The sequence below is a fragment of the Notamacropus eugenii genome, chromosome 1, assembly GCF_028372415.1.
Source record: "Notamacropus eugenii isolate mMacEug1 chromosome 1, mMacEug1.pri_v2, whole genome shotgun sequence".
Taxonomy (NCBI): Eukaryota; Metazoa; Chordata; class Mammalia; order Diprotodontia; family Macropodidae; genus Notamacropus; species Notamacropus eugenii.
In genome coordinates, this window is record NC_092872.1 from 416,077,587 (window position 1) to 416,199,482 (window position 121,896).

The 121,896-nt window shown below is 44.0% G+C and overlaps 1 protein-coding gene across 3 annotated transcripts; it reads left to right on the forward strand.

The window, feature by feature from the left end:
- Nucleotides 1-15,662: 15,662 nt before the first annotated feature.
- Nucleotides 15,663-119,506, forward strand: FLT4 (fms related receptor tyrosine kinase 4). 3 transcript variants are annotated; one of them, XM_072631232.1, is made up of 31 exons: nt 15,683-15,844; nt 58,513-58,609; nt 64,676-64,935; nt 69,935-70,044; nt 70,265-70,427; nt 70,936-71,075; nt 73,557-73,728; nt 74,578-74,695; nt 81,455-81,609; nt 82,145-82,307; nt 84,706-84,844; nt 87,493-87,601; nt 89,028-89,387; nt 90,239-90,385; nt 92,220-92,351; nt 93,177-93,283; nt 96,000-96,135; nt 96,936-97,040; nt 98,320-98,433; nt 101,821-101,909; nt 103,147-103,300; nt 105,549-105,643; nt 108,561-108,683; nt 109,885-109,996; nt 111,517-111,616; nt 111,741-111,846; nt 112,789-112,928; nt 114,067-114,187; nt 116,513-116,598; nt 116,803-116,854; nt 117,786-117,868. In XM_072631232.1, the coding sequence occupies exons 1-30, from the start codon at nt 15,781-15,783 to the stop codon at nt 116,822-116,824; spliced, it is 3,939 nt and encodes a 1,312-aa protein (XP_072487333.1). In that variant the 5' UTR covers nt 15,683-15,780; the 3' UTR covers nt 116,825-116,854; nt 117,786-117,868. The 3 variants fall into 3 exon arrangements, with proteins under 3 accessions (XP_072487334.1, XP_072487333.1, XP_072487332.1); XM_072631233.1 differs by lacking the exon at nt 116,803-116,854 and having other exon boundaries at nt 15,663-15,844; nt 117,786-118,869; XM_072631231.1 differs by lacking the exon at nt 116,803-116,854 and having other exon boundaries at nt 111,741-111,837; nt 117,786-119,506.
- Nucleotides 119,507-121,896: the final 2,390 nt, after the last annotated feature.

Genomic DNA, 121,896 nt, shown 5'->3' on the forward strand with positions numbered 1-121,896 from the left:
TTTCCTTTATAATCAATCTGGAAATAACACCATTCCTCCAGCAGTATATAGCAGCTTACTGGGCACCTGGCAAAGATTGCAGGATCAAAGCACCTGTACTTAAAAACTAATGTGTATAGACTAATCCCTATATGATTCTGAGCATACTCTGCCCCTTTCCTGCCACTCCACAACCATCATTACAACTTTTCAGAAGCCAAAAGTAAAATAATTCCACAAAAGGCAGACAATGGAAACAGTGGGAATTACTTATGAACTTTGCTGGAACTTTGAATTTGGAAACCACAGGAAATCCTCAGCTCAAATCTCACCTTCTGCTGGAATGCTCCCTCCCCACTAATTCCTCTGCTAGTACTTTCTCCTCTGAGAATACCTTTCATCCATTCTGTTTATATTGTGTATGTATCTACTATGTATGTTGTCTTCTCCATTAGAATGTGAGCTCCTTGAGGATCGGGACAGCTTTTGGTTTTCTCTGTATCCCAGAACTTAAATGCTTGCTGCCTCACTAACTTTCTTTGGGTAACTTTCTCTGGTCATTAGATGTCTCATCTGTAGAATGAAAGGCTTGAACTAGAAGACTCCCAAAGTCTCTTCTAGCTCAAAATCTACTAGTCCCATGATCTTATAAGTTTGTTTGGTCTCTTCAGTGTCAGCACCCTGGCCAGGGGCAATGGGAAGGTTGAGAACCCTGAGTCTAGTACTTGTAAGGGACAGCACCGAGGGACTGAGCTGCCTTACTCCTTCATGTTGTGTATGCACTGAGTGGCAAGCAGTGATGAATTTAATGAGACCAGTAATGCAGAAGCCTGCAGAAATTTCACTTTTCCTCTGGAAGGTGAATTTGATCCAGGTGAATTTCTGAGGTCCAAGAAGAGAATGCACATCCACATTATTAGGGTCCATGGGAGACTTCCCTGTTGTGGGCATATCACTATGTATCTTCCACAATAGGTTGACACCTTGGAAGGCAGCTAGCAGAGTTATATATCTATTTGTGTTTCTCCCTCAAGGTATCCTGGATGCTCTGGCTATACTTGGCACTCACTATAGTGTGTGGGTTAGCCTTCCAGTGTTAGTGAGCCTGTAATACAAGAACTTCCTGAAACTACCTGGTGTTGCATATCTAAATATATCATTTATCTGAGGTTGTGTCTTGAGAGCCTCCAAAATACACTGAGCTTTCAGTCAGTGCCAATCGTCTATACTGTTCTGCCCCTTGGCTTAGGACTCATAGACCAAAGCAGAGTCCTCACATGTGGGCACATCTTAAGAGCCATCCATAGAGTTTATTTACGTGATTCTTCAGATTGAACAATAATTAGATCTTGTGGCCATAAGATGTGACGCTGGCCTGAGAGGTTATCACAGCCCCAGCACTCCCTGGTGCTGGTCTTTTGTGGTTACTGACCATTAGGTGTAGCAGCCTTAAAATTGTCCTCATGTTGTAGCCACCCCTGTGAGTGTCACTGTTCAATTCAGCAAGTGTTTGCTAAGGGCCTAGTAGTTACTATGAACTATGCTAGATATATGCTAGATACAAAGACAAAATTGAAGCAGTATCTACCTGCAAGAAGTTTACATTTTAGTTGGGGGAATCAACATACACGTAGATAAGTTATTAACAAATATTGGATAGGGACTCTACCTGTGACTCCATCCCTTTGAAGGGGAGCAATGAGAGAACTCCTAGGTGAGGGGACTCTTTCCAATGAGGCAGTCAAACAAGATTAAAGTATAATTGAGAAATGTTTAACAAAATAAATAAAAATGCAATACAATATCAATTTATGTTAATGTGGTTTTCTAAGTCAATATGTTGGCAGCTAAGTGGCAAAGCAGATAGATTACCAAGACTGAAGTTAGGAAGACTCATCTTCTTGAGTTCAAACTTACTCTCAGACACTTACTAGCTGTGTGACCTTGGGCAAGTCACTTAACTCTGTTTGCCTCAGTTTCCTCATCTGTAAAATGACCTGGAGAAGGAAGTATCTCCAGTATCTTTGCCAAGAAAACCCCAAATTGGGTCACAAAGAGTCGGATATGACAGAAACGACTCAACAGCAACAACAAAAGGTTAACATGCAGCAGGACACGTTTCTATTTGAGTCTGACAACTAAGGCAAAGCATGCCTCTCATCTCTTGGAAAAGAGGCAGGGCATTATGGGAGAAAAATGAGGCATGCATTTTCTGCCATGGCCAAAGTGTTTTGGTTTTTTGTTTGACTGTGATTTCATAAGGTTGAGCTCTATTAGAGGGATGTTATCATTAGAAACTAAAAGTGATATATAAAAAAAGAAAGGAGCATCAATAAAATGTAACCTTGATAGAGTTACTTTAACCTTTCCAAGTTTCAGTTTCTCAGTCTAAAATGAGATACTCATACTTATACTGCCCACTTTTAAGAGCTGTTATGAAGAAAGACAATGAGCTGGTCAGGCACTGTGCTAAGTGCTGTGGGGAGAAAGAAAAGCAAAATTCCTTGAACTCGATTAATTTACTTTCTAATGAGAAAAGACAAATATGAAAATAACTAAGCACGTACAAGATATACAGAGTGAATGAAGTTAGTTACGTAGTGCAGTTAGCCACTGAAGGATCTGGGAAAGGCCTCTTGGGGGTGATATTTGAGCTGATTCCTGAAGGAAGTCAGGAAGCAGAGTTTAGGAAGGAGAACATTGCAGGCATGAGGGACAGTCATTTCATTAGGAGGTGGAGTCTTATGTGTGAAGGACAGCAAGTTAGGCAGTGTAGCTGGGTGTCAATTGTGTAGAGATGAATAAAATATAAAAGAACTGGAAAAGGATAAAGGGGGATGGTTATGAAGAGCTTTAAAGAAGCAGGTAGGTGACATGGTGAATAGAATGGGAAGTTTGGAATCAGGAAGACCTGCGTTCAAATCTATCCTCAGAAACTAGCTGTGTGACCCTGAGCAGGTCATTTAACCTGTTTCCTCAACTGTAAAGTGTGGTTAATAATAACACCTACTTCCCAGGGTTGTGTGGATCAAGTGAGATAATATTATAAATCACTTAACATAGTACATAGTACATGTTCATTTTCTCCTTTAGATGCCAAACAGAATAGTCTACATTTGATGTAGATGTAGTGATGGTAAAAACCATCACTAGGGTTTATTTAGAGAAGAGGAGTGACATGGTCAAATCTAAGCTCTAGAAAAATCACTTAGGCAGCTACATGGGGTAGATTCCTTGAAGCGGAGTTGAAGGAGAAAGGCCAATTACAAGGCTACTGCAAAAATAGAGAGATAGAGCAATGGGACAGTCTGGAGAAGAAAGAATCAGAAATAATGGAACTCAATTCCAGTATTTGATTAACTAGAAAATGTAAATTACTTAAGAAAAAAACTCCTATTTGATAAAAATTTCTTAGAAACCTGAAAAGAAATCTGGCAGAAATCAAACTTAAAAGAATACCTTGCAACATATTTCACAAATTCTAAATGTCTAAGGTCTAAATGATCTTAATATTAAATGTCACTTTATTAAAAATTAGAAGACAAACAGATCATTTGTCTTTCACAGGGGATGTATTCTTGACCAAACAAGGAATAGAGGTAATTACAAAAGATAAAATTTAAAACTTTGATTACATGAAACTGAAAAGCTTCAGCATAAGAAAAAATTATGTACCTAGGATAAGAAGGAAAGTGATATGATAGGTGTAAAATTGCATCAAATTTCTCAAATAAGTGTTTGAATTCAAGATACATGACAATTCACTGGTGTGTGTGATCAAAAGCTATTTCCCAATAGATAAAATGGTCAAAGGAGCAAATATTTCTCAAAAGAAGAACTGCAAACTATTAACAATCATATTCAAGAATGCTCCAAAGCACTTATTATTGGGAAAATGTACATCAAAAGAACTCTGAGGTTTCATCCTACACTGTGAAAATAGGAAAAGATGGCAAAACATGAGAAATCAATGTTGGAGAGCTTGTGGGAAAATAGGTGCATTGTTGGTGAAGTTGTGAATCCATAAAACAATTGTGGAAAGCAATTTAAAGTTGTGCAAATAAAATGATTAAATGTCCATACCATTTGACCTAGAGATTCTAGTAGTAGACTTGTACTCCAGGGAAGCCACTGATAAGAAGAAAGTCCCCATATGCACTAAAATATGTATAGCAGAATTTTGTGTGAGTGATAGCAAAAAATCAGAAACAAAATAGATGCCCATAATTGAAGAGTGGCTAAATAAATTATGGTACATAAATGTAATGGAATGACTGTGCCTCAAGAAATGCCAAAAAGAATGAGTACCAAAAAAAGCATGGGAAGATCTATATGAAATAATACAGAGTGAAATAAGCAGAGTCAAAAAAAGCAATGTACGCAATGACTGCAATGTAAATGGAAAGAGCTACCACAAAAATACCAAAAGTGAGTGATGCAAAGTTACAAAGAATAAGCATGACACCAAGGAAGAGCAAAGATGCTCTAATCCCATTGCAGGGGAAGGATGTCCATGAATGTGGTATGTTGTACATATTTTCAGACTTTGCAGATGTTTTGATCAGTTTTGCTGATTTTGTTCTGCCTTTTTTTCATTTCTTTGTCTTTGAAAATATTATTTGCTATATAGAGTGACTTTCAGGGACCAGAAGGGTAAAGGATATTAGAGAGATTTTAATAATATAAAAAAAGAGTGAGACATCAACAAAATTTTATTTTTTGAATAAAAGGTTATTGCAATCATCTAAGCAAGAGATGATGAGAGTCTGAACTAGGGTAGTGATTCTATGATTGGAGAAAAGGAAAAATATATGAGAGATATGGCAAAGGTTGAAACAAGAAAATTTGGCAACAGATCGGCTATGTGGGAAAATAAAGAATAAAGAGTTGAGGATGACCCCAAGGTTCCAAGTTAGGATGAATAGGAGGATGACAATGCCTTCAATAGTGATATGAAAGTTCAGAAGAAGTCCGGTTTTGGGGGAAAACATTTAAAAAAGAGTTCTGCTTTGAATATGCTTGCTGAGTTTGAGATATGCAAAAATACAGTTGGTGAGACCAAACTGTAACTCAGGAGAAAGACTAGATATAGGGGTAGAGAACCTGTGGCCTCGAGGCCACATGTGATCTTCCAGGTTCTTAGGTGCGGCCTTTTGACTGAGCCCAAATTTTAAAGAACAAATCTTTTTATTGAGGGGATTTGTTCTGTGAAGTTTGGATTCAGTCAAAAGACTTCAGCTGAGAACTCAGAAGGCCACACATGACCTTGAGGCCACAGGTTCCCCACCCCTGGACTAGGACTTGGTTACATAGAACTGGGAATCATCTACATAAAGATGACAATTGAACCCATTGAAGCTGATGACATCACCAAGGGGGATAGTATAGGGAGCCCAGGACAGTGCCTTGGTGAACATCCATAATTAACTGTCATAGCATAGATAAGGAGACAGAAAAGTAGTAAAGAATAATTAAACAGAGAGTATGAGAATCAAGAGAGAGTGATGTCACCTAGTGGGTGTAGCCAGTGTGGGGGTGATGGCCTAAGAAACAACTGAGAGATAAAGGAAATAAAGGTTGTAGTGAGGATAAAGAACAGGGTTAGGAATTATAAGGCATAGGCATAGGGAATGGTAATAGATTATTATCAGATAAAATAATTTCAGAGTTCATTAACATGGAAGAGGAACACTTGTGAGTGATGGTAAGGTCAAGAGTATAATCATCTCTATAGCTAAGTAGAAGGAGTAGGAGAAGTAGAGGAGTAGGTCATGGGAACTGAGTAGATTGGGGAACCTAGATGGGCTATGGAGAATCAGTATATATGTTGAAGTTGCCTAGTATCAAAATAGGAGTTGGGAAGGAGAATAAATCAGACACTGAGCTCATTGGAAAAGGAAGGAGAATATCTTTAGGATCAATAGGTAACAACCACTGCGACCTAGATTGGGTAACAGGTATCTATGTAACCTCAAAAGAACATAAGTTCCCAAGTATAATAGAAGAGAGAAAGTGTGGAAGTGGCAATGGTAAAAAGGAGTATTCTTTTTTTAATAGTATTTTTCTCTAGTTATATGTCAAGACAATTTTTAGCATTCAGTTTTACAAGATTTTGAGTTTCAAATTTTTCTCCCTCCCTTCCCCTCTTCTGAAGATGGTTGGCAGTTTGATTACAGTTTATAAATGTGCTATCATGTAAAAATATTTCCATATTAGTCACAGTTGTGAAAGAAGAAACAGATCAAAGGAAAAAAAAGAAAGAATCAAGAAAGTGAAGGAAATATGCTTCAATCTGCATTCAGAGCCCATCCCTTCTTTATCTGAATATGGATAGTATTTTCCTTCATGAGTCCTTTGTACTTGTCTTGGAACATTGTGTGGCTGAGAAGAACTGAATCATTCACAATTGATTCTCATACAATGTGTCTGATACTGTGTACAATATTTTTCTGGTTCTGCTCATTTCACTTTCCATCAGTTTGTACAAATCTTTCCAGGTTTTTCTTAAGTCTGCCTGTTCATCATTTCTTGTTGCACAATAGTATTCCATTACATTCATATACCACAACTTGGTGAGCACCCCTTCAATTTCCAGTATTTTGCCTCCATGAAAAGGGCTGCTATAAATATTTTTGCACATGTAGGTCCTTTTCCCTTTTTTTATGACCTCGTTGGGATCCAGACCTAGTAATGTATTGCTGGATTAAATGGTTTGGTTGCCCTTTGGGCATAGTTCCAAATTGCTCTCCAGAATGGTTACATCAATTCACACCTCCACCAACAGTGCATCAGTGTCTCAATTTTTCCACATCCTCTCTAACATTTATCACTTTCAATAAGGAGTATTATTATCCCCTTAACATGTCCAGTGAGCTAGGTGGGTATGAGAGAAAGTGTAACCAGTAACGAATAGGGTGATAGTAAAGAAAGAAGTGTTATCAGGAGGGAGCTAGGACTTCATGACTGTCAGAAGATGGATGTCATGAGAAAGGAAGAGGTTTAAGATCAAACTGAGTTTGCTAATTATGAAGCGGGCATTCCAGAAGGTACAGTAGAAGTAGCAGGCAGATCTTGAGTGGGACGCTAACATGGTACAGTTGAGGTAGAAGGGAATAAAGGAGAAGGTAAATAGGAATGAAACTCAATTTGCACATCTGTAGATGAGAATTCAAAATCACCGAGATAGGGAGAATATAAAAGGGTGGGAGTGTGCTAACCCATGAAGAATGAATCCAGGCAGACTGTCAGTGGTTGGAGAGAGGTCTAATGAGGGAGGCATCTGATTAGACTTTTGGAAGTTCAACCTGAAGGACCAGCCTGGTGGGTGGTGATGACATTAAGTCCAGAGAGTCTTTGGAAGGCCTAACTCAAAATGAACAGGGATAAAAAGAGGTACGAGATCTGGATCAAGATAGGGGAGGCAATGGGATATAAAGACTTTGTACTAGACTGGGACGTTGAAAGAAGGCCCTGAATCCTTGTGCACATTAAAGTGCTATAGGGATAGAGGTTTCAGGATTAATATGGAAGTATACAAATCCCAAAAGTTAAAGGCATCCTAACTGGCTGAAAGGCATCTCAAGGACCCAATGGAATGGCCCTGTCCATAAGGAGCCAAGGATAGCTGAAAGTCAAGGATTGACTTGTTATCACTGCAGATCATGAAGAGGAAGGGGATGGATATGCATTTAGGGAAATGAACTCTGTGTGATTCATCAAAGCACTGGTAAGTCTACCAGGTCTCATTAATTAAATGACAAATGCACTTTATATCAGGAATAAGCATTCATTAAGCCTCTACACTGTGATAAGCACCTTATAAATATTATCTCATTTAATCTTCATACTAACTCTGTGAGGTAGGTATTGTTATTATCCTCATTTTATAATTGGGGAAATTGAGGCAAACAGGGATTAAGTGACTTGCTCGGGATCACACATCTAGTAAGTGTCTGAGGATGGATTCGAACTTGACTCTCTGTCTCTAGACCTCTCACTCCAAGCTCAGTTCTTTATCCGCTGCACTACCTACCTTCCTTAGAAAAAGCAAAGATCAGCCCATGCCTGAAAATGAATGATATCACAGATAGTCTCCTGCTGGGGTCATGGAGTGTATCCATCAACCAACAAACATTTGTTAAATGTGCCAGGCACTGTGCTGGGCATTGAAGATTGAAATACAAAAACAAAATAGTCCCAGCCCTTGAGTAGTTTGCATTGTACTGGGAGAAAGTCCACATAGAAGTAAAAATAATACCTATGCAATAAATAAAAAGTGATTTGGGTGGGGTGGTAGCACCTGGGGAGGTCAGGAAAGGCATCATGTTGGAGGGGGCACTCGAATAGTGCAACCGAGGGTTCTAAGTCAAGTCAATTCTCATTTCTTAATTATCTTCTATGCACCAGGCACTATGCCAAGCTCCATGGATACAAAAAAAGCAAAAGACAGTCCCTGCCAGCAAGGAGTTCACAGTCTGAGGAGGAGTGTGGGGACAGAAAGTATGCAAACAACAACCATGTAAAAACAAAATATACACAGGATAAACTGGAAGTGATCTCAGAGGGAACACACTAGCCTCAAGGGGGATCAGTAAAGCTTCTTGAAAGTCGGACTTTAGCTGATACTCGAGGGAAACCAGAAAATGGAGATGAGGAGAGTACCAGGCATGAGGGACAGCCAGTGAAAATGGCTGAAGTCAGGAGATGGAGTGTTGTGTATGAGAAGCAGCCAGGAGGCTAGTGTCACTGGATTGCAGAGTTCATGGAAGGGAGAGATATGAGAAGAGTGGAAAGACAGGGGCAGTACAGATTATGAGAGGCTTTCAACATCAAATGGAGGATTTTTTATTTGATCCAGGAAACAGCAAGGAGCCAATGGAGTTGCCTGAATAGGAAAGTGACACGATCATTCCTGTGCTTTGGGATAGCTGAATGCAGGATACGCTGGACTGAAGAGACTAGAGGCAGGGAGGTCAATAAGTAGTTTATTGCAATTGTCTAGGCATGAGGTCTAGGTTCTGTCCCACGATGGTAGTACTATAAGAGGAAAAGACTATGTATATACAAGAGATGTTACCAGGGTAAAAATCAACAGAACTTGGCAATGGATTTCATGTGGGGAGGTAGAAGAAGGGGGTTGAGAGAGAGTGAGGATTTGAGGATGACCCACAATAGGTTGCCAGCCTGGGTGACTGGGAAGATGGTGATATACTCAAAGGAACAGAGAAGTTAGAAAGATAGGGAAGACTTGGGGTGGGAGAGGGGGGCTGGAGATAATGAGCTGAGCTTTAGACATGTTGAATTTAAGATGTCTACAAGACATCCAGTTTGAAATGTCCAGTAGACAGTAGGAGATGAGAGACTGGAGATCAAGAGAGAGGTTAGGAGTAGAAAAACAGATCTGAGAATCATCTACATAGAGATGATAGTTAAATCCATTGGACTTGAGATCAAGTGAAATCACATAGTGAAATAAGAGAGTCCAAAACAGAGCACTGGGAGGCACCCACTATTAATGGGTGTATTCTAAGAAGTAGAGAAGAGGAATGAGTATATTCCAGGGATGGGGGGCATCCAATGCAAAGGCAGAGTGGTGAAATGGAATGTTATGCACAAGAAACATAAGGTAAGGTCATTTGACTGGAATGTAGGGTATGTGAAGAGTAATGTGGAATAACCCTAGAATGATGAGCTGGAGTCAAGTTCTGAAGGGCTTTGAATGCCAAACAAGGAAATGTATATTTTATATTAGGAGCAATGTGGTACAATAGAAAAGGGCATTGGATTTGGAGTTAGGACCTGGGTTCAAATCCTGCCTATGTCATTATCTGTATTACCTTGGACCAGTCTGGGCCTCAGTTTCCTTATCTGAAAAATGAGATGGTTGGATCATATGGTCTCCTAGGTCCATCCCCAATCAAAATCTGAGTAATTGGAGTTCTTTGCACAGGAAAATGATGTGACCAGATCTGTCCTGTAATTATATCACTTATTTTTTGTGTTTAGAAGATGGATTCAAGAGGGAAAAGGAAGACCAATTAGCGGGCTACCTCAGTAATACTTCAATAAAAGGTAATAAGGGTCTGAATGGGAATGGTAGCCATGTGAGTAGAGAGTAAAAGTTGAATGAGAGAGATGTTGTGGAGGAAGACTTGGCCAATGACTTAATAGAGGGATGGAGAGGGAGAATGAAAAATCAGATATAATAAGGCGCTGTAGGAGGGGTCAGGCCTGTCGGCTAAGGTTAGCTGCCCTATAGACCAGACCAGGTGACCAAACAAGAGAATAGTTGTAATAGAAATAGGGAAAATCTGGACAGGTGTCAACTCACTTCTCAGCATTCTTTAAGACAGATTAATAGACAGATTGCTAGGGGCTAGCCAGGCACTATGGAGACTGGAGTCCAAGTGTCTGGGAACCCCACTATCTTCATGCATCTAATAGGCTAGGCTGACCTGGTGTCCTATTGAGAAAAATGTGCCGGTAAACAGGGCACAAAGACAACTTCTACCTGTCTTCCAGAGGCCCAAGGCTGTGGAAAAGATTCTCCACACACATTTACACCCCTACCTTATCCCCAATGAATCTGTGAAAAGAATGTAGGAATGTGCTTAAGCAAAACCATTCTGGCCCCAAGGGATGATATAAGATTAAATGGTGTGAATTCAGCATGGCCATTCATTCTGCCGAAGGCTCTGGTCATATTGTAGCTGTCTGTTTTAGTCAAGCGAACCAAGTTCCAGAAGAACAGTGGTATCTGCATTATATCAGCATATCCTACATGTCTGTCTGAGAGCACGTACAACTTACACCATCACTCAGTGATGTCATGACACTTCTGAAGGGACCAGAAAAGCTGTCCATAGTGGGTATAACAATTCAACTTTCAACCCTGGTCATACTTGTCTTGTCAAAGTCTCTGGTCACTGATCTACTGGACCCTCAGGGGAAGCTATTGCTCCCTAAGGATGGTATCTACCATGCTCTGTAGCATAGAGGACAGAATGATGGACTTGGAGTGAGAATATACCTGAGTTCCAATCTTGCCTCAGACATTATACACTATATGATTGGGTAAATTGTTTAATCTTTCTTAGCCCCATTTTCCTCATTTGTAAAATGGGAAATGATGTCACCTATCTCACAGGTTTATTGTGAGGATCAAGTGAGATTATATATGAATACACACTCATTTGTAACGTATATGAAGTGGCCACCCCTCAACCTTCTAATGGACCCATTACCATATTCATTTTCACTATCCAAGTTCTAGGTTAATGTTTTACTATTTCATATAATATTCCATAATGTTGTTTCAATATTTCCTTATTATATTTAATAAATTGGATAAATATCTTTCCCCAGTAAATTGGCTGCTTAGCTCTCTGATTGAGTTGATCAAAATCACACAGTAAATTAGTGGCAAAGGCAGGCTAAAATCTAGGTCTCGAGTTTTAGGCCACACTTTTATCCTCCTGTGGTTGGTGATGGATAATGAAAATGGGAAGGAAGAAGGGAAGGAAGGCATAATGACAACCATTTTCCTGTCAATCAATAAGTGAATCCTCTGCCTAGTTTATCTCCTGTTTGGGAAATACAGAGCACCAAACATTGTGTAGGGTGTGATGTGGGGGGAGTAGAAGGGGGAAAGTTAACAGCTTTTCACATCTAAAGCTGTAAGAGAGGAAATGGTGTTGCAACTCTGGGATGAAGTCCAGGGGAATAAAGCAGCTCTGAGCCCTTTCCCTTGGACAGAGTTTATTTCCCCAACCTGGAACAGTGACCTGGTCCCCTATTGGAAATGACAGAGGGAAATCCAAGACCTTAGTCCAACTTCCCCTTTCTCCCAGTAGGTGGAAGCTCTGAGCAGACACTGTCCATCCTGTAGGGCCAGAGGTAAGGGGATCTGGCTTCCTCTCGCACTCCCAAGAGCACACACACACACACACACACACACACACACACACACGCACGCGCACGCACACACACACACACACACACACACACACACACACACACACTCTACCAGCCTGCTGACACAGAGCTAAACTAGAGACTTAGGTAATATCTTTTGGGGAAAGCCACCTGTCTTTCTCTCCTACCTGTCCCACCATCTTTCCATACTCTACCACTGCAGCTCTTCCTCTTCTAGCTCCAGGGCTGTCAGAGAGGGGACTCAACTGTCTCTTGCCACTCCACCCCCCAACACTGTTCCTCTTTACCTTTGCTTTCATCTCTTTCTCTGTATGTCTATCCTCTACATCTATTTAGCTATCTTCCTTTCTTTCCTGTCTTTTCATCGCTGTGTATTTCTTCCTTTGTCTCTTGGTCTTCCTCCTTTTCTCTCTCCCTTTCTGCCTGTCTCCCTCTCTCTTCTATATTTGTCATAGTCTCTTCATCTTCCCCCTCAGGACATCCCCACTCCTTTCTCCACCAACTCCAGCTATTTCTCTGGCTGCTGTTCATTGCTCTCCGTGAGGAGAGGCAGAGGGAAGGAGGCCAGGGTGCAGAGGTCAGTGGGGGCTTCCTACAGGAATCCCCCTCCCCCCAGCCCAAGGACAGAGGGAAGGAAGAGAGGGCTGGGCTTTCTTTTTGGGTAACAACAATAAAGTGGTTTATTTTTCTGTCATTCCCTCCCCTCCCCCCACTGCAGTCTGGTCACCAATCGTAGCTAAACTGACCTTGATCAAGAAGGACCTAGGATTAAAGAGGTCAGCTGAGCATAAACAGTCATCCCCTCCGGGGGGGGGGGGGGGGGGGAGGGGGGTGTCTAAAAAGAATGTTTTTCTCTCCCCCCACCCCAAACCTGCTCCTCTTTCTGACTTCAATATTTCTATTTGAAACACATCCATTTCGTCTGTCTTCCATGTTCATAACCTCAAAGGTTATTTTCAAAAATTCCTTCTCTCTCACTTCTCATAGCCAATCAGTCACCAAGTCCTGTTGATTCTATGTCTGCCACTGCTTTTGAATTCTGCCCTTCTCAGTTCCCACTGCCACATACCGTCTGCCTGCATTATTGCAATAGCCTTCTATTAATTACCATCCCCTCTCGAATCCATGCTTCATATTGTTACCAAACTAATTTTTCTTAGACTTGGTCACCTTATCCCTCTGCAAGACCTTTGGATGACTGCCTATTGCTCAGCCAGCAGAGTTCAAACCTCTTTGCTTGGCATTCAATGCCTTGACAATCTTGGACCACCTATAGTTCCTGCTTCATCTCATATTTCCCCATATTCATTCCAGTCTCGAACAAAGTAGACTACCAACCTCCAGATCATTTTCCCTACTCTATAATTTTGCTCCTATTTTTCTTCTAACTGGAGTGCCTTCCTTCCTCTCCATGACACCCCTCCCCTGCTCAATTCAAATACCACTTCATCCAGTAAATCTTCCCTGATTCCACCTATCATTATAAACTTCTTTCACCTGTACCACGAAGCATTTTTGCACCTCTCTAATATACTTCCCATGTAACTATTTTATAGTAAGCCACATGTATTATCCTCCAACAGAGGACAAGTTCCATGAGAGCAGGGACTAAGTCTTATCTAAACTTTCTATCTTCCCTAGTTGCTAGAACTGCTGTGTATGGTAGTTGCTTAATAAAGGTTCATTGAACTGAATTCAGTTGAGGAAATAGAGCATTACACTAAGCCCAGAATCCTCTCTGTAGTGAAGGTGAAAGCCAAGCAAGGGAAGGGAAATTAGGAAAATAATGGGTTCCTTGAAAACTGAAGATCCCCACCAGGTTTGGGTTTAGGTGGGTAGGTCAAAGCTGCCTCTCTCCAGGACACTGGGCTGAACTAGCCATTCCACATTCCAGACTCAGTTCTCAGAATATCTGTGTGTTCGTCCTTCATTGCCAAAGAAGACCATGCCATCAGAGAAATAATGACATAATTTGCACTTGACTTTGTTTTGAGTGAGAGAGGACTGTGCAGGTCACCAGACTCACTTCTCCAGAGCCATCTGAATCCAGTGACTAGATATTCATCAGGATGACTGGAGATGACCCAGGTTGAGGCAATTGGGGTTAAGTGACTTGCCCAAGGTCACACAGTTAGTGAGTGTCAAGTGTCTGAGGTGAGATTTGAACTCAGGTCTTCCTGACTCCTACACTGATGCTCTATCCACTGCACCACCTAGCTGCCTCTGCTCAGAACATCTAAAGCAAGATTCATTAGCTAGGTGTGCAGGACACACAAATTGTGATCCTTTCCTCAGAACCTCTGAGCTTTCACTGCTTAAAGCTGCCCATGTCCATTTATCCCAGCCTCCTTTTCACTTTCCTACCTGGACTCAGAGTTCCCAAGTGAGGGTGAGATAAGGGACTTTTCTGTTTCCTCCCATCTGTCCTCACCCCTTGCATTGGAGTACAGTTTTCTGGGAGGGGAAGAGAAGGAAATTAAACATTTTTTATGTCCTCTATTATGTACCAAGGACTGTGCTAAGCAATTTTTACACACAACAACCCTGGGAGATAGGTGCTATTATCTCCATTTTAAGAAACCGAGGCAATTTGAGGTTAAATGACTTGCCTGCAAGGTTACACAGCTAGAAAGTGTCTGAGACTAGATCTGAATTCAGATCTTCCTGACACTAGGCCCAGTGCTCTATCCTCTGTGCCTTTCTATCTTCAAAGGCAGAAAGCACAGAGGTAAGGGTTCCTTACTGCTCTATTGGGGCTGACTCTTAGAGAATAAAGAGCAGCTACCACCCCTATCTTCTCCAACCTAGGAATCCCTGTGGTATAAATCAGCGCAGCAGAGATGGTCAGAAAGAATGGGATGGGGAGAGGAAGGGATTCTCCTCACCACCAGTCCAGAAGCATTTCATTTCCTTGACCAGAATCAACATCGCAAGGAGAAATCCTCCCCAATCTCAACTCCCTTCCAAGTCACTGCACTGGAAAAGCTTCAAACCTTGCACATTGTAATTCTAGACCGCTACTGGAGGGATCACACTTTGGCCCTTAACAGCTACCCATTCAGCTGGAATTATCAAGATAGCTTTGATTCTCAGAGGTCTAAAGGAACTCCAAGAATATCTTCGCTGGAAACGTGCAAGAAGCTTCTGCTTCGACCGTGCCAGTGATGGGGAGCTTATCACCTACAGAGGCAGCGCATTGTCGGACAGTTCGGATTGAAAGGAAGGTTTTCGCCGTTGAACTGAAATCTGCCTCTCGGCAACTTCTGCCCTTTGCCTCTCTGGAGACAAGAACAGGTCTCATCACTTCCACATGACAGTCTTTCAAATACCCGAAGCAAAGAGAATGCATCCCACCTAAATATTTCCTTCTCTAGGCTAAGCACCCCTAGTTCCTTCTACCTCTAACAAAATGAACGCCCCCTCCTGTTGCCTTCCTGGCTGCCCCTTCTCCGGACCGACTTCTATTTATCTATGTCCTTCCTAAAGTTGACACCAGTCCTCAAGCATTGCTGTCCTCTCCCCTCTTAGGTGAAGGTACCAGGGCTAAGTGGGCTTCTCGCCCTAGCACTCTACCTGTGTCCCCGCAACTTGGGCCAGGCTGACAACCCAGGGGCAGTCCCGGCCTGGTCAGGTCTAGGAGCCAAACTCCCTCCGCCCTTTGCCCCTCCTGGCGGGAGTTCCCCACCCCGCCCCCCTGTGCGGGGACCCGGACCCGCCCTCGGCCCCGCCCCGCGGCGGGCACAGGCACGTAGAGGAGAGGAGAGGACTGGACGGGCAGGGATAGCAGTGCAGTGCAGCGCAGCCCAGTGCAGCGCAGCCAGCGGCGCCGCCGCACACCCAGCCTTGCCGAGCGGACGGCTGCTGGAAATGAAGAGAGGGGGCGTCCGAAGCCGGAGCCTGTGGCTGATTTTCGGTGTCCTGTGGGAGGCAGGTGAGGAGTCGCCACGGGACAGGGATACAGTGCAGTTGGGAATAAACGAAGCGGGACGGAACGGGACGGGACGGGACGGGACTGGATGGGACGAGATGGGACAGGACGGGACGGGCTGCTCAGTTCTACTCCCAGTTTGTCATGGATCTGACTGCCTTCTCGCTCATCTAGTCTCCTGGCCCGGACCTTTCGGCCATCTCTGCTCACCCCCCACTTCCCACTCCATGCTTGTGCCAGGCACAGTGCCCGGGGGTATCTCCTCTGCACTACTGCTGCCACCTCGAGCCTGGCCCAGACCCGTGCGTTCAGGCCCTCCCCGCGTGCCCCATCCCTGCCAACCTCCTACCCCGAATGGCTTCTGGGAGAGTTACCCCAGCCCTGGCCCCGCGTATCCCGTCGTGGGCCGAAAGCCCATGCCCAGTTGTCCGCCAGAGGGCGCCCTTGGAGGGAAGCCGCCACTGCCCACCATTTGTGCCCCCTGACTGGCAGGGACGGGACTGCCCACGCGTCCGTCTCCGTCGGGGCTCCGTTTTCTCTTAAGATCTTTCTGTGGCAGAGGTGTCTCTATGGCACCTGAACCGCGAAGGCTCTGGGGCAGGAGCAGCGCAATGAGGATGCTGTTTGGGATCAGGCTTCTATGCCAGACGGAAGAGTGTGGGTGCAGACAGACGAGGCAGTGGGAGCTCAGAGGAGAGAAGACCTCTGTTTGCTATAATAACCAGAGAAGGCTCACCAAGTCCGTATTTCTTCAGCTAGACCTGAATGACTGAATATAACTTGGATAGGCAGAGAGTATATTTAGGAAGGGCAGTTGTTAAGGGTGACAGTGTGGGAGACATTTTGGGGGATGCTTCAGCAAGACCAGAACTCAAGTTCAGGGATCCTATGTTGAGGCTGGAAAGATAGATTGGGAATGTAAGAATGGAAAGGCCTTTTAGAGACTGTCGGGTCCAGCATCCTCATTGTACAGGTGAGGAACCTGAAATCCAATTAAATGCCAGGCTACGGAGCTTGGACTTACCCTATGGACAATAAGGAGTTATTGAAGATTTTTGAGGAGAGTGGGGTGGTCAAATGTGTACATCGAGAAGATTATAGTTAGCATATAGACCATGAAAATTAAAGGTAAGAGACAACTTAGAAGGCTTTTATAAATCGGTGAGAGATAGTGAGAATCCAAAAAGGGAAGAAGAAGGACATGGAAGGGGAAAGAAAGAGAGGAATTTGAGAGATATTACTGGAGTAGTATCAACAGACTTTGGCCACTGATTTGTCGTTCATTTCCTTTTTTTAGCATGCTTTCTAAATAGATAGATCAGGAGATGCCATAGGCAGAGTATTGGCAAAACATTTAACAAATCTTTTGTGGTATCCTTGTAGACCAGATGGAGAGATTGGATTTGGAAGATTAGATTCAATTGGTAATGATCAGTGTCAGTGTGTAGTGCTACCAGGTCCTGCCTCTGACTGTGTTCTGTTCACCATTGTTATAAACGATTTGAATGACAGCAAAGGCACATAGTGTAGTACAGTCTCATAAATTTAGAGATGAGGAAAGCATTGCAGATTGTTCAAGGCAACGCTTTGCAGATGACATGAAATTGGGAGAGATAAACACATTAGGTGACAGAATCAGGATCCAAGAAGATCTTTACAGGTCAGAATAAAGGGCCCAATCTAGTAAAATGGAATTTAATAGGGATTAATGTCAAATCTTAGGTTTGAGTTGAAACTGTCTACAAGTACAGAACTGGAGAGATGTACCTAAATAATCATTGATACAAAAAAATGCTTAGAGTTGGAGTGGGTTATAATGTATAAGAATCATCACTGTTAACAAATGTTGATACTTTAACAGATTTATTATGTAATCCGTCCTTACCCTCACCAGTCTAGAATTGGAGGAGAGGAGCCTAATTTGAGAACTGGAAGGTATTTTTGAGGCCATTTAGTCTGACTCTTTAATTTTACAGGTGAAGAAACTCATCAGATAAGTAAACTGACTTGCCTGAGGTCACACAGCTGGTGAGAGGAAGAGCTAGAATTGAATCCAGGTCCTCTGATTCCAAATCGGGCACACATTACATTGTGCCATGCTGCCTCAGATCTCATCTAGGTCCTCCCATAGTCACTACTGCCCCACTCCCAGCCCCAGTCATGCTAAAGGGCTTTTAGTCTTTTGTGGCTACCATGCAACACTTAACGCTATTTGTTATCCTTCACCCTCTCCACACGACAGAGTCAACTCCTTTTCTGAACATACATATCCCTCCTTGATAAGGTCCATTGCTTCACAATGGTATGGCATTGATCTTTACTTCTTAAAGTGTACGCCCTTAGAGTGTAAGCTTTGGCAGGGTGGAAGGCTTCTGTCTTGGGGACAAACTGTGTTTGCCATTCTAGGACCAACTTCTCTAAGTATAGTGCAATTCCTTATGAGCAGCTTAGCTCCAGTGGGTGATGAATACTCTAGCCATGGCCACCCAGTAAAATGTGGCAGCCATCTAGGTGAGGATGACCAGAACTTAAGGGAGAAATGGACAGTGAATCGAATAAGGGAAATAACTGACCTTATGGACAAGGATGGGATCACCAAGGAAGAGAGATGAGAGAGAACAGGGCTGTGGATAAAGCTTTGGGGATACCTCCACTTCATGGATAGGAAGAGGAAAAGGAAATAGGGAGGATAAACCTTACTTCCTGTCATTCCACATTGAAATAAAAGGCTACTTGGTAGTCAGGGACTGTATATTGTCTAGAAATGATTGCCTTGTGGTTTGATTGACATGTAGGAGGGTTAGGGAAGCTCAGGATAGAGACTTGTGCTGACGTCAAAGTTTATCATGTAGGAATATTAAAGCACACCTCAGGAACTCAGGAGGACAAGGATGGACTGACATAGGAGGGTGGGATTTAGATCAGGATTTGGAGTAGTAGAGGGGCTAAAGATATAGGTACTCCAGAAAACCAGCTGGCACTAAATTAAGATGATTGAAGAGTGGTTGTGGGCCAGAGTGTGGTATGGTGTGTGAGTGTGTGTGTGTATGTGCGTGTGTGTTTGGGCACACATGTAAGTCCGAACTTGGGGGAGGGGCCTGAGCTGAGCAGAAAGGGAATGGACAATAATAGATATTCCTGGGAATTGGTTGGGAGAGCATTGTAGCCTGATTGAGTATCCAAAGACTCCATTACTTCCCCTCTCAAGGTAGGGCTGAAGGTGTAAAAGTCCCACTTCCTTTCTGCTTTGCAAGGAGGGGAAAGGGTCCAATACCAGAGCCTAGCCTTCCATTCTGGGGAGTAATACTTCTATCTTGGCCTTTTCATGAGCTGTATTCCTCTGGAAGCAGTCCCAGGATTCTAAACATTTAGGTAGCCCTAAATAGGTTGCTGTACCTGAGAGAACTGGACAAGATAGGGAGAAGGAGAACCTGAAAGAGTGAGAGCTTTGCCTATTGACCAATCAATTAACAAGCATCTTTTAATCATCCATTGTGCTAGGCACAGTGCCAGGTGCCAGGGATACAAACATAAAGGTGAAAGTATTGCCCTTAAGGGGAAAAGGGACAATATGTACCAATAAATACATGCAGAACAAATAAAAGGTAATTAGAGGCAGGGAGAAGATACTAGCGTCAAGGGGCAAGAAAATCCAGGAAAGCCTTATATAAAATGTGGCATTTGAATTCAATCTTGAAGAAAACCAGGAATGCTGTGAGGCAGACATGAAGAGCAAGTGTATCCCAGACACGTAGCATCCCTGTGCAAATGCACAGAGATGGGATAGAATGTCCTGCTTGAGGAATAGTAAGAAATCTAGTCCTTCCCTTGTATCCCCAATATTTAGAGACATAGTAAGCCTATAATAAATGTTTATTAAATGACTTCAGGATAGGGAAAGAGAAGTAGTATGCAACATATGGTTGGTTGAACCTTGTAAAGGGCTTTAAAGGCCAAAAAGAGGAGTTTAATTTTAGATCCTAAAGGCAATAGAGAGCCATTGGGGTTTATTGAGGAGAGGGTGACATTTTCACATTTCACGTGATTTGGCAGCTGCGTGCATGATGACTTGAGAGTGGTGCAAGATTTGAGCTAACTGTTTGAATAGTCTAGGAAAGAGATGAGAAGCAGCTGAATCAGAGTGGTGGCCTCGTAAGTGGAAAGGAGACAGGTTTGAGATACGTGGAGAAGAAACAAGATTTTCCTAAAAGCAGAAGAACTAGGTCCAAGAGAATCGGATGTAGTGCCCAAAAGTGGGGGCATGCCAGAGAGTGAAACCTTAGCCTCATCAGTAGATGTAGGGCGAAGGTGAGGCCTCATTCCAGCCAATCTAGGAATGGGCATGACTGGGTCAGAGAAGTCTGTGAGGTAGCCAGAAACATCTGGAAGACTGTCTTCATTTATGCATCAGTTATATCCCCAGAATCTTTGTATTGCTCCTGGTAAATGTCAGCTTTTAGTGGGTAGAGAAGAAAATTGAGGATAGGAAGGACAGGAATAAGAGGGAGGCAGAATATTTTTTTTTTCCAAACATGGTTCATGAGAGACAGCATAGCAAAGTGGAAACAGCACTGAATTTGGAGTCAAGTGAACAGAATTTTAAACTCCCTGTATGAAACTGGGCAGACTACTTAAGCCCTCTGAACATCTGTTTCCACATAAGTAAAATGGAGAATATGAAAACAGTGGGCCTCAGAGTAAGGAGGGTTCATGTACTGCCTTTGACTACAATTATCCCTTCCCCAACTCGAGGGTTAGGGGAGCAGCACCCCCACGATCTGGAAAATTCGTGTAAAAGTTTTGGCTCTCCATTCATACCAGAGGCAAAGTCTGAATCTTTTTTTCTTTTATGGAATGTTTATAGTACTTTATTGTAAAATTTGGATTGATAAGATATAATACTATACATATATTTTATGCATTTCTGAATTTCTAAACTTTTTCTGTGTCTGCTGGCCTTCTCATGTCATCTGCGGCTTCTGCAAAACTCCCCAAAAGTTCCTATATAACTTCTTATGCCAACCTGCAATATATTGAAACCTCTATGGGGAAAGTCAGGATGTTAGAAGGGACGACTGTACTTGTTCTGTGACCACCTGTGAGCCAATTAACCTCTCGTTACCCCCCTCTGCCCTCACTCCTCCCCACAACTCTCTGGGATTGTGAGGTACTTAGAAGGTAGGGGAAGTTCCTCCCAACACCCATGAAATCACAGTGGTAGTATACTGGAGCCAGCTTGTAAGGCCCCATCAGATTTTCAGTGTGAGCTTTTACCTCTCAAAACTGACCAAGGCTACAAATCAGGGTTGGATTTATTGTTTTGTTGATTGTCTAGGCTCAAGAAAGAGACGGAAAAAATGTTAATTATGTAAATTAAACTTTAAAGTGTGTCATGGGTACTTTTTTTTTTGGAGAGCAGGTTGTTAAACATTTACCAGTACGCCCACGGAATCATAGGTTTAGTTAAAAAATTTTAAAAGGAAGGGAGAAGGGATGCCTGTAAAGTAGATACTTCATACATGTTTGTTGAATTGCAAAGTTCTTTAAAAATGTGAGCTGTTATTATTATTCTCAAAGTTATGTACGTCTTGATGCCCAAAAGCCTGGGAAGGGCTAGGGGTCCCTCACTGGGTTTCCATGCCCAGATCTCCTGTTCTCAGTTAGTCTTACAGAACCAGCTTCTGGTCTCTCTCCAGACTCTTGGATATCAGAGATCAAAGGATGATCAATATAGAGCTGGGTGGTGGTGCGTGGGGAGAAGGGTTATGGACCTTAAAGATCATCTAGTCCGGCCCTTTCATTTTTACAGATGAGGAAACTGATAGGAGGAGGCACGAAAAAGTTTGAAATATAGGAGGACATTTCCCTATAGAGGGACAAGGGAAATGGGTCCCAGGGCAGTGGAATAAATATGGCAGCTGTTCCTTGATCTTTCTCCCTTTTCTTATTCTAGAGTTTTCAATGTGCCATCCCTCTTAGGCCCCTCTCATATTCTCAGTTTCAGCATGGGTATATATAAAACCTAATTGCACTAAGATATTTGGTGCCCATCAGATTGAGGTTACTCTCATCTCCTTATACTAAGATGTCTTAAGAATGATGTTTTTGCATTCATGTCTGTGCTAGGTCTTTGTAATAGTAGACCCCATAAAACTAGACTGTGTTCTTACCCATTGGAGCAGTGTGGCCTGAGCAGGGATCATAGAAGCTTAGATTTAAAGTTCAAAGGGATTAGAGAGGCCATCTAATTCTACCCTCTCATTGTATAGATGAGCATACTAAGACCCAAAGAGGTGTCTTACCCAGAGTCACATGGGTGCCAAAAGAATTTGAACCCAGGGCCTCTGACTCCGGAGAAGGGAAAAACCCCACCTTGGCTAACCCCATCAAACTTCCAGTCATCCTATGCCATTTGTGGGTAGGCTGAGCTTTGGGGAAGAGGGGTTGGAGAGTTAGAATGTGAGTTTCCCCTAAACCCTAGCCTAACTGAGCACCATGGCATGCCTGGAATCTTAGGACTGTCAAATAGCATTTAAAATTAAGGAGAAAAAGAAGAAAGGAGGATTAAATTTTCCTCTGTACTGTCCATCCATGAGGAAAAGGTTTGCTGAGCAAATTAGTAGTGAGTACAGACAAGATTGTCAGGGAAATACTTAACCTATTTCAGGAAACAAACTTTCATACACTTTAAGAAAAATCCTTTATGCCCTGAAGAGTGGCATTCTGGGTAAAAATGACCTGCCCTTTAAAGTAGTTCCCCTAAGCACTTTTACTTGGCATTACTTTAGGAATCAGTGGAGTTAGTGTCTACACTTCCAACCTGGAAAGAATTTTAGAGACAAAATTCCTTTATTTTGCAAAAGACTTTCCCAAGGTCATGCTACTTGCCAGTGTCAGGGTAAGACTTTAATTCCCCGGTCTTCTGATTCTAAATTAATTCTTCTTGCCCACTCTACTGTGGCTGCTTTTGCATTCCTTTCCAGTCCTCCTGTAATGATGACTTCCCTCCACATGGGCCTCACTGCCGATGGTCAGAGTGAGTGAGGCTGGCCTGTTTCTAGCTAAGGCTGCTGGATTTGCTGTTCTTAGGAAGTATTTGTTTCCAGTTCTAATCAGGGCACTGACATTAGGAGTCCTGGGTCTCAGTGTCTCGTAGGACCTTGGTTGGGGCTAGGTGAGTGTATTTACCCAAACAAAACACTATCCAACCCTCCATTGTCTTCAGCTACAATACCTGCCTGCTGCTAAAGGGGGCACTAGGTAGGGTCCTGAACTGGAAAGTATGTCACTGAAAATCCCAGTTTCTTCCTTGATTTAGGGGCACTCAGGATCACAAGTAAAAGTATAAAATGAGTGTAGGGAAACAGGGTCCTAGGTCCAGCTCTGACACTAACTTGCTGTGTGTGACCTTGAGCAAGTCACTTTCTTTCTCTGGGCCTCAGTTTCCCCATCCGTATAATGAGAGGATTGAGCTCCATACTCCCAGGCCTGATAGTCTGTGTCTATCCTAAAGTCTTTTATATAACCAGGGGCATATTCAAGTCAACTCAAACAGAATCTCAAGAATCAGTTCAGTTTTCACAGTGAACATTGATATGTAAGAAATCGGCAAATGCTACAAATTAGAGTTTGATTCATTATTTGGTTGCTTTCATGGACTTGTGATGGAGAAAATGTTAATAATGCAGATTGAGTTTAAAAGTGTGTCATGTGGGGCTTTTTTGGAGAGCAGCTGTTAAACAGTTACCAGTAAACCTCGGCTTTCCAAGTTCTAGATTGCAAGGCTTCCTTCCTCTGACAATTCTGTGTTAAGTGATTCTTTGGATCTTTAAATCATCTTTAGTTCCCCTTCCTAATTTACCCTTCCTTCTAAGAAACCTGTTCCTGGAGTGGTTAACTTTCCTGGTTACCGGAAGATACAAGACCCTTTCTGTTGGGGTTCCAGGTCCATCTTGGGTTTAATTAAACACAACATTTATTAAGCACTTACTTTTTGCTGGGTATAGGGGATATAAAGCCAAAAGTAAAGTAAGCCTTGCCCTCATGGAGCTTACACACTGTAAGGGGAAGATAGTGTATATAATACATACATATATAAGTGTGCATAAAATAAATATGGGGAGAGGTCATGAAGTAACAGAAACACGAAGAAAACATGGTCCCTGGTTCCTGTAAAGAACCCCATGGTCTAGTTTTTTGTTAGAAAAACAAAAGACTATTGTCCTCATAGCCATCCAGACCCCAACTTGAATCCTGCTCAAAGAAATTCTCTGAAAATGCCACCCTTTCCTGGGGAAATGCTTCTGAACTCCTACTACCTTCAGCTTTTTAGTACTTCAAGAGCTACCTCATTTATCACCTCTTCTAAAATTGTCACCTCCATTTCCTTTTGGCATTTCTCCCTTCCACCAGAGTTACCTAATTCTCCATGCCAAGTCCTCCATCCACCCAGGACAGGATCACAGATTTAGAGCCGAAGGGACCCCAAGGTCATCTAGTCCAACCCCCTTATTTTACAAAGGAGCATACTGAGACCTGGGGAAGCTAAATGCCTTTTCCAGGTCTCCATGGCTAGTGAGTATCAGTAGGATTTGGATTCTGGTTCTGTGATTCCGTATCTGTTGCTCCTTTCACTGTACCTCTTAGGTCACCTCCCTCCAATCCAAAGTCAGAAGTAGGAATTCTGGCCCTGGGGGCCCTCACTCTTCTGGTGAGAAGGGAGGCTGTCTAAGGTAAGACCGCTCCTGTGAGTGGTTGAGGCAGACTGAAGACCAAAATCACATAATTGGAGAAGTTGAGGAAGTGGGAGGGCAGGATATTCAAAGGGGGAAGGAATTAGAGTGGAGAATAATTTATTAGGCAGGAAGGTGAATAACATGCAGGTTCACAGATGGTACTGTGGACACACTGGTGTGAAGTGGAGGCAATATCTGAGTAATGGCAGGAGAGGTGGGGTCTAAAAGTGAGGGTGAGGAGCTGAAAGTGTGTCAACTCCTCTTCCTGGCCCTGTTCATCATCAAGTATGAGTCGATCAATCAATCAGTCAATCAATAACCATTTATTAAACATCTACTAAGGTTATGTGGCAGCTATAGTGTACCCGAACTGGAATCAAGAAGACTTCTCTTCCTGAGTTCAAATCTGGCCTCAGGTACTTACAAACTGTGTGACCCTGGGCAAGTCACTTAATCCTATTTGCATCAGTTTACTCATCTGTAAAATGAGGTGGGAAAGGGAATGGCAAAATCACTTCAGTATCTCTGCCAAGAAAACCCCAAACGGGGTCATGAAGAGTCAGAAAAGACGGAAACAACTGAACAACTGCAAAAGATGTGCTAGGAATGAAAGTATATGGAATCAAACAATTCCTACTCTCATTTTTTAAAAATTAAAAAAATTTAAAATAAATATTTATTTTTAAAATAAATATATTTATTTTTACATGCATTTATAATCTGTCCCTCCCACTGCCTTTCCTATTGAATAACAACAACAAAGATAAAATTCTCGTTATAAACATGCATAGTCCAATAAAACTAATTCCTACTCTGGCCATGCCCAAAACATGTTTCTTTCTCTGTATTTTAAGCTCATCACCTCTCTGGCAGGAGGGGAATGGTGTGTTCCATCTTCACTGTTCTGGACTCATGCTTTCTCATTCATCAGAGTTTTAAAGTCTTTCAAATTTATTTTTTCTGCGATGTCATTGTATAAATCGTTCTAGTTATACTCACTTCTCTCTGCAGAAGAACAGAGGGCTGTTCCCAATTTCCTCTGAAACTGTCCATTTCATAATTTTTTATGACATAACAACATGCCAGCACATTCTTGAATCATAATTTGTTTAGCCATTCTCTAATAGGAGGATATTCCCTCAGTTTTCAATTTTGACTACCATAAAAAAGAGCTGCTATTAATGTTTTTGTACATAAACAGTCCTTTTCTTTTATCTCTTTGGGGTATAGACCTAGCAGGGATATATAGCTTGGATAGAGTAGATAGTTTAGTGACTTTTGGAGCATAGTTCCAAATTGAAGAGTTTACATCCCGGTGGAAGAGATGAGTATAAAACATATGCAGCATAAATATGAAGTGCATATATGCAAAATATAGAGTGTCCCAAAAGTCTTAACTTTAATAGCTTAAGACTACACTAAGACTTTTGGGACACCTTGTGTAGACAAAAGAAATACAAGGCAACTTGAGGAGAACACTGGCATTTGGGGGAATCAGGAAAGGCTTCGTGAAGATGATAGTGGTTGAGCTGCATTTTAAGGGGAAGAGAGGGACTCTAAGAAGAGGAGGTAAGGAGGGAGTGTCTTCTAGATGTGAGGGATGGCCAGTAGAAGAGCATGGAGATGGTTGAGGGAAGGAGCAGCCAGCCTCTTGGAGAGGGTGACAAAAATCATGGTAGAGGAGGAAGCTGGGTTTCAATGATCATCAGAAAATGGTAGGAATCTGAGAGGAAGACAATAAGGCTGAAAGGGAGCTTGTTAACAATTAAGAAGGATTCCAAAGGAAAGGGAGGGCAGAGAAGGATAGGGAGTGGGAAGGGATAAGACTAGCATTGACTATTGGGAATAGGGTATTGCTTATACCTCTAAGCTGGGTATCCTATATGGTGCACATCCCCAGACCCAGCAGGAAGACCCCATGTAGTGGGCAAATGGGACCCTGGAGAAGAGTATTAGTGCCATAGGATCCTGAGGGGTGGCAGTAGAAGGGGGTTGGTGAAGAAGCATGCAGGCCTATCATGTACCCCGTTCCTCTCTGGGTACTAGGAGTAGGAAGGCATGTGCCTCTGAAGTTGGTACTTGGGGCAAAGCCTCAGCTGTCCCATGCTAGTTCCCACTCTGTTCAGACCCTCATTACCTGGCTTCTTGTCTCATCTCAACATTAGCATCTTGCTACTTTGTGAAACTGTGATTATTCTGGCCACAGTCAGAGTGGGGTTTTACTCAGGCTACTTTAGGAAAGTAGTTCTTGACTTATGACCTTTCTTTCTTCCTAAGGTGCCTAAAGGGAAGAAGAAATGGAAAAGGCAACCATCTCTGTCCCAGAGGTCACCAGTCAGATTGGGGACACCCCAGGCTCCTCCATTTTCCTTTAATAATCTGTTAGGCATCTTTCATATAGCAATTTATGTCAACCTGCATTAGAAGTACTGGTCTGCCAGCAGCTTTCCTAAATTGCTGGTTCTTTCCCTGTCTTTAGTCTTGTTTTCTATGATTTTATATTTCTATGATTTTCACTGGGGCCACCTGAGTTCCGTTACAGTCCTCATGCTAAGATCTGATGTGTGCTGGGCTTCTGTATTTTCAGTCTTTTACAGAGATTGCTGTCTTTCCCTGGCTGCCCTTGTGAGCTCTCTCCTCTCTCTGAGCCATGGGGTGGGCCTGGGAGGGCCTCTGATCTCTGTGAACCAGGGAACATCACTAATGAACCTGGCCCTGAAGCCCAATACAGCATGTGCCAGGGCAACTGGCAGGATGCGTGGCCAGTGAACCCAGGTCTGGCTTCTGTCTGTTTCTAGAAGAGAAGTCATTTTGGAAAATCTGACGCTTGTTTTGTACTCTGACTGAAACAACTGTGTCCCCATTATCTGCGGGTGGCTTATCCACCTGGTGAATTTCCCAGAGCTGAGGGTGAATTCCTTCCTGTCTCCCCTGCTCTCTTCTGTAGCAAAGCCCTTTCCTTCAGTTAGGCTGGGCGTGGGCCGAGGAGTGATCGAGCATAGACTGAATGATCACTTACTGGTCGGCTTAAGAGAATTCCTGTTGAGGAATGGGTTGAACCTGATACCCTCTAAGCCCTTTCCAGCTTGGGAATTCTGTGGTTCCCTGAGGTCTTCCCCATCCACCATTCAGGGCACAGTCTTGATAGATCCAGCACCAAAACTCTCTGTTCATCAGTCTGACCACTCCATACATGAAAGTGGATGTGGGCAGAGATTTCTAGGGACAGACCTGCCATCTCTCTGTCCTGATGACACATCCAGCGTCCAGAGGGCAATCTATTTTGATTCTGTGAGAGACTTCAAGGAGACATGGTAGAAATAATTTTTCTCTTTGGCCGTAGATGGGGGAATATGGAGGCAGTCCTCATTTTACAGAAGATGTAACTGAGGCAGAGAGAGAGAATACAACTCACTTGGGGTCACTAGGCTCTAGAATGACCATCCTGCATCCTCCACAAGTACATCTGAGGTTGGAAAGGAACTTAAGCATTCCTTGGGGAAGGAGAGCCTAGAAGCTTAAATGGAAAGTCTTCATATGCCCAACGTGGGGAAGGAGCTTTTAAATTTCCCCTAATTCTTTCCTCTGCTTCCATGAAAGACATGTTGCAGCTTACTGGATAAAAAGTTGATCTTCTGAGATCTCTCTGGTCTCCAGAGGTTGGTCCCCCTTTCAATCAGTTAACAAACCTTTATTAAGTGACAACTGTGTGCCAGACCTTGCAAACTCAAAAACAAAAGGAAATGGACCTGTTCTCAAGAAGTTTCTATCCTAATGGGGAGATAACGTGTACTTATAGATGTATGTATAAAACACACTCAAACTACATACAAGGAGGAGCTAGGTGTCACAGTGGATAGAGTGCTGGGCCTGGAGTCAGGAAGACTTATCTTCCTGAGTTCAAATATGGCCTCAACACTATTTAAAAAATTTTATTTTATTTTTAATTTATGGAATAAGACAAACATTTCCATAACATAATATAACAAAAAAGATGATTGCACATGAAACTGCAAACCTATTATATATAGCTTACCATTCATTTTAAATACATAATAAAGTTATCAAGAAAATTTTTTTTCCCTTCCCCCTACCCCTCCATAGAGATACTACCATTAGACACAAACATAGATAGATTATTTTATACATACCTCTATTTGGCAATAGGGAATACCAATACCAATAGGGTCTTTCTTTCATATATCCTTTAAAGTTAATTTGGATATTTCTAATAGTCAAAATGACTTATTTGCCCAAAGTCATTCTTAAAGCAATCTTGCTGTTACTGTATATAATATTCTTAGGTTCATTTTGTTCTTCATTATTTCGTGCAAGTCTTTCCATGTTTTTCTAAGATCACTGAGCTCGTCACAGTAGTATTCTGTCACCATCACATACCACAATTCTTTCAGCCATTTCCCCAATTGATGGGCATCCCTGAAATTTTCAGTTCTTTGCCACCACAGATAGAGAGCTACTATAAACATTTTAGAACACATGGGTTCTTTTCCCTTTTCCCTAATCATCTTTGGAAATAGACTTAGTAGTGGTATTGCTGGGTCAAAGGGTAAAGGCAGTTTAATAACTCTTTGGGCATAATTCCATACATAATTCCTGATTACTTTCCAAAATGTGTGACCCTGGGTAAGTCACTTCATCTTGTTTGCCTCAGTTTCCTCATCTGTAAAATGAGCTGGAGAAGGAAATGGCAAACCACTCCAGTATCTTTGCCAAGAAGATGCCAAACAGGGTCACAAGGAGTCAGACACAACTGAACAACAACGCACCTTATAGGGAAAGGCACGAGCAGTTAGGGAAACCAGGCAAGGCTTCTTAGACAATGCAGCATTTCATTAGAATCTTGAAGGAAACCAGGGGTTCCCAGACATAGAGGTGAAGACAAAGAACATTTCAGACGGGGGCGGGGGGGGACAGCCAATGCAAGGGGACAGCCACAAGAGATGTTATGTTGATTGTGAGAGACAGTCTGGCTAAATGTATAGGATGGAAAGGTGGCTTCAGGCTAGGCCACAGAGTGCTCTGAATGCCAAAGGATTTCTGTCTGGTCCCAGAGGTTACAGAGAGTATGTGGAGTGGAGGAAAGACACGGTCAGATCTGAGCTTTAGAAAAATCTCTTCAGCAGCAAAGTAGAAGTTTGACTAGAATGTGATGAGACCAGGTAGGAGACTTTTGCAATAATCCAGGTAAGGAGAGTCTAAAACTAGGCCAGTATCTGGATCAGGAGAGGGAAAGGGATGTTTATGAAAGATGAAGGACATAGTAGACATAGAAACAGGATTTATCAATCATTTGGCTTTGTGGGGTGAGTGAGAGAGAGGAGCTGAAGAGGACACTGAGACTGTGAGCCTGGGTGACCAAGAGGACAGTGGGGCTATGGATAGAAAAAGGGAAGTGTAGTAGAGGAGGGATGAGTTTTGGAGGAAAACTCATGAGTTCAGTTTTGGATGCTCTGAGTTTGAGCACATCCATGTGCTTAGGTTGCTTTTCAGGACCCTTTTCTCTGCTATTTAAGATTGACCTTAGTGGCTAAGGATGGAGCTATGAGGGGTTTAACTGACCGCCAGCCAATATCTGGGCCCTGACTCTCCAGTGAGGAGAGCCAGGGAGTGATGGGAAGAGGGAGATTGCATTCTCACTACCATGTGGAATTCAATATCACATGGCCTCTAAAAATGAGGAATTTGGGGTCTAGATGTGAGGCTTTGCTGTAAGATGCTCATTTAATTAAAGCTCTTTATGGTTAGCATGGCCATTCTGTCACTGGCTTGTTATGCTCTTGACCCTGGGGGAAACCTGATCAGAAATGTCAGAGAGAGAGAGAGCTCTCCATGGCTGACCTGGGTCCCTCCTGTGGCCGTTTGTCCTTTGCTTCTGGGACAGTCTATTGTTACCTGAGTTGTTTTTCTCCTCAGGGCAAGGGTCATGCCCCTATTTCTAGTGTCTTTTCTTCTTAGTTCTCAAAGATACTCCTTCCTACATCTCTCTCTTCCCCATATACTGCCTCCACCAAACACACACACACACACACACACACACACACACACACACACACACACACACACACACACTTCCTAGGGCATAAGCTCCCTTACCCCCGCTTGAGAGTTTATCCCTAGGAAAGGACAGACCAGCCTGCCAACGGGGTGAGTGCCCAGAGTCACACCAGTAAATGACCTCGTGGAATCCAGAGGAGCAAAGTGTCCTGGGCTGAGAGCCAGGGATTCCTGAGTTTAGATCCCTTTTCAGACACTGACTTCCTCTGGGGCCTCAGTTTTCCGGTCTTTGCAGTGGGGAGAAGTCTGGGGGAAGGGAAATGCTCCTGTTAGTAGCACACTTTTGGAAAACCTGTGCCATTCAGGGAAAGTATGATGTGGATGATGTCTGTTGAAAACACTCATCTCACCATCTACATTTATTCAACAAGCCCTGAGCATCTACCATCTGCTGTACAGGGGGCCCTGTCCTGGGCACTGAGGGAAAAAGAGACCAATAAGATGTGGTCTCTGCCCTCAGGGGGTTCACAGTCTCATGGAGGGGAATAGGGCTTGGACATAAATAACCACAATACACGGCAGGATGTGATGTGTTGTGAGTAAGAGGGTACAAATAAAATGTCACAAGGAGTCAGAGAGAGCAGTTCCGGCTGGGGAGATGTGAAGGAGGTTGTATCTGAACTGGCCCCTGGAGAACAGCTGGGATTTTTCAGTAGGTTGGGACATTATGAGCAAAGGTACAGAAATCAGAAGGGACATGAAGTATTTAAGAATAGTCTCGTTTGGCCAAAGTAGAGGGTGAATGAAAGGCTAATAGTAGGAGATAAGCTTGAAAAGGCAAAGTGGCTCAAGATTGTGGGGAGCCACAGATGTGAAGCTGAGGAGTCTGCACTTTATCCCACAAGCAGTGGGGAGTCATGGAAGGGTACTAAACAAGGGAGTGTCACGGGGAGACCTGTCAGTTAGGAAGATTATTTTGGCAGCCATGCAAAAGACGAATCAAAGAGAGGAGAAACTGGAGTCAGGGAGACCAGTTAGAAGGTAAGGCCAGAGGTGATGCGCACCAGAACCAAGGTGGTGGAGGCCGTCTGAGGAGGCCGAAGGAGACAAGTACAAATGACTCAGGGGAGGTAGAAGGGAAAAGACTTAGCAGCTGACTAGACGGGGTAAGCAAGGGAAAAGGAAAAGTCATGGTGGCCTCCAAGATTTCAAGCCTGAGTAAGTGAAAGACAGAAATAAGAACAGGTTTCAAGGGAAGATAAGCTCAGTTGTAGACATGTTGAATTTGAAGAACATTTATACACATACCTGTACTTAGACATACATGTACACATGTAGTTCACATAAATACATGTGCCAATCAAATACATGCATATGTACATGTAGTTAATGCACATACATCTACCTATGCAGGTCCTAGATCATGCACATGCAGTTCGCAAACATATATGCATGTAGCTAATATGCATACATGTACACTATAGTTCATATGTTTGTGCAATTTGCAGTTTACAACGCATCAGCCGTTCATTATCTCCTCTGATGCTTATAGCAGTCCTATAAGACAGGCAGAGCACACATGTACTTACATATAAAATACCCTCACAGGTGTATAAGACTGGTAGATTTGTAGTGTGTGTGCTTATTTATCCATCACATAACCTCTTTATTATGCACCTGCTGTGTTCCAGGCACTCCCATATGGTGACACAGATGTCACACATATATGTGCCCTCAGACACACACGTGTGCATATCCTCTCAGTCTGTGCCTCTTTTCCCCTGCATACTCTTAACCTCAAGCCTCAGGAACTGTGGGAGGGAACCAAGGTGGTGGGGGTCGTCCCAGGGAAGTTCTCTGGCTCTGGTTGTGGACGTTAGGTGGCCGTTTCACAGCCTGCCCAATAACCAGGGGGCTTGAGGCCGCGGTGCCCCTGCCACGTGGCCAGGGTGGGCCCAGCCCCCGGGGGCCTGGCCTGCTGAGGTCAGTGTCGGTTCATGGGAAAGGAATCGTCGGCAGCTGGAGCGGACGTCCTGCCTGCGTTTCCCCTTTTCCTGTGGCCACGGAGCGAGGGACGACCCTTATTTAGCTTTCCTGGGGCGGAAGCTGTCCCTGACTGATAACAGCTGGTAGCCCCGTGGGCCTGGGGCGGGCAGGCAGACCTGTGGGCGGCTCACCCAGGATGGGCACAAGCCCTGGATGGGACAGAGGAGCAGATGAAAGGAGCCCCCAGGCCCAAATAAGGAAGGGAGAGGGGGACCCTGGAGCTGGGGATGCTGCTCCTCCACAGTCCGGACACAAAGCCAGTCGCGGGCAGGTTAGGGATCTCTGTTGTACGTATACACAGGTGTCAGAGGAGGCTGGGCACTGCAGACATTTGGGTGTGTGAATTAGTGACCTGGAAAATGGGGGCTTTTGTCCTTAGCAGATAAGGGCCCCAGTTTCCTTACGATGTTCAGGTGGGGAGTTGAGAGCTGCTGGACAGACCCCCTGCTTGTCTGTCACAGAATCATAGGCTCATAGATTTAGAGCTGGATCATCTTCGTCCAACTGCTCCTTCGTGTGGATGAGGAAACTGAGGCCCAAACGTATAAAGTAACTTGCCCAGGTTACTGCAGGTAGTAAGTTGCAGGATTTGAGCCCAGAAACTCTGACTCTAAATCCTGGGCTCTTTCCATTACTCTCCCCTTTTCTTAGGGGAAACAAAGTGGAGGAAAAAAGTAGGAAGCTGCAGAAAAGTCAGAACTTGGGCTGTTGGTACTCGGAACATTCTCTGAGCCTCATAAAGAGAGTGGTCTCTCAGCCTCCACAGGGGGACTCAGATGGACACCGATGTCCCCCAGCTTGAGCAAGCGCAGATTTAGAACTATAAGGGACATTAGAAGCCATCAGTTCCAGCCCACTAATTTTAGGGATGATGAACTGCAGTTTGGTGAGTGACTCATAAACAGTAAGTAATAAAACTGGGATTTTATCTAAGTTTCTGACACCTGATCCAGCCCTCTTTCCATCATGCCACACTTGATGTCTTGTGCCTTCTCTCCGTGCAGAGCCTTTGGCTCATTCCCTTTGTGAATCCAACACTACAGCCCTTTACCACAACACTTCACCCACCCTAAACCCATCCTACCCCATCTTTGGAGGTGCAGCCACGACTGTCCTTCCCTTCCTAAACCACTGCCTGAGCACTCACAGCAACAACTGCACAGATCTCATTGGGAAAATCCACCCTGCCCCAGTATATGCAACCTGAGCTCCCAGATGACTTAGTGCTTATATTAGGTACTCCACAGAGGGGAGCTAGGTGATCTAGCGGATCAAGTGCAAGACCTGTTTGCCTCAGTTTCCTCATCTGTATATAAAATGAGCCAGAGAAGGAAATGATAAACCACTGCAGGATGCTTGCCATGAAAACCCCAAATGGGGTCATGAAGAATCGGGATATGACTGAAATGACACAACCACAAAGGGCAGGCTAATGACCACTAAGTAAGAACCCTACCTTCCCTCCTTGTTTTGGTGAAACAGAGTGAGTTTTGCAGGATAAGCAATCATGGAGAGGTTGAAGCAGATCACACATCCCACCCTTTGTTTTATCTTTCCCCCCAAACCCACCTCTCCTCCCAGTTTCCCTACTATTGTCAGGGGCACAACTATCCTTCCAACCACCCAAGTTCACAGGTGTCATCAGCTGCTAAATCTTACTGTTTCTACTTCGACATCTCTTCTGCCTGTGTCCCCTTTTCTCCTGTCCCAAAGCTATCACCCTAGGTCAGGCCCTCATTGTCTGAACTATTGCTGCCCCTGACTCCAGCCTCTTCCCCATTCCAATCCATCCTCCACTCACCTACCAAAGGGATCATCCCAAAGTATAGATCTGACCACATCACTCCCCTACTAAACTCCAATGTTGACTAGACTGAGCTCCCTATTAACTCAAGGATCAAATATAATTTCACCTTTATCTCCCCCTTTTAAATTTCCATTTTTGGGTGTTTTATAATGTACATAATTCTTAGCATGGTGTTACACATGTATAATTTTTAAATAAGTAAATGTATTCATATGGAGGATGCATGCTCAAATTTTTTTTGCTGAAAGTGGTAGACAATCAAAAAGTTTGGGGGCTACTATTCTATGTCACGATGTCCGACAAGTCTTTTGTACTTACTTGGAATCTATGTTGTATTTACTTCTACGTGGACAAGTTGTTCCTCCCAATGGAATGTAAGCCCCTTGAGAGTAAGGACTGGTATATAGTACATGCTTAATAAATGCTAGTTGAATGAATGAATGAGAATTAATGAATTCAACTCACAATTTTGAGATTAAACTAAGTGGAAGTACAGTGGAAAGAGTCAGAGGGCTGGGATTCACATCCTACCTCTATCACTTAATGCCTGGGTAACCTTGGGCAAGTCACTTAACCTCTTCTGTCTCCTCTCTTTCCTCCTCTTTAAAGTGAGGGTCTGGATCTTAGAGCTCCTGGTTCTGAGTCTGCACCCATGATTCTGTGCTGCCTTCCAGCTCTGAATCTTAGGACTCCCTTGTCGTTGTTCAGTTGTTTTTCAAGTCATCTCTGACTCTTCATGAGCCCATTTGGGCTTTTCTTGGCAGAGATGTTGGAGTGGTTTGCCATTTCCTTCTCCAGCTCATTTATAGATGAGGAAACTGAGGCAAACAGGGTTAAGTGACTTGCCCGGGGTCACACAGATAGGAAGTATCTGGGGCCAGATTTGAATTCAGGAAGTTGAGTCTTCCTGATTCCACTCTATCCACTGTGCTGCCTGGCTGCCATGACTCCTACTCTAAGGGGAAAGATATTTAGCCAAGGTGAAGGCAACTTGTGTGTGTGTGTGTGTGTGTGTGTGTGTGTGTGTGTGTGTGTGTGTGTGTGTGTGAAAGAGAGAGAGAGAGGGAGGGAGGGAGGGAAAGGGAGAGAGAGAGCCCTTTCATGTGGAAGCAAATCTAATTCCTTTAAAAACTGATTCTTAGGGAAGAGGGTGTAGACAGATGTCCCCTTCCCCCTCATCATTCTTTTCCTGAAATCTAGGGGAAATTTTGATAACTAGTCACGGCCAAGCTGGACATGCTCTGGGCAATTTGGGACTGAGAAGTATGAGTTCAGGTTGGGCTTTGCTATTCAAAGATTCTATCCTCCTCCTGCTCTACTTACATTGACATCCCCCAACCCCACATCCACATGCAGAGGCCTCAGGCTACCATCCAGCATCTCAGTGGAGTTGAGAGTACAACAACATGGGGCTCCACTTAGTTGCAGGTTTCCCATTCTTTCCCTGTGACTACCCACTGTAATGGAAAGACCAGTGACCCTATTTGTTTTATGTTGTCCCTGGACAGGTCCACTCCCATTCCCTGTTCATTTGTATCCCCACTTATCTCTCTCTCTGTCTGTTTTCTTCTCTTGCTCTCTTTCTCTATCTCTCTGTCTCTTTCTTTCTCTCTGTCTCTATGTCTCTCTGTGTCTCTTTGTGTCTCTGTGTCTCTCTGTGTCTCTGTCTCTGTCTCTCTCACGCGCGCGCGCACACACACACACACATCAGGACATCTACAAACAGAGCTCACTTGAAATTAATTGGTTCCTCTTGAGTTGATGGTGATTGTTAGGATCCCTCAAAAATGACAGGATGAGTCCTAAACCCAGGCCCCAGCCTGAGCGTTTATTATCCCAGGCCCATAATCTAGGAAAAAGAATCTTGGGGATCCCTGGCTTTCTAGACCCAGATGAAGAATGGAGGGGTCTACTCTGCCTCAGTGGCTCCCAGTCTATCCAGCTACCACTCCAGCCTCCCTACAGAAACCCCAGTTGAGTCATGGAAAGATGGTGAGATCTGTCAGTGGTCAGGGACAACTTGGGGCCTTCCCTTCCTCCTTTCCAGCACAGAGTTGGAGGAGGGAAGGAGGGGAAGGGAGCCAAAGGAAGGAAACAGCCCAACACTGTCTGGTATTTCCCATTTGGTGTGTGTGTGAGTGACAGGAGGATGTGGGACTCCAGGACAGACAGACCAGACACACACAGGCTTCCCAATTTCCTATTGATTTAACTTAGGGCTCTCAAGGGAGGGGGAAGGGTTTCTTCCAGGCCCTTCCCCCATTCTGGATTTTCCTGAAGCCTTCTGACTACAGGGCCCCCACTCCAATGCACAGATCCAAGAAAGGAGAAATCACCTCCCCCATTACAAAGTTTCAGGGACTTCCCCCCTCCCCCACAGTCCTTCAGGAGTTTCTCCCAGCCCCTAGGGAGACAGGATACAACCCCCTTCAGGAGATTTACTTCCCCATAAATAAATCTCCCTCCTTAATAATCTCCCTTCTGAGAATCAAAATCTCCCCTTAAACCAGTGCTGAGGTGTTTTTAACAGGGCAGAGCCAGGTCCACCTACATTATATTTACCTCACATGATCCTAAAAAAACTACAACTACTCCGTAGGGCTTTAAGAGTTAAAACAGTATTGAACACTCCACCTGCCTCTGTGCTGAAACTTCATTAAGCAAGGAGAAGGGGAAAGAGAATTAGACTGAGAGTCAGAAGTCCCAGGTTCAGATTGCAGCTCAAAATAGTTCAATGACCTTGGGGGACTGATTTAACTTCTTTATGCCTCAGTTTCCCCCTCTGAAAATGAGAGGGATAGACTAAATGATTTCTAATATAGTCTGATTCTCTGACCTGGTATGATGAGAGAAGACCCAGCCTAGTCCTTTAGTTCTGAACTAAAGGAAATTGTTTGTTTGGGGAGACCGCCAGCCTTCTTTTCAGTGTTTGACCTTTCCCCTACCCACCGAAAGCTCAGTGTCCTTAAGTCCTTCACCCAGACCTGTCCCCTACAGGGGCCCATGTTCCAAGTTAGTCCTCTCTCTCTGTCTCTCTGACTCTTTGTCTCTCTCTGTCTCTCTCTCTCTTTCTCTCTGTCTGTCTCTCTCTCTTTTTCTCTCTCTCTCCCTCCCTCCCTTCCTCTTTCTCTCTATTTTTTCCCCATTTCTATAGTACTTTAAGACATATGAAACTTACCTCACAACAAGTAGATAGTTTGTGGTTCATTTACCTCTCTAGTCCCATTTTATTCTTCCTGTAATCTAAGTTTTATTATGAATTTAACAAAATGGATATTTTCCATATGCAAGGTAGAAACTAAGATTGTATATAAGCCATTATCTCTAGTTTCTACAGCTTGATTTTGTTAAGTGCATATGATAAGTTCCAAATTTCTTTCAAAGCTATCATGGTTGTTTGTACTTCCTTCTGAACTTTTCTTCGACACATTAAAAAAGCAGTAACAGCATTTCCAAGGCCTTTTTTAATTTAGTCTTCTTTTTTCAGTATCACTATTCCCAATCCCCTTCTCCACCCCAAATCATTCCCCCAATTAAAAACAAAACAAAAAACCTAGTAACAAATAAGCACAGTCAATGAAAATGGGGTGACACCATTTTCATGTCCAAAAATATATGTCTCAATCTGCACCTCAGCAGTCTGTCCATTATCCCTCCGTCAGGAGGTGGGTGCCATGCTTCAGGACTGGTCCTTTGGAATCATGGTTGGTCATTGCATCGACCAGAGTTCTAAAGACTTTCAAAGCTGTTTTCATGTACAATGTCATTACTACACATGTGTAACCTATATCGAATTGCTTGCCTTCTCAGTGAGCATGGGTTGGGAGAGAGGAAGGGAGAGTTGGAACTCAAAGTTTTAAAAATGAATGTTAAAAATTGCTTTTATATGCAACTGGGAAACAAGACATACAGGCCATGGGGTATAGAAATCTATCTTGCCCTACAAGAAAATAGAGGGGAAAGGGATGAGAGAAGGGAGGAATGTTATGAAAGGGAGAGCAAATAAGGGGAAGTGGGATTCCGAATGCACAGTGTCTTGGAGTGGGCGGAGGGGAGAGATGGGGAGAACATTTGGAACTCAAAACTTTGTGGAAGTGAGTGTTGAAAACTAAAAATAAGTTAATTAATTTAAAAAACAATAAAAACAGATAAAGTCATTTACAGTGTCGTTGCTATTATCCACATTGTTCTGGCCCTGACCTCCCCTCCACTCGGCATTACTCCATACAAGTATTCCCAGGATTCTCTGAAATAATCCCTTTCATCATTTTTTGTTTCAGTAATATTCGGCTATATCCATGTACCATAATTTGTCCAACCACTCTCCCATGAATTGCTACTCCCTTATTCCCAGTTCTTTGCAGCAAAAGAATAAACTGCTAGGAATATTTTTATATTTTAGGTCTTTTGCTTTTTCTTCAATCTCTTTAGGGTATAGGCCTAATAGCAGTATTGCTGGGTTAGAGGAGATGCACAGGTTAGTGACCTTTGGGGTCTAGTTTCAAATTATTTTCCTAAATAGCTAGAAGAATTTGCTCTTCTCCCTACACCCAAAATTCTTATTCCCTCAGAGCATCCTGACCTAGAAGAAAACAGTGCGTTCCCACCAACCCATATTGAATTGTGAATGACAGGTCCTAGACAATAGTGGAGTGTCACCTATGGAGAAGTTTCGAGGGGATGAAGGTGCAGAGAGGTCTTCCCTATGACTCCACCTTCTCCACCAGCCCTGGGAATTAGAAAAAAAATATTTGTAGACGTTGTCCTGCCCCCTCCCCCTTTCTCAAATAAAGGAAAGGAATCTCCTGTCCCACCTCCTCTTTCCAACTTTTGTCAAGAGTTTTAGACTGGGACTGATTGCCACCCCTTAATGAAGAGGCTATTTCAGAGAGGAGAGTACTACCTGGCTTCCTGATCTTAAGCTGAGCTATCCTCAGGTTCCTGTGAATGCCCAACATCTGGATGTACCTATTAACCAGAAGTTCCTGAAGTCTCAGATGCAGGCAGCCCTGCCACCTGAGGGCTCCTGACTAGGGATCCAGAGACCTTCCAAGAAGCAATCTTCCCCTCTCCCCATCCTCCCCCCAGCCTCTGATAAGCCTGTGAGGTTATGAAGAAGCATTAGCATTTGCAGGCTGAGCTTTCCCAATTTGGTTGTCCATTTAGGACTCATTCCTGAGAATTACACTCGATAGAGCTGTGGGTGAGCCCAGTCTGATCGACCCCCAGGCTCCTGGTACAAATAGCAGGAACTTTGGCTGACTGGCCCCCACAGCTCCTGGACCCTTTAGGTATGGTCCACCGACAGAATCAAACCTCATACCTTAAGGAAAACAGGGAAGGCTCTGTAGAGACAAGCCTCACTTAGCCTTTACAGATTTATAATAGCAAAACTTTACAACTGTAGCCTTTACAACTTCATAGTAGCATTGCCAGGTCCCAGCAACGTTTACAATGCTGATGTATATTCGTCCTTCATGGCCAAAGAAGACCATGCCATCAGAGAAATAATGACATGATTTATACTTGACTTTGTTTTAAGTGAGGGAGGGCTGTGCAGGTCACCAGCCTCACTTCTCCAGAGCCATCTGAATCCAGGGACCAGATATTCATCAGGATGACTGGAGATGACCCAGGATGAGGCAATTGGGGTTAAGTGACTTGCCCAAGGTCACACAGCTTGTGAGTGTCAAGTGTCTGAGGTGAGATCTGAACTCTGGTCCTCCTGACTCCTGCACTGGTGCTCTATCCACTGCACCACCTAGCTGCCCCTTACAACCCTGATGCTTCTACAATCGATGAACCACTTTTCCCCATCCATTAGCTCATGTAAATCCCATCAAAACCCTCAGTGGAGTAGAGGTTGAAGATCACTATCCCTACTTGATAGATGAGGAAACTGATGCCCAGAGAAGGAAAGCACCTTGCACAAAGTCACACAGGAAGTTGGTGGCAAACCTAATGCCCAAATCCAGGTTTCCTGACTCCTAAGCCAACAATCCTTTTTTGTAAAATGACAACACTAACAGTTTCTTAGTAAAAACAAGTCTCAACAAATGCCAACAATCAATTAAACAAAATAACTAAAATCCCTGATAAACTCCAACCTATGTCTATTTTGATTTTTAAAAAATCTTTGACTGAACAATAACAGTACCAATATTTTCCCTTCAGCTTTCCCGATTCCTTTTCTGCCTACAGTATTAGAATGTTTCACTCGTGATATTGTATTTGGGATATCATTCTAGTGAATAAGCATATTCTAATTTTGCCCTTTTCCACTCATGTCTTCAGATATTTCTTTGTATTCCTCATATTTGCCATTTAATGGCGCAATAGAACGTCACTACACTGAGATTTTTATTTAATTCAAAAAATTTTTCAGATTTATGCAGCAAGAACTTACCAGGTTCTCGCTCTGCATCAGGCATTGTGCTAGGCATGGAAGTACAGAAAAGAGAACATGCCAGTTCCTACCCTCCAGGAGCTTACCACTTGGGAAAAACAGTAGGTACACAGATAAGATAATACAAAATAAGTAGAAAGGCATTTTGATGGGCAAAGGGGAGCCCTAAAAACTGGAAGAATTAAGAAAAGCCTCCTATAGGGATTAAGCACTTGAGGTGATGCCTGAATGGGAACATTCCAGGCAGGGGAAGAGCCTATATCAAACCATGGAAAGGGAATTAAGAATGTAGCATTCAATTAAATGCAAGGAAGCTGATTTGGCTGAAATACAACATATGTGACAGGGAGAAATGTGTGATCATTCTGGAGAGAAAAGTAGGAGTCAAATTGTGAGGGACTTTAAATGGCAAGCAGAAGGAATGTGTATTTTATCCTACAGGTAATCATTTAGGAACTACTGACATTTTGTTAAAAGTCTGGACTTTTAGGTTTTTTCCGGTTTCTTTTGCTACTATCAATACTGGATAAGCTGCTAGAAATATTTCTGCATAAATAGGTCTTTTTTCCTCTTCAGTCAATAACGTCCTTTATGGAATAGTTCTAATAATGGGATCCATTATCCAAACAAAGGCAGTGTGATGTAGGGGGAAAAGTATTGAGTCTGAACTCTGAGGTCTTGGGTTCAAGTTTCATCTCCTCAGCAAGCTTTTGTAAATCACCTAACCTCTCTGGGTCCGAGTTTCCTCTTCCATAAAATGAAGGAAAGAGACTTCCCTGGGGAATCAGAAGACTTGAGTTAAAATCTTAGCTCTACCACTCACTTCTTGTACAAATCACTTAATATCTGTTAGCTCCAGTTTCCTCATTTATAAAATAAAGGAAAAATAGTGGCTTTGGAGTCAAAGGACCTGGGTTCAAATCCTGCCTCTGATGCCTACCATTGGTATGCCCTTGAGTGAGTTATTTAACTTCCTATGGCCTCAGATCCCTCATCCATAAAAGGCTGAATTATTTAATCTCTGAGATCCCTTCTAATTCTGATTCTATGATAGATCAGTTTTGTGGTCAGCTCATATATCAGATTTCTCTCCCAAAATATTACACCTGTTCACACATCCACCAATAATGTAAGAGTTTGCTTTTGTACCTTTTTCCCCCACCTGCTACGTGATGTTGCCTCTGGAATCTAGAATTTCCAGCCCTTCCCTCCTGAGGGAGGTCTCCTCTTTGGCCCAGGAGGAAGGAATAGCCAGGACTGGCTCAAGTCCAGGACACTTTCCCTCTCTTGGACTTCACGCCAGATGCTACTATTATAGGTCAGCCCTCTGCCTCCATTAAGGGTTTTACTTAATAACCCATCCCAGTCAATGAGAAGTTATCCTGTGTTGGAGTGTCTCATGCACAGGTCAGGAAATACTTCCTCATGTCTTCCTTATGTCCCCATCCAGTGCAATTTCAACCCATCTCTTCTCAGTGGAGACCAGGAAAATTGGTCTCTGCCTCCAGCATAATGACTTTCCCAAGTGTCTAGACCATTATTTCACAGTTTCCCCCTTCTTGTACAAAACAGCTGCTCTTTGCAACTCTCCCTGGTCTCATCTCTCTGTCCTGACTCAAGGGCTGAGAAATTTGGTGCAAGTTTCCTCTGTCCCCTCCAGCTAGGATTCAGTTTTAGTTCCCAGAATGAGGACACACCTGGGCTCTAAACAGCTCCAGACTGGTTCCCCCGCACCCCCACCCCCAACTTATTGGCCTGGAATGAAGCTGATTGTGTTCCTGATGAGGGTGGCCTCCACCCCACCTCGAGCAGGGGAGTAGAACACAGCCATGTGGGGAGCAATGGCTGGGCAGGGACAACACAGATGGGAGAAGAGGTCTGCACGGTGACCTGGCTGACCTCTGTATAGACACTGTCTATCCTGATGGGCTATTGCTGGCTCAGTCTCTTCTTCCCCACCCCCCAAGCTAGGATGGGGAGAGGAATTGGGGAGGGAGGCATCAAGGGACAGAATGCAAAGGAAAAAGCCAGGTCTGCCTGGCAGGAGGAACAGGAAGACTGGCAGAGGGTGGGAGAATGAGGATGAGAGAGAGCTTCCTGCTGAGGGAGCAGCGGGACAAACAGACAAAAAAGAGATAGGGACCCACAGAAAGGATGGGCTTTCCTCATGGAGTTTGGTGGTAAATCTTGGAGCAGAGTAGACATAGCCAGTCCTCAGAGTGTCAGGGTGTGAAGAACTATGACAAACCATCTGGTCCTTTACCCTACTTTGGCACAAGGTAACCTCTAACTGTAGTATGATGGTATCCAGAAAGAGCCCTAAGTTGGGAGTCCAGAACCTTCAGTTCTGCCTTGCTGACTGGCCTTGTGACCTTGGCTAAGGTCTTCCCCTCTCCGAGCTCCATCTGAAAAATGAAGAAGTTGTCCTGGGTGGGTTCTAACATCCCCTCAGCTTTGGTGTTCTGTGATTATGTGATTCTAAAAATCCCTAAACAATCACTACCTATCCTATACAGACCGTCACCAATTTAGAGATGAATTAGGCATGAAAAGGACTTGTATTCTTAGACCTCCCAGATTTCTATGCCGCATCATAGGTTACCCTCCTCTAGCACAGCTCTTGAGAACTCAGGGCCAACTTCTGGTCTGGATGAAACTTTAAAGAAATTTATTACTTCAAGAAATAATAACAATAATTGTGTATTTCTACAGTGCTTTATAATTTGCAAAATGCTTTCTTCAGAACAACTTTGTGAAGTAGGTAGTATAGGTGTTATTATCTCCATTTAACAGAAAAAGAAACTGAGATTTAGGGAAGTGAAATGACTTTTCCACGGTCACACAACGAATTCATGAAAGACCCTCCATCTGAGTCTGCTTAAGGAGAGACTTGTGTGAAGTTTCCAAAGGAAACTTAGAGTCTTCTTTAAAATGATAACAAATTCAACTTTTATTGATACTTTTTGTTTTTTGAACCACCCTCATTTTCCAAAATATCCCTGGCATCATAAGTAAAATTGATACAAACTCTCTTATAGTGTTTACAGCATTCTAAACTCATATTAATATCCATCTCTTTACTGAGACCAGGGGTATGTATTTCATCAGCTCTTCTCAGGGACTAAGACCAATCATTGCAATTAACCTTATTTATTTCAGCTGCTTTTTAGTGTTGTTTTCATCTATCATGTCAGTCATTATATATATATTCTTCTTCTGGTTCTGCTTTCTTCCCCCTGTATCAGTTCATGCAAGTCCACCCATGTTTTCACAGTTCTCCATACTCATCCCTTGTTATTTTAAGATAACATTCCATTACATTCATAAGCCTTTTTAACCTCTTCTAGGGCTCAGCAGTAGTTGGTTGTGGGTCATTTTTATGTCACACTTCCTTCAAAACTCCTTTCTTTCCTCTTCCTTGATGCTGACTTCTCAAATTTAGCTTGTGAGTGGTTGAGGAAACAAGGGAAAGAAATTAGGATAAAGAAAAAGAGGAGGACAAACGGGGTTAGATAGGATGTAAGTACTAAAGAGACTGAATGTGTAGAATGAGGTCAACAGAGGCAGAACTGGTGAATTGGGAGTGGTAGAAGAAGGAGAAGGAGGAGGAGGGAAGGGGAAGAAAAGTGATGGAGGGGAAGAGATTTGAAGACTGACAGTTTCTCCCTCCTGCCTTTAGATGGTACATACACATGCTATATAGACACAGATATAAATAGATACACATATAAACATATACACATGTGTGTATACACACAGACATGTATCTGTAATACATATGTGTGTAATATATACATATACAACATATATGTCTTCACTTTGGGCAAATCACTTCCCTCTCTGAGCCTCAGTTTCCTTATCTATAAGATGAAGGGAATGGACACAATGATTTTTAAGGTCTGTTGAGTAAATAGGTATATATAGTAAACAAATGGATATCTACAACTCTGTGGGGGGGAAGAATACATGTGTATGCATCTATATATTTTTATATATATACATACGTATGTAGATTGTATGGCTATAGATTAGATATAGATAGATATAGACATGGATTTAGGCTGTCCAGAAGCTGTGTTCATAACTGAGGGGTGCCTGTACTCCATAGACGAGAGCACAACCTCCCTGGGTAATATTCTAACATCTCACCCTACTAAGTGAACTTTTCTTCCTAGTGTCACGTCTGTGTCTCTCCTACTATAATGCAATTCTTTTTCCTCTTACCTGTCTTCAGTGGGCATTCAGAACAGCTGTTTACTATCTCTCCATGTCATTTAACAGGCCTTGCCTGATGCTCCCTTTTCCCTACTATTATCTCTTTCAGATCACTCTGGTTTCCCATGCCTGTGGGAACTAAAGGAAGAAGCCAAATCTGTAGCCAGGGTGTTGCCTTGCTATGGCTTTCCTTTCTTCTTCCCCCTTTCCCTTCCAAAGTAGCCTCCCGCACCACGCCAGAGGGAGTAAATAGCCTTCCAGGGCAGGATCCTCCTAGAGTCCCTTGGTTAAGACCCAGATTTCCTCCCCTTCAATGACAAGGTCCCACTTCCATATGACCACAGACAGCACCATGTTGTGCCTCTGGATGGAGAAATACTAAGGTATAGTGGAAAGATCGCTGGGCTTGGAGTCAGAAGACCTGTGTTTACAGAATCTGAGTTAAAAGGGATCTCATTATGACTCTGACATGTGATAACTATGTGATTTTGGCCAAGTCACTTCCTCTCTGAGCCTCAGTTTCGTTATCTATAGGATGAAGGGTTTAGACAAAATGACCTTTAAGGTCCCTTAACTAAACAGGTGTATGTAGTATACATATATATATGACCCTATGACCTTCCAACACCAAATAAATGATCCCAGCACTTCTCTGGTTTCTAGTTTTGTTATCTGTAAAATGAGGGAGCAACATGGTACAATGGAAGGATGCTGGATTTGGCATCAGAAGACCTGGGTTCAAATCCCAGCTCTGTTATTTATTCCCTCTGTGACCCTGGGCCAGGGCCATTCTCACCTCTTTGGGCCTTAGACCTTTAAGGACCTTTCTAGCTCTGAAATCCTATAAATCGTCCCTTAAAGGCCATCTTTAGCCAGTCACATCCTCTGTCTGACCACAGTCTTTCTCTTGATTCTTTTTAGGTTCTCATAATAACAAAAACAACTCATATTTTGGGAGTATTTTATGGTTACAAAACTTTCTCTGTCTAGGATCTCACTGGATTGTCACAACAGCCCAATAAAAATTTGATAGGTCAGGGATTGTTCTGCATTTTACAGAAGAAACTGAGGCTTTTAGTGAGGAAGAGGGTTGTCCAAGTTTATATCTGAAATTAGTGGCAGGTACCTTGACTCTAAGTCCTTTGATCATAGATTTCCGTACATAAGGGAACTTAGAGGTCATCTAACCCAACCAGCTCTCTTTACAAACGAGGATACTGAGTCTCAAAGAGGGTGAGAATTTCTAAAAGCATAGGGGTAGTTAATGGCAGGGCCAGGATATAAACTTCGGTCCTCTGACCCCAAATCCAGCCCTGGATCTACCATGCCGCATTGTGTCTCTATATGGTCTGCTTAGGGAGGGATCATAATTAGTGGAAGTGACTAAAGAAAGAAACCTGCTGGGGGAGGGAAGGCTGACCTGGGGCTTGTAGGACAAGTATGATGTGCTTAAGATGGGAGAGAAAGGTTGATGTTTCTTTTTGAGAGGTCAGAGAGTCCTCTGTGTACCATTCTTACTCCAGTTTAGCAAATATTAAGTGCCTACCACATGCTCATCACCAGGCTAGGCCCTGGGGGAGATAAAAAGTCTAGACGAGAAACAAGGAGCCTATATTCTAGTATAGGGATATGACACACACATAGATATCAAATGCTCCCTCCCAAGAGAAGACCAGATCAGTGCTGACTGAGGGGATCAGAGAAGATTCCTGGAAGAGGCAAATGATCATAAATCTAGAGCAGGAAGGGACCCCAGAGCCATCAAGGCAACTTTGCACTCTTGATTTTTCATATGAGGAAACTGAGGCCTGGGAAGACATTCGGCTTGCCCATGGTCACACTGACAACAGGGGCAGGTCTTGACCCTAGGTCTTCTTAACTCAAAGTCCAGTGCTCTTCCTCCATACTGAGGGCTGTTCAGCATTGCAGCAAGTTTAAGGAAGATGACAGAAACAAAGCCATTGGACTTGCTGACTGAGAGTGGAGTGGAGAAGACTATTGTAAAAGGTTGAATTCCTCATTGGTGGTGAGGAAATGGGCACGTTGACCGTAAACAACATTTTCAAGAAGTTTGGCCATGAAGGGGAGAAAAAGGAGAATGACAGCTGGATGGGATAGATGGGTCGAAGAAAGGCTCTTGTAAAATTGAGAGGGTCTCAGCGTATTTGAAAGCAGCTAGGTGGTGCAATGAGGTCTGAAGTCAGGAAGACTCATTTTCCTGAGTTCAAATCCAACCTCAGACCCTTACTAACTGTGTGACTCTGGACAAGTCACTTCACCCTGTTTGCCTCAGTTTCCTCATCTGTAAAATGAGCTGGAGAAGGAAATGGCAAAGTACTCCAGTATCTTTGCCAAGAAAACACTATATGGAGTCACAAGGAGTTGGACATGACTAGAATGACTGAACAGACTATATTTGAAGTCGGAGGGCGGGGTACAGAACCAGTGAAAAGGGAGAGGTTGAAGAGGTAAGAGAAAAGATTGACATCTGCTAAAATAAAATGCTCAATGAAGCAGGTGGGGTTTGGGATGAAAGACACAGGTCCCTTTAAGTGAGAAGTAGAAATGCCTCATCCTCTAGGCCTGGGAAAGAGACTGGAGAGGCATTGTGATGCTATGATTCTGCTGAGGAATTCTGAGGAGCAAAGGAGGGAAGCTGAGGGTGTTTGCATCAAATGACTTCAGTCCTCCCGGTGAAGAAGGAATCTAGGTCATCTGGATAATTATGGGATTCGGGAATAAGAAACGTTTGCCAGATTGGATTGGGATCTAGAGAGGGCTTAGAATAGGAAGAGGGGTCTGAAAGGGACCTCAGAAGCCATGTAATCCAACCCTCCAGGGAGTGTAGCTGACTTGTCCAAAGTCACAGAGATAATAAGTATCAGAGGGAGGATTTGATCCCAGGTCCTCCAACTCCAGCTCCGGGGCTCATTCTCCTACACTGTGCTACTCATAATGGGGTGCAGTGAAAAATAAGAGGGAATTAGTAAAAAGAATGAATGGATTGGCGGGCAGCAGTAGGGACCCAGCTGAGCTTGTGCACCATAAATTGATAATAGGCCTTCTGCTCAATTCCGTGACTTGTTCCAGAGCTGATCAGCAGTCTGGAAGCAGGGGCCGAAGAATCAGATGGTCAGCATTTCCCAGTTTCCTAAAGTATGTCACTTAGGGGCTATACAAGGTCAAAGGATGAATATAGACCTGCTGTGTCCATCTCAGTCCTGTGTGCTTCCCGAGGGCCAGGTGGTCTCTTCCCCTAGTAACTCCTGCCCCAATCAGCATAGGAAGGGTGCAGGAAATCCTGGCAGCTGTGGAGGAGGCTGACACTGAGGCTTCTGAGTCGGGACCACTAGACTCTGTTATCCTCCAGGGAAACAACTGGCCTGTGCCCAGGAGGGATGTTATAGAAGTCACAGCCAGGAGATGGACTGAAGGTCTTAGATCACAGGGGAAGGCAGGAGGTGATAGAAGGAGGCAGATCAGGGATTATTCCAGAACATAAAACCATCTTGAAGGAAGTTGGGAGGTGAGAGTAGGGGGAAGGGGGAAATAAAGAATTTCATCTCTCCCCATCCCCAAAACAGACACTTCTTAAGCTCCCCATAGTGGAAACAACTGGTATAGTAGAAAAAGCACTGATTCTGGAGTCAGCAGACCTGGGTTCAAATTCCATCTGGTCAAGACACAACTCCCCAGCCCTCACTTTCCTCCTCTGTAAAATGAGAAAGTTGGTAAAGATGGTGCCTGAGGTCCTTGCTGTATTGATGACCCTATGATTACAATGAATACAAATTACTAGGATGAGCCTTCCCAGGTTCAGACAGTTCCCCAAACGGAGTTCACCTATGGGATCAGGGCATGAGGCAGGAGATGAAACGTGGGGAGAAGGACATCATTAGGAAGTTTGGTAGAACCCAGGTTCCTCTCCCAAAGGCTTGGGTTGTCCCCAGGAAGAGGGATACACAGCAGGACTGCATCCCTCTGAGGAGCAGATTATCCCATCCACACTGAGGACAGTGACTGCTTAGCTGGGGCCAGGACCTGGGGACAGCAGCCTCTGGTGTGGCCCATCCGGCCTGAGCCCTCCTTCCCTTTCCTGTTGTCTGGGGGATGGTCCCAGGCAGGATACATCTGCAGGAACCCCAGGCCCAAACCTGCCCCCTGGAGCTTTTCTGTCACCTCTACCCACCCGGCAATGCCCCCTCCCCCATTTTGCCATACATTTGGGATGAATGGATGGACAGACTATAGAGGATTTATCCTCTACATTGTCATCTGCCCATGGTGACTATTTTCAACACTCTTGGAGGCCTCACCTGGGAGCCCCACTTCCATCTCTATTTTCCTCTGGGTGGGGGAAATGCTGATCCAATCATGTTTATTGGGACAGTCTGTAGGTGAGATCACTCCCTGCTCTCCAAGCCAGAGTGGAAGAGAATGTGCCCAAAAGAGAGAAGAAACCAGTGTCTGCTGTCTACAGCCAACCAATCAATCAACAAACATTTAAGAACCTGTTATACACTAGGCACTGTGTTAGACCTTAGAGATACGAAGACCAAAATGAAACAGTTTGTTCTCAGAGGGCTTACATTCCCCCAGAGGAGACAGCATGTACATATATGATGACGTTAGAAATATAGACCTGCAAATAAATGTAAGGGAGAATGGTGGTGCTGCAAAGGGGCATTACATAAATACTAGGTAATTAGAAAAGGAGGGCACCAGCATTGGGGGAGATCAGAAAGAACTCAGAAGATAGGATTGGTGTTAAATTTTTAAGGAAACAAGGAATGGGATTTAAAGAGTCAAAAGTGAGGAGGAAGACTATGCAAAGGCACAAAGATGGAAGGGAGAGAGAGAGAAGGAGAGAGATAAAGAGAGAGAGAAGAAAGAGAGAGAGCAAAAAGACTCATTTGGTTAAATTCATGAAAGAGAGCTATGTGTGACAAGGCTGGACAGCAGGAATAGAGAGGTTCTAAATGCCCATCAGGTAATTCCAAGGGTTGATAAAGGCTTGTGTCATAAGAGCACAGATCTAGAGGTGGAAGACACTTTAGAACACATCTAATCCAACTCCTTCATTTTGCAAACTTAGAGAAAGTAAGTGACTTGGCCAGGGTCACACAGCTAGTAAGTGTCAGAGGTGGGATCTGAACCCTGGTCTTCTGGCTCCAAGTCCAACTCTTCATCCACTGTGCCTGACACCACGTCCTCACTCCTGTGTCCTCACCCCCACCTTACCCCTGCCCTATTCCCAAACAAGCTGCCCTGTGTTATATGGACTCCCAGAAGGGAGGGAGAGGAGTTCCTTAGCCCTTTGTTGCTCCTGCTAGTTCCTCCCCTCCTGTCACTCTGCCTACAGACCAAATCTTTCTTTTTTTCACCGTAGAAAGATAGTTCTCCCTCATTTTCTCACCCTCCCTCACTTGTTACCTGTATTATTCTCAAGAAACACAAGGTCATCTATAACATACATGCATCCAAATACAAGGGACAACTAGGGGATGTAGTAGTGCACAGAGGGCTGGGCCTGGACTCATCTTGCTGAGTTCAGATCTGGCCTCAGACACTTACTAGCTGTGTGACCTTGGGCAAGTCATTTAACCCTGTCTGCCTCAATTTCCTTATGTGTAAAATGAGCTGGACATGAAAATGGCAAACCACTCTAGTATCTTTGCCAAGAAAATCTCAAATAGGGTCACAAAGAATCAGACGTGACTGAAAAACGACTGGACAACAAACTGAAATACATCTGTGTTTTCGTGAAAGATAGCATGGTCCATGGCTCTGGAGTCAGAGGGCTTGGGTTCAACTTCCATCTCTGCCCCCTACCTCCTGTGAGGCCTTGGTCAATCACTTAACCCCTCCGGCCTCAAATTCCTCAGTCTTGCAATGAGGAGGGTTGTACTAGGTGGCCACAGAGGTTCTTCCAGCTCTAGATGGATGATCCTTTAGGAACACCCAGATTCAGATGGAAGTCAGATCAGTGATACCAGTGCTCACACAGGTGCCCTTTATTCCTATTTCTGGGGCTGTCCCCAGCTCCTCCTGTGCCTGCTTCTCATCCCTGCTCAGTGACCAGATATAGTACAGCCCAACTGGCATCTCTTGGTACTGGAACAGGGGGCAGGACTAGTGTCTATCAGGGGCAGAAGAGACCACCCCAGCGAGGCTGCTTTGTGAGGGGGTTAGGCAATGCCCCAGACATGTTGGGGAAGGAAATGGTAAAACAATGGGAAAAAAAGAGGAAACATGTACCACGTTTAAGACTGGCCTGTCTGGGGGCTGGGGCTAGCTTAGGGCCACAGGGGGACAAAACCTGTCCCCAGACTGGCCTCAACCCCAGCCTAACCAGCCCTGCACTTTGAAAAATAATTTGCTATTTTTATTTTTTATTTATATTTATTATTTTTATATATTTGTGTTTTATATATATTATATATAAATATACATTTATATTTTACTTATTTTAAAAATAGTTTGTTATTTTTATTTTTCAAGTAACAAGTTGTTGTTTTTTTAATCTGTCCCTTCCACTACCCCCACCTACACACACACACACACACGCAGGAATTAAGCAAGCAGTACATATGGAATAACAAATTCCCACATTAGCCACAATTAGCCACATCCCAAAGTGTGTCTCTCTGCTTTTCAAGTTCCTCTGTCACGACATGAGCAGCATGTTTAACCTTCATTCTTTTAGACTCATAGTTTATCCTTGTGTTGATAAGAAATCTTCAAGTCTTTCACAGTTGTTTTTCTCTAGAATGTGGTTTTCATTGTATAAATTGTTCTCATTCCGCTCACTTTAGTCTGCATCAGTTCATAAAGACCTTCACAGTTTCCTGTGAAATTGTCCATTTTATCATTTCTTAGGACACAGTGATATTCCATTATATCCACATGTTGTCGTTTCTTCAGCCATTCTCCAATAGCATACCTCTTTAGTTTTTAATTTTTGGCTACCCCAGAAAGAATTGCTATAAATATTTCTTCACATATATATCATTTTCCTCTTTCTTTGATCTCTTTGTGATATAGACCTAATAGTGATGAAACTGGGTCAAAGGATATGCACAGTTTGGTGACTTTCTGGGCATGGTTCCAAATTGCTTTCCAGAGTGACTGGACTACCTCACAGCTCCATCGGCAGTGTGTTAAAGGCCTGGTTTCCCACAGCCCCTCCAACATTTGTCACTTTCCTCTTTTGTCATTTTTGCCTGTCTGATGGGTGTCAGGCAGAACTCAAAGAACATTTTTTCACATGACTGTTGATAGCTTGGTTTTCTTCCTTTGAAAACTGCCTGTTCATATCCTTTGACCATGTTGCTATTTGGGAATGGCACCTGGTCTTATAAATACTTGTTCTTTTCAAATGTTGTTTTCTAAAAGGGTGATGTGGGTTTGAATAGCTCACTTTGAGACTCAGTCTCTCTTCTCTGGTGGCACAGAGAAGGACGCTCTCAGTGTGACACCTGTGCTACAGTCACAAATCTCAGACCTATTCCCACTATTTCCTTTTTTTAAAAAAAATTCTTGATGCTTTTTTTAAAAAATCAGTATTGTCCCTTACCAATATTACTGCCCCTATAGCCAGTAGTTTACTTATAAATGCTTAACAGCCACCTTTCTGGGGGGAAAAAATTGTACACATGTCATACTTTTAAGCTTAATCCAAATTATTAGCATTTTCCCCATCCCTTTCTTAAATCATGGATATCAACAAAACAATAAACCAAACCCTGATTCATAGCATTTGCTGATTTTCAAGGTGTAAATGTAAGTGAAAATTTAACAATTGGCACTTGAGAGTGCCATTGGCAAGGAGATGGCCCAGGAGGAGTCAAGAAGACTCATCTTTGTGAACTGAAATCTATCCTCAGATACTTACTAGTTGTATGACCCTGGGCAAGTCACTTCACCTCAGTTTCCTCATATGTCAAATGAGATGGAGAAGGAAATGGCAAACCTCTCCAGTATCTTTTCTGAGAAAACTCCAAATGGGATCATGAAGAGTCAGACGTGACTGAAAAGTGATTGAACAACATCTGTAACAATTGAAAGCATATAAGAACTGGCTCTAGCACACCCCTGCCTGTATCCTCTCCCTACCCCAACCCCCAATAATCTTCTCTTGTTCCAAAGAAGTACAGTTAAGCAAGGCAAGCCAGCACATTGGTCAGGGGGGCCTCATTCCATGCTTGTGGTCTGCCACCTTTCTGCCAAAGGTTTTAGCGGCAGTCATCTCCAGGCAACCATGCTCACCTAACTCATCAAGTTTTTGATGTCTTTCTGTGCCGTTGTAGTCTTTGTGTAAATTGTTTTCTTGGTACTGCTCACTTCACTGTATCACATCATAAAAGTCTCTCTGGAGTCTTCATGCTCAACATTGCTGAAAGTTCAGTAGTCTTTTATGACCTTCATATCCCAGTTCATTCAAGCATTCCCTAATACTCAGACCCCTATTTTGTTTCCAGTCCTCTGCTATCACACGCACATACACACACACACACACACACACACACACACACACACACACACACACACACACACACATGCAAAGTGATCCTTAAAAATGTGTTTGTACATTTGCTTTTCCCTCTATTACTAATGTCCCCAGGATGTATAGCCAAACATGATATCAGAGTCAAAGGCTGCCCAATATTTCTTCAGGTTTCTCAACATCTGGGTTCTTGCACTAGTAGCTATTAAATGAAGGGGTTGGGGTGGGGAGATAGAGGGTCAGAGAAGAATTAGGGATCCCAAACATACCCTTAAGTTGCCTAGCTTCTCCTCTCCTGGAAACACCATGGCTTCATATGGAAGAGAAACTTATTTTATTATGTTTGGTCCAAAATAGAACTAAAGCCATGGGAAGAAATTATAGGAAGATAGATTTCCACTAGTTATAGGACAAATTTCCCAACAAATTAAAGTTTTTCAACAATAGAGTGGGTTGCTTTTGTAAAGTAGTGAGTTCCCTGTCTCTGGAAGAATTTGACTAGAAACTGGACAACTGTATCAAGGAGGATGTAGAGGACAATTTTGTACTGGGTAGGAGGTTGGACTTAGTGTCTAATTCGTTGTAAACACTTATTAAGTGCCTACTCTGTGCAAGATCCTATACAGGGCTGGGAATACCAAGGTGCAAAATTACATAGCCTCTGCTCTCAGGAGACTTACAGCCTGATAGGACGCATATTACAGGTACTAAAATAGGTATGATACAAGATAGAAAGTGATGAGGGCAATAGATCGATGAACATTTATTAAACACTCTTTTCTAGACACTGTACTGAATTCTAGGATGCAAAGAAAAAACAATCCAAGCAAAGTGCTCTAAGAAACATGAGAAGGGAGACATCTCTTTTAGCTGGATGGTGTCCAGGAAGGCTTCCTGTAGATCAGTAGGGTCCAACTCAAATAGAAATGGGCTCACTAATCTGTACCTGAGGATCCCTGTAGGCTGCATATTGACGTAGCTTTCAAATGTAATGTTATCTTTGTTTTATTGTATTTTTATTTATTTTGCTAAATATTCCCCAATTGCTTTTTAATTTGGTTCAGGTCCATACTGGGGAGCTGAGCCACCGAGGCTCAGATGAGAGTGCATGAGATTGCCAAGAGTACTGAAGGACGACGAAAATTTCAGTAGACAGTCATGGAAGGGCAGTGTTCTAGGCTTGGAAAACAAACCTGAGTGCATGCATTGAGGAAGGAAAGGACAGCCACTTGTCCATACCTTCTAAGGTACTTCCAACTCCAAATCTGTGATCTGAAGAATGAGATTAGAACAACTTAGCTGGACTTAGTCCAGCTTAGCTAAGTGCATAAAGAAGACTTATGTGAAATAAGATTGCAAAGGTAGATTGGAGCCAGTTTAGGAAGAGATTTAAATATCAGGCTGAGGAGCCTGGATCTGTGTAGGCAAAGGGGAACCTTAGTACTTCAGTAAATGCGTGATCTCATCCTTCTACCAGCGCCAATTGAAATCCATCCACGCCTTTTCATCCTGTGTGACTTGTCCATTTCCTCCCATAAATCCGCCACTGGGGGCCCACCCAGTGTGCTAACCCTTTCCGCAAGATCTCTTGACATTGTGTGGAATCCAAAGGAGTACACAGTCATCCACTGGTTTTCCCTCACCCTTGTGATGAAGCTGCCTCACCTCCTTTTCTAGTAATACATTTCCTTGATATTTTCTATGCTATTCCTCCTACCCATTGTGGTTGGGTTCACCAACCACAATCCTTCTCATGAGAAGGGAGGAGCACTGTACCTAACCATCTGCCCTGCCACCAGACCTAAGGAGCACTGGACATCTGCCTTTGCTGCTAAACCCCCTGGGCCACTAGGCCTTTCCATCTGCTTCCCAGCTTAACCTTCCATATACATGTTTTCCCCCACATTTAGAATGTGAACTCTTTGAGATCAGAGACTGTCTCATTTGACTCTTTATATCCCCAGCATTTAGCATAGTGTTTTGCGTGTAATAAGTACTCAAGAAATGCTTTTCCATTCTAATGGAAATACAAACCATTCATTTCCACCTGTACTTCTACGGTAACTTTTGGGTGAAAAAAATTTTTCTCCTGGAAAATTAAAATGTTGCAATTTGAATTCTCCAGAGATTGTGACATCAACTTGTATCCAAACTATATCACTATAAGACTTGCCATTTTTTAAAAATGACCTTTGTTTCACAGAGAAGGTTTGGATCTTTAAAAGTACCATGTCACTTCCCAAAGGCAAGCCAACCAATCTTCTCCTCCTCCTCTTCAGAGGACTGCTGTGGCCCTATCTATGTTTCAGGAAGATTATTCTGGCAGATTATTCTCCTTGTTCAGTGCATTGAAGAGGAAAGAGATGGGAGGCAGGGAAACCTAGAGTAATCTAGGTGTGAAGTAATAAGCCCTGAATTAGTAGGTATGGCCATGTGAATGGAAAGAAGGAAACAAATGGAGGAGATGGGAAGGTTACGTAGACTGGACCTAGCAACTGATTGGATGTGGAAGGTGAAGGAGAGGGAGGAATCAAAGAAAACTCAAGGCCTTGGACTTGAGGGATTGAAAGGTTATTGGTACCATGAACAGCAGTAGGAAAATTAGGAGGAAGGCTAGGTTTGGAGCACCGAATATGAGTCTAGTTTTTAATATAATGAGCTTAAGACTCAGGTAAAACATCTAGGTATAGATGAAGAATTGGAGCTCAGGGGAAAGTGAGGTTGGACTTATAGACTTTAGAGCCATCTCCAAAGAGGTAATGGTAAAAACTACAAGAAGGAATAATAGCAAAAGGAAAAAAGAGAAGGGTGCATAGAAGAGAGCCTTGGGTATTACTCATGTAAGAGGATAAAGAATCAGCAAAAGAGCCTGAGCATGGTCAGAGAAGAAGGATGTGTAGGAGCAGTGTCACGGAAGCTAAATAAAGGAAGAGAACCCAGTAGGGGGTAATCAACAGTAAGTTGCAGAGGTAAACAGGAATGAGGAATGAGAAAAGACTGTCAGACTGAGGCTTGAAGAGCTCAGTAGTAAGAATGTTTCAGTAGAGTGGTGGCATGGAACACAGATTATAGAAAAGGAAAGAGGAAGGGAAGGGGGGGGAGATGGGGACAGGAATAGAAGGGAAGGGAGGGAGGGAAGGAGAGAAGAAAGTGAGGGAAAGAAGGAAGGAAGAAAAGAAGGGGGGAAAGAGAAAGAAGAAAATGAGAAGATGAACTTGAAAGTTGCCATCCAACTCTGAAAGCCTAAATCTGTCATTCTGAGGGTGGAGATTGAGGGGTATGTCAGATATGAAGGCCAAAAAAAAGCAAGAATCACATATAATGGTCAGGTGGCCTGGTGAGATGACAGCTATATCTTTCTGATGATGGTAAGTGAGGCTAACAACAGCATGGTTCCATATGTTGGTATTGTGACATGTTGATGTTTACCCATCAGTTCCTGCTGACTTAGGAGTTTCACTGAGAGATGACACTTACCCCATTCCTCCACCCCACAGGCGTACCCCCATCCTCCCTCAGGGCTGGATAGGAAAGGCATAGGCAATTCTGTTTCTTCTCATGGGTGTCATTCGCTCATCTTCATTTTCATTATCTCTACCTGCTTATCTCCAAGGGAGGCAGCGGGGTTTCTAGAGGTCAACATGTGGCTGGGTCCAGGGGGGGTCTGTCTTGTCACTGGAGTATGGGATCAGTGTGTGACTGACTTCCTAGTCAGTCTGAGAGGCAGTGAGAAAAGTGCATGAAGGGCTGAACTTGTGAGTCAGAAAGACCTAGCTTTGAATTCTGACTCAGACACTGGATAACCTTGAACAAATAAATCACTCTTTCACCCTGTTTTCTCATCTATAAAATGGAAATGGTAATGGCACCTACCTCAAAGAGTTATTGTGAAAGTCAAAGTCTATAAAATATGGAAATGCTTTAATGGCCCCAAAGCTATACAAAGATAACTGCCAGTTCTCCTCATCATTATCACAGTCGTTACCTTCATGGAGAGCAAGCCTTTACTTTAGCACTAAATGCCCTCCAAACGCTGATGGAACCAGCCCGAAGCCTCTGAAAAAAGTGGATAACAAGGGGAGCTAGGTGGCACAGTGGAGACCTGAGTTCAAATGTGGCCTTCAGATACTTAATAACAGTGTGACCCTGGGCAAATCACTTAACCCCAATTGCCTCAAAAAAAAAAAAAGTAGATGTGATACTTCCCAGCCACTGGTGGTGCCCTCTGTGCAGTCATTGAGAGCAGAAATGGATGCCATCTCTGGAGTTCAGATTCCAGTTTTACTACTTAGGACTTTGGGCATGTTGCTTAAGCTCTCAGACCAGCAGTTTCATTTATTTGGTTAGGGGAGAGACAGTGGTAAAAAGTGAATAGAATTTATCTTGAAATCAGGAAAGACCTGGGTTCAGTTCCTACCTTTAGCATCTAAAGGCTGAGCGATGCTGGCAAGTCCCTTAACCCTTCACGTCTGAGGCAGCTCTTTAAGGTAATGATTTTCAGATCTGCATCCATGGATGGGGGTGGGGTGAGGCTGGAGAGAGACCCTACATTTGTGAAATCGCAGAATCCTGACCAAGCCCTGCTCTGCCTACAAAATTAGGAAACTAGACTCTATCAGCGGTGTCAAACTCAAAAACAGCGGCCACTAAACCACAGGCAGTGATGTCTATGGTTCGCATATTGACTTAGGTTTAAAAGGTTATATTGTCAATATTTTGTTGTATTTTTATTTATTTTGTTAAATATTTACTAATTATATTTTAACCTGGCTTGGGTCATGCTTGGGAATGTTGCGAGTGGACCACATATCTGATACCTTTGGACTAAATGATCTAGGTTCTTCCAGATCTAAATTCCATGAAGTTATTGTCTCCCAATCTGAGCCTCAAACTGACCTTCCCTTTCCCCTTTTCTCCACCTCCCACACTCTTCACCCCCAGGCCTTGTCAGCACCTATTCTATGACTCCTCCAACCCTGAACATAACAGAAGAGGAGTACGTGATTGACGCTCAGGATACCCTGGCCATCACCTGCAGGTAAAGACTCTCCCGTGAGTTCAGGCCCAATCATCCTGACCACTTCCCATCTCTATGAAGGAGGAAGGCTGGATCTCACCATGGGGAGGGTGGATGGGAATCTTGAGACCTGGGGAAGGGGAATCCCAGGATTGAGCTTCCATGGAGGGGTTAATGTTGGTGTGTCCTCAGGTGGAGTGAGCATCTGGACCTCCTGGGGGAGCATGTCTCAGCCCCTCATCAGGCTGTCTCCTCAGAGAAATACTTCATCCTCCTGTCTGCCAGGGAAATGGCTCCCACTCAGCCAGCCACCACTTACTGGTCCCCATCCCCATCCCTGCCCCATGCTGGATGAGGTGAAGGTTTCCAGCATGCCCCTTTCCCCTACTCATAATCAAAGCTAAGGAGAAACAAACAACTGAAACTAACAGAGAGAAAGTTGTAAAGTGGCCTGAGGTCTCAAGTTTCTCATAGAAATGATGTCTCTGGAGCTCATGGAAATGGAAATGGAACTGGGCATTTAGGGTTCCTAACCTGACTGCATTCAAGAACTCTCTGCTGCACAGGCCAGAAGTCTCTAAGACCTTCCGTCCCTCCAGACAGGCTTCCTTCCAACACCGGCTAATGCAGGCAGGCACTGAGGTCAAGGATTGTGATGTGGTTCAGGGAAAAGCTTGATGGCATTGTTCAAATCCTAGCTCTGGCATTTGCTGCCGGTCTCAATTATTCATCAGTAAAATGAAGAATTGGATTGGTTGGACCTCTATGGTCTCTTCCAGCTGTAAATCTGTGATCTGTGACTCTAAGCTATACTGGGGCTAGAGATTTGTTCTATGAAGTTGGAATTCAGTCAAAGAGCTGTGTTTGAGGACGTAGAAGGGCCACATGTGGCCTGGAAGCCACAAGTTCCTCACCCCTGCTATAGACTCCTCCATCACAGTTGCCATGGCCTGTGTCCCTGTATCCAGACCCATCTTTCCTACTCCCTCCTAACCCCCATCTTGAAGTTATTTGGAGACCAGACCAACCTCTCCCTACCCACAGCTATTTTTGCCACTTTGTCATATGATCATGGGATCCTAGAAGGGACCTTAGAAGCCATCAGACTCAACCCCCTCGTTTTACATATAAGGAAACTGAGTCTGAGTGATTTGCATAGGTTCCCACATAAGTTCATGGTACCCCTGAAATATCAATCCATGGGCCCCTTGGGGGTCTGTAGAACCCAGGTTAAGAACATGTGGATTAGGGGTTTTAATGTGAGGACCAGCCACACCTCCTAAGGAGGGCAGATGGGTCTATCAGCTCCCATTTATTAAACATTTACTATGCACTAAGTACTGTGATAAGTGGTGGAGATACAAAGCAAGGCAAAAAGACAGTTCCTGCTCTCAAGGAGCTCACACCCTAATGGGGGTGACAACATGCAAAGGCCTATATACACACAGGATCAATTGGAGATAATAGAGGGAAAGCATTAGTATGAAGGAGGATTGAGAAAGGCTTCTCATAAAAGGTGGGACTTGATTTGAATCTTAAAACTAGGAGGTGGAGAAGGAGAGAGTGCCAGGTATAGGAGACAGCCAGTGGAAAGGCTATGTGGATACCATGGGGAGGGGATTAAGGTGTGGTTAAACAATACAGCTCAATGGCACCATAGTGCACAGAGCACTGGGCCTGGAGTCAGGGAGACTCATCTTCATGAGTTCAAATCTGGCCTCAGATACGCACTAGCTGTGTGACCTTGGGCAAGTTACTTAACCCTCTCTGCCTCAGTTTCCTCATCTGTAAAATGAGAAGGAAATGGCAAACCTCTCCCGTATCCCTGCCAAGAAAGCCCAAAAGGGGTTACAGAGTCAGGCATGACTGAACAGCAGCAATAAGCAGCACAAAGTTAAGTAAGTCTTTGCTTTGCCTCCTCTGAGATATTCGGGGATGTTACAGGTCTGACAGTCACTTATTTCACTAGTTGATCCTACTCTGGGCTGCATTTCAAGGTGCTGTGAGCTGTCCCTCTGGATCCAGAATAAATCATCTTTCCTCAATTTTCATCCCACATTCAACAAGCATTTATTAGGTGCCAGGGATGCAGAGTTAAATGAAACCAATCCCTGCCCTCGGTGAGTTGATACCCTATCAGATGTAAACTAACAGGAGATCTCTAATTTTAACGAATTATTCACATATGAGACTAGACAGAAGCTGTATGTTTCTTGGAGATTTTTCTATTGCCCTCTGTTCTGAAGGGGGGGGGGGGTTCCCTCTGAGGCAGTGAAAACCTTGGGGGTAAGATTCTTAGATGCCCTTTAGTAAAACCTCACCAACCTCTTTCTCATAGACTCCCTATAGTCCTGAAGTATTCCTCTGCCACCTATAATTTAGTGTCCTTTCAATCCAATCCCCCCTCAATTCTACTCAAGACCATTCCTGATTCCCCTCTCCCCCGCCCAAGTCTGGTGTTTTTTCCCCAAAATATCTTTTACTTATTTTGTATAGACCCATATAGGTACATGTGATTCCTACTTATCTCCTTTCCCCCTCCCCCACCCCATAGAATGTAAGCTCCTTGAGGACAGGGGCAGTGTAACTTCTGTCTTTGTATCTCCAGAGCCTAGGACATATTAGGCACTTAGTCAGTGTTTGTAGGTTGATTGTTCCATTGATTCTTCATGGGTAGGTATCTTTCAGAAAGAAATTCCTTCCCCCAATGAATCATTCATTCAGCAAGTATCAACTGAGCACTGACTGTGTTTAGAACCCTATTCTGGGCACTAGACCAGGAGAGGTTGTGTTTGTCCTTCATTCTAGAAGAGGACCATGACATCAAGAAAGTGGTGACATGATTTGCAGTTGACTTTGATTTGAGGGAGAGAGGGCTGTGCAAGGTCACCAGCCTTACTTTCTCCTCCAGAGCTATCTGGGTCCAGTGGCCTGATATTCATCAGGATGACTAGAGATGGCCCAGGATGCAATGGGAGACCCTGGTCCTTTTAGGCTAAGGTCTTATCAGGTACTCACTTTGACTGTGATACACCCATTCGGTGAATAAGCCTCTTTAAGAAGCAAGTCAAGGGACAAAAGATAAAGAAGACATAGTCTCTGTCCCCAGGGAGCTCCCTGGGAGAATATGCCATAGATATAGACAAATATAAATTATAATTCTGTAACATTTATTAAGCACCTACTGGGTACAGAACAGCATGTTAAGGATGAATGTACTGCTAGGAGATGTACAAAGTTTAGATAAAACATGGTCCCACCCATTCACTGAGTAATGTCTCGGAGAGGAGATGAGATGCAAGTAAGCACAGATCACAGTAAAACGTAATATTACATCATAAGTAGACAGCATCTTCTGATAAAGAAACAACCTTAGACTGAACCCAGGTGCTACCTCTGACACACACTGGCTGTGTGACCCTGGGCGTCACTTATCCCCCCATTTCCCCAGACAACTCTCTAAAATTATATGCTACAGGAAAGGGGACAATCTATATAGGAGGGTTTCCTTCCTGGGAATTTCCTTATGCCAATGAAATCATGGGTCTGGTCCAAATAAATCTATACGTATTTCAGAGAGTACAATAATATGTCATATGCAATACTGAGGGAAGACAGTAACTGACAAGAAGGATTGGGAACGTTTCATGGAGGAAGGATGATTTAAATTGGGCTTTAAATGCCAGGTCAGGAAAGGGCATAAGGAATGTGAGCGAAGACACAGAGGTGGGAAATTTCAGGGAACAGAAGGTGGTCCAATTTAGTGTGCAGTGAAGAATGGTATACAATAGGCCATTGTCTGACTTTTCAAGCCCTTGGTGACCTGGTTCCAAACTACCTTTCTAGGCTTATTATACATTATGTCCCTTCTTGACTCTTGTAGTCCAGCCAAACAGGCCTTCTTATTGTCCTCACACATGATAATCCTTCTCCTGCTTCTGCAGTGGTGGTCCCCACCTGGGCAGCACTTCCTCCTCACCTTTGCCTCATAGAATCACTTCTTTCCTTCCAGATTGCCCCACCTTCTACAAGAAGCCTTCCCTCATCTCCCAGCTGCTAGTTGACCCCCTCTTTAAACTGTCTTATTCATCCTGCATTTACACACACACACACACACACACACACACACACACACACACACACACATACACACACACACACACACACTGTTCTTTGATGTAATGTAACCTCCTTGAAGGCAAGGAGCATTCCACTTGTGTCTTTGTGTCTCCATTTCCTTGAACAATGTCTGCCATAGAGTCAGGCCTTGATAAGTGTTTTTTGACTGATAACTACGAAAAGATATGATCCTGTCTGATGGGGTAGGGACTAAAATTATACAAGGCTCTGAATTCAAAGGCAAGATCCAAAGTGAAGTCCTCTCTTCAAATCTTCCTCTGGGCTGTTTCCTTGGGATGCCCACCCCCAGGCACTCTCTTGCCTTCCTCGCCCCATTGAATGGCCTACTGATGTCCCTAAAGCAGCTGCCTACTTTTACTCATACCAAGAGGTTTTCCTCTTCCCTGTTGCCATTAGGATAAGACTTCTGGCCTCCCAGGTTTGTCTGCCTTGCTCAGTCAGCCTCCTTCCTCCCTTTTCCACCCTCACCCATGCCTAGGCCTGAAAGAATCACAGCCCAGACTGCCTTGAGGCAGGGACTATCTTTTGCCTTTCTTTTTATCCCAGAGTTTAGCACAATGCCTGGCATATAGTAGGTGCTTAATAAATGTTTGGTTGATTGTTGAGAATATCTCCAAGTTTTACTGACAAACAAGAAAGCTATGGAATAACTGAGGTTAAGGAGTCAGGGCAATAAGTGATCTCCTTGCATCTTCTCTCCTATTGAAGTCAAGTAGCGCACTGGAAAGAGTGTTGGGATCAAATTCCAGTGGCATCAGCCTCCTTAGGCCTCAGAGTCCTCCTCTATAAAATGAGTGTTGTGCTAGGGGACCTCTTAGGTCCCTTCTTTAGCTTACTTCAGTTCCAGTAATGCTTGACCTAAATGTCCTTCACAAGATTTCAGAGTTACAAGGAAACTTAATGACCAAAAATTCCATCTGTAGCATACTTGTCAAGTGGTCAACTAGTCTTGAAAGATTCCAGTGAGGGGGGGACCCGTTATCACTCAAGGCAAGGCATTCTACTTTTGAATTACTCAGCTTCTTCCTTGAACCCCTCTCCCCTCCCAGTTCCCATCCCCTCCTTTTTCTACCCGACTATTGTTCATCAGTGCCCTCCCTTAGAGAAGTACAACTGTACAATGTTTCTCCACCACCTCATAGTCCCAGTGGGGGAGATACAGGATTACACACCTGCTAATGGGGGGTAGGGTGATGGGAGGGAAACTTTGGATGTACAAAGTGCTATGTCTCTCAGAAGGCACCTAGGCTTACTATCTGCACTTCAGTGATTTTTTCTACACAAAGAAAACCTTGCCACCCAGAACCCAAGTGAATGGGTACTCAGGTTAGCAGGCCCTAAACCCAGCCATTTGGAACCTTGCTGGAGAGGCAAGGCTTTTCTATCATCCCTAGGAAGTCAGGAAGCCAAGAGAGGAGGGGAAAATGTCTTACTTGGGATCTCACAGACCACCTCTGGCCCCCACATTGTGTCCGTTGGCCTGGTCCAGGAGAGCCCATGTGTTAAATACTTTGACGAGTTTTGCTCTTCTCCAGTCCGTACTCCCCATCATCTGGTTTAGAAGTCTCTGACTCCAAAGACTTTTATACCGGTGCATAGTTGGTCCCTCTCAAGGCCCTATAGAGCTGCCTGAGGATTTTGAGACTCTCATTCCCATATGGGACTCTCATTCCCACATGAGTCCACAAAGAACTCCCTTGTCTAGCAGAGCCGGGCACCCAGGCCAGGCTCAGCATTGTCAACCATAGCTTAGGCCTCTGGTCTCCTCAGGTAAGTGCCAGAACTCTCTTTTCCTTAGTCCCGTTGCCAGGGTCTCTTATCCCTCCCCTTTAACTCTCCCATATTCTCTGCCCTTCCCATCCCCTCCACCCTAAAGAAGTTGGGTCCAGCATGGTCCCTGTCATGGTAACCCATAACTACTCTCCTTTTCTCCTCTCCCTATGCCAGAGGACAGCATCCCCTGGAGTGGGCGTGGCCCCGGGGCTGGGAGGAACCCAGACAAGGTGACAAGGAGAGCAAAGCTGGGGGGCCAGCAGAGGGCAGAGCTGAACAAGACTGTGAGGGCACCGACAGCCGGCCCTACTGCAAGGTGCTAGTGCTGACCAGGACCCAGGCCAATGACACCGGCTCGTACACCTGCTACTACAAATACATCAAGGCCAGGATTGAGGGCACCACTGCAGTGAGCACTTACGTGTTTGTGAGAGGTGATAACCATCTGGGGACCCCTTGGGTGTGACCTCCCTAGGAGGGGCAGGAGGGAGGGAAACCTGAGGGAATTGGTGGAGAGAGGAGCAGTCACATCTAGACCTGAAGGGGCCTTTGAGGTCACCTAGGAGTAATAGCTAGTTTAACTTTCCATAGACCTTTACAGTGTGTTTGGTGTTGTCCTCCCTAAAACCATGTGAGGTTATACAGTGTAAGTACATTGTCTGCCTTTTACAAAGGGGGACACCGAGGCTTAAAGTGCCCAACAGATGTGAATTTAAACCTTCTAGTGCCAAATCTAGGACCCTCTCTACCATGAAGGAGGTGCTGGGAAGGAAGCCATAGGGAAGAAAGGAGTGAGTAGCAAATGATACAGTAGAAAGAGTGTTGAATTTAGAATAACCAGATCTGAATTCAGATCCTGGTTCTGCTATGTACTATGTGTTTAAATAGAAGTAAATCCCTTCACCTCCCACAGTCTCAGTTTTATAATCTCTGAGATCTCATCTTGCTCTAGATCTATGATATAATGAGTACTTATATTATGTGCATTATGATCTAATGAGAAGATTCTAAGGTTGGCTGCAAGGTCAGAGCTTTGTGTGCTGGGACTGGGGTAGGAGATAACAGTTCCTCCAGGATCTTCCCTGATCCTTAACATGAAGGCAGCCTGTTGCCCCAAATCCTGGGAAAATACAGGGGAAGAAAACTGGGTGAGGGGGGGGCCTCCTTTTTTTTCAATTGTTGTCTATGGGCACTAAACAAGCGCTGAGAGGGGCTTCTGCCTCTTGCATCTGAGATCTTGGGCCCGTGGCCCTCACCCCTTATATCCTCTGTGTCATCCTTAGCCAGTCATTCAGTGCTAATAACCAGGGTAGCTCTCAGTGCTAGTGTGTGGGTCAGCAGGTGCAGGGAAACAGCTTAGTTATAACTGTCCAGCATAGTCCACTGAGGAAAATAGCTCCACTGGGATCCCCTCACTTCCATATCTCATTGTTCAGTCCTCTAAGCATGGCCTTTTCCACACCTGCCCCTGAGAAGAGTTGGTTTCTCCACCAGGTTCTCCTTCTGCCATAGTCAGAGTCTCCCTATTCCTCTCAACTCTACAGACCTTAAAAATGCAGGGAAACTTTCCCTATCTCTGTAGAGCAGTATTAACTATTCCTAATTTTCCTTACATAATAGTAGAAACTTGGTTGCTCCCAGGTAGAAAATTACAGGCAAAATCTGACAGAATTTTTGAATGGACAAACAACCTTCTATTGGACAGTGCTTTCCAAATATGGATTTTTGTATGATGGGCATCCTTTTGGGTGATGGGTATGATAGAATAAAAGTAAAGCAGTGGGTGCTTTTCCACCTTCGACTATCAGGTTCGTATGCCATTTGATCTAGATAAATATCAGGGGAAGTGGTAAAGAAAATGGTACTAGGAAAGCCTGCGAAGACTCATATGAACTGATGCAAAGTGAAGGGAGCAGAAATGGGAGTACAATTTACAAAGTAATAGGAATATTGTAAATATAATCAACTGTGAAAGACTTAGTAACCCTCATCAATGCAATAACCCTCTACAGTTCCAAAGGACTTATGATGGAAAATGCTATCCACTTCCAGAGAGAGGACCCAGAATATAGTTTGAGGATTATTTTCTCTCTTTTTTTCCTTTTTCTTGCTTCTTTGTTTTTTCAGGAAATAGCTGACAGACATTTGTTTTGCATGACTTCGTATTTGTAATGGGTTTTGTATTTTTGCCTTCTCATTAGTAGGAGAGAGGAAGGAGAGAATTTGAAACTGAAAATGAAGTAAAATAGAATATTTTAATAAAAAAGGAGAGCTGTAAAAAGCTCAAAGGGTATGGTCAAAGATGCAGCTACTACTGATCTCATGACCTGATGACCCAAGTCTTCATTGTCCAGACCCTTCAAGCTCTCTATATTCCGCACTTTGGGTAGTTCCCAGCACAGTCTAGCACACATGACTTCTCCAGGAAAACACACAATACAGGAGAAAATAGATACATAGGGAGAGCCATCTAGGAACATCAGGTCTCTGAATCCATACTGCTGTCCTACACAGAGGTCTCATCTGCCCTGTTTCTTTCTCTTTCCCAGACAATCATCTCTACAAATTTCTTACAGTCATCTGGGCTGTATTTCAAACACCAGCCCACAGTCTCTGGTTCTCCCTGCATTCTTTAGGCAGCTTCTCAGAAGCAGCTACTGCCATCTGCCTCTAGCACTCAGTTGCCTTGCCTCCCCAGTTTTGGTAATAGTTTCTGTCTTGTATAGCAACAGCACAATCCTCAGTGATATAATAGTTGTCCTCTAATGAAATCTTGGGTTCTCATATCCCATTTCTGCCCAGCAGCATGCTGGGAGTTGAGGGCAGATCTCATGCACCATCAGATTTGTAACTCATTCAAGGGAGAGGCCATTGCCACGAGCTGGCACTTAACCCAGCCCTATTCAATTTCATCTTGATCATTTCAACATAGTGTTCCTGCTTGAAATGATCATTTTGAGTCTTTCCTAGCTTTGAACCTTCTGCAGAACTAGTAAATCTGCTATAAATGCCTACCTTTACCTAAGTTATTCATAAATATGTTGAAGAGAGGCCAGCTTCAAATCTCCCTAATTGTATTATTGTCCAGGCACATTTCTTCATCTGATCCACAAGAGTGTTCAAATCTTTGGCTAGAATCAAGGTATGTTACTATCTTACTGATCTAACAGACCATTAACCTTTTTGCCTGTCTCCAGCACTTAGCACAGTACCTGGCACCAGTAAGTGTTTAATAAATGCTTGTTAATTCAACAAAGTTTTAAAAATGAGCTTAGTTTGGCAGTTCTTATTCAACCCATGTTAGCTCCTAATGATCCTGGAATTCTAAGTGCTTCTAGACCATCCATTTAATAACCCTTTCTGGAATTATTTTTAGATTTTTTATATTGATCTCCCTTCTTTACAACCTCCAGACTCTTTTTCCTCCTTTTCAAAAGCTGAGATAGCATTCAGTTGTTGCCAGCCCCACTTCTCCCACTCTCTTTTTTCTTTTTTTCATTTTTATTTAAATTTTTTCATTTTTTTGTTATTTTAATCTTGCCAAAGACCAATAACATGAACATTTTCATATACAGAGAATAGGAAAAGAGTGTTGTATATGAAAATATTAATATCTATTACATGTAACTTGTTTAAACTATTAAATTCAACCACTTCAAAGCTATCCCATTCTTTTTTTCTGTTGTGTATTTTAAAAAATGCTTCCTTGATGGTTTTTAATCTTTTCTTCCTCTGGGGGAGAGAACATCACTGTTACTAATTCTTTCTCAAAAAAAAAGCTTCCAATCCAAAAAATTAAAAACCCTTCTCTTGTAACAATTGGCATGGTGAAAACAAATCCATAAACTGACTTAATCAGAAAATGCAAGTCTTATTCTGAACCTCTAGAATTATGATTGATCATTGTGTTAACCAGTGGTCTTAAGTCTTTCAAAGCCCAACAAAGGTTCTTTTAAGTTTTATTATTTTTTTGTAAATAATATTTATTCCAATTACATGTACTTTTTAATGTTTTTTTTATAAGACTTTGAGTTTAAATTTTTTTCTTTCTCCCTCCCTCCCATCCTCCCACCCCAGTATGGCAAGCAATCTGATATAGGTTATACATGTGCCATCATGTAAACATATTTCCATATTAGTCATAACATAGTCTTTTTAGACTTTCTGTCATTTTTAGCATTTTTCGCAAGGTTCAGTTCATTTTAAGACTTGTTAATCTCACATTTCTATGCCAATATTTTGCATTCACCTCCCTCCACCCTTTGCACATGTCCTAAGCTATGTGGTCCCTCTATACTCTTCCCCATTTTCTGCCTCATCTTGAAAATTTATAATCGTGTCTTCAGAATTACACTTTCCAAAATCTTTAATCTCTTATGAGCCATCAGTTCTTTCTAAATTAATCGAAAGGATCATAAACTAGTTTTTCTCAGAACTTTTTGAAATCTCCTTTCTTAAACGAAAAATATTGTATTCTCTTTCTTTACTATGATTAATGCTAAGATAACATGATCATTTTCTCCCAAGTTCTTCTATTTCACAAGCTAGTGTCTTTTTATTCATCAGAACAAGGTCCAGAACAGATCTTCCTCCTCTTCCCTTCATCTGCTTTCTTGGAGATGAATTTTTCACCATGGCAGGAATTTCTTAGACTTTCAGAAGATGTCTGAGTATTTTAAGTTCCCCATCACAGTTATATCTTGCTGCCACACCAGTTCTATAATCTGCTTTTAGGAAAACATCATCCACATCTGCTGTCTTGTCAGGCAGTCTCTAGCATAGGTGGTCCTACCCCAATATCAGCTCCATTTCTCCTTTCATCTAATCTGTAATAGCATAGTGTTAACCTAATGTTGTGTCAGTATAAAATGAAAACAATCCTCGTTACTATGATACTTATCCTGTAACTAGCATGTCAAACCAGGGAACTCCAACCTCCCTATGTCATTACAGAAGTAAGGCTTGGGCAAGACAGAATTCCCTTGGAGAAAGTAGATCTGAAAACCCAGCTACACCCATGAAGGCTCATGGCTGATAGGGATGTGAACGTGGGGATATAGCCTGGGCTTTGGCATGTTATCCCTGCCCTAGATGCCCTCCCTGCCTCCTCACTCCTCCATCCATTCACTCAGGAAGTCTTGTTTTTCCTCTTTTCTCCTTCTCCTTCCTATTCTTCGTCCTTTTCTTCTTCCTTCTCCCTCCTCTGCTCCTTCTCCTTCCTTTTCTTCCTGTATCCTGTTACATTCCACCCCTGCTTCCATTTCATACCCATCCTTCTCCTCCTTATTTCTTCCTCATTCCTCTTTTTCCCTCTACTCCTTTACCCCCACCTCAACCTTCTCTCCTTTTCCTCTTCCACTTCTTTCTTTTCTCTCCACTTATTCATTTCTCCTCTCTCCCTCTTCCTTGGCGGATGGTGGTCCTTGACTTTAGACTTCGAGCAGCCCTTCATCAACAGGCCAGATACTCTCCTGGTCAGCAAGGACCATACGTGGGTACCCTGCCTGGTGTCCATCCCAGACCTCAACGTCACTCTGCATTCGGTATGAACCTCCACTCCCTTTCTTCCTTTCTCACCACCACCCCCATGTCCCTGTCCTTCTCCAAATACCTCCTCCCTGCCCAGGGTTTCCTAACCCAGTAAATCAGAGCTGGAGGTGTCTAGTAACCATTCCTGGAGAAGGGACCCTGGTGCCAGCTGCCCTTCAGTTATGGTGGGGAGGGGAGAAGCAGCCAGCCCCTGACCATCCACCCCACCCCTAGCAAATCAGGGTTATCCAGCCAGACGGACAAGAGATCGTGTGGGATGACAGGAGGGGAATGCTGGTGCCTACGCCACTCCTCGGAGACACCTTGTTCCTCCAATGTGAGACCATCATCCGGGGCCGAACCTTCCGTTCCAACTTCTTCATAATCCATATCACTGGTATGATGGGAACAGCCTATTCCTGCCAGGTTACAGGGTATTCCCCTTTATGTCCATCCCCAAGGGGCTCACTCCAACCTTGGCCCCAAGCCCTTGTTTGAGAGATACTACCAGAATGAAAACCATGAAACCTTCCGCAGTCCCTGAGACCAGGAAGGGAGATGTGTTCCTCATTTCTGCTAGGGCTCACGGCCCTGGCCCTGGTGGTATTAGATGTGGGGCTGGTAGGGAAGAGGAGGGATTAGGAGGCAGCCCCAGGGACTGGACCTGAGCTAGAGTGTGGGGACCATTTTTGTATATGCATATGTGTGTGCATGCATGCATCTTTCTCTTTGTCTACTATGACTGTCCTACATGCTGTCTGCTATAAGAGTTGTCCTGTGCTCCATCACTTTGCTGTATTACTGAATTTACTGTGTTGTTATATGTTTTATGTAATTGAGTATATGTGGTACCTTGTATGCTCTGTGTTACTATGCTGTGTTATGTGTTTGCCTTTGTGCCCCAGGGAATGAGCTATATGACATTCAGCTGTATCCCAAGAAGGCCTTGGAGCTGCTGGTCGGGGAGAAGCTGGTCCTGAACTGTACTGTATGGGCCGAGTTCAACTCAGGAGTCACCTTCCAGTGGGATTATCCTGGGAAGCAGGTTAGCCCCCCTTTTCCTTCCAACCCTCCATGGTCCAAGTGGAACCCCCTTGCTTATCCTCCAAACTGAGTTGGCCCTTCCTTAGTACATCTCCATGGAATGGATAGAGCTCTGCTCCCCATGGCTCTATCACAACCATCCTTCTCCCTCTCACCCATGGGTTCTGGCCAACCCCTCCCTCTGCACCTTCTATGCCTTCTCTTTAGTAAAGAGTATCCATTACCTGGGAATTCTCTTTGTTCAAGTCCCTCAAATCATTCCACATCCACCAATACCTTACTCTTTAGAGTAAACTAGAGGTTCATGTGGATCATAACTCTGGGTCTCAGGAGGCAAAAGAGACTGAAATTAAACATTTGCTCTTCAGAGGAAAGCTCAAATTCTAATTTCTCAAGTTATAGTAATAATGATTAATAGAACTATTTTAATACTGATATCTTGCTAAATGTTCATAAAGTCTATATAGAGTTAGAAGAAGTCTCCCATGCCACCTTGTCCAACCTCCTCATTTTACAGATGAGAACAGTGAGACCCAAGTAGATGAAATAATTTATCCAAGATGGCACAAGTAGTAGGTACCAGAGGTGATATTTGAACCCAGGTAGTGCCTTCCCCCTCCACTCCTCTAACTAAACACTCTCTCTGCCTCTCTGTCTCTCCCTATGTCCCTCTCTCTACGTCTCCGTCTCTCTCTCTGACTCTCTCTGTCTCTATGTCTCTCCTGAAAGACTCTTCTCTGCCCACTAGAGCCCTCCTTCCAGTGTCGTCTCTATCTCTGCCTTTGTAGACCTGAGACCTCCATCTTGCCCATCTTCACACCCCAGGCCAATGAAGCTGCCAGGGAGTCTATAAGGATTGCCTCTGTCAGCTCTGTTCTGTCCAGGACCCACTCCCTGAGTTATTCTCTGGAGATCCTGGTGCTGTCCTGGATTTCTGAGTCCTAGAGCTAGATCTGAGCATCTCAGGTTGCAGACATGATGTGAGGACTGAGAAAATAGAATCTACTTAAAGGTAGACACTTTAAATTTTGTCTTTGGATCCCCAGCACCAAGTACAGAATCTAGGAATGACAGACAATTAATAAGTACTAGTTGGCTGATTTATTGATCTGCAGGCTTCTGGCCAAAGGAAACTGTAGACTCTAGGATCTACAGCACTTCTCATTCCCGGACCAGTCTGTGTATAACCAATACTGTTCCCTCCTCTAAGCCCAGGATCTGACTCCTAGGTCTTCTCTCTATTGCTGAAATCCATCATTCCTTCCCTTCTAAATTCCTTCCCAACCCCAATCCTCCTCATCTCTTTGGGGGACAGGACATTTCCTCCCAGTGTCCCCTGCCCTGGCAACTTTTACCATTTCCTCACTTTTCTTGAGATTTAGCTTTCTGTAAATCTTTCTGAAAATCTGTTCTTTCAATTGACATAATTTGAATGCAGATCAAAGCGTAATTTTAAACTTTATTTTTCTTGGGTTTTTTTTTCATCTGTTGTTTTTACATGTCATTGGAGAAAAATAAAATGTTAAATAAATATATTAACAACAAAAAAAAGAGTCTTTCAACAAGTAAAAAAAAATCTATTCTTTCCAGTCAGAAGATCTTTTTCTTAGTAAACGAAAGAAAATCACACAAAACGTTAAGTAGTTCTGACTTCTGGTCATTTGCTTTCCTCATCTACCCCAGTCAGTAGCCATTCTATCTCTTTTTGACTTTTCCTCTTGTTTCCTTCATAATAGAAAAAGGAAGCTGTTTTTTGCATCCTTAGCATCTGCCACCAGCTTCAGCTCATTCTGAGCTTTCCCACTTTTGAGACTTTCCCTACAAGACCATGCCACTCATTTTTATTCATTCTTGTTCCCATCTCCTGAGCATTTCTTTTTTTCTGAGATGACTTCTGAGATCGTGGGGTAGCCACAGTTATATTTCTAAGTAATTTATTCTTTTTTATAGCACTGAAATCATTTGTGTTAAATTTCATTATCAAGAAATTCTCACACCTCTTGGGCCAACTTCCCTATAGAATTTTAGGCCAGTAGAGCCTGTGGGAGACTCCCTTGGGAGGAGATGCTGGTGGTTCACACAATATAAGGGGCACACCAAGGACTGAATGCAGACTCCCAAGGAAATCCTAGATAACCTGTTTCTTAGGGACTCCTTTTTCATAAAGGATCTAGGCCTTCCCTTACAGCTCCCTCCTACCCAATCCAAGGGACCTCCCCACAACCACTCATCTGAGGGCAGTTGGGCTATGCAACTCTGGAGGAGAGAGTGAGGCTGATAACTTTGCACGGCTCTGCCTCAGTTAAATCCAATTCACTTGGCAAGTCAAGATTACACCCTCCTGATGTCAGTTGTCCTCTTCAAGAACAAAGGAGGAATACCACCAACAAGGGATTACTTGGTGACCCTCTTCTCTGGGAATAGGGTCAGGAGAGGGGGCAGAGGCTGGATGCTGACCTCTCCTGTTCCCTCCCACTGGCAGACAGAAAGAGCTGGCGCAGTGACACCTGAGAGGCGCTCCCAACAGACACACACAGAATTGTCTAGCATCCTGGTCATCCAGAACGTGACCCAACAAGACCTGGGACAGTATGTGTGTGAAGCCAGCAATGGTGTCCAGAGCTTCAGGCAGAGCACCGAGGTCATCGTACATGGTATGGCCACATGTGGGGTCTTGGGGAAGAGGACAGGCCCATGGGAGCAGTATTTGGAAGAGGAAGGAAGGAAGGGAGATTCACAAAGGAAGCTTTCCCTCAGCTTCAGCCCTATCCTAACCCTTCCCCTAATAAGATCTCAGAACCACAGTTATGTTGCTGCCCATAGCCATAAGGGCTACAAATCCCTAACCTAGCCATCAGTGTATTATTCATTTATTCATTCATTCAATAGAATGAATATACACACATCCGTATACACACACACACACACACACACACACACACACACACACATATGCCTGTATTTATGAATGACATAAAGGAATAGGGTCCCTGCTTGCTGACTCAGCTTAGTGACACCACTTAGTATCTCTATCCCATGTGCCTGCTCTGGGTTCCAGTTCTGTTGTCCTCTCTGTTCCATGTGTCTTCCTAGTGTCTCCAATCTATATCCATTCCCAGTGACTTGGCTTTCAAGTCTCCATTCCCTGTCCAGCATCCCTGCTCTTTAATACTTCTCTAGGCTAGTGTTCCCATTCTTCATACTTCAACAAGGTTAAGGAGCCTATTTCCCTTTTAAGGCTGGTGGGGAGTCTGATAGTCATTAAAAGTAAATTAACAGATATGTATGCACTTATGCAGAGAATTGTGTCAAATGCTAGAAGTTTAGATGAAATATGTTCTCTGCCTTCAAGGGGCTGACAGTATAGTGGAAAATAAGATATTCTTTCTTAGAAGAGGTAGCTTTTGCTTTGGGCCTTAAAAGGATGAGTAAGAATTCATCTCGGGGCATGATCAAGGTCATGCCTTTGCCTTTGCCTCACTCTTGTTTTCCCCTTCTCACAGACAAACCCTTCATTAGTGTGGACTGGCTGAAGGGCCCAGTGATCGAGGCCACAGCAGGAGATGAGCTGGTGAAGCTTCCGGTGAAGGTGGCAGCATACCCCCCTCCAGAGTTCCAATGGTAACCTTCCCACCTCCAGAACACCCTTTGATTCCACTTGGCTCCCTAGCTCCTTAACCCCAGCCACACTGTCACTTTGTGCCAAAACTTCCAAAGCTGGAACTGGCAGAGAGGAGATTTGAGGTATCAGAGACAGCACTTGCTCATTGAGAGCCAAGATCAGGCAAGTAGATTGGAAATCTTGCCCAGTTGGCATGAAAGCTAATTCTAATTGTACTTTTTTGTGCAAAACAGAATGCAGCAGAGGCCAGGAGAATGTGGATTATTGATATGCTAGTCCCCTCATATCTAATCCCATATCATACCCCAGCCACCTCAGATCTCAGCCTTTAATACACCCTATGAGGTTTCCTTCACTAAAATTGGTTAGAGGGGCTAAGCCTGCCCTATGGAAAGTGATAGGGTCCTTCTAGGTATTTGTCTAAACTTTGGAAAGTTGCCACCAAATGGTCCCTGTTTATTGTACCATAGGTCTAAAGGAGTGTTGTTCTTTGGGAATGGATAATTGAGAGAAGATAATATAACTCATGACTATTTAGCTGTATTTTTCATACAACTATATCTCTATTAGGAAAGTAAAACTAACTTCTGTTTTCTTCTTATAAGCAAAATAATAAAATTAGACAAAGTATTAAAAGAATTACAAACACCTAAGTATAAAATCTGTTTCCTGATCAGTTCTACTTATGTCATCATTTGCTTTCCTCTGAAGGAAGGCTACCAGTTTTTTCTCTCGTTGGCTGAATCAGGCTGTTTTCAAAAATGCTGGCCCTCTCTGGTCCATCCTGTGCCTTTCTACCCACTTGATACTTTTCCATTCCTTTGTAAACACTATTTTCAGAACCTGGCACACAATGAATGTTTACATAAAAGCCCTTCCATAGTAATTTCTGTATTCCACCTAGCCTTTAACCATGTTAGGTCTTAATAAACTGCCCATGACATAAACACTTGGCCAAAAAGATGTGTGGGTGTATACAAGATCCCAGTAGTGACTAAACATTCTTTGTGTATAAAAGGCAAACTCATTTTCCTAATTAGTTTTCTACAGGGCTATATTATACCATGTTTAACACTCATATTCTTGTAAAGAAACAAAAGCCAAATCAGTAGCTGATGCACCATTTCAGTTGAGTACAATAAGAATTTATTTTGCTGCAAGTTTTTGAAAACCTTCTTAAAACTGCCAAATAAATCAGAGTCTGTTTCAATGTCTCCAAAGTCTTGCTATTCTGAGCTTCTAACAATTTCTGTCATGGAAAAGAGAAACTTGAAGGGAAGAAAACCAAGGTTCAGATTCCCTGTTTGACACTTACTACTTGAGTGACCTTGGACAAGTCACATCAGCTCCCTATGCTTTAATTTTCTCACCAGTAAAATGAAGATTAATATTAATTAGTAAGTAGTACAGACTTCCTCCTGTACAGGAATGCCTTCTATAAACTCAGCAGATTTTCTATCAAGTGCTTGCTCTATGCTAAATTTCAGAAGTATGAATATGAACAAAAAACAATGCATTCTATATCCCTGAGGAGCTCACAGTCTAACAGAAATTTACCTGATATGACTTATTGACAATAGTTATGGCAGGTGGCTGGCTACCTTTCATACAACAGTGACCACATTTGTTTATACTTATGCTTCTATATAAGCTTAGGAGATCTATATAAATGTAACAATTGATCTGCAAATGCAGATCTATCAGGGATCTATGATCTATGATCTCACCAAATCCATCAATACAGATTGAGACCCATCCATACTTGCTCATTCTACATGATTCTTGCTTATGCTCTCCCATAGATCCTTCACAGAGAATCTACTTAATGTACAGGATGTATTCTTCCAGGGCATTTTATATCCCATGTGTTCCCTTGCAGCATTCAGGCTGCCCATCGGTTACCTCTCACTCTTACTTCATAACTGGGTCATCACTTCCTTTACTGATGATACCTTTCTTTGTTCATAAACCTTTTATTACTTCTTCCACATAAGTCTTTATTGGAAATTTATTGAAGTCCACTTGCAGCCTCCTTGCATCTCTGGGAGACCACTGATGTTAGAAAGATGGGAATTTTATGATGGAGAATAGCTTGGTATTGGATAGTTGAAGAGAACTGCACAACTTCCCCACTGCACTATAGTCTGCTCTCTTTCTCCTATTTGATGCTGTGCCCAAATAGTTGGCCTTCTGCATCAACTGAAAACACTTTGGATAATGAGCTTTTTCACCCATTTGTCTTTTTCTATAGACCTTGGGCAAGTCACTTAACCCCAATTGCCTCATTCTGGGTCATCTCCAGTCATCCTGATGAATATCTGGTCACTGGATTCAGATGGTTCTGGAGGAGAAGTGAGGCTGGTGACCTGCACAGCCCTCCCTCACTCAAAAAACAAAGTCAAGTGCAAGTCATGTCATTATTTCTCTGATGGCATGGTCTTCTTCAGCACCGAAGGAAGAACACACACGTAGACCAAGGAGGCAGCAAACTTGATCTGGGAGCCAAATCTAGTTCTTTACCTTTTTGTAAATTACAACCCCACCACCACCCCACCCTACCAGCCAAGAATTCTTTTTTTATATTAAACTTTATTTTTAAATGTACAGCCTTGTTAGCTGGGGGACCTACAAAAAGAGAGAGAGAGCTGAATTTGGCCACCAAGCTTAGTTTGCTCACCCCTACTATATAGATTGATTGCTTTGGGTAATCATGGATTTCATTAAAGAGACTCTTTCTTTTCATGTTCTGGAGTTTGATGCAAAAAACTGCATGAAATCATCTGGAGGGAACCTCTCTTCAGCCTGGACCCTGCATAGGGTCCTCATCTGTAACAGTGGCAGACATAGCATGCATCTCTTTTTGTACAGCTGTACTTACTTAATAATAATGAGAAAGTCATTGAATAATATTTTTGTGTCATTGCATTTATCAAGGAATTTTTTACAATCTCAAAGTATGTTTGATAGATTCCTTGTTAGAAGAGTCTTGAAAGCTTGCATTTTACTCAACTAGATCAAAAATTTTGGGGAGTAATTTGTGAAAAAAAGGCACACAAAGGAACCTTATATTCTTTGCACCTTTCTGTCAACTGTGTAACTATCAAGTTGTGGTATGCTATGGAACATCATTCAAGGAAACCTGCATGTTCTCTTCTTATGTTTTCATCAAAGATACCCTTAATATGTGCATAGATCATTCTCATAGAGATTTTGTAAAGATGAGAGAATGCGCATATGGTTCAGCTGTCATTAGCATCCTCTTGTCCATGCTTTTTTCTTGTTCTTTTGAGCATCTCTTCCCTCCTGAGATAGCTTATAAAAACAGTTCCACCATGCTTTTCAAGACTATGTATGCCTAGCAAAGATTCTCTTGTTCTGTACTTATTTGGGCCAGTCTAACCACTCTTGCTGATTCCATCTCCCTAAGAGCCATTTCCCTTTCCTCATGTAGCACATTGCAGACTGAAGTGTTAGGATCCAAATATGCTGACGCCATTGTCATGGATGATGAAGTAGATCATTATGGCAACGATGCATTGCATGCAAATTGATGCATTATGGCAATTCACTCTGTGGCTCTTATTTCCAGTTTCATCTTTGAATGAATGGCAAGACAAAATGTCTAAAGGAAATTCATTTCTCACCAGTTCAAAACTTTTAAAAATGAATAATTAGCTGACACACTTAAGTAAAAAATGCATTGTTTTCTCGGAATGATGGAACTTATTTCAGGCTTTCTGTATATTTGTTTTTGTTTTCTGTTTTTAACTCTTGTTAAATAGGCAATCTTATCTAAAGTCTTCCATTAGCTTCCTCCATAGTATCGGACTGCACAGACTGCTGAATTTTACATGACTAAACATCAATAAGCAGTTGTTTCTTTTCTCATAAGATAAAATCAACTTTTTTTCATGATGATGTCCTGGGTACCCTTTGGGTGCAGCTAGAGTACAGTGGTCTGGAGTCAGGAAGACCTGATCAAATACAACCTCAGACACTCACTAGCTTTATGACCCTCGGCAAGTCACTTTACCCTATTTGTCTCACTTTCCTCGTCTGTGAAATGACCTGAAGAAGGAAATGGCAAATCGTTTCAGTTTCTTTGTCAAAAAAAAAACCCAAATGGGATCATGAAGAGTTGGACACAACTGACATGACTGAACAATAACTGCATCTTTGGACTCTCTCCTGGAATAAGAAGAAAAAATTTATGATATATAGATGTAAGATTTCTGAGTATTCCACAAGCTTTTGGAGTCTTTCATTTCTCAAATCTGAACCACATTTCCTATTGGCTGTACTCACCTGAGCCCATCTTTGCATTGAAATTATTGAGTATCAAACTGTAGATTGACTTAATTTGAAGCATCTTCAGATGCTTAAGTTCTCCAGAGAACTTATCTACTTCCTCATCCTTTGCACCAGATATTGCTGCATAAGCAGTGATTATCTTCATGATTGCCTTTTTCTTATATTCATCATCAGCATTGTAAGGTGACCACAAGTGTCCTATGAATGATGTTTCTTATTGCCTTGAGTGAAAGACAAAACCAACACCATCCACTCCTTTGACTCATCCAGTGGCCCATGTGAGCCATCTTTGTATTTAACTACAAGTTCCTTACCTTCTGGTTCATGAACCAGAAGCACAGCAATATTGATGGAGTCCAGTTCTTCCATTAGTAGGTCAGTGGTGTGGCTTTGGCCATGCCAACCCATGATGCGCATGGCTTTATTAAAGGTAATTTCTAATGAACCGTCACTGCTGATAACTTCAGCCGCCAGGTGTTTGCAGGGCCCAGGCTTCATCACAACTTCCACTTCACCAGAAGAACCATCCCAGCTCTAACATATGGTACAATCTGGCCTTACCCTGTCTGAACTGCATCATGTGCCCCTACTGAGAGTCAATCAATTGTTGCTCCCCTTTCTAGATTCATTTCCTCCATTAGAATGAATGTTATCTGTCTTGCTTGTATGTATATACAGTGCTTAGCATGGTAGTTGGCATATAGTAAACATTTCATAAATGCTTTATTATGCCCATCAATCAATTAGCAAGCATTTATTAAACACCTGCTATGTGACAGGCACTGTACTTGGTGTTAGGAATACAAAGTCAAAAATAAAACTCACCTTGCCCTCAAGAAACTTACATGTATCATAGGATTCCCTAATCACTCGGTCAACCCTGGTCACCAGACTGTTTCCCCAGACTGGTCTCTGCCCAGATCTCAGCACCCTTCAGCAGACTCCAAAGGAAAGATCTGCCCACAGAGTGCTTCCAGAACAACAAATTCTTTTTGAATTTTTGGCATCCAAGTGTGGCCCATCCTCTGAGTAGTTCTTCCTCATATATCTGCCTTCATGAAGCACAGACATAACTTTTCTTTAGCTTGACAGAGAAATATTCCCAGACCACCATCAATGAACAGGTTTCATTTTCATTTTCAATCAGCAAATAACTCCTTCCATACTGGAGAAGAGTTTGTTCTAGCAGGAGAATCCTGACCTGAGGACAGCCAGAAGGAGCCCAGTGCTTAACAAACACTCCACAGACCTCCACAGAGACTAGAGAGGACTTTAGTTGGAACTTGAACCCATTTCCCCTGACTCCCAGGGATCTTCTTACTGCTTCTTTAAAGTCAGCTCTCATCAGAAGGCCAACACCTGATGTGCTGGGAAGGGAAAGGAATGAACATTTATTAAGTGCCTTCTATCTGCCAGGTTTAAGCACTTTTCAAATATTCTCTCACTTGATGCTCACAATAACCCTGGGAGATGGATGCTGTTCTTATCCCCATTTTACAGGTGAGAAAACACAGGCAGACAGAGATTGAGAAACTTGCTAAGGGTCACACAACTAGAAAGCCTCTGAGGCTAGATTTGAACTCAGATCATCCTGATTCCAGAATTGGTACTCTATCCACTGTGCCACCTAGTGGCCTTTTTTTAAGAGACCGTCTTACTTGTTGCTTTTATAACTCTACCTCTGATTTAGGCCAGTTATGTTGGGTTTACTTCTGATCATATTTTTTTGTCTCAATTTTTATCCAACCTCAGACAAACTGAGACTGGGAAAAACCTTAATATAGAAAGGCCTAGCTCACTCCTGCATCCTGGGACCTTGCTAAACCTCTTGACTTTTGTCACCTGACTTGGATGACTCTGGAGGAATGAGATGGATGACTGTGTGCCACTCTGCTCCACTCAAATCCATTTTATTCGCAAATCTAGACACCATCCTCGTGATGTCACTGGTCCTCTTTGAGAACAAAAGTGGAACAGCACTGCCAATATCTTGAATACCAAGGCCACCTCTAAGTACCTAAGGAAGTAGTGTGTGCATGAGTTGTCCCAGAGCTCAGGAAATACCACTGGATGATTCAGTGACAGTGTCATAGCCTAGTCTAAGAGGATAAGGGAGTTAGCTGCATGCGCATATCTGGGCAGCAGGGATTACTGTTGGCCACCACTTTGATGAGGCTCACCCAAATGCCTTCCGAAAAGCCCTGGCACCCATTATGGTATGATTTTGGCCAATTGACATTACCTCTCTGGGCTTCATTCATTTGTAAAATGAAGGGGTTAGATAACCTCTAAGGTCCTTTTCAGTTCTCCATCTATGATCCTCTGGCTCCCTTCAGCTCAGTCTGGAACCACAGCCATTCTCAACATGACCCCTGCAGGAGCAAGGATGGGGCAGGGTGAGGCTCTAATACCAGCAGGTGCAGGATTGAGCTCCCCTATGCCTCCAGGTACAAGGATGGGAAGCCTGTCTCTGGGCGCCAGTCTCTACACTCAGTAGTAATCAAGGAGGTGACAGAACAGAATGCAGGCACCTACACCCTGGCATTGTGGAACAGGCAGGCTGGCCTGAGGCGTGAAATCAGTCTGGAGCTGGTAGTGAACGGTATGAGCCAAGGGAGAGGGGCTGGCCCAGGCTAGCATGGGGCAAGCCAGATTTGGGCAGGGGAGTGGAACTAGTAGAGGCAGGGGAATGGATGGTGGAAATAGGGAGAGGCTGGGATGAGGGCCAGGGCTTCAGGGGAAAACATGGCCAAGGAAAGGAGAACTAACAGTGGAAGGAAAGGACAACAGAAGAGGAGTTGGAGAGGGCAGGAATAGGGGTTCGGGTGGGGGTAAGGGATATCATTAGATGGGAGAGCAGTGAATGCCCCAAAGGAATGCAGGTCAGAGTTAGAGTCAAATCCACCTCCCCCACACACATACCCAGGACTGAGTGGCCCCTAAGACACATCCTGACTGGTTTCTGGGAATTTCCTTGGCCAGCCAACTGTCCCCTCACACACACATACCCCATGACAATGGAAACTATAGTGGAAAAGCTGGAGATGGGTAGAGGAGGGGAGGCAGCACAAGCCACTGGGGTCGACCTACAGGTGTCTTGTTCACCTCCATCCATCTGTCTACTCTTCTGTTCACAGTTCCTCCCCACATCCTTGAGAAGGAGGCATCTTCACCCAGCATCTACTCCCGCCACAGCCGCCAGGCCCTCACCTGTACCGTGTATGGGGCACCGCCACCTGATGTCATCCAGTGGCAGTGGAGGCCCTGGACTCCCTGCAAGATGTTCTCCAGACGCAGCCTGTGGGTATCACCTCCCAGGGCTGATTTTGGCTGTTACCACATTCCTGACCCTGGCTCTCACCCTAAACTGCACCCGAGCCCCAATCCTCATCTTAACCTTTACCCTACCTAACTAAACCTTGTAGTGATCAGAGGAGACTTTGTGGAGGGAGTACCTGAGCTGGCCTTGAAGGGAGAATGGGATTTAAATAAATGGAGTGGTAGTGGGGAGGTCATTTGAGGTAGGGAGTAAGAGCACGAGCCATGTTTGGAGATTAACCAACCTAGAGTGTAAGGTATATAAAATTGAGTAGCGGGAGATAAGACTGAAGAGGTAGGTTGGGAGGGCCTTAAATGCCAAGCTAAGGAATTTGAACTTTAGCAAAAGAGAGAGAGAGAAACAGAGACAAGAGAGGAAAAAGTTAGACAGAGAGAAGAGAGAGACAGAGAGGAGAGAGAGACAAAGAGGAGAGAGAGACAAAGAGGAGAGAGAGACACAGAGGAGAGAGAGACAGAGAGGAGAGGGAGACAGAGAGGAGAGAGAGACACAGAGGAGAGGGAGACAGAGAGGAGAGAGAGACACAGAGGAGAGAGACACAGAGGAGAGAGAGACAGAGGAAAGAGAGACAGAAGGAAGAAAGACAAAGACACAGAGACAGACAAGTGAGAGACAGAAAGTGGAGAGAAAAGAGAAGAATAATGTAGACAGTGGGGAGAGGGCGCTGCATTAGTCCAAGTGAGAGATGAGAAAGGTCCTGGTCCTCCATGGTTGTTGAGGGCAGCTGAAGAGGGGAAGCTGGCTGCCCCTGCCAGTCTTGGCAGTAGGAAACTGAAGGGGTGATGAGTAGCAGCGTTGTGTCCAAGGCCAGTGAGTCCTGGCTCTGGGATGCTCCTGACTGATTTCCTTCCTGTTGTTTGTGTGGATCTTCTGACCGAGTCTCTCCCCGTCAGGGCCTCTCTCCTGCTCCCCACTGTGTCTGATCACCTTCTCCTCGGCTCATGGGCAAGCCCCTGATTCTCTGGCCCCATCCTAGTGTCTGAGCTTCTGTCCAAGGGGACAGACCCTGCCTTGCCACTTCCCAAGAAATCCTCATTTGAGTCATAGGATAAAAGATTTAGCATTAGGGAGCATTTCTGAGATAATCTAGTCCCAACCATCTCATTTTACAGGTAAAGAAATTGAAGCCCAAAGAAGTTAGTTGATTTTGCTCAAGGTTACTAATATAATAAATGAAAGAGCCAGAATTGGAGTCCCAGTCCTGTGATGCCAAATTCTCTCTATCCTTCTTTCCTCTGACATCTGCCTTAAATATTTGGAAAAGGATGAGGGAAGATAAGTAGAAGCAGGGCCCAAACTGCACAAGACTAAGTCTCTAATGAGGCTTCCATGGCCCAGCATTGGAACACCTTTACTCAGCGATTCCCTCCCAAGAGCTCCAGCTCCCATCCACAAGGGTTTCAAAAAGACCCCTCCATTCAAAAGCTCCTTCAGAGAGGAAAAGCTGGAGGATGGCTCAGTCCCGTTCGTGTGCCTGGCAGCACGTTACCGTCACAACCAAACAGCTGTTTGTAGTTCCATAGCTAGCTCTGATCTCCATCATTCCCTCACCTGCATTCAATTCAGTTCAATTATCCTCATTAGAAATAGTACCCAGAGCTGAACATGCTAAAATGAGAGGAGTAGTGGCATCCCCTGCTTTGGAGGAGTTCACAGTCTTGGAGAGAAAGGGATGGAAATGGGGGAAAGAGTGCAGGGACAGAGAAAAAGGATTGGCCTCAGGAGACTTATAGTCTGAAGGAAACAGAAGGAACAGGACCAGATTGAGCCTTGAAGGGATAATAAAGTTCAGATAGGTGAAGACATGATGTTTCAGTCTAAGGAACCACATGAGCAAAGATATAGAGGGGGCAATGAGCCTGGTATGTATGGGGAGGGGGTGTCAAGGAGCCTGGTGTGGAAAGCCTGGTATCAGAGAAGAGACATTGGGGTTAGTGTGGAAAAGAGTCAAAGACAAGAGCCCAGCTAAGACTAGTGTGTGTTGGTTAGATTTATTGGGGCCAGACTGTAAAGGATTTTATGTACCAAGATTAGGAATTTAAACTTATTTTGTTAGGTAATGAGCAACTCTCATAGGCTGCTGAGCAGGGAATTTGAGCATCTGTGCTACGGGAGAATGAATCTGAACGCACTTAAGACTGACTACCCAAATGTGGGACTTACTGAAGAATAAAGGGAAATCAGTCTCCTCTCCCTCTCTCTGCCCCTCTTACCACCCATGTCAAGACCACCAGCCGTGTCCTGGGCTCTGACCTTCAAGGAGGGGAGAAGGGAGCCACATGGCACTTTTCTCCTCTCCTGAGGGAGGGTAGGACACCCCCAAACAATGATTTCCCTCTACTCTTTCTTGTGGAAGCACAGGAGGCAGCCAGCAGGAGGGCGGCATCAGCGGGATCGAATGCCCCAGTGTGTGGACTGGAGGGAAGTCTCAGCCCAGGATGCTGTGAATCCCATCGAGAGCCTGGACACCTGGATCGAATCTGTGGAAGGCAAAAACAAGGTAAGGACCATGCCTAAGACTGGAATCAATCGACAAGCATTTATTGAACATCTGCTACTATGTGCCAGGCACCATGGATAGTGCTGGTGATACAGAGCCAAGAGCACGGGCAAGCTTGCTCCCCCTTAGGCACTGCCCATACTGTCAGCTGACAGGAAAAGAGGGGGCCAGAAGGAAAGACCTTGGCTCTAAGCTGCTCTGACCAATACTTAGCTGGGTACCTTGGCAACCCTGAGGTCCTGAGGCGGGGAAGTAAAGACAGAATGAAGCACTCGGTCCAACAGTTCACCATCACCACCTGCCTGCCTGAAAGTCCGAAGACTTAGGTTCCAGGGTCATTCCTTCCACTAACTCGGATCTTTGTATAAGTCAAACGCTTTGGGGCTCCCAGTCCCCATGTGCAAAGTGACAGCAATAAATAATCATTCATTTTTACATAATGCCTTATTATTTTCTGAGCAGTTTCCTCAGAATAGTCCTTTGAGGCAGGCTAGTAGTCATAAAGCTAGAAAGGATCTTAGTCAGTAAGTTCAACCCCTTTATTTTACAGATGAAGAAACTGAGGCTCAGGGTTAAGTGACTTGCCCAGGGTCCCATAGATAGTAAATGTCTAAGGCAGAATTCAAAGTCAAGTCTTCCTGATTCCAAGCCAGGAATGTGTCCACACACACACATACATACACACACATATATATATACATATGCAGATACGTATACACACACATGTATGTGCATATATATATATATATATACACACACATATGTGTGTGTATATTAGAGAGAGAGTATATGAGTGTAGCGTGCCACACTGCCTTTCCAGGCCTTCTGCTTTTTATGTGCTTCAATACCCAACCACATACACCTCTATCTCAGGGTAAGCATTGGTTCCTCCTGGGAGGAAATTCAAAGACATTATTGTCTCCTTCCCTGTCATCCCCTGCTTTTATGCACAGGTACATGTTGCTATGTACTACACTGGAGAGCGATCTACTTCTGACCTTAAGGGTGGAGCCCTAAGGAGGGAGCGATGCCCTGACTCCCTGCCCAGTGGCCAGACTCACGCCTTACTGATCACCTGATCTATACTTAAAAGATTTTGTGATTTTAAGTTAGAAGAGACTTTAGGGATCATCTAGTCCAACTCCCTCTTTATGCACATGGGGAAACTGAGGTTCATGTGACTTGTTCAAAGTCATAGGGAATAAGCAGCAGAGTAAACCCAGGCCCTTTGAATCTAAGCTCTGAGGCTTTGCAGCTTCTGCTCTATCCCAGGTCCATCTTCCTAGAATGAGAGAGGAATATTAAACATTTACCACTTCCAGCCATAAATTACCCATGTATCTGAGGGAGGACCCAGGAGTTGCAGCTAAGTCCAAGGGGGAGATATGCTGGGATTGTGCCAACTGCTTAAAGCCAGCACTCTGGTTCCTACCCTTAATGGTATCTGAAGAGGATGGCTCCCCCCTCCTATCCCTCATGTCTGTCTGCTCTGTCTACTCAGTGCCCTCAAATGGGGCTTGTGCCCAGAGAGCAACACATGGGGAGGAGGGAATGGAGGCCCAGAACAACAAAGGACTCCCATTTCCTAAAGTCACTTCCTGTTTTCATACACACCTCCAAAGATGCTTCCTGTTCAAAGGCCCATCGGGAAGTGGCCTCAGGGCCAGGAGGGGGATGGGAAGAGATGGAACCTGCAGAGAGACAGCGCCCACTCCACTGGCCATGGGACAGGCAGAGAACTGCAGCAACCTTGACTTAGTCGCATTGCCTTGGATGGCATCCATCCCTCCATCCCTGTGTTTTCGTTCATTGTATTTTCTCATCTTTACTTCCCCTAAACCACCCCCCCATCCTATTTCCCATCAAGACTAAAGCATGTCAGGGAAATCTAACACTTCAAGAGACCTAAGCAAGGACCTAGTCAGCCAGTCAACAAGCATTTATTAAGCATTTACTACATGCCAGTAGTAAATGGGACAGCTAGGTGGCAAAGTGGATAGAGCACCAGGCCCAGAATTAGGAAGACTCATCTTCCTGAGTTCAAATATTTACCAGTTGTGTGACCCTGGGCAAGTCACTTAACCCTATTTGCCTCAGTTTCCTTATCTGTAAAATGAGTTGGAGAAGGAAATGGTGAACCACTTTAGGATCTTTGCCAAGAAAACCCCCAGTGGGGTCACACAGAGTCAGACAGGAATGAAAAGATTCAACAACAGTAACAACAGATGCCAGGCATTGTGCTAAATGGTAAGGATACAAGAAGAAGGGCAAAACAAAAAAAAGTCTCTGCACCTTTCTTAGCTCCACTTTACAGATAAGGAAACTGAGGCAATACAGGTTAAAGCAACTTGCCCAGAGTCATATAGTTAGGAAGTGTCTGAGGCAGGATTTAAACACAGATTTTGACTGTCCCCTTTGCCAACCAGCTGCTTCTGGTTTCTTTAAGGAAATAAAGCAGGTGGGTGTTGTACCAAGAGGAAAAGGGCTAGAGACCAGGACTCCTAGGAAATGTTTCCTAGCACTCTGTGCCTCACTTACTTCATGCCCCCAGGCTATTTCTCCATCATTCAACTAGGCACAAGCCATGATTAGGGAAGGGGACACTGGTTGGAAAAAAAATGTCAGCAGTATGTCCTCTCCCACTCCAGACTGTGAGCAAGCTGGTGATCCAGGAGGCCAATGTCTCTGTCATGTACAAGTGTGTCACCTTCAACAAAGTGGGGCAGGATGAGCGGCTCATCTACTTCTATGTAACTAGTGAGTAAGGTGGGAGTGCATTCCAGATGTGGGGGACCCTTGTGCACAGAATGAAATGGAAGGTTGGGAAGGGCTCAATATGACTGAAATGGAAATTATGTGAAGTTAAATAAGATTACTAGGAAGGTAGGAGGAAGCAGGTTTGTAAAGGACTTCGAAAGCCAGGCTGAGGACTTTGTATTTTATCAGTGAAGCTATCAGTCAAGTGGAGCCATTAATTTTTGGGTAGGCAAGTAGCATGATCAGATTTCCATTTTAAAAATGTCTGTTTGGCAGCTGTGTGGTGAGGGATTTGGAGAGGGGACAGTAGTCTAGGCAAGAGGTGATGAGGGTCTGTAGAGGGTGTAGGAGTAGAGAGAAGGGGATGGATTCATGAGCTGTTGTGGAGATATAGAAACAACTAGCTGAAAACTGAGTGGATGTGAGAGGGGGAAGATGAGGGAGAGAGAAGAGTCATGGCAGACTCTAAGGTTGGAAACCTGGTGGAAGGTTGATAAGGTCCTCAATGAAAACTGTGAAGTCTGGAAGAGGGATTGGTTTGAGGGAAAATGTAAGCTCTAATTTAAGACATGTTCAGTTGAGATACCTACAGGACATCCAAGAGCAATGCCAGAAGGTAGATGATGATGTTGAATTATAGTGAGAGTACATGACTAAGACTCTGCAGGCCCAGGCTCTGGTTCCTGTTCAGTTACTGCCTATCTATGGGACTTTGAGCAAATTAATTCTCCTCCTTTGCAAAGTGGAGGGGGGGGGGTATAGACTAAATGAGAGGTGTCAGACTCAAGACCCCTGTCCACAGGACCCCCAAACTCCCAAGTAAGACCCAAACAAGATTAAAATGTAACTGGAAAATGTTTAAGATAAATGCAAATACAATATTGGTAGTGTTAACTTGTGCTTTTCTAAGTCAATGTGCTGCTCGCAGGGATCTGTTTCTATTTGAGTTGGATAGCACTGGACTAAATTAATTCCAAGACCCTGTTTAGTTCTATGAGAATGCTTAAATCAGTGAGACCTCCATCTCAGAGATGGAGATAGGAAGTGATAACTTGAAGTTGTGAGGGTGAATGAGAGTGCCAAGGCAAAGAAGAGGGAAAAAGAGAGAGAGACAGAGTGAGACAGAAACAGAGACAAAAGAGAGCTATGGCTGGGACTTTGGGAGATTCCGGTATTTAGATTGTGGGAGGGGTAAAAAAGAAAAAAAAGCCAGCAGAAGCCAGGGAGTAATCAGAGAGCAGTGTCACAAAGACCAAGGGAGAAGACAGCTTCTTGAAAGCAAGCTTGGTCATAATATCGAATCGTCAAGGAGGATAAGGACCAAGAAAGGTCCCTTGGGTTTTGTCATCCAGGTGGGTGAGTCCTCAAGGCAGCGGTGGGGATGGCAGCCACCTGGGCCTTGGAGCCCACACATTCTTTCCTACAGCTATCCCTGATGGCTTCACCATTGAGTCCGAGCCTTCAGAGGAGCCCGTGGAGGGCCAGGACCTGACCCTCAGCTGCAAGGCAGACAACTACACTTATGAGAATCTTCAGTGGTACCGCCTGAACCTGTCCACGCTGCATGACGCACAGGGGAACCCGCTCCTGCTTGACTGTAAGAATGTGCACCTGTACGCCACCCGGCTAGAGGGTCAGCTGAGCTCCACACCAGGTTCCCGCCATGCCACCCTGCGCCTGGCCCTACCCCACATTGCCCCCGATGAGGAGGGTGATTATGTGTGTGAAGTGCAAGACCGTCGGAGCCAGGAGAAGCACTGCCACAAGAAATACATCTCTGTGCAGGGTGAGGAGCTCCAGAGGGCAGCTGGGGCCAGAGGTCAGGAAGGGGAAAAAGGACACAGCACCCAGGACAGACGCAGTAATGGCTATGTGCTTCATCCACGGGAGGGTGGGCTAGAAAGAGAGAGCTACCGACTCCTAGAGCTCTGGGGTTGGGGTTCATTTCACAGGCCTGGGAACATTCCCTTCTTCCCCCAAAAACACCTACAAAAATACTCACACACACAAACACATGGATACCACCGCAAATTCAAAAGGCATTTAATGAAGTTCAAATCAAGAAGTATTTTATAATTGCTAATAACAGTTGGGCAGCTAGGTGGCTCAGAGGACAGAGCGCTGGGCCTAGTCAGAAAGACCTGAGTTCAAGGGTGGCTTTAGACACTCGTTGTATGTCCCTGGGCAAGTAGCTTAACCCTGTTGGCCTCAGTTTCCTCATCTGTAAAATGAACTGGAGAAGGAAATGGCAAACCAATTCAGTATCTTTGCCAAGAAAACTCCATGGACATTGTCCATGGGGTCATGCAGAATTGGATGCATCTGAACAATGGGCCCCTGTCCTCAGGGAGCTTGTATTGTAATGGAAAGAAAAGCTACCCCTGACATGTACACACATGCATACACACAAACACTGCTGTTGCTGTCTTTTCTCTTGGCCCACTCCTCCTTTCCCATCCACATCTCCACACCCCCCTATCCCCCCACCCCCGCATCAAACCACTGCACCAGGAGAAAAAGGCAGGATCCTCTTTGTCTCCTGTTGCCCCAGCTCACCATCACTCCCTGCTGCCTTCTCAGGCTCTTAGCTGTGGGGATAGCCCCTGCAGCTAACCCCACACATTGCCCTTCCCCCAGCTCTGGAGGTACCTCAGCTCACACAGAACCTGACTGACCTTTCGGTGAACATCAGTGACTCTATTGAGATGCGATGTCGGGTGGCCGGGGCCCACGTGCCTGACATTGTCTGGTACAAAGACGAGAGGCCACTGGAGGAGGAATCAGGTACGGAGGGGCCCTGCAAGTGGGAGGCCCTGGGAAGATCCAAAAAAAGTCCCAGACAGGGAACTATGATCCACAGTCCAGCCTACCCTGTTCTAGGTTTTTACCCCTCTGTTTGTCTCTTTGTTTCCTGATTGTTTCCAGCTCTGTGAAGGTTGCCTCCTGTATCATGGCCTCTTCCCTAAAGGCCTCCAAGTCCACTGCCCACTGAGCTCAGATGTGTACAGTGGACAATCCAATCCCTTTTCCCTTTGGTTTAGTTAGGACAAGTTTGGACTCTTTCAAAGGAAACTTTCTTAAGAAACTGAGGGAAAGGAAGCAAATCCAAGAACAGGGAATCCAGCTGTGTTACAAAAGATTCCCTGTCTGTGGAGAAGCTGGCTCAGGCCCTATCATTAGATGCACCGGCTCATTGCAGCCACAGCCTTGTCTCAGAGACAGGCCTGACCTCAAAACCCCTCCTTGTACTCCTTCACCTTGTATTCTCCCTCCAGGAAGAGGTTCATTGTTCCCCTCTTTAGTTAGATTGGATGTTTGGTGTTTTTTTTTTTTCATTAGAGGGTAAACCCAGGGAGAAATATCAGCAAAGAGCATCCTTCAAGCCCAAAAGTACCTCCTTCATCCCCAGGGAAGGCTGGGGACAACTTCTGCCAAAAGCTGTCCATGGATAGGGTTGAATTTAGGGAGAAATTATTGTCACCTGGGTTGAAAAAAGGAATACTGCAAAGGGGGTCTCTGTCCCTTACACTCAGCTAAGCCAAATGTATGGTTTCTTTTGGCTGGAGAACATTGAATTCCATGTGATGAGTGGCCAGGGCAGAGACCAAGGACAAGGTCTATGTGTCCTGGGTGGGCACAAAGGGAGAGGTAACAGTATTGCTACAGTTCCATCAAATTCAGATCTGCTCTGAATATTGCAGGGTTCTAGGGTAGATACAGAGAAGCAAAAGGAGGTATACTTTATCCAGCACTGTCAGGGACAGCCTGTTTTATATGAGCAGATATTAATGTATATCCCTTTTCAGCACTACAACTTTAATTTTAACCACTATAGGTGAAATCTTTCTAAATCATCACTATAAACCTTAGAGACTGTGTTTGGCTAAGATACAACGAGTTTCTCTGGGTTCCCACCCACTGGTCTTGAGCAGTTTTCATGTCTGCTTTTATAAGATTTTTAAAATAGTTTTTTCTTTTTTTCTTCACTGTAGCTATCACTTCTCACTGTTGTCACTGTACCTGCCTCTAACTGCGCTCTGCCATCCTTCCATATAATTTTCTTATCTTAATATTCTGTGGACTGAGAAACCAGATGACGAATTATGATAGAATTGTGTGTTAACCAAGAGTAAAACTAGGCTCTGATGAAGATCTCTTCTATGAGGAAAATATTTGATTTTGCAACAACTACTTTGGCTACTCAGACGCCGTGTTTGCTTCCTTTCTGGTGTCAAGGTTGACTGATAAGTGACTCCAGTATAAGCCATGGCCCCTGCCTTTGGAGCTCATAATCTCTGTGAGGCAACAGGATGTACATATCTGAAAACCTACAACCAATTCAGTTAAATTCAATTCAACAAATATTTATTGAGCACCACTATATGCAGGACCCTGTGATACAGAGAATGCGAGACAGACCTTTCTTGACCTAGGCTACAGTCTAGCTATCAGGGTGGAAGGAGGTTCTAAAGATTAGAGGTAGCTGTTATCAGTTCTGAAGGTCTCAGAGATAGCCTTCAAGAGAACAGCAAAAGAATGCATTGCTGGGTAGGGGGGAGGAGGGAGAAACTATTCTCTCTCCTTCCCATCCCTTACTTCCTTCCTTCCTCTCTCTCAGGGATCGACTTGGCTGACTCCAACCAAAGACTAAGTATCCAGAGGGTGCGAGAGGAAGATGCAGGCCGGTACTTGTGCAGCGTCTGCAATGCCAAGGGCTGTGTCAATTCTTCTGCTAGTGTGTCTGTGGAAGGTAGTAGAGCTGCAAGTGAGGATGGGCAGCTGTTTAACCCATAGGAGGCACAATGAATGACACCCCCAAAAATATTAATGCATGTATTTCTTAGTTAGAAGAACCCTTCTCCATAGCACAAGTCTTTATATCATAATGTCACACTGTTACATTGATAGCTTAAAGCCTCCTATGGGCAGTAGTACTTGGGAGGAACAGTTTTCAAACCGAGGGTCAGGGGTGGGAGAATAGACAGTACATAAGTTTTGCTTTGAGCCTCAAATGCTTTCTGACTCTGGTTGGGAGTCTTTGTAGGCCCAGCATAGATCCAAGGCCTTTGCCCAGGGTCAGGTTTTCCAACGAGACAGGATTTTCCAGTCTTATTTTTCATTCTCATGTTTAGGCAGGGTGATTGCTTAGTGGGTAGTGTGCTGGATTTGGAATTAGGAAGACCTGAGTTCACATCTTGACTTAAACACTCACTAGTTGTCTGACTCTTGGGACAAATCACTTACTTTGCCTCAGGCTGTTTCCTCATCTGTAAATTAGGAGTAATTGTGATATCTGCCACTCACAGGATTAAATGAGATAAAGTATGTAACATGTTTTATAATTACCAGAGCACTAGATAAGTGCTTGTTATTATTACTGGGCTGGGGAAAAGACTGGGCACATGGGGCTTTTCAGAGACATCCTGATTGCTGAGGTGCAGGGGGCACAGGAGAATGAAGGCCCTTAGCTGGGAGAAGAGGTGCATCCACCCCACCTGGAGGTTGAGGGTAACCCAGAGTCCTACCCAGGAGAGGGGACTGGCCCTGACTTTTCTCTCCCTTTCTCCCTTCCTAGGGTCCGAGGACAAAGGCAGCATGGAGATCGTCATCCTCATTGGCACCGGAGTTATTGCTGTGTTCTTTTGGATCCTCCTCATCCTCATCTTCTGCAACATGAAGCGGGTGAGTCTAAGGCAGACCAGGGCCCCCAGTCCTGCCTTGGGCCGGTCACTCCTACCTCTGCTCAGAGGCTGCTTGGCTCAGCTTGGGAGGAAGCCCAGGGCAGTGTGGCAAGTGGGCAGAGCCAGAGAAGATGTCAAGTGTCCTCTACCCCTGATCATGCAGGCCTCATTGTCCCTGTTAGCCTGAGAGCAGAATCGAAGCTCCCTGACATGTGGAACAATTTCATCTTTATTTTTGTATCTCCAGCCCCTAATACAACACCTAGCACACAGTAGAAAAATCTACAAATACTTGTTGATTAACAGATTATTTCCTCTTGATACTAGAGCTAGATGGGGCTAGCCCAGATAGGATCCTACTACCAGAGACAGAGGGACTATTATCTACTCCTTCCTACCTGCCCCTGGGCCTTCTGGGCCATCCATCCCTCTCCTCTGTTATTACCACTGAGGCTATTTTTCTTTGAAGTTCACTCCTTTCCTTCCCCTGCCAAGCCTCCATTCTCCACATAGTAATTAATTCTCCTCCTCCTCTCTCTCTCTCTCTCTCTCTCTCTCTCTCTCTCTATCTCTCTATCTCTCTCTCTCTCTCTCACACACACACACACACACACACACACACGCACACACATATTTTTTTCTAAAAGAAAAGAAGTTGGGAAGCTCTCATATAAACTGAAAGATGACAAACAGAGAGATGGGCAGTCACTCCGATAGAAACAGGTAAATAGAAACCTTCAGAGAGACCATAGCAATAGGACAGAGTCATCCTTCAGATGAAATGGCTTCTAACACCAGCTACGACATTGATGACAGTGTGATTCTGGGCAAGTCAGTCTGGGTCTGTTTTCTTATCTATAAAATGACATGGCTAGAGGAGATACTCTCTTTGTTATTGTTCCCTTGTTTCAGTTGTGTCTGACTCTATGTGACCCCATTGGGGGTTTTCTTGGCAAAGATACTAGAGAGGTTTGCCATTTCCTTCTCTAGCTCATTTTACAGATGAGGAAACTGAGGCAAACAGGGTTAAATGACTCACCCAGGGTCACACAGCTAGTAAGTGTCTGAGGCCAGATTCAAACTCTCCTTTTATATCTGTTGCCCTAAATCTTGTGAAACTTGCTCCGATATAACTTCCACCTTTTTCTCCCAAGTCTGCCTTCTGGAGCCAAGCAGAAAATGACCAGTCTTCAGATTGTCTAGGGAACAGACGTTAGCAGGACTTGCAGTTTTCAGCAGTGTAGAAACAACAGATATTAACCTCCAATTAGCAAAAACTAGTTAATATTTTTCCGATGCTTAGAATAATATATGGTACATAGTAGCCACTTATTAAATGCTTCCTGATTTGTCAACTAGATTCTTACTATATAAATGGCTGGAATGAGTTCCTCTTCTACTCAGCCTTGCTCTGCCTCCCTGTCTGTGGCCTTGCCTTGGTATTCCAGAGTCTCTGTCTCCACGCCACTCCTCAACTAAGGGCACATTTCATGCTACTTGTTCTATACTCTGAGTGCAATACTTCCCCAAGGCATAAAAATTTTTAGGTATAACTCTGCTAATCTTCTGAAAGCCCAGATTAGATCCCATCCTGTCCTTTCTACTTTCATTGTTTCCCTATTGCCTGCAAGAGTGCATGACCATAGGATCATAGATTTAGAGCTAGAGGTGGGTCCTCAGGCCTAGCACCCCCATTTTACAAATGAGAAAACTGAGGTCCAGAATAGTTAACTCACTAAGGTCTGTAGCAGGATTTGAACCATGGTGTTCTTGACCCCAGGGTTCATTACTCTATACACTCCACTCCACTGCTTCTCTAAGCTCCCTTGCCTGGTTTTTAAGGCCCTCCATACTCTGATCCCAATGTATCTTTCTGAACTAATCTCTTCCTCCTTCACATTACCTGAGCTTTAGCCAAACCGGACACCTAACCATTCCCTAAAATTGCCAGCTTCTAAAGCTTTGATCATTATATTTCTTCTGCCAAAAATCACTAGGTGTTGTCTCAGCCAGATATCTTTGCCCTCTGCACCCCAAACTGCACCCCACCCCTGGCCTGGTCCAATTGCCCTCTGCCTCTGAGGTCCCCAAGGCCCAAGTTAGATGGCACTCCTAAGACCCCTCTCTGAAATGCTCCTTGCTTTCTCTCCACCCTCAAAGCACTCTGAAACTTGGTATAAATTATGATCGCATATGAATTTTTAGTATCCATTCTCATCACTCTGTGAATGCCTTCACAGTAGTGGACCCCACCATCTCCTTCTTCCAGGGAGTCTCCCCAGAAGAGTCTGGCACTGGGCCCTAAACACAGAAGGCTCAGTAAATATGGTTGAATGGTAGAGGGAAGGAGGGTTCATAGGCTTATAGATTTAGAGCTAAAAGGGACCTCAGAGGACATCTCGTCTCACCCCCTCATTTTAAAGGCAAGGAAAATGAGGCCCAAGGAAGGTAAGTGACTTGACCAAGGTCACCCAGTTAGTAAGCATCAGAGGTGAGATCTGAACCCAGGTCTTCTAATTTGAAAGCCAATGCTCTTTCTACTGTTCTAGTCATCTAAAATGCAAATTATAATATGTTTTTATGGTCTTAACTGCCCATTGAGATGTTATTTTGCCTAAGGCTATGTTTTCATGGACCAGTTTAAAATGTTAAAAGGGGTCAACTTCAGGGAGAAGAAAAATAACTCCTCCCCTGTCCCCTTCCCATACTCCCTGAAGCCTGCTCATGCGGACATCAAGACGGGATACCTGTCCATCATTATGGACCCAGGCGAGGTGGCCCTGGAGGACCAGTGTGAATATTTGCCCTATGATTCCAGCAAATGGGAGTTTCCCCGAGAACGGCTCCATCTGGGTGAGACAAAGGGATTGTAAACCTTGCTAGTCAATGGGAAGCCAGGACTCAGGAATGGGTGACAAAGTCATTGGGAAACATGTGGGTTGTGAAATAGTGCTGGCTTGGAGGCTTTTGGTGGGAGACGTGTGGAGGAGGAAAGGAAAGATCAGTCCAGTGGTTAGAAAGGGGCTTGTGGGGAGCGGATGGGGAAAGACTTCGGAGTCCTCATCCTCCACACCTGCCTGGGGACATGTGAAATTCCTTCCATTCCTAAAGCTCATCCCGGAAATACAGACCTATCTGTCCACTCATCCTGACCACGCCCGTCCAGGCGTGTGACCCCTGGTCCCCCAGGCACAGAGCTCCCCTTTCCCATGCCCCCCAGGAGTGCGGGACAGAGGATCTGTAGAATCCAGTGAGCTATTTCCTGCCTCGTTCCTGCCTTTGGTTAGGGAAGGGCTGTGAGCACCTGGAGGGAGAGGATGCTGGCTCCTTCCTCTTCCCCTGTCCCCTCTTCTGCTTTGGTCCTTCTCTTTCACCCCCAGCCCCTTCCTGTTTGGCTGCAATTTGTCTGAGTTTTTGGCTCTGCCTTCCTCTCCAGGTTGTGGCAGGCACGCCACAGCTGACTCAGCACCACCCAGTCTTCTGGCCCTGGGCTCCCATGCCTGCCCTATTCTGTCCCCTCACTGCCATCCCTCTATGCCCCATAATCCAAGTTTGTTGCACACTCTCTACTTCTCCCATCACATACAACCCCCATGACCTGTTCCCTCCTTCTCCCTTTCCCTTCCCTTCCCCTCTCTCCTTCTGTCCAACAGGGAGAGTCCTGGGCCACGGGGCCTTTGGGAAGGTGGTTGAAGCCTCTGCCTTTGGGATCAACAAGGGTAACAGCTGTGATACAGTGGCAGTCAAAATGCTGAAAGGTAGGCTGGCCCCTGGGGCCCCTACAGGGGACAAGAGGGGAGGGTAGACTGTGGTCTAGTGGATAGTATGAGACTTGAAATCACGGATACCTGTATTCAAACGCTGCCTCAGACACTGACCTGGAGAAGTCACAAACTCTCAGTCTCAGTTTCCTCATCTTTAAAATGGGAACAATAATATACCTTCTTCAAGGATCAAATAAAACAATGTTTTGCAAACTTAACAGTAAATTTTTTTAATTTTTAAAAATCTTTAAAAACTGTTTAAATGTGAGATCCTAACTATGATGGGAAAGAAAAGGGGTCCTTTCCCTGGCCTTTTCCCACCATGATGTTTTACAAAGGAAGGGAGGCTGGAATTCTCTGAGAAACAAGCCTTTTCTTGTGTTTCACCAAAAATCCGCCTAAGCAGCCCCCAAGGCAAAGGTCACAGGGGCCTGTACAGACTTAGGGTTTAGAGGTCTCGAGCTAGAAGGGACTGTGGCAGCCATCTCATATAACCCCTTCATTTTACAGATGAGGGGCATGAGGCCCAAAGAGATTTAAGTGATTTGCCCAAGATCCCAGTTTAAATCCTAGGATTTAAACCTACCTCCTCTGACTCCAGAGTTTATGTTGTTTCCACTGAACCAGAGCTGTCAGGTAGTGACCCTGTGTGGGAAGGAGGATGGTGACAGAATCTGTAAAGCACAGCACTAGGTCAGATCCCAGAACGCAAAGGAACTTGAGCATGCATGATGCTCATTCTCACACAGCTGAGGGAGGGAGGGAGTCAGGGCAGACATACAGGAAGCATCTTGCACACAGTTAGGATGGAAGAACAAGAAAGTGGCTAATCTCTGCTGCTGTCCTGGCCCAGCATCCCTTTGCTCCTCAGCTTGTGGGACAGATGTGCCCCTGTCTTAGACCTTAAGCCAGCTCTGCTGCCCCGATCTGACCAAAAGGAAGAGAAGCAGCCTCTCTGACGAGAAATGAGTGGTGTAGGAGATGGTATTTCCAGTGAGACGGGGGCTAGGGCTACCAGTGCCATGGCTGGGTCATGGAGAAGGCCTTGCAAAGTCACACACACAGACACACACACATGCACATACACACACACACAGACACACACACACACACACACCCCTTCCCTTCTCAGTGGGTCCTGGAGCTCAACTGTGGCTACTCTGGGAGGGTGAGAATGGCCAAGCCAGACCCCTGGGCAGAGAAGTGAAGAAAAAGTAACTCAGGCTTGACTGAGCCTGGGAAGCCTTCAGCTCCTTGCCGTATTTCTTTCCAGAGGGAGCTACTGCCAGTGAACACAAAGCACTGATGTCAGAGCTGAAGATTCTGATACACATTGGAAACCATCTCAATGTGGTCAACCTCCTGGGTGCCTGCACCAAGCCCAATGGTTAGTGCCAGCAGGGGGAACCATTCGAGGTGGGGGAGGCGGGGAGTGCCAGATAAGGAGGAGGCAGCATTGAGGGGGGTAATGCTATACCTGGAGGGAATGACATGAAAACAGGGAGAGAGTGCCAGACATGGAGGGGATTTCATGAAGGAGCGAGGGAGTACCTGACATGGATAGGGAGGCTTTCAGGAAGGGAGAAGTACCAGACATGGAGGGGATGGCATAAGGGGGAATGCCTGACATGGAGGGAGAGGAATGGGGGGACAGACATAAAGGGGCAAGAATTGATGAGGGTGGCGGATTCGAAGGAGGAAGGGACAGGATTCCCACCCTGGTGAGCTAGCACCTCCCTGTGGTGCCTGTTTTCACTAGAGGCGTCATAACATTCTGTAGACAAAATTTAAATTTCGTTCCATTTCTTTAAGGAGTAAGTCATTTTACAGGCCCTTGGCTGGAAGTTCCCACTGTCTAACTGCAATCCTGGTCTGAGATTTGCACAAGCTGGGAAAGATCCCTTAGCTTCTCTTCTCTGGCTGACTCTGTGACACCGTGCTCTTCTTTACTGTCACCTAGGATGTGGCACATAAGTGTGACTCAACAGAGCAGCCAAAGGACAAAGTTACCTTCAGTGACCAATTAAACAATCCATCAACAAGCTTTTACTAAGCATCTGTCACATGCTAGGCACTGGGGATACAAAGACACGAAGGAAAAGTCCCTACCCTCATGGGACTATTATTAAATCAGATAATGTACACTACGCATTTTGCAAACCTTAAAGAGCTATATAAACGTTAATGATTACCATTATTCCATTGGAGAAGATGAATCCTTATAAAAATGCATACGGAATAAATAAAATAAAGTGGAGGCAACAAACGTGGACTGCTCTTTCTAGGATTTCGGCTATGAAATGGAAGAGCTAGGAGCACAACGTGAGGAAATAGCTGGGTCTTGTGAGAGTTTCTTAAGATAGGGCACCTAACTGTGCTTGTAGGCAACAGGGAAGGAAGCAGGAGACTGGGAGAAGCTGAAGATTGAAAAGTATCTAGAATAGGCTTTTAGTTTCAATCACCTATGGAAACAACCATTAAGCAAAACAAGGGTCTAGAGGAAAACAAAAAATAAAAATAGCTCTCATCTTTAGGACTCATCTCTTCTCCCACAGCCAAACCTCCTCATTCTCTGGCTGAGCAGAATAATTTTTTCTTTATTATCCTAGTAACTCGTGAGCAGTTTTATGTTCCACATCTCAGGGAATACATTCCTGACGCAGGAGGACGTGCAGTGTCTCCTCCACCATCTGCATTGCCCCAGATGACCTCAAGTTCTGTTTCATCAGTAAAATGTCAGGTAGCTGTAGCCCAGGAGCACACCTGTGGCAGTGGGGACTTCCAGCCAACCCATCAGATCCAGCATAGTGGATAGGATGCTAGACTTGGAGTCAACAAGATGTGCTGTTTGACTTTAGGCAAGTCACTTAACCTCAGCCTCAGTCTCCCCGTTTGTAAAATGGAAGTAGCTATAGCACCTCTCTTCCAGGGTAGCTCTAAGAATCAAATGAGATGATAAATGTAAGTAGTTTGCCAACCTTAAAGCACTCTCTAAATGTTAGCTTATTATTATTATTACCACCCTTTAGCTTTTAGAAAATTTGAGTGGCACATGCTAGTTTTTAATCTCAGTAGTCACAGATGAGCTAGAGACTCCATGAGTGGCCTTCTAGGTCCTCAAGTGCAGCCCTTGACCGAATCCAAACTTCACAGAACAAATCCCCTTACTAAAAGGATTTATTCTGTAAAAGTTGGACTCAAACAAAAGGCCGCACCCAAGGACCCAGAAGGCCACATGTGCCCTCCAGGCCACAGGTTCCCCACCTGTGGTACTGACCCAATAGTAAGTGTGGTTTAAAGGATAGAAATGCTGGATCAAGAGTCAGAAAAATCTGGATTCATATTCTGCCTCTGATACTTACTAGGTGTGAAATTCTTGGCAAATTATGATCTCTCAGAGTTCCCTTATCTGTAAAGTGGAGCTGATAATAGCATTGACCTAATAGGATTAAAAATGTGTGTAGAGCAATTTGCAAACCTTAAAATGCTATATAATTGTGAACTGTTATCAGTGTAGCCAGACCCTGGACTTAATTTCCTAATCCATAAGTAATATAGACCGAGTGATGCATGGACTTACCAGGCAGGTGAGGTGGTAGATACAGCACTGGACCTAGAGTCAGGAAGACCAGGGTTCAAATCCAGCCTCAGATGCTGCCTGTATGACTCTGGACAATTCACTTAATTGCTGTCTGCCTCAGTTTCCTCATCAACGCAAAGGGCATGATAATAGCACCTACCTGCCAGGGTTGTTGTAAGGATGAAATGAGATTATTTGAAAGCTCTTTGCAGATCTTAAAGTGCTATATAAATACTAGTTATTATTGCTGTCTAATATACACATGGCTGGCTCACGTGTGACATAGACAGCTATCTCATCCGGGATCTGGCCTCCCATATCTGCAAGGGAGACTGTGATTTCTGCCTTTGTGAGTAGCAAGAGAAGAACCAGGACTGGGAGCTCTCTCCTTCAATGGCCTGTCTCCGAAAGAGGTATTAGAACTATCCACCACACCTCAAATACTGGCAGCCTAGGAGTCAGACTCCAGGGATTCAGAATAGCACCACTTTCCCTGGTTATTTTGGATAGGAAGTAGATCTGCTGTAGACCAGGAGAGTGATCATTAGCTCATTCGCCAGTCTGGCTTCCGCCACCAAATGCTTGGAACAAAAATAACAATCACAAATAGTTATTAAACCCCTTTATCAAAGTACGAAACAGAAATTGAGAAGGTTACACATGTTAAGGTAGACAGAATAGACAAAAGAATAATGAACTCTTCAGTTGAGAAACCAGATAAAAATCTCAGTTCAACCAAGGTGACAACAATCTCTCCAGGGAAATGGACTCTGAGCAGTCTCTAGGGTTGTAGCAGCTGAGATTCGAAAGGTTGGAGGGCAGGCTCCCCTCTATGTCTGTAGCTCTGGGAACTCCCCAGGCCATTCAAAAGTTCAGGACTTCTCTCTGACAGTGTCTTCCAGTTTCATTCTCCCCTTCTCTCATTTTTTCTCCAAAGCCTCTCTACACATACACAAAAGTGTCTCAGCCAACCAGGAGTCGTCCCCTCCAACAAAACTCCGTGTCACAGAGCTGCCCTTCAGGAAATCTCAGGTTTAGGAAGGGAGTAGGATTCCATGATTATTATGAATTATTATGATGGTGTAGTAACTGTGACTTATCGTGTGTGCATGTCCCTGGTCACTTATAGTTTCTTCTCCTTCTCTAGGTCTCCCACAATGATCCCTCTTCCTCACCTCCTTCTCTTTCTTTCAGGCCCTCTCATGGTGATTGTGGAATTCTGTAAATATGGGAATCTTTCCAACTACCTTCGGACCAAGAGGGAAGACTTCAGCCCTTACAGAGTAGGTGGTTTCAGCCCTCGGGGAGTGTCTGAGGGCAGTTTCTCTGGCTCTAGTTGACCCTTGATGTTGTGTTTTTGTAACACCTACCACAAGGCCTTTAGACCATGGTAAATGAGCTTACAAAAAGGAACAGACAAGAGGAAATGTTAAAATAATGTCCAGAGGCCTCTTTGTCCACAACCTTGGGCCTGGCCCTCTCTTTGCTGTTAGGCTGAGCTGAATACATGTGGGCCTGGGAGAATCCCAGAGAAGAGTGACCAGCGTGGTGAGGGAACTTGAACTTCCACTGTATCTAAAGATCAAATGAAGGAATAAGAAATATTTCCTTCAGAAAGAAAGACTTGGCAGGAACTGAGGGGAGAAACATCATTCTCTTCAAGTATTTGAAGAGCTATCATGGGAAAAATGAAATAGATTTGTTCTGTTTGACCCCCAAATGCAGAACTGGGAACAATTCGGGGGCGGGAGGAGGAAAGAGGGGGAGGGAGAAAAAGTCTTAGAAAGACAGATTTCAAAAGAAAGAAAAACTCCTTACCAGAACTAGATTTCCAAAAGTGGCATGAGCTGGCCCTAGAGGTAATCAGCTCCCCAGACCAGGCCTCCAGTGACTGGATGGCTACTTGGTAAGGACTTCGGTTCATGTCCTTACCCTAAATGCACCACTTGATGGATCTTCAGGCCCCTTCTAACTTTAAGAGCCTGGAATTTAGTGGCTGTAGCCCTAAAACCAGCCTTAGAAAGGAGTTTCTCCTTTCTCTTGGAGGTCAACTTGGCTCCAATTAAATACAGGCTTCTGGGCATTGGGGCTAATGGAAAAGGGTCCACACTGGCTATGGGGCTGGGCCTCACTACAGTGCCCAAGCTTTGCCCCTGACACACACACAGAGTCCCAAAGAGTATCAGCCTGTGGGAAGGGTGGGACTGTAGGCAGGATAGAGGTGGCCCCAGGGGGCACTTTTGGTCCACCTCCAGGTGAGTGCATTCAGCTGCCTTCACATATGCTCATGCAGAGACCCTGTTTTCTCACCTCCTTTCCAAGGATCAGCTCCTCCCTTTGCCCAGAGATTGGAAAGAGTAACATGGAGAGTATGAAGGAGACTGGAGCTCAGAGTGAGGATTATCCCCCAGAAAGACAAGTCACGTAGGGCCCCTGGGCATCCCTCACTCAGGAGGAACCTGGGAGCTGAGGGTTTCTGAGCTCTGTCTGGCTCACCCCCACCTCTGTTTGTTTCCCCAGGAAAAGTCCCCCAGGCTTCGAAATCAGGTCCGTTCCATGGTGGAGGCTGTGAAGGCAGACAGAAGGAGTCGGACTGGGACCAGTGACAGTGCAATCTTCTCCCGTTTTCTGCTGGGGAAAGGCCTTGCTTCCCGGGCCCAGCCTATCCAAGATGGTAAGGGAGTTGATTTCTCTGAAGTCCATTTTATTTCTTGGGCCCCCAGTTCTGAGGTCATCAGCATGATGACTGCTATTCTGTCCCTCGATCTGGAGGAGAGGCAGGCACAGTTACAAGAACAGAGAGAGGTACCATCCAAAGAAGAGATAATTCTTTAGGGATAAGGGGACCAACAGATTTCTTGTTCCACGGTATGTGGGACCTGAGAGGGAATCAGAGTCAGAGAATCCAGGTTTGAATCCCAGCTGTGCCATTTATTACTCGTGCTACTCAACCTCTTTCGGCCATAATTTTTTCAGCTATAAAATGAAGAAATTGGACTAAGTGACCTCCAAAGTCCTTCCTAGTTCTCAGTCTATGGTCTTATTAACCTCCCAGAATATTCGATGACTCCAAAGTTATTTGGCCTAATGAAAAGATAATCAGGGATTGACTATCATGGATGACTGACCAAAAAGGGTCACGTTGGTTGAACTATGTTTCCTAAATGCCACTGGACAGTAAGAAAAATATTCTGGCTTCAGAAGTCATAAACCTCTTGGAAACATTGCCAAAGATGTATTCATGGGTTCTGGCTCTTTGGGATTAAAAAGCCAAAGTGGTTTAGTAAATTGTCCCTAGAGGCAAGGGAATGGATTTAATGACCTCTGGAAGCACTGAAACCTTTAACTGCCTAGATTAGATCATAAATATATAGTTGGATGTCACCTTAAAGGCCACCTAGACCAACAGACTCATTTTAGAGCTGAAGAGCTTAGACTTAGAGAAGTGATTTTTCAAGGTCATATAATAACACAGCTGGCACTTAAACTCAGGTCCTTGGATTCAAAATCCAGTACATTTTCCACCATGGCATAATTCTTGCACCACCACCCCTCCCCTATAGAAAAACAGGAATACCCATTCCATAGGCAACACTGATCATCTAAAACTATCCCAGTGGAAATTCAAAATTTGCAGTCTCAGGACTGCTCTAACAGTTCCCAGGAGGATTTAATCAATTCAGGCAGTCAGTGAAACAACAGATACCCATTAAGTACTAGCTAGGGGTCAGGTATTGTGCTAGGTGCTGGAGATACAAGAAAGTTTCTGCTTACAGTCTGTGAGGACTATCCATAGGAGAGAGAGACAGAGAGAAAGAGATACAAAATACAAGGTGTCCTAAAAGTTTTATTTTAAGCCTTAGCAACTTCAGAAGTATGTGTTGAAAACTTGCAAAAAACAACATTCGAAAGGTGAATTATTTGTTTTTAAAATATTGATGTAGGGGCAGTTAGGGGATGCAGTGACTACCACACTGGCACTGAAGTCAGCAGGGCCTGAGTTCAAATATGATCTTAGACACTTACTAGCTGTATGACCCTGGGCAAGTCACTTAATCTTGACTGCATCCAAAAAATAAAACAAAAAGAAAATACTGATGTATTTCTTAATAAAATTCAATTTATCCACTATCTTGTGCTATTCATTGTCTAGTCAATTTTAAAACTTTATAAAAACTTTTATCAACTGCTACTCAGAGTTGGAAAGGGTTGCATTTATAATCCTTGTATGCAGTTTGTTCTTCATTTTTAAAGAGGACCATGACATCAGGAAGGTGATGCCATGACTTGCAAGTGAATTGGATTTAAGTGAGGGAGGGCTGTGCAAAGTCACCAGCCTCATTTTCTCTTCCACAGCCATGTGGGTCCAGTGGCCAGATATAGACCAGGACAACTGGAGATGGCCCAGGATGCAGTGGGAGACCTTGGCCATTTTAAACTAGTCCTTAGGATCCTGGCCATAACAGGGAATGAAATGAAAAACTAAAATAAAAAATACTTCATTTGAAATTTACATAATAAAATAGGTATAAAAATTCAAACTTTAAAATGATGTTTTTTGTAAGTTTGTAGCCTTTATACTTCTGAAGTTATTAAAGTTTCAAATAGCACTAAGACGCTCTATAGATAAAAAGGTGAGGAGGGGAAAGGAGAGGAACTAGCAGCTAGAGGGGACCAGAATCCCATCCTGGCTTCCCCTGGTAATGACTGGCCTTCCTCAAATCAAGGCGAATTAATTCTTTTTGCCAGTGCAGAGGGGGAAGCCCCACCTGTCACCCCTCGAAAGCACATAAGACAGGACTTCCAATCATTCCCTCTTTGTACATGGAGTTTGAGCAGAAGAGAAGGAACCCATCCTGGGCAGGCCCAGTGGTTTCAGATAGAGTCAGATGCATATGTTTCTCCTGGCTTTCTTTGGACAGAGGATGACCTGTGGCAAAGTCCCCTGACCATGGAAGACCTGATCTGCTACAGCTTCCAGGTGGCCCGAGGGATGGAGTTCCTCGCTTCAAGGAAGGTGAGGAAAGAGCAGAAGCCTTGCTGACCCTTCTGAAAGAGGCTGGCTCCTAAAAAGCATATGGGATTCTTTGAACAAACAGGCAAAAAGAAACAAGAATGATGGCAGCAACCACTTCCATTTTGTGGGCATAGCCCATTTAACATCATTTCATTTTGCAATCCCATCATTAGTACATGATAACCAAGTGAAGTCCCACAGGGATGCTTTTCTGCTGCTTATTGATCAAGCAGTCCAGCCTCCTCATTTTATGGATAAGGAGAGAGAGGCCCAGAGCAGTCAAGTGGCTCATCCAAGCGTACCCAGCTACGAGGCACAGCAAGCAGGTCCTTTGACTCCAGAGCTAGTGCTCCCTTCACTCAAACAATCATACAACATGGCAATCATGACATCACTGTATGGACCTGATTGTCCACTGCGGTGTCATTTTCCCTATGGCTGTTTTCAAGGACCCAATTAGTAATGTTGGGTGGATTCTATCTACTTCTTTCTAGTACAAAGTGTTTTGTTTTCATTGTCCTAACAGTAACCCTCTATGGGAGATGGGGCAGGTATTAGCTTTTTTATTCAGATGGGGAAACTGAGGCTCTGAGAAGTGAAATGACTTATCCAAGACCACACGGCCAGGCAACCAGTGGCCCTCTGGGTTACCCTTAGCATTTACACAGGGCAAAATCTTCCTGAGTACATCTGGGATATGAACCCACATCTCCTTCAGGCAATATAGTATAGAAGTATGGGCTAACAGAAGGAGCAACAGATTTGAAATCAGAAGACTTGAGTGTGAATTCTGGCTCTGCTACTCCCTATTTGTGTGACCTTGTGAACAAAATCACCAATCACTTACCCTCCTCGGCCTCTTTTACCTCATATATAAAATAAGGGTTAAAAAATTTTTTTTAATTAAGCTCCTATCATGTGCTAGGCACTGTGCTAAGCACTGGGGACACAAAAAGAGATAGAAGACAGTCCCTGCCCTTAGGACACTAACAATCTAATTGGGGTGTTAGAGTAATTGATCCCTAAAGCCCCTTACAGTTGAAAATCCTATGAATTATGATCTAAAGACCACCAATCCAGTGCCCTCTCTACTAGTCTAAGCCTCCCACTCCAAAAAAGAAAGCCAGTGCACATTCCCCACATGGGCAGCAGGGTGAGGAGGGCAGATTCAGAGTATAGTTGGCAGGGACAAAGGCAGTAACATAGAACACGGAGCTATAACTGTCCTGAAGCCCCAATGTTTAGAGGTTCAGTGAGTCCTATTAATGAATGAAAGAATGCCACAGATCATAGAGTCTTAAATCTGGAATCAGAAGGGACCCCAAAAGCCATCTATTCCAGCTCATTTTACAGTTGAGGAAACTGAGGCCCAGGAAGGGTGTTCTGCCCATGGTCACAGAAGAAAGGTGCGGTCAGAGGCAGGATCCAGACCAGAGCTTCGGGTTCCAGATCCAGGGCTCTTTTGCCATTCCTGGTGATAACAGTAACAGCAAACCTTTCTATAGCACCTAGTGTGTGCCAGGTACTGTGCTGAGCACTACATATTTATTATCTCATTTGATCCTCACAACACAACCCTGAGAAGTAAGGGCTACTTTTATCTCCATCGTACAGATGAAAAAACTGAGGCAAAGAGATCAGGTGACTTGCCCCAGGTCACACAACCAGCATCTGAGGTCATATTGGAACTCAGGTCTTCCTGACTCCAAGTCTGGCACTTTTACCCACTGTGCCACCTTCTTACTAGAGAAACTTTGAGCTTTTGATTTAGAAATAGGAAGCCATTGCCAGAGGATCTCATGAAGTAACTCTGATCATAAATCCTATGCTGTTAGAAGAGTGGTTAACTTTCAGTCTCCAAACTAATTAAGAGGACACCAATAAACTAAAATCAGAGAAAACCAGAACCAGCAGTTTAGATGTTCAGTTCGTTCTCTTCCCTACATTAGCCTTTTGCCAGATGGGCTAATAAGTAGTCATTGATTGGCTCGCAATCCATGTGTTCCCCTGGTTTTCTGTCTAGAAAAAGGGAGAAAGGGCAGTAGAGTGAGATGCCAGGCACTATGAGGTACACCAAGCTGAATAAGATACCATGATCCTCAATGCAGTTACAGTCTCCTAACCTATGTCAGCCTCATGGCTACCCGACCAGCAGCCCAGCTCAGCACACCCGATATAACGTTGCCCAAACACATGTCCTTTTGCAATAGTATCACTGGCAAACTATAACCACGTGCTACATTGTAACATTGAAACCTACTAAAATATTATAAAGCCCAGCTGATCACCTATTTATTTCCATGAAACTCTCCCCCTCCTTTCTCCTTTCCTTCTCTTTCTCTCTCCTCTCCTCCTCCTCCTCGTTCTCCTTCTTCTCCCTCTCCCTCTCCCTCTCCCTCTCCTTCTCCTCCTCCTCCTCCTCCTCCTCCTCCTTCTTCTTCTTCTTCTTCTTTTCTTCTTCTTCTTCTTCTTCTTCTTCTTCTTTTCTCTCTCTCTCTCTCTCTCTCTCTCTCTCTCTCTCTCTCTCTCTCTCTCTCTTTCTCCCTCCCATCTCTTTCCCCCTCTCCCTCCCCCACCAATATCACAAATTGAATCACAGACTCCACACTGTCCCAGTGTCACGAAACAAGTTTATGGTGTAAGGAAAGGACAACAGAGTTTTTTTTTTTTTAACAAATATTTATGTGCATAGCCTGAACTATGTTGGAAGTTGATTTGGTCATGGGGTCAATGGCCCACAAATTCTGGGAAGACACTTAATGGACTCAGATAGTTAGTGTATGATCTCCCAAACATAAAAATCCCCTGAGTTCTGTCCGCCAGCTTCCTCTGTGCCCTGAGCTGGCAATGACTAACCCCACCCACCATCATTGACCAGAGAGTCTGTCTGATTGCTCATTCTCCTCTCCTTCTCCAGTGCATTCACAGAGACCTGGCTGCTCGAAACATCTTGCTATCAGAGAACAATGTGGTGAAGATCTGTGACTTTGGACTGGCCCGGGACATCTACAAAGATCCTGATTATGTCAGGAAAGGCAGTGTGAGTATGAGGCTTAGGGACCAACATACTGAGAGATCACAAGGTCAGGCTTTGCCACAAAGCCTGGAGGGTACACAAAAGTTGGGAATGCATGAAAGCGTGATGCCCCTGGAGGACAAAACTAGGAGAAGATTGTAGCACATCTCACCCTTTCTGTACCTGGCCAGAAGCACTGTCAGCCCTTTGTGGGAAAGGATAGTCATGATAACAGTCTAAACAGTTGTATCCCCAGGGCAAAGGAGGAAGCAGGCTTCTCCTCGAAGAGGCTCTCTAGGCTCACTATACAGTAATCCTGGTTTTCAACTAGAATCATCCATCAACAAACATTTAGTAACTGCCAACCATTTGCCAAACTCTGTGCTAGGCACTGAAGACACAAAAATCAACATGAAACAGTCTCTGCTGTCAAGGAACTGACATTTTAATGAATGCCCATTATATATCCATATGTAGATAGATGTCCATATATAGATGCCTATATAGAGATATAGATTACATGTCCACATATAGATAGGTATATACAAAACACACAAGTAAGAAATACAGGGTAACTGTGGGGGAAGGCACAAGAGACTGAAGGACCAGAAAGACTTCATGCAGAAGGGAGTGCTAGAGGATTTGAAGCCAATTGGTGTATTTGAAGAGGCAGAGGTGAGGAGGGAAATCATTGCAGGTATCAAAAGCACAGAGTCAGGAGATTAAGTGTTGTGTGTGAGAAAGTAAGTCAGTATGGCTGCACTGTAGAGTTCCCATAGAAAAATATTATGTAATCAGGTTGAAAAGGTAGGATAGGGCCACGAAGACTTTTAAAAGCCTAACAGAGGAGGTTTTATTTGATCCTTTTATTTGGTAACAGAGGCTCACTTGAGTTTATAAGAGTAGAGGGGGAGAGAAGATAGAGGTAATACAATCAGAGCCATGCTTTAGGTAGTTTTGACAACTATGGGATGCAGTGGAGAAGGGAGGGTCTTCAGAGATGGAGGGCAATTTAAGAAGCTTTTGTAGCCAAGGTGAGAAGTGATGTGGGACTGGAACTAGAGTGGTAAAGAGAAGGGGTCATATTGAGAGATATGGAGAACATCCCACTCCTTTCTTTTGCATTGCCAGTCAGAGGACAGGGATTTCCTCCTCCCCTCTGCTCCCTTTTGAGTTCACAAATTGAAGTCCAGTCTGCTTAAGGGTCGGTCCCTTTATATCACAGGCCCGGCTTCCTCTAAAGTGGATGGCACCAGAAAGCATCTTTGACAAGGTCTACACCACCCAAAGTGATGTCTGGTCCTTTGGAGTCTTGCTCTGGGAGATCTTTTCCCTAGGTAAGTACTAAAGGCTGGATAAGTACCCAAAATCCCAAAGGAAGAGACCAATAGGCAGGATAAGGAGAATATGGCTAAGTCCCATTCATTCAAACCACAATCATGTGGATTGTGTGGCCACAGGCCTGAGCCTTTAATAATAATAACTAGAATTTCTAGAGAGCTTTAAGATTTATAAAGCATTTTACACAGGTTATCTCATTTGATCCTCACAACAGCCCTAAAGACAAAAATGCTATCATTATCCTCATTTTATAGATGAGGAAACTGAGGTAAAAAGAGGTTAAGCGCCTTGTCCAGGGTCACACAGCAAGAGACCCAGAGTGAACTTGAGGCAAATATAGCTAAACCTCATGAATCCAGATGAGTCATGGAATGTGTGGCCTAGGCCTTAATATCAACTCTTATTTCATTGAGAGAACATGGAAAGTATAATGCTAAAACTGGAAGAGACCCCATAGACCACCTAGTCCAACCTTTTCCTACAGAGGAGGAAACAAAGGCCAAGGGATGGGAAACAATTGGCCCGGTGTTTCATAGCATATTAAGTGGAAACTGGGTCATATGTGATGGAGTGGAATAAGCATTGTGAGCTTGAGCGAACCATTTTCCCTACTCCTCTGGGTCTCCGTTTCTTCTTCTGTAAAAGGAGGGGTCTGGATGACCCTAAGGTCTACTTAGGGTCTCAATCTATGATTCTATAATCCTGTCGGTTATAACCCTATGATCCAACTACTAGACCCTAAGTTTCAGCTCAGTCCTTTTCTCTCTATAAGACAGGGAGTAGAAGCTAAAGAGTTATTAAAAGGCAGCATGATGGAGTATAGATAACTCTGAATGTGAAGCCAAAATTTAAGCAGCATTTGAATTCCAGACTCTGCTACCTACTACCTGTGTGTGTGATTTGGGGCAAGACCCTTAACCTCTGGGGCCTCAGTTTCCTCAACTCTAAAACAAGGAAGGTGTAAAGATGACCTATAAAGTCCTTTCCAGTCCTAAATCTATGAGTCTATGATGAACAGGGTTACAAGGAAAATGTTTAAATACTTGAGGCTCAAACTATCTTCATACGTGACCAAGCCTTCATTTACATAAAATTAATGATGTTGTAGTAATGAAGCAGTCTCATGAACAGAGAATCTCCCCGAGGGCCTTTCCAGGTCATAGTCTGAGTGAATGAACTTTGACAGTCTAGTCTGAAATCATCAGGAAAGGTAGAAAATGTGAGTGATATTTTTAGAATACATTATAATTCACACTTCTCTGGCCTGACCCTTGTTAATCCAAGTTAGTGAGGTAGATCTGAATTCTCTTGGTACCTCAGAGCTGCTTGGGAGGTAGAAGCACCATGGTGTAGGGGTGAGGAGTTCTGATGGCAGTGAAGAAGGGGAATAGCAGTGAGCCCCACGGAGGAAAAGAAAGTCACATAATGTCCACTGGCCTAGAGAGGAACCCCTAGTATATTCCTGTGTTCTGACTGCTCTCCCTCCTCTCAACCACCTTTGTGTGTGGCCACCCAGGGGCCTCTCCCTACCCTGGTGTGCAGATCAATGAAGAATTCTGCCAAAGGCTTAAGGATGGCACGCGAATGAGAGCTCCAGAGTACGCCACACCAGAAATGTGAGTTTTCCATCTCTACCCCAAAGCTTATCCTGTCTTGCTGGAAGATTAGGCTACTGTTCAACTGCACTCTGAAACAAGGGAAAAAAATATGGGAAAAACATGTCTGATTTCCCTTTGACAGCCGCCACATCATGCTGAGTTGCTGGTCAGGAGACCCCAAGGAGAGGCCAGCATTCTCTGACCTGGTAGAGATCCTGGGAGATTTGCTTCAGGAAAAGGTGCAGGAGGTGAATCCATGTTTTGTTTTGTTTTTTTCCATACCTGGACCTGCCAGGTCCTGCTTGCCCGGGGATTGCTTTCTGAGATGAATCCCCTTTTCACCTAACACATACTACTCCTTTCCACTTTATCAGAGGGAAGAAGAGACTGTGTATCTTTAATCTGTCAGTGTGTGGATATACATGTTGACATGAATGCATGTACTCATCTATGGACATGTGTATATGTGTTATACACATATGCAAATATACATGTGTCTATGTGTCTTGTGTGTTTGTATAGTATGGTCTTGATGTAAATATACTTGCTCATCAGTATGCATCTGTGTGCATATGTTATATAAGTGGGTTATATATATTTAGGTCACTCTGTTTATGTCCATGCATGTAGATGAAAGTGTTGACTTCTATATTACCCATAGAGAGATGACCAGTAATCTACCTTTATCTAGAAAGGGAGATAGCTCTTTTTTTTAGGTACAGGAATCACATTAAATGCTTTTCCTTTTCTCTCTCTTTTCCTGATGCTTCCTATCTGTTCTTTAGCTCATCAATTTAAGTAGTCAGCATTTGCTCTGGTCTAAATAGATAAAAGGTCTTATTATAGGAATCAATCAACAAGCATTTATTAAGCACCTACTTGATATGGAGCATTGTGCTAGATACTGGGTTACAAGGACCAAAATAAAACAATACCTGACAATGAGATACCACTGGAAGGTATTGGATGATTAGACCAAAAGCAGAGAGGAAGCAGGTAGGATGTTTTAGCAGCTCCCAGGATTGAGAAAACCCTAGACTAGCTGACTTCTCGAGGATCCTCCCAGAGTATTGGCCTAGGGGACTTCCATTTGCTTTATACATCAGAAACAGACCTATAGATCAGGACAGACAATACGCTGAGCATCAGACACTCCCTGTCTTTGACATAACCCTATACTTTCTCTTCAGGAGGGAAAGGACTACATTCCCCTGAATGACTCACAGAGCTCAGAGGATGACGGCTTCTCTCAGGGGCCTTCTGCTGCCCATCACAACCTGGATGCAGAAGACTATGACCTGAGACTCCACTGCCATAGTTTAGCAGCAAGGTCAGTTCTCTCTAGGGATGAGGAGATAGAATGGGGTGAGATGCGACAGCAGTGTAAAAAGAGGCAGTTTATGTTTTGATAAAATTCCAGAGAGTGGCAACAACTTCTGGGCTTTGAAATGACCTGAATGCTTCTAGCTCCAAAGGCTTAGTCAGTGAGTATAAAGTAGGCCTGCACAATATACAGCCCGCTCCACCAAAGGATTTCAAGTGGCCTGCGAAAAAATGTAGGGTTGCCACTGCACACTTTCCTGTTTGTTCTGTGACTCACAGCAAACAGCCATTGTCAGTCTGTCTCTAGTCTAACCTCTCTGCAACCCAAAGAAGTTTAGCCTATTTTAATTTTGGTCCCTACTTAATGCCAAGCTGTGCAGGCCTAATATAAAGGAATATTTGGAGTTGGGGTATTATTTTTTATTTTCTGCTCACTGGGACCCTCTGGAAACAACAGTCAATTAACAAGCATTTATTAAGTTCCCGCTGTATACCAGACATTGTGCTAAGCACTGGGCTTTGGAAACAGTGGACATAGGTTAGAATCCCACCTGTGTCACTTGTTATCTCTACAACCTTGGGCAAGTATCAGAATCAGAATCACAAGATCTTAGAATTGGAAGAGGCCTCAAAGACTATCTAATTCAACCCAAACTTGAATAAGATCCCCCTTGAAAACTTTCTCAAAAAATATTCATCTTCAGATATAAAATTAAATAGGTGGATTGCATGACCTCTAAGGTCCATTCCATCTTTAAAATCCCCCCATCCTAAGTCCAATAGAGACATCTCCAAGTCCACCAAAGAAATCACCATCCATCCTTCACCCATCAATCCTCCTGCCTGCCAGAACAGTGAACAGGATTTGTTTGCTTAAGAAATTATTCCAGGAGCAGAAATGCTCTGCCTTCTACTGTAAGGATAGAAAAGTGACCCCACAGAAGGTATTCCCCTATTATTCCTCTCTGGGCTGCTGGCCACCCTTGTCCTCCTCCAGTTGCACAACTCTTTAGCTGCCAGGGGCTTACCCACAGATGGGCAAGGGACAAAACGGGAGCTTTTAGGGAGTGCATTTAGTGTTGTGGTCAACTCCGGTTTTCCAATAATGTCTTCAGCCTAAGAGAATGCATTTTTGTTTGAAACAGATACTATAACTGTGTATCATTTCCGAGTTGTTTGACTGGAGGGAATCAAATCAGGTGTCCATCCAGAATAAAAACATTTGAAGAATTTCCAATGACTCATACATCATCTAAAGCACATCCGGTAAGTGAAGGCGGAGGGAAGAAAAATTGCATTTTAGATTTATGAAAGGTCAGAAAAATGCCTAATTGGAAATAAATATAAGGCCTTTCCCAGCAAACAAGTGTCTCAGAATCTGAAAATAAAGATTTAAGTCCCAAATAGCATTAAGGAAACAGCACTGCCAACAGAGTCCCCAGACATGCGATACAGAGTGATTTCTGTTTACACAAGGCCTGCACCCCCTCCTGCTTTGAAGGTCAGGGATTACAAGGTCAACACTGCCAGCTCTGTCTTAGTCTCTCTGGAGTACTCTGAGCCCCAGTGGAAGCATCCCCTGGAAACAACAGTCTTTCAACCTGTCCCTATGTCCTTCTCTTCCAACTCCCTTCCTGCTGAGAGGCTATCTCATTCTGGCCTCGCTAATGAAGTCCACTAGTGACTAAGTGTCCTAATCTTCATTTCTAAAGAATGCCTTTCATTCCAAAGATCATCCCAGACGAGCCTAATGGCTCCCTCAGATCAGAATTCAGTCTTAGAAAGCCAATTTCTTCTACTACAATGAATTACATCCCTAGACTAATAGCCTTCTTAGAGCAGAGGAAAAGGGAGGTGAAGAAACATTTCTATATTAACAAATAAGGACAACATAGAGGGGAGAGGCAGAGAATGTCGTTGGGTCTGGCTCAGGCCTTGGCGTCACAAGTCCTGGGTGGGAGTCTGCTAATGCTTATTATCTAGGAACAAGTCATTTCCTCTGTAAAATGGAAGGATGGTACATGTCTACCTAATTCATGGAGTGATTGTGAGGAAAGAAATGTGGGCTGTTGTGAAGGAATATATCTCTGGCTGTCTCAGAAAAAGTCTTTGTTTGTCTATATTTGGAGGATGAGTCCTGCGCCTTTGAATAGCTCCCACCCTTCCTTGTGTCCCACCAGACTCTCCTGAAACCTGGGATCTGCATCAAGTCAATGAGCATTTATTAAATACCTGCTATGTGCCAGGTACTGGGCTAAGTGCAGGGGATATAGAGAAAGGTAAAAGACAGCCCAAGGAGCTCTCGGTCTAATGGGCAATAACATTCAAGCAGCTGTCTACATAATCTGCAGACTGGATAATTTGCAGTAAATCTCAGGCGAGGGAGGCGGGCACTAGCTTCCTGTAGATGGGGAGACTTTAGCTGAGACCTGAAGGCCACCAGGGAAACTGAGAGGCAGAGATGAAGAGGGAGAGTGTTCCAGGCGTCCATGACAGCCAGAGAAAATGCCGCAGGATTGTGTGAGGAATAGCAAGAAGGCCGGAGTCATTCAGTCATAGAGTTCATGTATTGTTAGGTATAGGAAGATTGAAGGTAGGAGGGGGCCAGTTATGAAAGACTTTAAAAGCTCAGAGTATTTTATATCTCGTCCTAGAGAGAGACTTGAGGCAGCAAGAGCAACCAGCAGGCTTCTGCAATAGTCCAGGAAAGAGAAGAAAGGAGGAAGAGAGGGAAGAAGAAAGGAAAGGGAAGGGAAGGAAGGAAGAGGAGGGAAGGAAAGGAAGAAAAGGAAAGGAAAGGGAAGGGAAGGGAAGGAAGGAAGGAAGGGAAGGAAAGGGAAAGGAAGGAAAGGAAGAAAAGGAAAGGGAAGGGAAGGAAAGGGAAGGGAAGGGAAGGAAAGGAAGGAATGGAAGGAAAGGAAGGAAAGGAAGGAAAGGGAAGGGAAAGAAAGGAGAAGGAGGAGAGGGGGAGGGAGAAAAAAACATTCATTAAGTACTTAGTGGGTACAGAGCACTGTGCTAAATGATGAGGTTATAAATAGAAAATCCACACAAATCCTGTTCTCTAAGAGCTCACTTTCTCATAAGGGGACAACACATACAGAAGGTTTCAGCCACAAGTCAGATGGAAGAGTCTTGTGGTCCTTAAAGTACAGCAGCAAAGTAGATGGTAATACATTTTTATACTGTCTACATTGATGAAACTATATCCATTTTTAAGACCGAGTCATCTGAGAGTGCCCAGTGATTTTTGTCTTTCTCTGTATCTTAGCACAGGGTCTGATTATTTAGTATTTAATAAAGCTTGATGACTGATTAGCTCTGGAGCCTAAGGCCCCTGAGTTCAGATACCACCTCTGATATTTTTGGTACCTTGGGAAAGTCACTACAACTGCCTATGCCTCCGTTTCCCCTTCTGTAACTAGATAGTCTCTGAGACACCTCCCACTGTGGAACTGTGATTCCCTGATCCTTTCATGGGATGGACATTCCTTGCCTTTCTTCCTCATTTGTACTTCTATGTAGAGTTGTTTGAGGAGACAAACGAAAAGAAAAAAAGAAGGATGAAGCTTACTTCCTCTTTTTCTACAGGAAAACCAAACTGATAGTGGAATGGTTTTGGCTTCTGAAGAATTTGAGAGGATAGAAAACAGACACAGAAAAGAAGGCGGATTCAGGTAACTGCAATTCACCATTGCTGAATATGTTCTTCTTTGTCTATATCATAGTAAGTGACAGACTTCCAAATCTGAACTATAGAAGATCCCCTCTTACTGAACATGGGGGTCTCCTCTCCAACTGTATAAAAGAGGGTGACTCAATTCAGCTCAGCAATTTTTTTAAAATTAAGTTTTATTCATGCTTTTTGTCTTTTTACCCAGGTCACTCCCCTGGGTAGATTAAATCCTCCCTCCTTGTGATAAAGAAAAACAAGTAAGCAAAAACATCTGCTACAGATATCCAATACTTTATCCTATTAGCCCCTACCTTCCTGATATATGGGAGAAGGTATGTTTCATTGTTTCCACGATCTTTATTATTTTTTTCCCATTACTCAGGTCAACACAATACATTTGTGGATCTGTAGTGTGTGTGTGATACTGTGTTTTACACAGGACAACAGACACTAGCTGTATAATGCCCAGCCTATCACTTAACCTCTCTGGGCCTGTTTCCTCGTAGATAAGGGTATGGACTTTAACATCTCTTCCAACTCTAAATCTAAGATACTATGAGATTCAATGATGGCAATTATGCAAATTGAGAAAGAAAAAATATGGGAAAAGATGCTCTGTACTTATAAGGACCAAGTTTGGCCTCAGAGGAAAGATGAGAAAATACAATTCTGTCCCTTCTTTGCAGAGGTGGAGGACACTAGGTATGGAACATTACATGTACCACATGAACAGCTGATGTACTGTGAAATTTTCCCTCCCTTTCTCTTTTATTCTTTATTACAATGGGTGACTCTGGGAAGGAGATCTGAGAGGGGAATAGTGAGAAAGTAAAGGATGTGAACATAAGGTAGTAATACCTTCTAAAGAGTTTCTTTAAAAAAAAAAAAAGACCCTGAGATAAGCAGGTGAAGGAGCTAGGACATTTTCCTCTTCATGATAGAGAGCCCCTGAGGAGTTTGGGGGTTCTTTTGAGCAGATTGTTAAGGAATGTGACCACATTAAGCAGGCAGCCATGCAGAATGGATTGGAGAAGCCAGAGAGGCTCCTTTCCTGCTGAATGGCATGTGTCGCTGCTCTCTTTAAGGGCCCAGCCTTCACCTTAGTGTCCTACCCTTTGAGTCCAAGAAACTTAGATAAATCTGAACCAGTCAGCAAAGTTCTAAGCTCCTCTTCTCTCTCTTTTGTAGCTGTAAAGGCTCTGGCAGAAACATGGATCAGACAGGGGAGCGATTAACCCTGAGAGGCAGATGCCGGCCATCCTACCAGATTCCAACTGCCGGTCAGACATTTTATAACAGTGAATATGGAGACCTGTCAGAACCCTCTGAGGATGGCGGCTCTACCCCTCCAGGAGAGGCAGCTAGTCCCCCAGTCCTCCAAGCCTCCTTCTTCTCAGATCAGTATTAAAGAAATGATCAGACCACAGAGACACCTGGGGGTGTGCTGGGGCAGCGGGGATGAGGAAGTCCATGGCAGTAGAGGGAGAGGAAATGCTTAAGATCGAACTATTTGCCAGCCTAACTGATGAAACAAGACCAAGGAGTCTTTGGAGGCAGTTTGAGGAAAGACCTGATAGTTGCCAAACTTCTCTGTCTTGGAGTTCTTCCTGATTTACTGTTTCCTTGGATTTTTTAATTACTCCCCTCTAGGAGTAATTTTTGCTCAGCAAGATAGAAAACCAGAAACTCTTGACAATGGCAGCACCAACACAGCATGTCCACAGCCTGAACAGACACCACAGTGTTCAGACAGACAAGGAAGACCAGGGACCTTTCTAGATTCCAATAAAACAAGCCAACCCTTCAGAAATTCACCAGCTCTTTCTCCATCATAATATGCTTTTGTATATGACCCAGGGTGCATCTCATGAGGAAATACTGCCTATAGGAGACATGGATATCTTTGTTGCTATCTTAAAATGTCAAATTAGGAATTTTTGTGATTTGGGAAAGAAAAAGATCTTTGTTTTCTGTTCTCCCTACTAATTCATATCACAACTGGCCATCCCATACCACATGGACAGTCATCTTGGCAGTGACAAATCTGTTACTGAAAATAGCTAAATCAAGACTGCACTAACTTGTGAATGTTTGCTGGAAGGAAGACAGATCTCATCCAAGGAGATGGAATTTTGCACATGCAAATTTAGGGACAATTTTCACCACAACCAAGAGCTTTCTTTCAATGAACTTCAGAGCAGAAACAGAGCCTGGAAAAGCATATCTGAATCCAAACAGCTATTGTAACTCAGAAATAAAACATCAAATACCATTACAACATGAAAGTTTCTAACAAAAGCATTTCTAATATAAAAAACAATTTTTTTAGTAATCCTGGGTGTAACAAAATTTCAGTACAACAAAAGACTCCAAACAGAGTTTATTGTAACAGAATCTGTCCTAGCAGTCAGGATACCAATACGAACTTCTCCAAGTTAAGTCCTCACTCACAGAGTGATGCCCTAATAAGGAAACACTGTCATCTGAAACTAATGAAACTTGCGAGGCATCTGAAAGCCATCATGAGAACCAAGACTCCTCTCCCCTCTCTCTCCCCTACCTCTTTCTTATCTCCTCTCCTCTCCACATCCTTACCGACCAAGGATTCCATCGCAAAATGTCTTTACAGAAGCACACCAGGGACATTCACAGAGACACCTTTAGAATATATAGTCTGTGGGTATTCTTCCATCTCCTCCAATGTCATGTGGTCTTTTCTCACCTGGAATTCCAGAACATTCCTTAGCAGAAGATACTCCCTTTACCCTCCCATATCTCCATGCCATAATGAGTGCTTGCAGGACAGGCTTCTGTGTATAGAACTAAGGGTTTTGTTATATCTGATATCCTTCCTCCAGATTATATTTTTACTTTATAATGCATTGAATACATTTATTCTGAGTCTATAATCCTCATTGTCCGTATGTTTTCAACAGTGAGTGGCGACTGGTGGATTGACCTAAGAGGCCACATTTTTAATCATATCAGGGTTTGCTGGAATGGAAGCACAACTCTTCTGTGTTTAGCAACTTTGATGATTTGTGTGGAAAGTGACACGATGATATTCTTCTCCAAAACACATATTAAAGGCATACTCATTGCCTTTTGGTGGTAGCTCCTCTTCTACCTGCATACACAAGAATGTACTAAGTGGGGTAGGGGGTGGGGAATCATAAGTATACTTAACTGACAATAATCAATCATCATCATCGACAAAAAATTAGAGTACCTACTGTGTGCTAGGCACTGGATAGATAGAGACAAAGAGCAGTGCCCACCTTCAAGAAGTTTATTTTCTATTGGGTGAAACAACATGTATGCATATAGGAACGTATAAAATACTTGGGAGTGGGGAGGTCAGCAGATCTGTGATTTCATCCATATAGGGAACTCATGTGAGGAAACCCCCTCTACCAATACAGGTATATACCTGCTTATAACTTACAGTTGTTGCAAGATAACTTGGAAGTTAAGTCACTTGCCCAGGCTCACACAATATGTGTTTTCCTACCTGAAACCAGTTCTCTATCCATTATACTAAAAAATAGATTTTCCAAGACATATACAAAGTAAATAGGAGATAGTTTTGAATAGCAGAGGGGTTGGGAGTGGAAGGAAGTATTAGCAGCTGGGAAAGGGGGAGGGGGGAAGGAGATCAAGAAAGCCCTTATGATTTGAAAAGAGCCTTACTCATTCTAAAGGGTCAAGGTCTCGAGTAAAATAGGAATGTCAGTCTTTTGGTCAATACAATCAACCCTGACATGCATGTGATACTTACTCAAATAAAAATGTTAAACATACATTGCATTACAAAAGGAACACTGTCTCCATACATTTCCCCAACTCTATGCAGCCTGAGCCACATTGTTATGCCTTGGATGCAGAGTGGTTCAGCAGAAGTATAGAAGTGAGAGTTTCAAAGCCCTGGGTCCAGATGTGCTGGCTTAATGGTCAGCCCATTACAACTGAAACTTATTCATTAGACATTTATGGGCACCCAGCAGGGGGCATAGAGTACAAAACAAACCCTTTTCCTGTTCCTGGGAGAATTGGAAGGTTCTTGTGGGTTTTTACGATTCAACAGCCTACCCCCACCGATAGAAATGTTAGACATCCAGATCCTCTCTACTGTTTATTTTCAAGGGGAATCGCATCTGGATTCATTCCATCCCATATTTTTCTGTTGTTTGTCCTCCATTCTGGAAAAGGACCATGACATCAGGGAGGTGATGCTATGACATGCAAGTGAATTGGTTTTCATTGAGGGAGGACCCAGCAAAGTCACCAGCCTCATTTTCTCCCCTGGAGCCATCTGGGCCCATCCATCTCTAGAGGGCTGGTGATGGCCCTGCCCATCCATCTCTACATCCTGAGTGTACTCTTCAGTATCCTGAAACTCCTAGGAACTGTGCCAGGAAGGTGGCAGATGCCTGCCACACCCAGTTGCTGGAGATGAATTAGCTTGTAGACAGAGAAGACAACTATGTGGACGTCATAGGGGAAGAGGACATCACAGGATAAATTTCAAGTACTTAAAAGGCTGCCATGTGGGATCAGGATTGGACTAATCCTACTTGTCCCCAGAGAACAGGACTAGAAACAAGCAGGCACGTACTTCTTCAGCACAAAGCTAAGTGCTATGGATCCAAACACAGAAGTGACAGTCCCATCCTTTAAGGTTCTTACTTTCTGTGTTTCTCTCCATATGATGCTTTTCTACTCTCTATATTGGGGAATACAACATGCTCACAGATAAGTCAGCTTGGGATGGAGGAAGGGTGTACTTGCTGAGTCTAGATGGGAGCTAAGGTTTGCAAGAAATGAGAATTAAAAGGGAGAGAGGAGGCAAAGATGGAGAGGAAAACAAGCAATGGTGGGGCTAGGTGGTGAGTTACAAAGAAATAAGTTTAGGAGTGAGAGGAAAAACTTTCTAACAACTTAAACTATCCCAAAGTGTAGCAGCCACCTTAGGAGGCAGTAGACTCCCTATCAAGCAAAGGCTGAATAACCCCTTCACCTGTATACCTGGAAGGCATTTTTGTTCCCATAAGGGTTTGAACTGATGCTTCTGAGGACTCTTCTAACTCTGAAATTCTATGATTCTGCAGCAAAGAAATTAAGGCACTAAAACTTAACTTAACTTTTAAATAAGCGTCCCCAGGTTTTACCACGATTGTGAGGCCAAGCCAGGTGCCATGTATTTTTCAGGTTGGTTTACCAGGTAAAGCACATTTTTCAACAGATCTAGTAAAAGAAAGGTGCTGTCAGATTTGCAAATGAAAGGTTGCCCTATACTGGG

What these genes read in the sequence shown, in the direction of transcription:
- FLT4 (XM_072631233.1), top strand. Translation starts at nt 15,781, where the DNA reads ATGAAGAGAGGGGGCGTCCGAAGCCGGAGCCTGTGGCTGATTTTCGGT. An exon ending in ACCCTGGCCATCACCTGCAG is followed by an intron (nt 58,610 to 64,675) that starts GTAAAGACTCTC and finishes TCCCTATGCCAG; the next exon opens with AGGACAGCATCCCCTGGAGT. An exon ending in CCCCCTCCAGAGTTCCAATG is followed by an intron (nt 74,696 to 81,454) that starts GTAACCTTCCCA and finishes CTATGCCTCCAG; the next exon opens with GTACAAGGATGGGAAGCCTG.